Source organism: Phacochoerus africanus, chromosome 12 (assembly GCF_016906955.1).
Source record: "Phacochoerus africanus isolate WHEZ1 chromosome 12, ROS_Pafr_v1, whole genome shotgun sequence".
NCBI classification, from domain to species: domain Eukaryota; kingdom Metazoa; phylum Chordata; class Mammalia; order Artiodactyla; family Suidae; genus Phacochoerus; species Phacochoerus africanus.
In genome coordinates this window covers 51985197-52127862 of record NC_062555.1, presented here as the reverse complement: position 1 = coordinate 52127862, position 142666 = coordinate 51985197, and the positions used below count along the sequence as shown (strand labels likewise).

Genomic DNA, 142666 nt, shown 5'->3' with positions numbered 1-142666 from the left:
CAATAATCAACCAATGGGACCTAGTTAAACTTGAAAGTTTTGCACAGCAAAGGAAACCATTAAAAAAAAGAAAAGAATAGGCAACCCACAGAATAGGAGAAAATATTTGCAAACAAAACAACCAACAAGGGATTAATCTACAAAATATACAAACATCTTACAGAGCTTTATATCAAAAAATAAAAAGCCCAATCAAAAAATGGGCAGAAGATCTAAAAAGACATTTCTCCGAGGCAGACAGACAGATGGCCAAAAAACACATGAAAAGATGCTTAACACGACTAATTATTATAGAAGTGAAAGTTAAACGACAATGAGGTATCACCTCATACCAGTCAGAATGGCCATCATCAAAAAGTCTACAAACAATAAACGCTGGAAAGAGTGTGGAGAAAACAGAACCCTCCTCCACTGTTGGTGGGAATGTAAATTGGTGCAACCACTATGGAGAGTAATATGGAGATTCCTTAAAAAACTAAACATAGAACTACCATATGAGGGAGACAGGGATTAAGATGGCAGAGAAGGACTGGAACTCACCTTCTGTCATAAAAGCAACAAAATTACAACCAACTGCTGAACAACCTTCAGCCAAATAGACTGAAAACTATCAAAAAAGGATATCTTACTCCAGAAGACAAAGAGGAGGCCACATCAAGATGTAGGAAGGGTGATTATGTGATATAAGCAACCCCATACCCACTGGGTGGGCAGCCCACAAACTGGAAAGTAACCATCACAGAGGCTCACCCATGGGAGTGAGAGTTCTGAGGCCTATGTCAGGTTCCCATTCCTGGGAATCAGGCATTGGGAGGAGGAGCCTCCAGAGAATTTGGCATTGAGAGCCAACAGGGCTTGTGCTCAGAAGCTCCATGAGACTGGGGGAAGTGGACTCCTTCCGTGAAAGGCATACACAGGCTTCCATGTGCGCTGAGTCTCAGGGCAAAGCAGAGACTCCAAAGGAATCTGGGTCAGACTTGACTGCAGTTCTTGGGGGATCTCCTGGGAAAACAGGGGGTGACTGTGGCTCATTGTGGGGGAAGGACATTGGAGGCAAATCTCAGGAATAATCAGCATATGCTCCTCTAGAGGTGGCCATTTTGGAAAAATCTGGCCCCACTCATCAGCACTGAAAAGCCCCAGGCCAAACAACATCTGCTTGGGAACACAGCCCCACCCATCAGCAAACAGACTGCCTAAAGACCCTCCAGGCACAGAGCTGCCTCTAATATCACCAAGAGACAAAGCCCCACGCAGCAGAGGGATAAGAATCAGCTCTACCTACCAGTGGGCAGGTACCAGTACCATCAGGAAGCCTGCAGGAAGCCTGTGTACCAACTTCACCCAAAAGGGGGGCAGACATCAGAAGCAAGAGAGGCAATGACCCTATGTCTGCAAAAAGGAGACCACCAAAAATCAACACAAAATGAAAAGACAGAGAATTATGACTCAGATAAGGGAACAAGAAAAAAGCTAAGTGATGTGGAGATTAACAACCTCCAAGAAAAAGACTTTAGAATGATAATAGTAAAGGTGATTCAAGATCTTGGAAATAAACTGGAGGCAAAGATTCATAAATTACAAGAAACAATGGCATTCCTGTTGTGGCGCAGTGGTTAATGAATACGACTAGGAACCATGAGGTTGCGGGTTTGGTCCCTGGCCTTGCTCAGTGGGTTAATGATCTGGCATTGCCGTGAGCTGTGGTGTAGGTGGCAAACGCAGCTTGGATCTGGCATTGCTGTGGCTCTGCTGTAGGCCAGCAGCTACAGCTCTGATTGGACCCCTAGCCTGGGAACCTCCATATGCCATGGGAGGGGCCCTAGAAAAAGGAAAAAAAAATTACAGGAAACAATGAACAAAGAAATAGAAGATTTAAGGACTAAGCAAGAAGAGATGTAAAATACAACAACTAAATAAAAAATTCACTGGAGGCAACCAACAGCAGAATACAGGAGGCAGAAGAATGAATAAGCAGGGAGAAGGATAAACTAGTTGAAATGACTGATGCAGAACAGAAAAGAGAATAAAGATTGAAATGAAGAGAGTCTAAGAGAACTCTGGGACAAGTTAAATGCACCATAATCCATATTATAGGGGTGCCAGAAGGAGAAGAGACAGAGAAAGGGACGTAAAAAATATTCGAAGAGATAACAGCAAAAAATTTCCCTAACATGGGAAAGGAATCATTCACTCAAATCCAGGAAGCACAGTGAGTACCATATAAAATAAACCCAAGGAGGAACACCCCAAGACACATATTCATCAAACTGACCAAAATTAAAGATAAAGAGAAAATATTGAAAGCACTAGGGAAAAGAAAAAAATAACATACATGGGAACCCCAATAAGGTTATTGGCAGGTTTTCAGCAGAAACTCTGCAGGCCAGAAGGGAGTGGCATGATATATTTGAAGTGATGAAAGGAAAAAACCTACACAAGTATTACTCTACCCAGCAAGGCTCTCATTCAGATTTAAAGGAGAAATCAAAAGCTTTACAGACAAGCAAAAGCTAAGAGAATTCAGCACCACTAAACCAACTTTACAACAAATACTAAAGGAACTTCTCTAGGTGGAAAAGGCCACGACTAGAAACAAAAATGGCAAGGCTCACCAGTAAAGGCATACAGATAGTGAAGGTAGGAAATCATCTGCACAAAAATATGCTACCAGAACCAGAAATCATGAGGAGGAGGATACAAATGCAGGACACCGGAGATGCACTTGCAATTAAGAGACCAACAACTTAAAACAATCTCATATGTATATATAGACTCCTATATCAAAACTTCATGGTAACTGCAAACCAAAAATATGTAATAGATACACACACAAATAAGAAAAATCAACTCAAATACAACACTAAAGAAAGTCATCAAACCACAAGAGAAGAGAGCAAAAGAAGGGAAGATAAAAGACCAACAAAAACACATCCAACACAGTTAATAAAATGGCAAAGAGAACATACTTATCATCACATATCTTAAATGTAAATGGACTAAATGCCCCAACCAAAAGGCATAGACTGGCTAAATGGATACAAAAACAAGACCCATATATATGCTGTCTTTGAGAGACTCACTTCACTTCTAAGGACACATACAAATTGAAAGGGAGCAGATGGAAGAAAATATTCCATGAAAATGGGATTCAAAAGAAAGCTGGTGTAGCAATACTCATATCAGACAAAATAGACCTTAAAAGAAAGAATGTTGTAAGAGACAAAGAAGGGCATTACATAATGATCAAAGGATCAATCCAAGAAGACAGAACAATTCTAAATATATATGCACCCCAAATAGTATCACCTGAATATATAAGGCAACTGCTAACAACCTTAAAAGGAGAAACTGACAGTAACACAGTAATAGTGGGGGACTTTAACACCCCACTTACAGTAACAGACAGATCATCCAGACAGAAAATCAACAAGGAAACACAGGCCCTAAATGAAGCATTAGACCAGATGGACCTAATAGATATTTATAGGACATTCCATCCAAAAGCAGCAGAACATACGTTCTTCTCAAGTGCACACAGAACATTCTCTAGGATTCATCACATCATGGGCCACAAATCAAGCCTTGGTAACTTTAAGAAAATTGAAATCCTATCAAGCCTCTTTTCCGACTGGAAATCAACCACAAGGAAAAAACTGCAAAAAACACAAACACGTGGAGACTAAACAACATGCTACTAAACAACCACTGGATCACTGGAGAAATCAAAAAGGGAATTAGAAAATACCTAGAGGCAAATAACAACAAAGATACAACAATCCAAAACCTAGGGATGCAGCAAAAGCAGTTCTGAGAGGGAAGTTTATAGCAATACAAGCCCACCTCAAGAAACAAGAAAAAGCTGAAATAAACAACCTAACTTTACATCTAAAGCAGCTAGAGAGAGAAGAACAGACAAGACCTAAGTTAGCAGAAGGAAAGAAATCATAAAGACCAGAGCAGAAATCAATGCAATAGAAACAAAGAAAACCATAGAAAAGATCAATGAAACGAAAAGCTGGTTCTTTGAAAAGATCAACAAGATTGATAAGTGCTTAGCCAGACCTACCAAGAAAAGAGAGAGGACTCGTATCAATAAAATTAGAAATGAAAAAGGAGAAGTTACAAAAGTCACAACAGAAGCAAAAGGATCCTAAGAGACTACCAAATGCAACTATATGCTAATAAAATGGAAAACCTAGAAAAAATGGAGAAATTCTTAGTACAATTTTCCAAGACTGAACAGAAAAGGTGAAGGGACCAAAAACAAGTACTGAATTTGAAACTGATTAAAAAACTTCCAACAGGAGTTCTCTTTGTGGCTCAGCAGTTAACGAACCTGGCTAAGATTCATGAGGATGCAGGTTCTATCCTGGCCTCACTCAGTGGGTTAAGGATCTAGCTTTGCAGTGAGCTGTAGTGAAGGTCACACATGTGGCTTGGATCCTGCATTACTGTGGCTGTGGTGTAGGCCAGCAGCTCTAGCTCTTGATTCAATCCCTAACCTGGGAACTTCCATAAGGCTCAGGTGTGACCCTAAAAACAAACAAACAAACAAAACAACAACAACAACAACAACAAAAACCCATGCAACAAACAAAAGTCTAGGACAAAATGGCTTCACAGGCCAATTCTACCAAACATTTGGTGAAGAGCTATTATCTACCCTTCTGAAACTATTCCAAAACTGCAGAGTAAGGAACACTCCAAAAGGCATTCTATGAGGCCATTATTGCCCTGATACCAAAACCAGACAAAGATACCACAAAAAAGAAAATTACAGGCCAGCACCACTGATGAAAATAGATGCAAAAATCCTCAACAAAATACTAGCAAACTGAATCCAACAATAAACTAAAAGGATTGTACACCATAGTCAAGTGGGATTTATCCCAGGGATGCAAGGATTTTTCAATATCTGCAAATCAATCAATGTAATATACCACATTAACAAACCAAAGAATAAAAACCACATGACCCTCTCAAAAGATGCAGCAAAAACTTTTGACAAAATCCAACACCCATTTCTGATCCAGATGCTCTAGAAAGTGGGCATAGAAGGAATATACCTCAACATGATAAAGGCCACATAGGACAAGCCCACAGCTAACATCATTCTCAATGCTGAAAAGCTGAAAGAATTCCCACTGAGGTCAGGAACAAGACAAGGATGTCTGCTCTCACCACTACTATTCAACATAGTTTTTGTAGTCCTAGCCATGGCAATTAGAGAAGAGAAAGAAGTAAAAGGAATCCAAATTGGAAGGGAAAAGTAAAACTATCACTGTTTGCAGATGACATGATACTCTATCTAGAAAATCTTAAAGATGCTACCAGAAAACTGTTAGAGCTCATCAGTGAATTTGGCAAAGTCGCAGGATACAAAATTAATACACAGAAATCGACTGTACTTCTATATACCAACAATGAAAGATGAGAAAGAGAAATTAGGGAAACAGTCCCATTTATCATTGCATCAAAAAGAATAAAATACTTAAGAATAAATGTACCTAAAGAGACAAAAGACCTGTATTCTGAAAACTATAAGATGCTGATGAAAGAAATCAAAATTGACACAAACAGATGGAAATACATACCATGCTCTTGGATTGGAAGAATCAATATTATCAATATGACTATACGACACAAAGCAATCTACAGTTTCAATGCAATCCCTATCAAAGTACCAAGGACACTTTTCACAGAACTGGACAAAACACCTCAAAATTTGTTCGAAAGCACAAAAGGCCCAGAATAGCCGAAGCCATCCCGAGAAAGAAAAATGGAGCTGGTGGAATCAGGCTTTCTGACTTCTGACTGTACTACAAAGCTACTGTCATCAAAAACCACATGATACTGGCACAAAACAAGAAATATAGATCAGTGGAACAGGATAGAGAGCCCAGAATTAAACTCACGCACCTACAGTCAACTAATCTATGACAAAGGAGGCAAGAGTATACAATGGAGAAAAGACAGCCCCTTTAATAAGTGGTGCTGGGAAAATTGGACAGCCACATGTAGAAGAATGAAATTAGAACACTTCCTAACACCATACACAAAAATAAATTCAAAATGAATTAAAGACCTAAAGATGTAAGACTGGATACTATAAAACTCTTAGAGGAAAATATAGGCCAAACACTCTCCAGCATAAACCAACAATATCTTCTCAGATTCACCTCCTAATGACAATAAAAACAAAAATAAACAAGTGGGACCTAATTAAACTTAAAAGTTTCTGCACAGCAAAGGAAATCCTAAACTAGACAAAAAGACTACCCACAGAATGAGAGAAAATATTTGCAAATGAAGCAACTGACAAGGGATTAATCTCCAAAATTTATAAACACCTCCTGCAGCTCAACACCAAAAAAATAAACAACCCCACCCATCAAAAATGGGCAGAAGATCTAAACAGACAATTCTCCAAAGAAGACATACAGATAGCAAAAAGCACATGAAAAGATGTTCAACATCATTAATTGTTAGAGAAGTGCAAATCAAAACTATTACAAAGTACCACTTTACACTGGCCTCCTGCATGTGCACCATCTGCCTGCACATTAACTAAGGGGAACCTAGGGGTAAAGAGTACATCATTCTTTAATCACTTAATTCTTCACTCTTATGCCTTCTAATCCAGGAAAGGAATCAACAGGTTAGGCAAGGCATTGCATACATTCAGTAGAGCAGAAGTTAGGAGGTAGGTTAAATGTTATGTAGTGACCTCATTTCTATAATTCGGGTTTGAGGAAAACAGAAGTGGATAGACAGGAAAGGGGCAAAAGGGCTGCTTACAATGATGGCAAGAGCCTCCCAGCCAAGACAGCACCAGTGCTGTTCCACGCTAGGCACCAGGGCTCAGCTTCAGGAACAGCTGTTCTAACACTGCAACACAGAGTTGCCAGTTTCAGACTGCCAAATGAAGCTGCAAGAGGGTCAGGCTGTTCAGATTTGGTCCAGTGTCTGCAGGGTGAATGAACCCTGAGCAAGGACCCCTCTCTCCTGGGCATCAGAAACTCATCTTGTTTCTACCACTCAACTGCACTTGGTGATGCTTGCCAAAAGCTGCAAATTCCTCACTACCCATGGATCCCTCCACGTTCGGGGGTTCTCAAGCCTGGTTGCACAATGGACTATCACAAGGAACTTTTAAAATGATACTGATCCCTGGGCCCCACCCCACCCAGATCTCTGGATGTGAGATGCTAGGAAAAAAAAAAAACCTATATATATATGTGTGTGTGTGTGTGTATCATATATATATGTCTCTGTCCTCAATTGCTACACAGAGTTCCTGAAACCCTTGCAACTTCCTAAGTGTGAGACCACCCCCCGCCAAAGCATGTCTTGTTCTAATATTTACCTCTGACCCCATCCCTGACACAGAGCTCCTAAAATCCTTGTAAATTCCTAAGTGATAAAAGGACTGGAATCACCTTTTGTCCAATTGACATGGGTTCCTGGGGGGGGGGGGTTCTTGGATGGGGGCTAGTCTCTTGAAAGACTGCTTGGAAATTTCAGCCCTCCTTCCAGCTCCTCCAGAGATGGGAAAGGAGCTGGAAATGAGCTAGTGACCCATCATGCCTATGTGAGGAATCTTCCAGAAAATCCCGAGTAGAGGGTTTGGAGAACTTCCAGGGGTGGGAGGCAAATACATACTTACTGAGAGGTTGATGTACCTCCACTCCCAAGAAACAGAAGCTCCTAAGCTGGGGGTCTTCCCCAGACCTCAACTCACGTATCTTTTCATCTGGCTATTCTCCTGTATTCTTTATCATATCCTTTAAATACTGGTAAATGGAAAGTTCCCACTGCGGCTCAGCGGGTTATGAACCCAACTATGATGCCCAAACTCGACCCCCCCATTAGTTAAGCCAGTTGCAGATGGATAGTTACCCATGGCCCCAAAGAGTCTACAGAACTTTCCTAACTCAAGGAAGCCTGGCTAATAGAGAAAGAGGTGGAGACATTTTTATATGAGCCAAGCAAGGAATCTTTGAGGAGGAGAGGGCAGACACCATACTTTTATTTTCCCCCCTTTTTCAGCAGCCCCTGCAGCATACGGAAGTTCCCAGGCCGGGGCCCAAATTCGAGCCACGGCAGTGACCTATGCGACAGCTGCGGCAATGCTGGATCCTTAACCCACTGTGCCAGGCTGCGCATCAAACCCACACCACCCAGAGACAACACAAGAGGCCCTGGTCCAGAAGCTGATGAACTGTACATTTAAGTCACACCCCTGTCTTTGTGCTTAGCTATGGTTACAGCTATTTCCTGGGGTGTCAGATCCCCATAATAATTATGAAGTGAGGAGTTCCTGTTGTGGCTTAGCAGGTTAAGAATCTGACTAGTATCCATGATACTAGTGGACCCAAGATGTGGGTCCAAAGCCAGGCCTCATTCAGTGGGTTAAGGATCTGGCGTTGCTGCAAATTGCAGCATAGGTCACTGCTATGGCTTGGATCTGGTGTGGCTGTGGCATAGGCCGGCAGCTGCAGCTCCAATTCAGTCTCTAGCCTGGGAACCTCCATACGCTGCAGGTGCAGCCTAAATAAATAAATAAATAAATAAATAGCAGTGAATTGAAGATAATATAAAAAAGGGAATGTATATGTATATGACTGTACATTTTGCTTTGTAGCAGAAATTGGCACGACATTGTAAATCAACTATAATTTAATAAATAAATACCAATAAATACCAACCAGTGAATCCCAGGCCTCTGTCCTCACCCATTTCTTTCTTTCTTTTTTTTTTTTAGCCACATCTGCAGCACATGGAAGTTCCCAGGCCAAGGTCAAATCAGAGCTGTAGCCACTGGCCTATGCCACAGCCACAGCCACAGCAACACCATATCCGAGCCACGTCTGTGACCTACACCGCAGTCTTCGGCAATGCAAGATCCTTTAACCCACTGAGTGAGGCCAAGGATCAAATCCATATGCTCATGGACTCTAGCTGGGTTTTCAACCCTTTGAGCCACAATAGGAACTCCCTTGCAGATTTTTTGATGATGGCCATTCTGACAAGTATGAGGTGATATCTTGTTGTTTTGATTTGCATTTTTCTAATAATTAGTGATGTTAAGCATCTTTCCATATGCCTTTAACTATCTGCTCATCTTTTTTTTTTTTTTTTCCACACCTACAGCATATGGAAGTTTGTGGGCCAGGGATCAAACCTGCACCACAGCAGCTCGCACGACTGCTGCAGTGACAATGCCAGATCCTTAACCTGCTGCACTAAAAGGAAACTCCACTGTATGTCTTCTTTGGAAATATCTATTCAGATCTTCTGTCCATTTTTTAAATTGGGTTGTTTGGTTTTTTTACCTCTGAGTTGTATAAGCTGTTTATATACTTTGGATATTAACCCCTCATCAGTCACATCATCTGCAAATATTTTCTTCCATTCCATAGATTGTCTTTTCATTTTGTCAGTGGTTTCTTCCGCTGTGCAAAAGATTTTAATTAGATCTCATGTGTTTGTTTCTGCTTTTATTTATTTGGCCTTAGGAAACAGATCCAAAAATTATTGCTGTGATTTATGTCAGAGTGTTCCACTTGAGTTGCCTTTTAGGATTTTTGGTCAGATCTTAGGTCTTTAAACCATTTTGAATTTATTTTTGGATGTAGTGTGAGGGACTGTTCTGATCTCATTGTTTTACTGATTTTTATTGATTGTACCTATCCAGTTTTCTCAACCCCACTTATTGAAGAAACTGTCTTTTCTCCATTGTATATTCTTGACTATTTTGTTGTACACTGTTTGACATAGCTGCATGAATTTACTTACGGGCTCTTTATTCTGTTCCATTGATCTGTGTGTCTATTTTTATGTCAATAGCATGCTGTTTTGATTACTGCAGCTTTGCGGTACAGTCTAAAGTCTGGGGTTGGGGGGTGATGCCTCCAACTTTGTTCCTTTATCTCAAGATTGCTTTGGCAATTCAAACTCTTTTGTGATTCCGTATGAATTTTAGGATTATTTGTTGTAGTTCTGTGGAAAATGTCATGGGTATTTTGATAGGGATTGGATTAAATCTGTAGACTGCTTTGGGTAGTTTGAGCATTTTAATTCTTCTAGACCAAGAGCATGGGACATTTTTCTATTTCTTTGTATCATTTTCAGTTTCTTTCATCAATGTTTTATAGTTTTCAGAGTATAGGTCTTTCACTCTTTGGTTAATTTCACTCCTAGGTATTTTTTTATGTGATTTTAAGTGGGATTATTTTAAATATCTTTCTGATATTTCATTATTAGTGTAACAGAGTTCTGCGTATTAATCTTATACCCTGCAATCTTGCTGAATTCATTTATTAGTTCTAATAATTTTGGGGTGAAGACTTAAGGGTTTTCTTTTTTCTTTTCATGGTCATGCTTGTGGCATATGGAAGTCCCTGCCCAAGGGCTGAATCAGAGCTACAGCTGGGGCCTATGCCACAGCCACACATGATCCAAGCCACATTTGTGACCTCAGCTTATAGCAACTCCATGTCTTTAACCCACTGAGAGAGACCAGGGACCAAACCTGCATCTTCAGAGACAAATCAGGTCCTTAACCCTCTCAGCCTCAATGGAACGCCACTTTAGGGTTTTCTACATAAAGTATCATGTCATCTACAAATAATGACAGTTTTACCTCTTCTCTTCCAATTTAAATACTTTTTCTTTCTTTTTTCTTTTTCTTTTTTTTTTTTTTGGTCTGATTGCTGTGGCTTAAGACTCTCAATACTATACTAAATAGAAGTGGCAAGAAGGAGCATCTGTCTTGTTCCTGAATTTAGTGTGAAAGTTTTCAGCTTTTTACCATCAAGTATGTATTGACTGTGGGTTTTTTGTAAATTGTCTTTATTATGTTGAGATATCTTCCCTCTATACCCACTTTGATGAGAGTTTTTATCATAAATGGATGTTGAATTTTATCAAATGCTTTTTCTGCATCTATTGTGAGGCTGGTGTGCTTTTTATCCTTCCTTTTGTTAATATGGTATATCATATTGATTTATTTGGGAATGTTGAGCCATCCTTGTTATGCTGGAATTAATTCAACTTGATCATGGTGTGTGATCGTTTTAATATATTGTTGGATTCAGTTGGCTAATAACTTTGTTGAGGATTTCTGCATCTACATCCATCAATGATATTAGCCTATTATAATTTTCTTATTTGTAGTGTCTTCATCTGGCTTTGGTATCAGAGTAATGAGGGACTCATCAGATGAATTTGGGAGAATCACCTCCTCTTCAGTTTTTTGAAATAGTTCTAGAAGGAGTTCTTCTTTATAAGTTTGGTTGAATTCCCTTGTGAAGTTGTCGGGTCTGAACTTTTGTTTGCTAGAAGTGTTTTAAATTACAAATTCAATTTCACTTCTAATGGTCTGTTCAAATTGTCTGTTTATTTTTTATTCAGTCTTGACATGTTGCATGTTTCCAGAAATTTGTCCATTTCTTCTAGGTTATACAATTTGTTGGCATATTCATAGTAGTCACAGTATTCTCTTATAATTTTTTGTATATATGTGGTATTGATTGTTATTTATCCTCTTTTGTTCGTTATTTTGATTTAGGTCCTCTCTCTTTTCTTCTTGGTGAGCCTGGCTAATGTTTTATCAACTTTGTCTTTAAAAAAAAAAAACAGTTCTTTGTTTCGTTGATCTTTTCTATTTTAAAATCTCTATTTATTTTTCTCTCTGATGTTTATTATTTCCTCCCCTCTGCTGACTTTGGGCTTTGTTCTTCTTTTCCTAATACTTTTAAGGTTATAGGTTGTTGTTTACTTGAAATTTTTCTTGCTTCTTGAGGAATGCCTCTATCACTATAAACTCCCCTCTTAGAACTGCTTTTGCTGCATCCCATAAATTTTGGAACACTGTGTTTCCATTTTCATTTACCTTAAGACATTTACTTATTTCCTCATTGACCATTGGTTCTTCAGTAGCATGTTGTTTAGTCTCCGTGTGTTTGTTCTTTTCTCATTTTTCTTTTGTAGTTGATTTCTAGTTTTGTACTATGTGGTTGGAAAAAAATGCTTGATATAATTTTATCCTCTTAAATTTGTTGAGGCTTATTTTGTGGCCTAGTATGTGATTTATCATGGAGAACTTTCCATGTGCACTTGGAAAGAATATATTTTATGCTACTTTGGGATATAAGTTCCTGTACACATCTATTAAGTCCAACTGGTCTATTGTGTCATTTAAGACTACTGTTGCCACATTGACTTTCTGTGTGGATGATCTGGATATTGATGTCAGAGGGTATTAAGGTCCCCTACTATTATTGTATTATTGTTCATTTCTTCCTTTATGTCTATTAGTATTTGCTTTATATATTTAGGTGCTCCTGCATTGGGCATGTATATGTAAATGAATGTAATATTCTCTTCTCATATTGATTCCTTTATCATTATGTAATGCCTTTGTCTTTTGTTATAGATTTTGTTTTAAAGTCTGTTTTACCTGATATGAGTATTGTTACCTCGTCTTCTTGTCACTTCCATTTACATGAAATATCTTCTTCTCACTTTCAGTCTGCAAGTCTTTAGCCCTGAAATGAGTCTCTTATAGGCAGCATATTGAAGGGTTTTTTCCATACAATCAGCTACCCTATGTGTTTTGATTGGAGTGTGTAATTCTTGATAGGGATATACTTATTGCCATTTTATTACTTATTTTTCTGTTGTTTTGTATTTCCTCTCTGTTCATTTCTTTTCCTTTTTGTTCCTACCATGTGGTTTGATGATTTTCTTTAGTAGTATGCTGGGGTTCTTTTTGTTTGTTTTGTGTATATATTTTAGGTTTTTGATTTGTGGTTATCTTAGGGTTCATACATGTTGACCCATAATTGTATCTACTCATTTTAAACTCAGAGTAACTTAAGCTTTAACACATTGTAAAAGATCTGCATTTTTTCTCCCTTCCCTTTTATGTTTTTGATGTCATATTTTACATCTTCATGCTTATCCCTTAACTTTAATGTAGTTATAGCTGCCTTTTTAGGGGGGAGGGGCCACGCCTGCAGCATGTGGAAGTTCCCAGGCTAGGGCTCAAATCAGAGCTGCAGCTGCCAGCCTATGCCACAGCCACAGCAATGTGGGATCCAAGGCATGCCTGCAAACTACACCACAGCTCAGAGCAATGCTGGATCCTTAACCCACTGAGGGAGGCCAGGGATCAAACCTGCATCCTCATGGCTACAAGTGAGGACTGTAACCACTGAGCCACAATGGGAACTTCCTGCTTTTAAAATTTCTGTCTTTTAATCTTCATACTCTCTTATTTAAGTAATCTTCAATCCATACTCTATATCTTCCTTTCCTAGTGGGTTTTTCCCTTCCATATAGATTCTTAATTTCTTTTCCATTTAGAGAAGACCTTTCAACATTTATTTTCGGGTAGGTGTAGTATTGATGAATTCTTTTATTTTTTGCTCGACTAAGAAGTTATTTATGTTTCCTTCTATTCTAAATGATAATCTTACTGCAAGAGCATCCTAGGTTGAAGGTTTTTCCCTTTCAGCACTTGAATGTATCATGCCACTCCCTTCTGGCCTACAAAGCTTCTACAGATAAATCAGCCGATAGCTTATGGGGAGTCCCATGTAAATACTCTTTTGTTTTTTAATACCTTTAGAATTCTCATTTTAACCTTTGCCATTTTAATGATCTTATCTTTGGTGTTGGTCCTCCTGGGTTCATCTTGTTTGGGACCTTCTATACTTCCTATACCTGGATATCAGTTTCCTTCTTCGAGTTTGGAAAATTTTCAGACATAATCTCTTCAAATACATTTTCAATCTCCTTTTCCCTTCTTCTTCTGGGAAACTTACAATGCAAATTCGTGACATTTAATGTTATCCCAGAGATCTTATATATTGCTTTTTTTTCCCCATTTGTCTTTCTGCTGTACTGATTGTGTGGTTTCTGGTAATCAATAGAGTCAATTTTTGTCTCTAATTCAGTTAATTTTTTTTAAACTGGTGTTTCAAATTCTTCATATGGTAAATTATTCGTGTCTTTATTTAATTTTTGCAGGGTTTTATCTTCCTCTTGCAACTGAGGTCCTCTCCTTTTATTTATTTATTTATTTATTTATTTATTTATTTATTTAGTCTTTTTGCCATTTCTTGGGCCGCTCCTGCGGCATATGGAGGTTCCCAGGCCAGGGGTCGAATCGGAGCTGTAGCTGCCAGCCTACGCCAGAGCTACGCAGCGCAGGATCCGAGCCGTGTCTGCAGCCTATGCCACAGCTCAGGGCAACGCCGGATCGTTAACCCACTGAGCAAGGCCAGGGATCGAACCCGCAATCTCATGGCTCCTAGTCGGATTCGTTAACCACTGCGCCACAACGGGAACTCCCCGTCCTCTCCTTTTAAATTTGCTTGACTCTCTCCACCTCTGTGAATTTAGGTGAAACAGTTACCAAGAGTGATCTCTTGGTGTGTGTGGTGGGGGCGGGGGGATGTTTCTTATGTGAGCGTTTTCCCCGTCCAGATTGCATGTGCTCACTGCCTTTGGTGAGGAGGCTAGACTTTAGAAGGACATCTATCATGTCTTTTCTCAGGAAGTGCTGGCAGCGTTCACTTTGGTAGGTGGTATGGCTGGAGATGGAGGAACTACAGCCTTCAGGCCTATCAGGTGATGTTTCCTTATGCTCAGTTGCCATTATCACCCTATCAGGGCTAGAGTCTGCTACCATGTTGCTAGAACAGAAGCCATAAGGTCAGGATTAAGCTGGCTGTGTTCCTTTTAAGGTGTGTTTTTCCTTTGCTGCAAAAAAGAGGCGTGCTGAAGAAAGTGGAGTTCCTGTGTACACAGAGATCCAATTTTCTGCCTCCATACGTGTCCGCAGTTGCCCTGAGATACAGCCCATGGTCACATCTTTTCTCCAGCCGTGGCTGATCTGATGTTGTGGTGTAGAGTGGGTGAGGCTGGGCATCTGCTCTGTTTAGGCTGGGGAGCACAGCCAGGTGGTCATAGGAAACACAGCAGCTGCTAGGGTAGACCTCTCTCCAACCTGCTTAGGCATCAACCAGAACCCATACACTCCTCACGAGTGGAGCCCAGGCTTCTCCAGCCTCTCTGTCCGTACCAGCAGTTCTCAGCCAGCCAAGGTACCTTGTCTCTTCCAGACCCGAGGCCTGGGATGCTCAGTCTATTGCCCAATCTGCTTACTCCCCAGGGCAATCTTATGGGGAGTCCAAACTCCCTTTTCTTCTGAGTCCCCTTCAAGGGGCACAGGCCCCAACCCTATACTTTTCTTTCTGTCCCACTCAATCATGTATCTTTCTTACAGCTTCAGTTGTATAGGAGTCCTTCTGCTAGTTTCCAGTTAGTTTTCAGTGAGAACTGTTCCACATCTAGATGTGTTTTTGATGTGGTCTTGGGGTGGGGGGTGGGGGTGAGCTTTACATCCTCTTACTCCACTATCTTGATCTCTCTCAAGTCTGATTCTTCTGTTTTTCCTGCTTAAGAGTTGTTTGAGGAGCTCCCATCGTGGTGCAGTGGAAACAAATCCGACTAGGAACCATGAGGTTGCAGGTTTGATACCTGGTCTTGCTCAGTGAGTTAAGGATCTGGCGTTGCCGTGAGCTGTGGTGTAGGTTGCAGATGCAGCTCAGATCCTGCGTTGCTGTGGCTGTGGTGTAGGCCAGCAGCTGCAGCTCCGATTGGACCCCAAGCCTGGGGACCTCCATATGCCGCCAGTGGGGCCCTAAGTAGCCAAAAAAAAAAAAAAAAAGAGTTGTTTGACAATTCCAGTTTGGCAGGTTTCTTTTGGCACTTGAAGAGATTATTACTTACTTTTAGTTTTCCATTAGTCTAACTTCTGTTCCTTCCAAGAAAATTGTTCAGTCCCACTTTCCCCCTCATCCAGTTTTTTTGTTTGTTTGTTTTTGTTTTGTTTTTTGCTTTTCAGGGCTGCGTCTGCATATATGGAAGTTTAACCCCAGGCTAGGGGTTAAATCAGAGCTGCAGCTGCTAGCCTACACCACAGCCACAGCAACACAGGATCTGAGCCGAGCTCACAGCAGCTACACTACAGCTCACGGCACCTACAATGCAACTCACAGCAACACCAGATCATTAATCCATGGAGTGGGGCTAGGGATCAAACCCACATCCTCATGGATACTACTCAGGACCGTTACCACTGAGCCACAACGGGAACACCAAATTTAGCCTAATTTAACTAAAGTTTTGTAGCCCTCAATAACAGCCTTTGGTTGTAAACACTGGAAATGTACATCCAAACTTTTCCTATTTTTCTTGGTAGACAAATTCATCTTTCCCTGCTTTTTATATCATTGCCTAAGAAGCTAGTGAAATTTTCAGGAGTCGTCCAAGTGGTTTTTCTGAGAATTCATGATTTCTCCAGGCCACTCTTACTCAGAAAATACTGCGAGCCACAAGACATTCCCCAATTTCAATGAACTTTCTTCTTTAGTCAAGCAAGTCTTTCAGTTCCCCTGAGGGGCGTGCACTGAACTATAAGAAGTCAGTAGGCTGAGGGATCACTTGGGCTCCTAGAACACTTGTGAGGTTCACAGCTGAGTAATCCAGGGTCTTGATACGATTCAGGGAGCTTCTAGGAAGCAAAAGGATAACAGCCACTATAAATGACAGATTTGGGGGTAATTATTCTCCATTTCTTTTCTGAATATTTGCAGCTTGCAGAGCTGGAAGTTTAGCATAGCAATAAGATCTTCCTTAGACTCTTTACCTCTCCCTTAAGGTTTAAAATTTTATGACTATCTAGAAAATGAAGACATCTACATTTTAAAAGCAAACATCCTCTCCTATCCCAATTTTCTAGTAGGTATTGAGTGTTTTCTCCTTGGTTTGGCTGCAAGGTTACTTGCAAGAGATGTTGCATTTTTCATCATCTTAGTTGCAGGTTCAGTTCATAGAAGCACTTACTGGTAATTGAATGTGATCTGAGGCCGGCAGCTCCGTATTCCTTGATTATATCTGCTATGTTGCTTCTAATCCATTTCTTCTCCTTTTTTTTTTTTTAAACAGAGATTAGAGCAATGAGTACAGATAACAAATATGCAAATATGTACAAGGCTGATCAGAGGCTTGATACCCAAAAAGGTGTTGAATTTGGCACTGGCCAAAAGGTTGCTGAGACCAGTGATTCTGCATCATCTCCTCACGGAATGGAGAGAAGAGACAAGGCTGGGGCAGGGAAGTATGTCACCCCCTGTGTAACCTAGTTCTCCCCCACCTAGGCTCTCTGATACTCTGCCTTTGGAGCTTTTCATTTTTATTTTTATTTATTTTTATTTTTTTGCTTTTTGTGGCATATGGAAATTCCCAGACTAGGGGTCAAATCGGAGCTGCTGGCCTATGCCACAGCCACAGCAAAGCAGGACCCGAGCCATGTCTGTGACCTGCATCACAGCTCAGGGCAATGCTGGATGCCTGACCCACTGAGCAGGGCCAGGGTTCAAACCCGAATCCTCATGGATACGAATTGGATTTGTTTCCACTGCACTGCAATGGAAACTTCCTGGAGGCTGCCTTTTTATTTATTTTTTTTTTTAAGGGCTACATCCATGGCATATGGAGGTTCCCAGACTAATGGTCTAATTGGAGCTACAGCTGCCAGCCTATGCCCCAGCCACAGCAATGCCAGATCTAAGCCGCATCTGCCACCTACACCACAGCTCACGGCAACACTGGATCCTTAACCCACTGAGCAAGGCCAGAGATCAAACCCGCAACCTCATGGTTGCTAGTCAGATTCATTTCCCCTGTGCCACGACAGGAACTCCAAGGTTGCCTTTTTAGACTGAAGGAGAAACCTCATGTGGTAGCCACTGCCCCGAGTGCAAGGTATTGGAAGCGGCACCAACTACTTACTATGCAAAATGGCATTGACTTGCTGGTGATTTTAAAGTGAAATTGTAAATCCATGGCTTGGCCAAAGCATTTGTGTGGATTAGGAGAGGTGAAGCCAAGATTCAATTTACACCCAAAATAGAGAAGTCCTTGTCCCCGACTCTCTAACCCAAACTTCCCTGGTGTATTGTCCACACCCTGCCACTTACTGGCTCACTTGTATCTTGATGCTGAGAATATGGGGAAAAGGATAAGTGAGGAAGTAGCTTTTAAGATGAACAGCCTGTGTGTCCTGCTTCCTGCTGTATCGCTAACTGGCTGGGTGACCCTGGGCACATGACAACATCCCTCAGTCCCAGTTCCTTCAACTGTCAAATGAGGAGTGATAGATAACATTCATTTTTGTTTAGTGGGTGCCTAAAACCATGCTGAGCATTTTGATACATTTCATCAAAACGTAGGGAAGATGCTGTTATTGTCCTCATTTGACGGATGAAGACATGGAGACTTTACATCACTCAGGTCATCTGACTAATGTCACATCGATAGGTATAGCCAGGATTTGAACTTGAATCTCCTTTTTTGGGGGAGGGGGTCACACATAAGTTCCCAGGCCAGGGATGGAACTCCAGCCACAGCAGAGACAACCCAGATCCTTAACCCCCTGCACCACCAGGGAACTCCAAACTCGGATCTCTTTGTTTCCACAGCCTTAGTTGCTAAGGTATACTAGGGGGATAAGTGACTGCTCTGATCCCTTGCGACTCTCAAGTCTTAGCATTTTATGATTTAAGTGAAAAGGAAGAAGGGGGAGATAAAGTAAATCCAGGTAGAAGGCTTCTACCTGGAGGATTAGGTAGGCACGATTAGGTTGGATTGGTCTTTGATTCTTTCTCTAGGGAGACACAGGGCAGATGGGGAGAAAGGTGAGAGCCAAGAGAGACACGATTCCACTAACTGTCCAGGCTCTACTTCTCTCTCGAGCTCAGCCGTGGGTTCGCTGTGTAGGGCAGGTACCAATCAGTACCAGTTCTGAGGACCCACTGAGGCTGTCACACTCTGGTTAAGTGAAAGGCAGTGCCTATCCCCATCCATAACCTGAAAAGAAGATGGTTTTACCCTAGCACTAATGATCAAAGGTTCTACACCTAATTTCTCATAGCTTTGTATGCTTTTTCTTAAAGAGCGCCTCGATTCCCCCAGATGACACAGGCTTGAGCATGGCAAAAATCACGCTTGTTCTAACATGTTTTAGGGTCATTAGAATGTGAGTTATTTAAATAGATTAAGGTAGATCTCCTTGATTTGAAAAATACGGACTCCTTTTAAAGAAAGGTGGAATTAAAGAAGATATACAGATGGCCAACAAACACATGAAAAAATGCTCAACATCGCTGATTATAAGAGAAATGCAAATCAAAACAACCATGAGATACCACCTTACACCAGTCAGAATGGCCATCATTAATAACTCCACAAATAACAAGTGCTGGAGGGGCTGTGGAGAAAAAGGAACCCTCCTGCACTGTTGGTGGGAATGTAAACTGGTACAGCCACTATGGAGAATGGTTTGGAGATACCTTAGAAATCTATACATAGAACTTACATATGACCCCACAATCCCACTCTTGGGCATATCTCTGGACAAAACTCTACTTAAAAGAGACACATGCACCCGCATGTTCATTGCAGCACTATTCACAATAGCCAGGACATGGAAACAACCCTAATGTCCATCGACAGAGGATTGGATTCGGAAGATGTGGTATATATACACAATGGAATACTACTCAGCCATAAAAAAGAATGACATAATGCCATTTGCAGCAACATGGATGTAACTAGAGAATCTCATACTGAGGGAAATGAGCCAGAAAGACAAAGACAAATACCATATGATATCACTTATAACTGGAATCTAATATCCAGCACAAATGAACATCTCCTCAGAAAAGAAAATCATGGACTTGGAGAAAAGACTTGTGGCTGCCTGATGGGAGGGGGAGGGAGTGGGAGGGATCGGGAGCTTGGGCTTATGCCACAACTTAGAATAGATTTACAAGGAGATCCTGCTGAATAGCATTGAGAACTTTGTTTAGATACTCATGTTGCGACAGAACAAAGGGTGGGGGAGAAAATGTAATTGTAATGTATACATGTAAGGATAACCTGACCCCCTTGCTGTACAGTGGGAAAATAAAAAAATTAAAAAAAATAAAAATAAATATAAATAAATAAAGGTGGAATTGAAGTAATTTTTCTAGACTCCTCCATAGCCTCCAAAATTAAGGTTCAGAAAAAGCACCCATTTGCTATGTAGTTTTTGCCAAACTGTGGCAGGCTCTTCCAAAGGTTTATGTTCTCCTTAAAAAAATGACTTGAGCATTTTTACAGAAAATAGTAGATACCTATAAAGCTCTCATTTTCGGCTGATCCACTGCCATTGAGTTTGTTGATAGGATTGGCTAGCAGGAGTATGGCTTCGAGTACAAATATCCTTCTTCAGAAGGAATAAAATAAAATTAGTCCTTTTTGGCTTTTTAAAAAATCTTTAAATTAACCTAAGTACCCAGATATAAGACAAGGAGTTTTTCTTCAAAAGTCAGCTTCCCCCCCAAACAAGTTTAATTTTGCTTAACTTTGTACAAAGTCTTTCCTATTATGAGTATATTCTCCATTACTTAATTATGAAAAACAGTATCCTCTTTAGAGAGCACATGTGAACCAGAAAAAATCTCAGTCATTTTTGTTAGTTTTGGATGCTTGTAGAGGTTAAGTGACAAAACTGGTACTTAAAAAAAGAGAGAGAGAGAGAGAGAGAGGCAAAACAGATTTTATCCTAATACTGTGGTTGACGATCTCACATTTGGAAAGACTCCATGTCTTTGTACAATTTAATAATCAATTTGAAAACATTATAGAAAGTATTTAGGAAGTTCCCGTTGTAGCTCAGTGGTTAATGAACCCGACTAGTATCTGTGAGGGCTCGGGTTTGATCCCTGGCCTTGCTCAGTGGCTTAGGGATGCGGCTTTGCTGTGAGCTGTGGTGTAGGTCACAGATGCAACTCAGAACTGGTGTTTCTTCAGCCGTGGGGTAGGCTGGCAGCTCCAATTCGACCCCTAGCCTGGGAGCCTCCACATGCCACAGGTGTGGCCCTAAAAGGATAGAAGAAGAAAAAAAAAAGAGAGAGAGAGAGAGAAAGTATTTAAATTATGAAGAATCATATAAATTTATATATATGTGTGTGTGTGTATATATATATATATTTTTTTTTTTTTTAAAGAAATCATCCTAATACAAGGTGAGTGGATACTTGGATCTTGGGGGTAAAATTTCCAAAGACAGCATTATATGCAGATGCAAAAAGTTGTGTTTATCTAATATTCAGAAGGGAGTGGAAATTAAGGGCTCTGGAAAACTTATAGATGACTTGAAAAGTGGCTCTAGGAATCATGAAGACACTGGGATGAAACTGTTTAGATAAAACTACTCCCTGAATTGTGAAAAAAGTGGTTTCTAAATTGACACTTCTATCCCTTTAAATATGCGTATGACATGTACTTACTAAAGGTTACCTATACTTGGCTATTTCACCTACATCCCTAAAAGCTTATATATTCTAATCGTCAAAAACCAAGCCATAAAAACCTTTTTTGGGGACACCTTTCGTTTGGGGTTTATTTCTTTTCAGAAAAATTAGCCATCACTTTTTTTTTTTTTTTTTTAAAGGCTGCACCCATGACATGTGGAAATTCCCAGGCTGGTGCTATGTTGGAGCTACAGCTGCCAGCCTACAGCAGAGCCACAGCCACACCAGATCTGTCTTCAACCCACACCACAGCTCACGGCAATGCCGGATCCTTAACCCACTGAGCGAGGCCAGGGATCAAACCCGTGTTCCCATGGATACTAGTCAGGTTCATTACCACTGAGCCATGACAGCAACTCCTGCCATCACTTTATAATTGAACGTATGTTGCTTGTAATGAGTATAAATTTCCATTAAAACATACCTAATTCTGTTTGGACAGATTAATTGATTTACATCATGTTAAATATATTTTAATAATTTTCTCCCTAGGAATGAAAAAGTCGTGAATTGCTTGTATCGAAACCCTGGTGCACTTTTTAGGCTGGTTTTCTTTCCCTGGTCAGGAGGTGGTTCCACTTTTTTTTGCCAAATGGGGCCAAGAGATTTCTGACTTGGTGGAAGGTATGTGAAATTTCATCACCATCTAAGTAATTGATAAGGTCAGACGATGAGCACATATCGGAATGTGAAGCATGACAAAGCATTTCCTTGCTGGTAAATAATTAATACTAACAGACAGTCAAGACTGCTCTTCACTATTGTGATTTTTCTATTTCTACAGTAAGGAATTCTGTTAGCTTCGATTGCCTAATTAAACATGTTCTACCACTTGATATTGTCCAATTGGTCACTGAGACTCTGTTCAGTCTTTTTTTTTTTTTTTTTTTTTTTTTGCTTTTTAGGGCTGCCCCCACGGCATGTGGGGGTTCTCAGGATAGGCATCCAATCAGAGCTGTCTGTAGCTGTGGCCTATGCCAGAGCCACAGCAATGCCAGATCCGAGCCATGTCTGCAACCTACACCGCAGCTCATGGCAACACCAGATCATTAACCCACTGAGTGAGGCCAGAAATTGAACCTTCGTCCTCATGGATGCGAGTCAGATTCGTTTCTGCTGAGCCATGAATGGGAACTCCAGCTCTGTTCAGTCTTGTATGTCCTTTTTCTCTCTTTCTTCAGTTTACTTTTACTGCCCTGTCGGACCTAGGTTGCTTTTTTTTTGCCACTCGTGCAGCATATGGAAGTTCCAGGCAGGGGTTGAATCTGCACCACAGCTGTGCCAGTGCCGGATCCTTTGACCCAGTTGGAGTCTTAACCCACTGTGCCATGGTGGGAACGTCCTAGGATTCTTCTTGGTGGTGGATTGTGAACTTGAGTTTTTTCTCACAGCACCATGAAACTGAATTAAATACCATTCTTTTCAGTTATGTTCTGTTTACAGGGATTTTCTTAATCCCTTAAATGCTTAAAATAAGTCAAATGCCTTGAGGAACAAAACGCTGTGCCTCTTTTGTTTTGTTTCAGAAGGTAGGCTTTATTATTACTTGCAGCAAGTAAGGAGAACAGTGGGATCTTGCCCAAAGCAGCTCCACTCATTTTTTTTTTTTCAATATAACATTTAAAAAAAAAAAACAGTTTTGGATTTATAGAAAAGTTGCAAAGATTGTTCTTATATAGCCCTCAGTCAGTTGCCTCACTTTTCCAAATCTTTTGACTCACAGTTTCATGTCTTATTTTCTTTCAGGGAAGTTTGCATGGATTATAGTTTTGAGTATCAGTTCTTTCCCAGTGTTTTCTTTTGTGTATCTTTTTTTTTTTTTTGTATTTTTAGGGCCGCACCCTCAATATCTGGAGGTTCCCGGGCTGGGGGTCAAATTGGAGTTGTAGCTTCCTGCCTACACCACAGCCACAGCCACGCCAGATCCTTAACGCACTGAGCAAGGCCAGGGATGGAACCTGTGTCATGGCGCTCCCAAGACTCTGCCAATCCCACTGTGCCATAGCAGGAACTCCTTTTTATTCAGTTTCTTCCCAGTATGCTGTCAGCCCTTTTTGTCATTTTGTGTCTCTTTCTGTTCAGAATTTTAAATTTGTGAGTTAGTATTCTTTCATACCTGCAATCTCTCGTTTGACTTTCATGTCTGTTGGAGTATTGTACTGTTTTCTTCTGCTTGCTGACTTTTTTAAAAAAGCATTTTCATTGGCTGAAAAGGTTTGGTTCTTACCTTCTGTGTTCTGTGTGTGATGTTTATTTCCATTCATGATGAAGTGTGTTGGATTATGGTGACCCACAAAAATAGGTCCTTCTCTTGGGGATGGGAGGGGGGCAAGCGATGTGTGGCTTTCTGTTTATTAGTTCAAGAGTGCCCTCTTCTGTCCCTGTAGTGAAGTGCAGTTTAAAAATAAATAAATGGTTGAGAGCTCTGCATCTTCCATTCTTTGATCCTACCTTGTATCTGCGGGGCTCTTATCCTCAGCCCTTTCCCTCTTTATTTTTGCCATAAGGCCTCCAAGAAATGTTTCCCCCTTTCGTTTTGTAGGGCTGCACCCCAGGCACATGAAGGTTCCCAGACTAGGGGTCTAATCGGAGCGAGAGCTGACAGCCAACGCCACAGCCACAGCAATGCCAGATCCAAGCCGCTTCTGCGACCCACACCACAGCTCATGGCAGCACAGGATCCTTAATCCACTGAGCGAGGCCAGGAATCGAACCCACAACCTCATGGTTCCTAGTCGGATTCGTTCCCATCAGGGCAGGAACTCCTGTTTCCCCCTTTCTAACGTGCACTTCTCACCCCTAGAAATGTTGCCTTCCCCAACACCACACCTCTCTGCTCCCTTATGCTTTTCAAACCCCTTTGTTTCCACTTCCCAGTCGCTAGTACTCTGCCACTCACTGGCGGAAGAGAGCCCTGTTACTAATGTATAAATATAATTTTACACGTTACTGCAAGCACTTTCCTGCGAGGGTTTTCCTCAACAGCTGATGGTTCAACATAGACAATTAAACACTGCTCCTTTAAATACAAATTTAAATAACTGACACATAAAAATGTATCTAAAATAGTACCACAAACTTAATCATGGCCTCTGCTCCCCTTAAAAGAACAAAAGATCACAATCAAAGCCTATGTGTAGGAGATCCCGTCGTGGCGCAGTGGTTAACGAATCCAAATAGGAACCATGAGGTTACAGGTTCGGTCCCTGCCCTTGCTCAGTGGGTTGGCGATCCGGCGTTGCCGTGAGCTGCGGTGTAGATTGCAGACGCGGCTCGGATCCCGCGTTGCTGTGGCTCTGGCGTAGGCCGGTGGCTACAGCTCCGATTCAACCCCTAGCCTGGTAACCTCCATATGCCGCAGGAGCGGCCCAAGAAATAGCAACAACAACAACAACAAAAGCCTACGTGTAGCCTCCCCAACTGGATCTGCTCTCCCCCCACCTTGGCCTTTTCAAATTTATGCAAGATAATCAGTGCATGTATTTTCCTAACTTTACATGAATGTAGCATATCTTAAGTATTCTGAAACTTAACTTTTTGTCTCCCCCATGTGAGATTCATCCTGTGGATATGTGGAACCCCATTTCGCTGATTTTTTAACTGTTGTATTTTATTCCACTCTGTGACTATGACACAACTTATGTTTCTATTCTTCTCTTTATAGATATTAAGGTCTTTTTCATTTCTCTGCTATTAATAATTGGTGAGCTGTCTCATCTACAGGTGACCTTTAAATGACATAGAGGTTAGGGACACTGACCCTCTGCATGGTCAAAAATCCACATACAATTTGTAGTTGGCCCTCGTTTTTATGGTTCAGCATCTATGGATTCAACAAACCACATTTCAGATATGTATTGCTGTTTATGTTTTCTTTCCTATGATTTTCTCATTTGTCTCTTATGCCCATTTTACCACTGGATTTTCTTTTTTATTGACATGTAGGAACTCTTTACATATTCTTGACCCTAATTGGGGGGGGGGGGGCGGTGGAGGTTGTCTGTTTTTTCAGCCTTGTCTGCAGCGTGCAGAAGTTCCCTGGCCAGGAATTCACTCTACAGCCACTGGAAGAGCCCCTGCGGTGATGCTGGATCCTTAACCTGCGGAGCCAGACAGGAACTCCTCTTAATTCTACTTTTTTTTTTTTTTTTTTTTTTTAGGTTTTATGGGTTAAAATGTCTTTCTCAGTCTATGCCTCCTCTTTCCTTGTGTGTTGCCTTTTGATGTACACAAGTTTGAAATTTTAATGCCGTCAAGCTGATCCTTCTTAAAGCTTGTACTTGTTACGGCTTGGCTTTAAGAGATACACCCTCAACCCTAAATCACAAAGTCATTTGTTTTCTTCTGTCGGTTCGTAAGTGTTTTGTCATGTTTAAGTTAGAACTGACTTCTGTATATGGTGTGGGAGCTAGGTATCCCATTTTATTTTATTTTATTTATTTACTTATTATGTCTTTTTGTCTTTTTTTGTTGTTGTTGTTTTTTGTTTTGTTTTGTTGTTGTTGTTGCTATTTCTTGGGCCGCTCCCACGGCATATGGAGGTTCCCAGGCTAGGGGTCGAATCGGAGCTGTAGCCACCGGCCTACACACCAGAGCCACAGCAACGCAGGATCCGAGCTGCGTCTGCAACCTACACCACAGCTCACGGCAACGCCAGATCGTTAACCCACTGAGCAAGGGCAGGGACCGAACCCGCAACCTCATGGTTCCTAGTCGGATTCGTTAACCACTGCGCCACGACGGGTATCCCATTGTATTTATCCCAGATGAATGACCAGTTGACTCGGCAACAATGTGTCAGCTCTATACTTTCTGCTACTGATTTTAAATGTCAGCACAGTGATAAACCAAGTTTATCCATGGGGTCTATCGCTAAGCCCTATCTCTTCCACTGATCTAGTCGCCTTTGTCTCAAATTTAAGGCACTCCAATGCCTCATTCTTCTTGGTCACCCTTGAAACCTGAGGTCTCATTTTCCTGCTATAAGCAGTGGACAGTTATTCCATTAGCACCCGCTCATAGCTAGGTTTTTCAGTTCCCTCTTATTTGATTTTTCTCCTAGATTTTCCCTGATCTGATTGCAAGCCACTCTGCACATGCCTGATGCATCGAGTATTGCGAAGTGCTTCCCAATTGGAGAGTATTTTGCAGCTACTTCGTCTGCTGTAGTCTGCGCCCTTTTTGAGCATCACATTCCAAAACCTTTCTCTCCCTCCACTTGACCATGATGATTCACGTCTCTGAAACGTCCCATCATGTTAACAAAAGCCTTTTGACAGGATCCCAGCCTTCCCTGTGGTCCGAGACATTAACAGTCTTCCTCAATCTCAAGTGCACTCCATAAGGTTGGCTGGGAGAGAAAACTGATCAGAAGAACCTTTCCCAAGAGACATCTATCAGATCGTGGATGAAGTTGTCCACGCGCTGCTGCCCATCATCCGGGGGGAAAATTCCACATTTTTTGGCCACAGGTATTTCCCAACTGTTTTGAAAGATATCTGGGGAGAGTTTCTTCCATCACAAATCCCTGGTTGAGTGATTCTCTGGGTCTCGTGAGATGCGTGCCTTTGTTTGAAAGGTTACCCTGCTTCATCCGTGCTTGAAAGAATGATTGGTTCAAACTGGTTGGAGCTGTTCTCAAATGAGGAAGACCAAAAGAAGTCCTGTGGTAGGGACCACAAAAATCTAAATGCCAGGTGGTGAGATGAACTGAAATCTTTCTTTCAGGAGTATGTTAACCCTAGGCGCCTCTTGGCACCTTCTCTTTGGAAAAGGGTCCCAGTGTGCTGAGTAATTTTGAGCAGCCACAGACGGCTCTTACAATTGGCCAGTCGTATGGTCATCTTACCTGTCTTATTTTAGGCAGAAACCCAAAAACCCCCCAAAAACCAAGACCTGTAAAATCAAGACTCTAGCAGCAACTTTCAGTCCATTTTTTCTTTAATTTCAAAAGGATATAAAAGGTATATGTTTCTTAAGCTAGGTTGTAGCATTGTAATGCTAGTCATGAACTCTGCAGCTCTGTCTGTCTCTTCCTCAGTTTGACCTTGGGCCACTTACTTAGGTTTCTGAATTTGTTTCCTCACCTGTCAAACTGGAATAATCATGGTTCCCATTTGTGAGGATTCAATGGATAACAATCGTAAATTCCTTGTATGTGATGAGGACTCAGTACATTTTGGCTACTATATTAGATAATATGTATAGATGCAATCAAGCAAAAAAAAAAAAAAAAAGAAAGTATCCATCATCCTAGAATCCTTTAGAATTTTGATGTGGCTCCATAGTATTTTTTACATGATGAGACCCTCTTTTATAATTTTTCCTGACTTTTTTACCCCCACTTACTGCTACGGTGATCTTTCCTGCTATGAGGTTATGTTCCTTCGTGACTTTATCAATCTCCTTTTGTGGATAGAAGAGTTACTTCCATCCTCGTCCTGTTATAAAAACACCTTGATGAACATTTTTATAGAAAACTTAGTATACCTCTCTTCAGTTTCTCAAGGGTCTGTTTTCAGAATTTAGGTTAATGATATGCCCATTGATAAAGCTGTTACTGTGTATTTCCAAATTACTTGCAGTTTACACTCTGTCAGCAGCCAGAGTTCCCCTCGTGGTTCAGCGGTAACAACCTCAACAAATATCCATGAGGACTTGGGTTTCATCCTTGGCCTCACTCAGTGGGTTAAGGATCCAGCATTGACGTGAGCTGTGGCGTAGATCATAGACGAGGCTCAGCTCTGGCATTGCTGTGGCTGTGGCATAGGCTGGTGGCTACAGCTCCGATTAGACCCCTAGCCCAGGAACCTCCATATGCCATCGCAGGAGCGGCCCTAGAAAAGGCAGAAAGACTCCCCAAAAATGAATAAATAAAAGGTAAATTGTATTTTAGTAAAGTCCTGAAAATGACTTGACCCTCATAGACCTGAAAAGGTCCAGGAAACTCCTGGGTATCCCCAGACTCTACCTTTTGAGAACTGCTGATAACTTCTATTAAATACACAGTAATGTATGTCTTTCAGGCAGAAAAGGAAATTTAATTTCAAGACAGTGTGGAAACCAGTACTAAATCTCAGTCTGAATTACCTAGGATGCCTTGAGATGCTTTTTCTGATGTAAATCATTGAAGATGGGCCTTTTACAAGTTAAGTTGGTTATTATTCAACTAATGTATGCTTTTCTTTGGACTGTTTCATGACCACTGCCAAGTTCATGATACTTGCTCTCGTGAACTTCTGATGGATTCCCAGCAGTTTTGCTAAACAGTTCTTACCGTGTTTTTTTCCCCAAACATAGTATGGGATGCTGTATTGCTTTTATGACTGCACTACACCTGAAAGAAAAATATATGCTAGAACCAGTGCATTTATTTATGTCAAGTTCATCTGCTCCTCATGTGAGTAATTTCATTTTCCTTCCGGAGGGCAGTGGAAGGGAGGGAGATGGGTGGAAAAAAACCAGGTCATTACTATTTTACCTGGTGTATTTTGGTCCAGCCTAGGGCACTATGGTGAATGGTAGATACTATTGGTTCATGAAAATGCCCATGAGTCTCTTTCAATACTGTCCTCTGAAATGCATTTATAACTGCTTCCTGGTCAGTGTCTGCCCTGGCTCTGGCATCTCTGACCCAATATCGATGATAAGAGCATTTTCTTTCATTCTGAGTCAGCTGAGAACTTAACTTTCAGCAAATAACTGGCTCAGAGAATCTTTGAAATCACTAAAAGAGATACTGGAGAGTTTTCAGTGTCTGAACAGGTGTGTTAAATGAAATATCAGACCTGTGTTGTTCATGTTTCAGGTCAAGGACCCGGAGTCGCCTTTCCAAAGATGCACAGTTGACCGATGAACAAATTATCTGTGGCCTAAGGGAAATTGGAGGCATTCCCAAGGAGTTAATTGCTGACAAGGAATTTTTAACAAAACATATTCCCAAAGTCATCTCAGACATGCGCCTTATTACTGATTACATGTAAGTAACCAAAATAAGTTTTGACTTCCTTTTTTTTTTTCCTTTTTCCTTTTTAGAGCCTAAGGTACAGCACATGGAAGGTCCCAGGCCAGGGACTGAATTGGAGAAATAGCTGCCAGCCTACACCACAGCCATAGCCACACTGGATCTGAGAAGCATCTGCGACCTACACCACAGCTCACAGCAATGCTGGATCCTTAGCCCACTGATCAAGGCCAGGGATCGAACCCGCATCCTCATGGATACTAGTCAGGTTTTTAACCTGCAGAGCCACAACGGGAACTCCAAGCTTTCTTTTTTTTATATATATGTAATTACCTATGGAAAATGTAGGTTGGCTGTTCTTGAAGGCTGCTGCTTATCCAGGAAGTCAGGATTTGACTTCCTTTCCTTGGAGGGCCACCTCTGATATTTCTGTTGGCCCAGAATGGAGCCAGAGTGCAAAATTTTTATCAATCAAGGATGTATAGGTGTTCCCATCATGGCTTAGTGGTCAACGAATCTGACTAGGAACCATGAGGTTGCAGGTTCGATCCCTGGCCTTGCTCAGTGGGTTAAGGATCCGGCGTTGCCATGAGCTGTGGTGTAGACTGCAGACACAGCTCGGATCCTGCATTGCTATGGCTCTGGCATAGGATGGTGGCTATAGCTCCGATTAGACCCCTAGCTTGAGAACCTCCATATGCTGCGGGAGAGGCCCTAGAAAAGGCAATAAAGAAAGAAAGAAAGAAAGAAAGAAAGAAAGAAAGAAAGAAAGAAAGAAAGAAAGAAAGATAGATAGATAGAAAGATGTATAGAGCGTATTTTTCTTGAAAAAAAAAATATGGTCCAACACGCATGTTTAATCACATAACGAATATCTGTTGAGCAAATTAATGCCAAAAGGGTCTCATCTTCTTAAAGGGGGTCTACAGAAGGGGATCCCCATTTACTAAGCAGGGAACCAGGACAGGCAAGTGGTTTGCTTTGGCGCAAATCTTGTTCCAGATCTCATTTGGCTCCATGGCACCTGACCATTCCTCTCTCTCCTGAGACGTCTCTATTGAAGCTTGATTCTCCTAATAGGAATGAAATCCTAACATTCGAGATGCTGGTCTCAACTGTCTGAACCTACAAGTGGTCCTAGCTATTCTAACCTCCCCAGAGCAGATCCTGTGGGGCCAGCATTCAGCCTTCAGTCATTATTATAATGCTGTCATACATTTCTTTTATTTTTGTTTTCTTTTGTTTTGTCCAGGCCCCCGGCGTGTGGAAGTTCCTGGGCCAGGGATCAAACCTGTGCCACAGGAGCAACCTGGGCCACTGTAGTGACAATGCCGGATCCTTAACCCACTGAGCTGCCAGGAAACTCCCATTTTGTCTCTCAGACCCTTAACCTCCAAGCCACCAGGGAACTCCCATTTTTTCTATTTTGTCTCCTCTATGTAGCAGCCAGATGCTGGGACTGTGAGTTTTTTTTTTTTTTTTTTTAATTTCCTCTGCAAAACCTGCACCTAAGCCTAGGGCCACTCTGGGCAGTGCCTGTGACTAGAAGTTTCCAGAGATAGCTTAACAACAACCAAAAAAAAAATCAAGCTGACTTGAAGCGGCTTGAGAACAAAGACAATCCCGTTCATTTTTTGTCACGTCCCTGGATTCAGCAGCCATCTCCGATCTATCATTCAGTCCACCATCTGCCTCCCAGCAGCCCTAAGTCTGTCCATTTCTCTCCTCCCCAACCCTCTGAGCAAGCATGATTCTCACAGGGTGACCTTGGCTTAGCACAGAGTCAGAATCCAAGAACCACCAATCCAACATCCCCCACCAAGTGGAAACAACACACTCAAAAGAAGCTTTTTACTAATTAAGCTCACATGATGGTTAAACATGTCGTCTGTAGAGTCTGCTCACCAGAACCCACACTCATGGCTTAGCAGCTCTGAGATTCGGAACAAGGGCCTCTGAAAGGGACGTCAGAGGAAGGGATGATAAGAATAACTCCCTCCAGGGTGTTGCGATGAGGATGAAATGAGGTCATGCTTAGCAGATCGTGTGCCACGTAACCAACCACACCTGAGTTTTAAAAACAAAACCCAACAACCAAAAATGCACAACCAAAGACTCTCGCAACTTTGTTAAATTAACGTGTGTTAAGAAGGACGCTGAAGGTTGGAAAAGGAGCAGAGGTTCCACAGCAGACCCCCCAAGAGAAATAGAAACACAGACGTTCATGACTCACAGGTTCTGGAGGACATTCACCGCTCACCTGGGGCCACGGGGGAGTCAAGGCGGGTGCAGGCAGAGTTGACCTGAAAAACATGCCTCAGTTAGGGGTGATTTTTTTCTTCAGGGCCACACCTGTGGCATATGGAAGTTCCCAGGCTAGGGGTCAAATCGGAGCCATAGTTGCCGGTCTACACCACAGCCACAGCAATGCCAGATCTGAGCCACATCTGTGATCTACACCACAGCTTTCAACTATGGGCTGGATCCTTAACCCACTGAGGTAGGCCAGGGATTGAACCCACATCCTCACAGCTACTAGTCAGGTTTGTTTCTGCTGAGCTGAGCCAGAATGGTAACTCTTACTGGGGGTGTTTGTTCTTTTTTTGGGTGTGCCTGCAGCATGTGCAAATTCCTGGGCCAAGGATTGAACCTACGCCACAGCAGCACCCAAGCCACAGCAGTGATGGTGCCAGGTCCTTAACCAGCTGAGCCAGGCTCCCAGGCTAAGGCCAGATTGGTCAATTCAAATCCCAAAGAGTGGGGACTGTTAAGTTTCATGAGGGTCTTATCTTAGTGGCCAGATGTCCAGTCACCAGGAGGCCAGGAAAAACCTACCACGAGGGCCGTGGTGGGTAATATCAGGAATCCACCCTTACTCATGACCCTGCAGGCTGACACCTAGGGCATGTGCCCACAGGCAGGGATTGTGTCAGTTTCAGGGCTCTGCAAGCCACTAGACTACACAGCATGGATGCCAAGGCAGCAATATAGTCGTTTAGCTAAACTCTCAAGAGCTCTGCAAAGAAACCACCCCCAAACCAAAAATAAAAGAGAAATCACTTGCAGGGATATTGCACTCATTAGGAAAAAAAAAAAAAAGAACCCAAATAAACAAAACAACTTCTTAACAGTCTGAACCTCCCCCCCCACCATGAATCAAAGTGCAGTAGCTACTCACAGCTGTCCGATGCTTCTTTCCAAATCCCAAATGTTCTCCCCAAACCTGCTCTCTGGACTTCTCTCTTGGCTCCCACTCCTTCCCCTTTCTCACTGTTCTCCTCGCTCCATCTCTCCGTAGCTCTCAGCTTTTCCCAGTAAAAATGAAATCAGGCTTAAGAATGTCTCCTCACTCTCTCCTCTCCCATCACCCACCATAAGGCTCAGAACCTGGTGGCTAAACGAAAATCTGTGACAGGTGAGAAAGCTCTGCCTGCTCCCACCTCACCCACGCTGTCCTCTCTTGCCTGGACCGCTGTGTCTTTTCTCCTTCTGGGACCCTAACTACACACGTGTCAGGCTGTTTGATATCATTGCAGGGCTCTCCAATGTCCTGTCATTTTTTTTTCAACTCTTTTTTTTTTCTTTCAGTTTCAGCTTGGATAATTCCTATTAATGATCTTCAGTTTCACGGATCGTATCCTCAGCTGTGTCAGGTCTGCTGAGGAGCTTGTCAACAGAATTCCTCCCTGCTGTTGCTGCTCATCTCTAGAATTTCTTCTGGACTCTTTCGCACCATCTTCACTTCTCTAATGAACTTCCTCGTTTGATCATGCCTGTTATCCCCTTTTCCCATGAAATCTTTTGACATCTCAATCGCAAGAACTAGAAAGTCTGACTCTTTTAATTGCTTTGCCTCTTGACAAGGGAGCTGGTTTTTTTGTTTTTGTTTTTGTTTTTTTTGAGTTATTTTCTTATGTGTCTGATTTTTTTTTTTTCCTTTTTTTTTCAGAGCCACACCTGGGACATATGGAAGTTCCCAGGCTAGGGGTTGAATCCGATCTGCAGGTGCTGGTCTGCGCCACAGCAACACAGGATCCGAGCCACATCTGTGACTTACATTGCAGCTTGCAGCAACGTGGGATCCTTTACCCACTGAGTGAGGCCGGGGGTCAAACCTGCATCTTCATGGCTACTAGTCAGGTTCTTAACCCACTGAGCCACCATGGGAACTCCCCGATACTTTGTTTTCTGTTTTTTGTTTTTTTGGGGTTTTTTGAGAGCTGGATAGCATTCATAAAACAGAGACTGACATAAATATTTTTTTTACACCTGGATTTGATGCCTCTCCTTTTCTATCGGGCTATTGGTGTAGGGAGTCGAGTCAATCCAGACTGGAGATGAGCCATACTTGGGTTTTGTGTTACTATGGTTACTTGTGGTTACTATGGTTACTCCAGGGCCACACTGCTCCCAAGTTACCATGTGCTCACTGTGGAGAATGGGTTGAGCATTTCTCTCAGTGTTTCCATCTTCCCTATGCCTTAGAGGACAGTCTCTCTCCAGGCTCCCCCCGCTAACACACAGATGTTGCTTGGTACCCTGTGTGTGATGTTGGCCTCTAGGGTAACCTGGAGGAGTTCTTGGACATCCTAGACAGTCCTGAGCTTCAATCTCAGGCAGGTCCTCTGTGCCTGGGCCTTGGGGGTGGGCCTTTCTCAGCAGGCCTATCCCGCCTCCTTGTTAAGGGTTGGTTTGGGGTGGAAGTTTCCAGTCCCTCTCCAGAAGTAGAAGACTTCTTCTGGGTTTTGGTATAGAATTGTGAGCCCGAACCCTTTCCCACTCCTTCCCCAAGGGCAGAGCGTCAATGCTTCTATCCTTGACATCCATGGGTCATCACGTGTGCCCGGGGTGGAGGTGTTTGATGCTTCTCCTCCAGCAGCTAAGATTTTTGCTTAGTGAGGGGGAAGGACTTGGGCGGGGGCAGGGTTGGAGCCCGTCTCACGGTCACATCCAGTTTCCTGCTGCCTACCTGCCCTGCAGAGAGGGCTCTGCCTGGCCTCTTGCCTTGTTCCCAGTCTTTCTCTTGAACCCCTAGTGGAGGCTCATGGATGAGAGGCTGTGAGTGTGAATTCCACCTGACACCGGATGCTTGGTTTCCAGCATGTTAACATTTTGGCTGATTTCTTCTTACGCACATGAACAGCAGACACCTCTCTCCCATCATGCTCTGATCACATGAGCCAGTTCTCATGTCCCACTTCTCCTTAGAGGGTCCCCACCCTCCTTGGAGTTTGGTTTCCAGTTTGTCTTGCAAACTCAGCTCTCCGACAAGTGCTAGAAAAGGCACCACTTGGCTACTTGTTGACCTTCTGTTTCTCATTAGGCCAGGAGCAGTGTTCCTAGTTTTTCATATTCTGAGCTGAAGAGGGAATTCTTGCCTGGACTATTGAAAGAATCCCTGAACCAGTCCTTTCGTAGACCCTGTATCCCCTCAATCAATCCCCATTGTACCCAGAGGGATGACAGTCAAGTTTGGGGATGACATGCTTTGCCCTAAATCTTCATGGTGGCTTCCTGGCTCTCTTATGATGATGTAATGACCAAAACCTTCGTGAGGCCAACACTTGGCCCTTGCTTGCCTCTTGTACCTCAATTATCCCAATTCCCCATTTGCTCTTGGAACAGCAGCCATTGGTTCGCGCTCATTCTGTTCCCTCTTCTCCTGCTGCCTCGCCCAACTTTGCCAAGTTTTTCCTACTCATTCAGATCTCAGATCCAACTCCATTTCCCAGGGAGACCCAGCTTGATGCCACCCCGTGACTTGTCAAGAGTTCCCAGATCACCCTGAACTTGGGGACACATTTCTCCAGTAATCCGATTATGTCCTTAATGTCTGTCTCCCCAGCCAGTCTCTAAGGTGCCGGAGGGACTGTGCTTCTTTCTCCAAGCATCCCTAGGGGATAACCCAGTGCCCAGCTCAGTCAACGTCTGCTGCTGTTGGGATTAAACTGACAATAGGTGGAACCAACTTGGGGGCCCTGTTTCTCTGAACTTGTTTTGGTTCTGTCCATAGCGTCTGCTGGATGATGGGAAACAGAGGTAGTCATTTCGGGGGAACAAGAGTTAAAGATACTACTTATCACCAGCCTTACCGTGAGTTGAACTGGGTGCCCAGGTGCCATTCTGCTGCCAGTGGCATTGTTTTACAAGACAGATGATCCTGGAAAATAGCCTGGACCGCAGTGACTGTCAGACAAGCACTGAAAGGTAGAAGTACCATGGGAAAAGGGAAAGAAGTGAGGACAGGTCATGTTTGATTTGAACGAAGTTATTAAGAGGAAAAGATTCTGGAGGTTGTCAATTATGAAAAGTAACCAACTCACCCTTTTATGTTTGCAGTTTTGACCTACCTCCTAAAGCTCTTCTTTCTTGTGACTTAACATGCTTTATTTGCTCTGAAGATGTGATAACTGATGCAGAAGGTAAGATTGTTTTGGTGATTTGGTGTATTTTATTGAGGTATCTGGCTGATGATTTTCAGCTAATATAAATAGCAATTACTGCATTGAATAGAAAATTGACCCAAGTTTAATCTAGTGTAAATGGAGAGTTTTGGGTTGTGTGTAAAATAAGAGAAGGCAGGTAATACCACTGTATACTGATAGGTCTCTGAGAAATTAAAAATACAGGACGTGCAAAACCTGATACCTTGGAAGTAATTCTACCACTGATGTCAGCTCTTAGAAAAGTAGTGTCTGGAAGTAAATATTTTGCTGTTGATGGTGTCATTGGTTATTAAATATAATTATGTTTGTTTTTTAGCCTGGAAAGATGTGACCAGTGGAAGCTTTGATATTCATGTGCTTCCAGGAGACCACTTTTATATTCTGGAACCTTCCAATGAGGACTTCATCAAGAACTACATAACTAAGACTCTAGAACTATCAATGTGGTCTTAAAACAGTCCAAGTTGATTATCTGATACTCTTCTTAGGTTTTTAGAAGTAGCTCATGGGTTTTATTCAGGGCTGGAAAAATGATGCTTTTGCTCTTGCCAGGGTGACCTGTTATCTACAAATTTATTTCCCTGCAGAGAATTTAAGTATCTGGGGGACCAAAGAATGCTTCTGGGAGGGTCTTTCTTCTTCCTATTAGAATCTCATCTATGGAAAGTTTGTCTAGGAAATTCCTGCTTGGTCAGTGATCCATTCCTTCCCTTCACTTATTTTAACAGTGAACATAATGGACAGAGGAAGGGCTGGAAATGAAATGATTATTTCATTAACACACTGTGGCTCAAAGCCTGACTTCATCTTTTGAAATACAGGGGCATCCCATTTCATGAAAAAATGTAACCTACTGTTTTGTTAAAATAAAACAGTCCCCCAGTCCCCAGCAATCATTCGCTGCCTGTCCTCGCACGTCCCCAGCATGCCCACAGCCTTGGTTCTCTTCTGAGTGGTTCCTCCAACCTGGATGGCCTGTTGGCCCTGTGTGATCCTGCTGCCACTCTGGCAATGACCCACTGGGATGCAGGGTAAGCCTCCCATGGACAACCACCTAGGATCCAGTCCTTAGCCTACAGAAGGGGCAAGCAAAAATGCCATGCCCCATGGGCTGCCTCCACCTAGCATGGCAACAATCTAAACGAGACATAAGGAGAGAGCACAAGAGTTGGGGACAGACAGCAACGAAAAGGGGGAAAAAAACAGAAAGAGGGAAAATCAGCTGAGGCAGAGTAACAGCAGGACACGACGAGTGGGATCCACAGATGCCTAATGTCCAGAATGAAGAGGTGCCACATCCCTGGAGCTGGTGGACCCTGTGATCTCTGGCAATTCCCAATCCCTCTCTATCTCTTGGAACCCTGGCTGTTGAATCTGTATCTTGATTTTTTTCTCTCCCATGGATCTTCGTAATAAACTTTTCTACTTGATGCAACCCGTGTCTCTTCCTTGGGCCTCAGACTGCTTAACACAGCTGCTTTATACACTGAAATGTCAGCTTTGAGAGCACTGATGTGTTTAGGATCACAAAATAGTAGTTCTTGTTTTTGTTATGATTTAAAAACAGTTCACAGGCATCCCCTGGTGGCTTGGTGGGTCAAGGATATGGCGTTGTCACCACTGTGGCACAGGTTCGATCCCTGGCTCTGGAATTTCCATGGACACAGCCAAAAATAATAATAATACTATGTAGAGAGTCTTAGTAAATAAGATTAAGGGAAATGCACACAAGAAGTGTTTTTTAGAATGTATCATTCCTTTCTAAAAAAGTACAAATAATACCAAATTCATTATTGGGGAGGGGGCTTTGAGTTGGAATTCACATAATATATTTGGGCTAAAAAATAACCTCAAGAAAATTATGTTAGGAGTTCCCGTTGTAACTCAGCAGGTTAAGGACCTGACATAGTGTCTCTGAGGATGCAGTTCAATCCCTGGCTTGCTCAGTGTTGCCATAAGTTATGGCACAGGCCACAGATGTGGCTCAGATCCTGGGTTGCCAGTTGTGGTGGAGGCCTGCAGCCGCAGCTCCAATTCGACCCCTAGACCAGGAACTTTCCCCGCAAAAGAAAGAAAATTATGTTAAATGTTTAGTATGTGCAGTGCTGTGCTTTACTCTCTGGGAGGATACAATTTCCAGGGCTCCCTTCTGGAAGGATTGGTGCTAAAGTAATCTGGATTTGTGATTATTCATTTGAACAGTCTGTAGTAGTACAGTCCACAAGTGGCAATCTCACACTGTAGCCAATGCCAGGCCTTAGGGGGGAGGTGAGGTCCACGTAGGATCAGCTCAAAGAGTGCCCACCTCGTCGACGGGAAGAGACCAGGCCCATCACCACTGACGCCTTTTCTTTGTTGGACTTGGGTGTTGACCTCACCGTGGAAGACTTCTGACTGTCTTTAGGCAACACTTAGGAGACATGAGCATCATCCTCACTTTTTAAAGTTTTCCAGGTTAGGAATCAAGCTAGATATGATTTTTTTTTTAACTTTTTATTTTGAGATAACTGTAGCGTCACAGGGGGTTCTAAGAAATGATACAGAGTTTGTCCTTGTGGCAACATCATGCAAAACTCTAGTATAATGTCACATCCGGAGGATGACAGTGATACTGTCAGGGTACAGAACATTCCATCACTGGATCCTTCTCACTGCCCTTTTATAGCCCCCTCTCCCTACCCCCATCCCTGGCAATCACTATTCAGTCCCGTCTCTAATCATGCCATTTCAAAAATGTTACATAGGGAGTTCCCGCTGTGGTGCAGTGGTTAACGAATATGACTGGGAACCATGAGGTTGCGGGTTCGGTCCCTGCCCTTGCTCAGTGGGTTAACGATCCGGCGTTGCCGTGAGCTGTGGTGTAGGTTGCAGATGTGGCTCGGATCCCGAGTTGCTGTGGCTCTGGGGTAGGCTGGGTGGCTACAGCTCCGATTCGACCCCTAGCCTAGGAACCTCCATATGCCGCGAGAGCGGCCCAAAGAAATAGCAGAAAGACAAAAACAAAAAAAAAAACAAAAAAAAACCCCAAAGACAAAAATGTTACATAAATGATGTTGCACAGTTTGTAACTTTGGGGGATGGGCCTTTTTTTTTTTTTAACTCAGCATAATACCCTGGAAATTTGTTTGGTTGATGCACATTTTTTGTAAAAGTCATCTAAAATCAATCTCTGATTCTACGACACTAAACCTAAACCCTCATGCTGAGAATGGAGGTATCTACTGTTTGGGCAGGTTTTCAGCCTGTGGAATTGCAAACTGATTGTAGAACTATAAAAAAAAGAGACTATTGGAGTTCCCATTGTGGTGCAGCGGAAACAAACGTGACTAGTATCCATGAGGATGTAGGTTCTATCCCTGGCCTCTCTCAGTGGGTTAAAGATCCAGCATTGCCATGAAATGCAGTGTAGGTTGCAGACGAGGCTCGGCTCCTGTGTTTCTGTGGTGGTGGTGTAGGCCAGCAGCTGCAGCTCCAATTTGATCCCTGGTCTGGGATCTTCCATATGCCGAGAGTGAGGCCCTAAAAAACAAAAATAAAACAATAAAAATTAAAATGAGACTATCTTCTTTCAGAGAGCATGTGTACAGGCAAGTTCTGCTGAGAATTGGTTTAATGTGATATTTCAGATTCTGCATTTTCATTCTGATAAAACTGGACATAAGAGGCATAGTAATTGTATAGTCTGTCATTTCTAGATACTTCCTTTCAGTTTGTTTTCTTTCTACTTTTTTTTTTGGGGGGGGGGCCTTGATGGTGGTATGAGAAAGTTCCAGGGCCAGGAATCGAACATGCACTACAGTGGCAACCAGAGCTGCTGCAGTGACAATGCCGGATCCATAACCCACCGCACCACAAGAGAACTCCTCAGTTGGCTTTTTAAAAAATTTGTTTTAAATGTAAAAATTTAAAGACCATTAGTTGTTAGTCCCATGACGGTCTTTTTCTTTCTTTGAACAATGTAGATAGACTCATAAGTTTATTTTTAAACATTTTGTTGCTTATTGTTAGCTTTTACACAGTACATGCTTTAAAAATGAAGGTGGGACAATTACAGTTATCTCATTCAATTCTTATAACCCTGTGAGACTGATTTTTTTCCATACTCTACAGACAAGGCTTAGTAAGCTTCAGGAACCTGCCTCAGATTACCTAGTCAATAAACTACAGAAGGAGGATGGGAACCAGGTATGTCTGTGATGGTCAAGGCCCCACGTCAGCAGGAATCCCAAAGCTACACAGTGCAACAGAGAAAGGGTCTTGTTAGTGGTTCTCAGTAAACTCTTTTGACTACACCAGTAAGAGCAGCTCACTGCAGAAAGAAACAGATAAGCCAAAAGAACAATTGTTAATGTTTTATACACCAACCACCAGAGCCACACTTTCTATAAAAGAGCTTTTTTAAAAATCGCCTGGTTTTAGCAAGTAAAGTTACCTCTAATTAAGAATTACAATTCATGTTAATAGCAAAAATATTCATTAATAAAGAGTTAACAGTGCACTTCTCCCCTAAATAATAGGTCATGATACCATTCTGAGGGCTTCAAAAGGCAAATTTTCTCACACGCTGAATTTTAGATTCCATACTTTTCTATTAGCTCTTTTGCTTTAGAAATATAGGCACTCATGGCATCTTCCTTAGATAATCCTAGAAAGACACAAAGATATAGACTCACTGAATGATGTACTGGGAGAATGAGAAAGTCTGTTTAACTTAGTTTTAAAAATTAACCACCTTTTTGAAGGTTCCAAGCTTCCCACTTAGCTTTGCCTTTTAGATCTATCATTGCTGGACACTCTGCCAAAAGAAGGACAAGGTTCAGGGTCACTTTTTACTCTATGCTTCTAGAAACACTGTTCAACCAAGGGTCTTGTTATCTTTAAAAGGACAATACAATACCAATATCTATGTCTCCAATTATAGATTGTTTGTAGAGCCCATAGAGTTCTTTCAGTTCCTGGTCATCTGGCCTGGTCTTCAGCTTCCTCACATCTTCTGTTGCCTTATCAAAATCAGCCTAAAGCACAAAGACAAAAGGGCACACAGTGCATTTGCTAACTTTCCGCAGGCTCACCTGCTTCAGGGAAACTTAAAGAGACGGAGGGAGGTTTCCAACAGAAATGAACTATTAGCACACTGGTTCCACCAGAATCATCCTAACTTATTTTAATTCGTGGACATTTCCCCTGGTCCTCATCTTAGGGTTAGGGTTAGGGTACCTAACCTAGACAGTGTACCTACGTATTAGATATGGAGAACTAAATAAAATTCTTAAGATTGAAAATGTTTCATTTATTTAGGTTTAAACACTGAAGAAGCCATGAATAAATGGAAAGATATTCCATGTTCATGGATGGGAAAAATTCAAATTGTTAAAATGTTTATTCTACGCAAAGCCATCTACAAATTCAGTGCACTCTCTATCAAGATTCCAATGGCATTTTTCATAGAGATGGAAAAAGCAATCCTAAAATGTGTATGGAACCATAAAAGCCAAAGCAATCTTGAGAAAGAATATCACAATTCCTGATTTCAGACAATATTACAAAGCTATGGCAAGCATAACAGTATGGTATTGGCATAAAAACAGACACAAAGATCAATGGGACAGAATCAAGAGCCCAGAAACAAACCCACGCATATATGGTCAATTAGTTTATGACAATGTACAGTGGGAAAGGACAGTCTCTTAAATAAATGGTGCTGGGAAAACTGAATAGCACATGCAAGGAAAATGAAGCTGGACCCATCTTATGCCATATAGACAAATCGACCCAAATGAATTAAGAATTTGAACATAAGACTTAAAACTGTAAAGCAACTAAAAAAAAGGTGTAGTGATCCTTGACACTAATCTTAGCAATGATTTTTTTTCAGATTCGACACCAAAAGCAAAAGTAGCTAATGCAAAAATAAACAAAGGCGTGATTAGACAAAAACAAAAACAAAAACAAAAAAAACCCCTTCCCTTCATGGAGTTCCCGTCGTGGCGCAGTGGTTAACGAATCCGACTAGGAACCATGAGGTTGCGGGTTCGATCCCTGCCCTTGCTCAGCGGGTTAACGATCCGGTGTTGCCCTGAGCTGTGGTGTAGGTTGCAGATGCGGCTCGGATCCCGTGTTGCTATGGCTCTGGCGTAGGCCGGTGGCTACAGCTCCAATTCGACCCCTAGCCTGGGAACCTCCATATGCCGCGGGATCGCGGATGCTATTTGCAAAGAAATAGCAAAAAGACAAAAAAATAAATAAATAAATAAATAAACGAAAGGGACTGCAATAAACAAAAAAGCTTCCACACAGCAAAGGAAAGCATCACCAAAATGAAAAGGCAACTACTGAATGAAAAAACATTTGCAAATCATATTATCAGATAAGGGGCCAATGTTCAAAATACATAAAGAACTCATACGATTCAACAGCAAAATAATAATAATGATGATGGTGCGATTAAAGATATGGCCAGAAGATCTGAATAGACATCTTTCCCCAGAAGACATACAGATGGTTAGAAAAGATGCTCCATGTCGTTAATCATTAGGGAAAGGCAAAGCAAAACAATGAGATAATCACCTCATACCTGTCCGAATGGCTATCATCTAAAAGACAAGAAATCAGTGTGAGCGAGGCTGTGGAGAAAAGGCAACCCCGTGCACTGTTGGCGGGAATGCAAACTGGTGCAGCCACTGCGGAAAACAGCATGAAGTTTCCTAAAAAATTTAAGAAAGAACTACCGTACGATCCAGCAATCTCACATCCAGGTATTTAACCAAAGAAAAGAAAATTATTATCTCAAAGACATATCTGCACCCCTGTGTTCACTGCAGCTTTACTTACAATGGTCAAGACATGAAAGCAACCTATGTGTACACTGATGATGAAAGGATAGGAAGATATGATATAGCTATATAGATACCTCTAGCTGCAGATATGTAGATACCTCTCTGTATATAGATAGATAGATATAATATTAATAATAGAATATTAAACAATCATATAAAAAGAAGGAGCTCCTGGAGTTCCCTGGTGGCCTAGCAAGATAAGGGTCTGGCATTGTGACTGCTGGGGCATGGGTTCAATCCCTAGCCTGGGAACTTCCTTGTGCCATGGGTATGGCAAAAAAAAAAAAAGAGAGAGAGAGAGAGAAACAGAGCACCTGACATTTGCAATAACATGGATGGACTTGGGGGGCATTGTGCTAAATGAAACAAGAGAGAGAGAGAAAGACAAATACTGTAAGGTATCACTTATTTGTGGAATCTAAAACAAAACAGAACAAAACAAAACAGGGAGTTCCCTTCATAGTTCCGAGGTTATCAATCCCAACTAGGGTCCATGAGGATGCGGGTTCGATCCCTGGCCTTGCTCAGTAGGCTAAGGATCCAGCGTTGCCGTGAACTGTGGTGTAGGTCACAGACAGGGCTCGGATCCCGAGTTGCGGTGGCTGTGGTGTAGCTGGCAGCTACAGCTCTGATTCGACCCCCAGTCTGGGAACTTCCATGCTGTGGGTACCGTCTCACAAAGCAGAGCAAAGCAAAAAAAAAAAAAAAAAAAAAGAAAAAAAATTAAAAAATTAAAAAACTAATAAAACCCAAACTAATAGAAATAAAGAAAAGACTGGCAGCTGCCAGAGGTGGCGGGGGGCAGGAAGAATGGCTGAAGATGGTCAAAAGGTACAAGAAAAACATGCAAAAAAACTATATCTGAGAAATTGCAAAGCAAAATTCTTCTTATAAAAGCATATAAATACAGCTTTCTATCAATTTTTTAAATGGCATTGCACTCAGTGCACGTTTCTTGATCAACCACAGGGGCATTTCCTCCTCTTCGTCCAAAATCTACACTTCGCCATATGCAGTAGCTTTGCTAGCTTTGCTACCCATTAATCTCTGTCCGGGGCATTCCTCTCCCAGTACCTCTTTGCCCACATTCCTCAACAGCAGTAATATTTTTGCCTATTTAGGGGATTTAGCTAGTTTCTAAGGGCAGTTTTTTCTTTTTTGCTTCTTAGGACCATACCTGTCCTATATGGAAGTTCCCAGGCTAGGGGTGTAATTGGAGCTACAGCTGCCAGCCTACACAACAGCGCATGGCAACGCCGGATCCTTTAACCCACTGAGGGAGGCTAGGGATCAAATGCACATCCTCATGGATACTAGGATTCGTTTCTGCTGCACCACAAAGGAAACTCCATCCCTCCTCTTTATTGTCTTTTCATTTTTCTTTCTTTCTTTCTTTTTTTTTTTTTTGGTCTTTTCTAGGACTGCACCCGTGGCATATGGAGGTTCCCAGGCTAGGGGTCTAATTGGAGCTGTAGCCGCCGGCCTACGCCACAGCCACAGCAATGTGGGTCCGAGCCACGTCTGTGACCTACACCACAACTCACGGTAACGCTGGATCCTTAACCCACTGAGCAAGGCCGAGGATGGAACCATCAACCCCAAGGTTTCTAGTCGGATTCGTTAACCACTGAGCCACGACAGGAACTCCCCTCCTTTTTAAACTCTTAGTTTATATACAAAGGCTTTGCTAACTACTTTCCTTAATGGAACTTTCCATTCTTTTTTTTTTTTTTTAATAAATTGTATTTTACCTTGTGTTCTGTGTGTGAAATTGGCAGTAAGTGGAAATTGGCAGCTTGGGTACCAAACAAGAGAGGGTCTAAGAAGCATTCTATCCCCTACCCCCTACTTTCTTTCTCCAGAGCCAGAGCTCCTTTTCCATTCAAAGATTCAAAGACCTGGTAGAGAAAGTGGGTATCCCACTTTAACATCAGAACCCCAGTGATCTCAGCAGAGTTGCTGGATAAAATTTCCATCCAGTCCCAAAGAAGGGACAGTGGTACAACTAAAATAGTTGTTTTGTGATTAAAAAAAAAAAAATCACTTGGAGGAGTTTCCTTGTGACCCAGTGTGTTAAGGACCTGGCATTGTCACAGCAGTGGCTCAGGTTCGATCCCTGGCCCAGGAATTTCCACATGCCTTGAGCATGGCCAATAAAATAAAACAAAACATTTAACAAAAGAACTCAGGCTCTGGAGCACCACTGTCTTGGTTTGACTCAGCTTCACCACTTGAAAGCTGTGTGACTTCAGAGAGGTTACTTACCTCTCTGTGTCTGTTTCTTCATTTAAAACATGGGACAGAATGAGACAGTAACAGTATCTATCCACATGTAAAACTTATCTATGAGGATATAAGTGAAAAACACACATAAAATATTTTAAATAGGGCCTGGCACATAATGAGGGATCAATAAACTTTAGCTGCTATCATTTCTATTATCAGGCTCTGTGCAAAAAAACAAAAACAAAAACACCACCACCAACCTAGTTCTAGAAAAAACTGGGGGGAAAAAAGTACTTTCAATGAAGCTAGACATGAAAAGTACTTTTTATGATTTAACAAAAGTTGCAGCATTGCTGGTATACATTCAGCTTTTAGAAAAAATAAAGACTAGAAAGAAATAAACTAAATTGTGTCAGAGTTCCTGCTGTGGCAAAATGGGACTGGCAGCGTCTCTGTAGCACCAGGACATGGGTTCAGTCCTTGGGCTGGCCTAGTTGGGTAAAGGATCTGACATTGCCATAGCTGCTCTGATCTGATCCCTAGCCTGGAAACTCCAGATGCCACGGGGTGAGCAAAAAAGGAAAAAAAAAAAAAAGTGTCAATACTGATTGCTTCTGATTCTTGGTAAGTTTTCTGTTTGTTTGTTTTTCTTTTTTAATACTGTTTCTCCAAATTTTCTGTAATGTGCACATATTGTGTCTAAAATAAGGACACAATTAAAATGCTATGTCAGCACCCTGAGCTTCCCAAGGGCAGGGCAGGGATAGGCTGTCCAGCAGGTGAAGGGATCCTCCCCCTCAGGGTAGGAAGGCATCTCAGAGGTTCTGTTTGCTGTAAAGTCTTCCGCTACTTTCCAAAGACAGCAACTCAATTCTGTTCAGCAAGAAAAGCCTCGATTAGAATCCTAAGGCATCTCAAAAACCGCGCTAAGTCCCTGCAGTCCAGGAAGCAGTTTCTGAAAGTAGGAGGGTATGGAAACACCTGGCAATCTCATGAAATGCTGGATCCTTTCCATGTAAGGGTGCAGCCCCTGATGATTTCACAGGCAATTTCAGGGGTCCCCTCCCACTCCCCTACCCAGGGAAGAGAAGAGAAGCCCATTCCAGAGCAAGACCCAGGACCAGTCTTTCTCTCCTGCATGCCCTTCCCTGGCACCCGACTTGATGTGTTCCTGCTCTGCTTAGGAGCTCTGAGAGCTCCATGGCCTTTCCCTCCCTGACCTCGATGAGCTCTCCTGGGAAAAAATGCTGGCCTTACATCAGGATCCCAGATTAGAACTCTAGCTTTGAGATACACTGCCGTGGGACTCTGCCCAAGCAACAAAGCTCCTCTGAGATTCAGCTTTGGCCAATAAAGATAACATCGGCCTCAGCGGGGAAGTGTGAGGATTAAATAAAGTTAATATTCTTCAAACATTGTAAATCAACCATACTTCGATAACTTTAGAATTAAAAATTGGAGTTCCCATTGTGGCTCAGTGGGAACAAACCTTACTAGCACCCATGAGGATGCAGATTCGATCCCTGGCCTTGCTCAGTGGGTTAAGGATCCAGCATTGCTGTGAGCTGTGGTGTAGGTTGCAGACATGTCTTGAACCTGGTATGGATGTGGCTGTGATGTAGGCCAGCAACTGTCGCTCTGATTCGACCCCTAGCCTGGGAACCTCCATATGCCTTGGGTATGGCCCTAAAAAGCAAAAAAAAAAAAAAAAAGTATGATTTCACTTCTATGTGGAATCTAAAAAAGATGCAAAGGAACTTATTTGCATAAAAGAGGCAGACTCACAGACTTTGAAAACAAACTTATGGTTACCAAAGGGGACAGGTTGGGGGGGGGGTGGATGGACTGGGGGTTTGGGACTGGCATATGAGAACTGAGGTATGTGGCATGAGTGGCCAGTGGGGACCTGCTCTAGAGCACAGAGAACTCTACCCATATTCTGTGATCATCTATGCGGGAAAAGAATCTGAAAGAGAATGGATGTGTGTCCATGTATGACTGAATCACTGTTGTACCGCAGAAATCATCACAACATTATAAATCAAATATACTTCAATAAAACTTTATGAAAAAAAGCATGTAAAAAAAATTGGGGGCACGCCCACAGCATATGGAAGTTCCCAGCCCAGGGATCAAATTCGAGCTGCAGCTGTGACCTACGCCACAGCTGTGACATTGCCAGACCGTTAACCTGCTGAGCCACAGTAGAAACTCCAAGAATGTAAATATTCTTGATTTCATTCTGTTGACTCTGCCCCCCAGAGCTCATGACGTACATTATACTATTCAACCTGTTTTGAACAGCTCTGATGGGCCAGGCCTTGGCTGAGCAGACAGGGGGAAGACAGAGTGGCCGGCTCTCCCAAAGCTCGGGATCTAGTGAGAGATGAGCAGGTCACCATGGTCATGTGATACTGGCTCTAGTGGAGGAGCAGTAGGTGCTCTGGGACCATAGAGGAGGGAGTAGCAGCAGCCATGGAAAAAGCCTTCTCAGAGGAGATGGGGCTGAGCTGAGGCAGGGTCAGCACATGGGAGATGGGCAGGGGCAGGAAAGGGGGTTCCAGGCAGCACTGACACCATCTATTAGAGTTCAGCACAAAGGCTGGTGGAAATATATTTCTTTATTCCATAAAAGAGGACAGGCATCAACTTTCATCTTGGTAGCAAGAGCCTTGCCTCACAGAGCCCTGGCAGGTGGTAGAGGCCACCCAAGCCCTTGTTGAATGAATGAATGAATGAGTCAGTGGGTATCAGGAGGGTCTAAAAGTTATCATAGGTGAGAAACAGTTTTTTTTTTTTTTTTGGTGTTTTTGCCTTTTCTAGGGCCGCTCCCACAGCATATGGAGGTTCCCAGGCTAGGGGTCTATCAGAGCTGTAGCCACCAGCCTAGGCCAGAGCCACAGCAACTTGGGATCTGAGACATGTCTGCAACCTACACCACAGCTCACGGCAATGCCAGATCCTTAACCCACTGAGCAAGGGCAGGGATCAAACCCGCAACCTCATGGTTTCTAGTCGGATTCGTTGACCCCTGAGCCTCAACGGGAACTCCGACAGACAGTTATAAAGGTAGAATTATTTACATTTCACTCCAAGCATTCTGGGCCAAAGGGAAAGTTTGATAATGTTCCTGGGCTCTGCAGAGCTGGGCTTGCTGCTTTGGGTGAGAAATTTCAGACTCTGCTGAGCTGACTCTCCTGGAGCTGAGTCCCCACACAGCCCAGCTGAACAGGTGCGGACTTGATTCCTGTGCGAGTGTGCATGAGGTTCTTCAAAACACACTGCCTTAGGGCCTCTCCTCACACCCTCTCCTGTTTATATTTTTACCACAAGGTCCCCGACCCCACTGCCTGGTGCAGAAGTGACCTTGGTGTTACTACGGACACTCACATTGGATGCATCCTGCCATACACCAATGCAGACACTTAAAAAAAGTATTTGAGTATTTAGTGATGACAAAACACTCATAATACAAGATCAAAAGAGCCAAACTATATAAACTATAACTACATAACACGAAATATACACCCACATTCGCACATACACATTTCTCGAACATTCAAGAGAGGGTTACTGGAGTGGTTATCACCTGAGTGAAGGAATTCTTTTCCCCAAATTTCCACCCTGAACATGTATTTCCTCACAGATCAGAAGAACAGTACTTGTGTGTTTATTTTTATCTTTTTAGGGCGCAACCTGCGGCATATGAAAATTCCAAGGCTAGGGGTCCAATCGGAGCTACAGCTGCCAGCCTACACGATAAGCCTCAGCGACTCGAGATCCCAGCGGTGTCTCCTACGACCTACACCATAGCTCATAGCAATGCCAGATCCTTAACCCAGTGAGCAAGGCCAGCGATCGAACTTGCGTCCTCATGGATGCTAGTCAGATTCGTTTCCTCTGAGCCACGACGGGAATCCCCGAAAAACAGTGTTTTTAAATTGTGGCTTCACAGATCCCTTGCATGGGAGAGATACTGGACGAACCAAGGAGCAAGTGGAGCGGGTGAGATCGAAGCAGCCCTGACCTCCCTCTCCAGGATGGGAGGGTCGGGCGGAGCAGAGCTGGTGTGCTCCCTCAGAGCAGCCTGGCGCAATCCCTCCCCAGGGCCGGTGCCTGCTGTGCGTCTAACCACTCCCCAGGGTTCAGAGTTGCCATGGGAAGTGTGGCTCGTCGTCAACAGCTGGTACCCTCGCCAACTACCCGCAATGGGTGCGCTAGCGAAGGGGTGGGCTTGTCTCGGAGTCACCGCCGACGGTCCCCGGGATCGAGGACCCCCGGCTGCGGCTGTCCCTTTGCTGAGACCGAGACGTGCCGCATTGCCCGGGGAGGGCGTGACACTGACCCCACGCCCCTCTCGAGAGCTTCTCTCCGGGGAAGTTGCTCCCACCCTGCAGCCTGCACAACCCCAGCTCACCTGCAGGGACATGACGGCCGCACCGGACTCTCCCTGCGCTCCCGACTCAGGATTCCCCAGACCCCCTGTCCCGCCTCTTCTTAAAGGGAAGCCCGCCTCCACCCGCCCGCTCCCATTGGTCGCGCTCCCATTGGTCGCGCTCCCATTGGTCGCGCTCCCATTGGTCGCGCTCCCATTGGTCGCGCTCCCATTGGTCGCGCTCCCATTGGTCGCGCTCCCATGCCCCCCCAGCTTCCATTGGTCCCTGGTACGGGAGGGCGGGGCTAGGCGGTGAGTGGCACCCGCCCTGCCCTCTGGGCCCGAAGTCTTCCTCCAGAAATGCGCGGCGCAGGGGAGTGCGGGTGGTGTCAGCTTCCAGCTAGGTTGCCACTGGCAAGGCGAGGGGTTGGGAATTTAAATGAGTTCTTCTCCGTCCTTGGAGATTTTTCTGAAGAGGTTGTTCGCAGGACATCCAGAGAGATCTCCCCAGGGCATGGACCTCATTTGGGATTCCTTTTCATATATACCTCTGTCCTCTGCATGTTATTCCTGGAAACCTGGACCGTAGACAGCGTTTATTCAGACCGCCTTTGACACTCTACCAGTCTCTAGGCACAGCGCATCAAGAATGAAAAGGATGGTAGTTCGCGTCTTTTCTCCTCTTTATAAAACAAGGTCCCTTAATTCTGAACACGTCCTTTAACCACCCGAAATTTTCAATTAGGGTAAAATCACAGGACTACTCGCCTCTTCAATTTGAACCCATTCTCCAGGGGAACAGCCCAATGTCACTCCTCCAAATCTGCAGCGAATGGGGTTGTGATTCACATTTGATTAAATTTTCAAAGAACTGGAACAGCATTTTTTGGTCATCTGAGGAGAAATCTTTAAGATTTCTTTAATAGAAGCTGGTGACGAAGAAATTGCAAATTCGATTTTAAGTTACTGATTTGAAACATCTGACCATACAACACCATACAGCAATTCAAGGCCTGGAAACTTCTTAGCTTGTTTTTGCATAAAATTACACTTTAAAAATGTTTGCTAGGAGTTCCCATTGTGGCTCAGCGGTAACAAACCTAACTGGTGCCCCTAAGGATACAGGTTCGATCCCTGGCCTCGCTCAGTGGGTTAAGGATCCAGCATTGCAGTGAGCTGTGGTGTAGATCGCAGTCGCAGCTGGGATAGAGCATTGCTGTGGCTGTGGCCGAGGCCAGCAGGTGTAGCTGTGATTGAACCCCCTAGCCTGGAAACAGCCATATGCCTCAGGTGTGGCCCTAAAAAGCAAAATGAATGAAGGAAGGAAGGAAGGAAAGAAAGAAAGAAAGAGGGAAAAAATGCTACGTTTTCTTGGAAATCCCTCCCCCTTAAAAATTTTTTTTTCTCCTAGAAAATATTTTCCTGGTGAAATGAATGTTTCCAAAATAAGGAACAAAAAGCAAATGTTAGAAAAATTTACTGGGCAGGATTTTTTTTTTTAATTTCCCAGTGATGGGAAACTCACTCTAAGGCACAAAGGAAATGGTAGGTTCTGAACAGTGAGTGCTCTAACAGGGAAGGTCTTGTTTGTCACTGTGTCAGCAGGGAAATACTGCAATGAGGTCCAGAAGCCCTGAGTATCTGCAGCCGAGACATCCTGGCATGACAGTCTTTATAAGAAATCAAGCGGAGGGAAGAGAGAAGTTGCACTGGGCTGTTTTATTCTCTAAGTCTAAAATGTTCTTTTAAGAACGCTTTCCTTTTCTTTCTTTCTTTCTTTTTTTTTTAAGGGCTATACCCGAAGCATATGGAAGTTCCCAAGCTAGGGGTTGAATCAGAGCTGCAGCTGCTGGCCTACACCCCAGCCACAGCAACACCAGATCCCAGTGGCATCTGTGACCTACACCACAGCTCACGGCAACGCGGGATCTTTAACCCACTGAGAGAGGCAGAGATCGAACCTGAATCCTCATGGATCCTAGACAGGTTCGTTACCACTGAGCCACGACAGGAACTCCCAAGAACTCTTTTCAAAACATGTTCTTCTCTTGAGTTGCCATCTCTCAACTGAATGCCAGAGCCAAGGGGGTCCTGTCTCAAGAGCAAAAAGAAAGAAGAGACAGTGGAATCGTTGTTGTCTTCTAGCCAACGATAATAATACACTGGGTAGTGGGAAAACGTGGCTTTGTGGAAACTTTAGGGAGTGAGTCAAATTAAACAATCAAGTTCTTTCTTTTTTTTTTGCTATGTTATTAAATATTGATTATAAACCAGTATGCACACATACACACGTATATATGGGCAGAGGAAGAGGGAGTGAAGGAGACAGTGATTATTGAGGTAAGAGGAAAAACCAAGAGAGCACGGTTAACGAGCAAGAAAGTATGTTAGGTTAGACGAGGGCTGAGCATTAACGTTGTCAAGATCACAGATGACCTAGTGGGAAGTTTCAATGCAGTCATGGGAACCAAGCCTGATGAGAGTGGGTTTAGAAGAAAACACAGGGGACAATGTGGAATAGTTAGAATAGTTTGGGGCTCTCCTTTTGCTTATCCCCCCACCTGCATCTCACTGTCTTCATCATGAAAGCCTCCCAATTTTGTTCTTCTTCAAGAAGGGTTGACGTCGGCACTTTGCTCTTCCATATACATTTTAACACCCATAAGTCAAGTTCCATAGAAGAAAACTCTTGAATTTCTCTTGGCATTGCATTGAAACACAACATCAATTTGGGGGTGAGGGAGGGGGGGGGAGGTTGATTTTTTTTTTTTTTTCTTAATGGCTGCACCTTCAGCATATGGAAATTCCCAGGCAAGGGATCGAATCCGAGCCACTGCTGTGACAACATCAGATTCTTAACCCACTGTGCCAGGCTGGAGATCAAACCCATGCCTTAGCAGTGATCTGAGCCACCACAGAGACAATGTGGGACCTTTAATTTCTGCACCACAGTGGGAACTCCAGAGGCTGATATCTTTATAACAAAGATTTACTATTCATAACTCCTACGTATATTTTTCAACTTGGTGTCTTATTATTTTGAGAAAGTGCCCAGGTTTTCCCCAATTAAATGTTGTACACATCATTGATATTTATTTCTAAATAACTATATTTTGTGATGATGCTGTAGATGGCATCTTTTAAAAATTTTCATTGTTTATCTGTTTGAAGCTGATAAAGGGAATTTGTTTGTTTGTTTGGTCTTTTTGTCTTTTAGGGCCACACTCGCAGCATATGGAGGTTCCCAGGCTACAGGTCCAATCGGAGCTGTGGCCACTGGCCTAAGTCACAGCCACAGCAACTCGGATTCCAAGCAGAGTCTGGGACCTACACCACAGCTCACGGCAGTGCCAGACCCTTAACCCACTAAGCAAGGCCAGGGATCAAACCCACTTCCTCAGGGATAATAGTCGGGTTCCCTAACCAGTGAGCCACGACAGGAACTCCAGGGAATTGATTTTTGTACATTGACTTGATCCAGCAGCCTTGATAAATCTTTTATTTTTCAGTAAATTATTTTGTGTTTTCTCTATAGCAGAGCATTTATGGATGACGACAGCTTCCGTTTCTTCCTTTCCACTCCTCACACATTTCTGTTCCTTGCCTCTCTGTACTAGCTGGGGCCTCTCCTATAATAAAAAGCAGGAGTCATAATAATGGACACTCTAATCTGGTTCCTTAAATGTAATGCATTCAGTGTTTCAGCATTAAATGTGATGTTTACTGCAGTGGTTTTATTTTGGTAGATGTAAATGTTTTACCAAGCTAACGAAGTTCCTTCCTATTTGTATTTTGGTAAGGTTGTTTTCATGAATGGGTGTAGAATTTCATCCAAAGCTTCTTTGTGTCTCTATTGGGATGAACGTATTTTGCTTCTTTCTCCTTTCATCTTTTAAAGGGCTGCCTTACATTGATTTTCAATTGTTAAACCAACCCTGCCTTCCTATTAATCTCAACTTGATCTTGATGTCTTTTTTTCCCCCAAATACATTGCTGAATTGTTGGCTATATTTTGAGGTGGTTTTTGGTTTGCTTGTTTGTTTGCGGGTTTTTTTGGTTTTTGGTTTTGGCATCATGCTTATGAGAGTGAGGTTCGTTTCTAACTTCCTTCTCTCAGATTGGGAAGTTTTCTTCTGATTTTTAGTATCATCATCACCCTGGCACATAAAACAAGCTGGGAAAGCATCCTCTTTGTTTTTTGTATTCTGGAATAAATTACAGAGAACGGAAAATAATTACAAATGAGAGGCCACCCAGCAGTCAATGACATTTGAGCTGATTTTTTTTTTTTTCCTTGCTGCCTCCCTCACTTCTAATCTCTGGGATTAAAGCCTACTTTCCAAGCTCAACAGAAATTTAGCTGTTTCTTCCATTGACTCTCCAAACTGCAGCCAGAGTGAGCTGTCCTAGGCCATCCTGCACGTCCTGCTGCGGGGGCGGGGGAGGGGCCGGGGCGGGGGGGGGGGGGGGGGGGCGGTCAGTGACTTCCCAGCAGGCTTACGATCAACTGCTAGTGGGGTCCTCAGTTAAAGGCGCCTACGAGATTTTCCCTAGAACACGTTAAGGGTTCTGATACGTTACCAAACTGCCATCTAGCTGCACCGGCTCCCCTCCCCCGCGAGGAGGGACGGAGAACCGGCGACAGGCCGAGGGCGGAGGCTGTGTCAGGCGCAAAGGGCCGGGTGGGGTGCAGCGGCCCCTCCTGTCCTCTGCCTGAGGCTCTGAGGTGCCGTGACTTTGGAGGCAGGGCTCGCCAAGCTCGCAGAGGTGCGGCTCTCCTCTGAAATGGAACTCCGTTGACAGATGGCCATGACCCTTTGGGCTCCTGCGCCAGGTCCCCTTGGCCAGGGTGTGCTACCTTCAGAGCAGCGCACGTTTCCTGTTCAGCTCACACTGGCAGCAGCTGTCTGCTTCCAGCACCTGGTCGAGCTCCTTCCTGCACCCGTCTCCAGGGGGCTCCACGAAGTTCAGGATCTTCAAATGCCTCTCCGCGTTTTTTCAGACTGCCTCTGTTCCCACTCCAGGAGGTGTGTCTTCCATCAGCCTCTGTTTTCAGGTCCCTTCTGGCAAACTTGAAGCACAGATATCTTGTATGAACTTGAACTTGAACCTGGTGAAGTGGCTCCTGCCCCATCCTGACTTGTCAGAGGGAAAGCTGGGGTGGCTTCTCCTTCAGAAGTTGCCGGAGCGGATGGTGTTTCCTTTGGACACACCCTGGGGGAAATTGGTTCCTGCTGCGGCTCTGCCACTATTTCTGATGTGTAGGTGGAAGAAGTGGCCAAAGGGACACGACTGGGAGTCTGTGCTGGGCAGGGCACAGGTGCCAGGTTTCCTCTGTGGAGCACAGCCACGAGGCCAGATTGAGCTATACGCATGGGGTGGGCAATGCAGAAGCTGTGGAGCCCTTGGCCTTGGCACTTTAGGCTGTCTTTGCCCTTCTGCATGGAGACCTGGCTGAGGCTGGCCTGCTCCCAAAGCAGGGGATTCCTGCATTGATTTGTGCTAGTGGAAATGTCTGTTCCCGGAGGTGAGGTGGTCTCTTCCTTTCCAGGAGTTGGAGGACTGACAGGCGCTTTGGCTTTGCTGCTGCCCTTCCTCCCAGACACCTAGTCCTCCTCATATGGTTTATGTTCTGCTGTTGCTCCTCATAATGTTCCTAGAATGGGAATCAGTGGTGGGGGCAGCCAGCTGACTGACACCCCACTTCTGTCGGTAGCAACTCCATGCAGGTCCTTGGTGGGCTGCTGTTGGTTAGATCTGCTGAAGCCTAGGGTTTCAGGGCATGATGTGGCCCTCCAGCTTGGCTCTCTTGTACCCCCGAAGCAAAGAGATGGCCCTCCCTTGCTTGTGCTTCTGGCCACCAACGAGCCTTGGATCTCTTCCCTTTTGGCATATACGGACACCATCAGCTCAGTCGGCCAGGGCTCCTAGTGGTCAGAGAGCGACTCCCCTAAGGCTTTAGTTATCCTCATGACCTGTTTTCATTCATGGATCTTTCTCAATGGGCTCTAAAGTCCCTCTCCTGCTGGGATTGAGAATGAGAAATTTCTTGAGCAGTTTTTCACATTTCCTGGACATGTGAAAGGGCATATGGTGTATTTCACTGAGTACCCACTCCCGCAGCTCCTTGAAGGCGGGGGTCTATCAAAAGGCTGGGTCTGCTGACTAGTATACATAGGATGACCTTCAGATTCCACGCATCTACGGAGGGTCTGTCTGATCTGGACCTGAGTTCCAGGGCAGAATAAAGGGGGGCTGCCAAAGGTAGTATGCAGCTTGTTGCCAAAGGTGAATTCGTTGCTGAAGCCAAAGTCTTCCAACCTGATTTTCATATCAGCATCCAAAAGCAAGTGTTCTGCCTTTAACTCTGTGAACAATGCACTTCTGGTGACAGTACTCCACTGATGGAATCAGCCAGGACCTCTTTTTCTTGTGGACTTCCATGAGCCGCTAGGTACACACACACGTCCTTCCATTGAGTACTTCCTGCCAAAGCAGTGGAGCACTACGAATAGGTGTTTGGGGATGGCTCAGGTCCTTCGTGATTCTTACTTCAAGGGACCATCTCTGGAGTTTGGAGGAGCTTCGCTAAGTCTTGTCAATGACCTTCATGGCTACCTCTTTCCCAAGGCAGGATATACTGAGCCACCTTCGGCTTGGTCAAGTTGTCCTTGATAATGGTATTGCCTACTGGTAGTTGCCCACGTGGGTGTCCACCTCAGCAGAGATGGCCGAGATGCCTGCGACGTGTTGGACTTAACTGCTGACCTGGAGTCAAGGTGTCCCAAGGTCAACTTAAAATTGGGAAACACTGGGTCAGGAATTTGACCCAAATCAGCTCAAAAGAAAATCACTCCCAGACTCCCCGTGATGAACTGATGTCATAATGGAATCAAAGCACAATGCCAGACTTACAGATAAACAAAAACAAAGAGTAACTAAATAAAAGGGGGGGATGCAAAACCCAAATCTAAAAAAAGAGAATATGAGGGAAAAGAGTAAAGAAAAGATGAAATTGAGAAAGAAAAAGGAAGAGAAAAGGAAAATGAAGGGAAAAAGAACAAAAATGGGGAAAAGTAAAAATTAAAGATCACTGAAAAGCAGTTTTGTGAACTAGAAGAAGAGAAAAGCTAGGGACTTAAGCAGAGGCTTGAAGTCTTCTAACGATGGTTTCATGTGAGGCCAAACTAAGAAATGGGCCCATCCAAGCTGGGTCCCAGCCACAGGGGTTTTCTCACTTTGGGGACTCTACAACGCTTTATTCTTTTGTTTTTGCTCTTTTTAAATGGCCACACCTGCAGCATGTGGACGTTCCCAGGTCAGGGACCAAACACAAGCCGGACCTCAGATGTGTGCTGGATCCTTAACCCACTGTGCCAGAGTGGGAACTCCTAGAACACTTTACTCTTTTAAACAAAATATTGAGGATCCACCTCCCCAAGAGTTTTTGGCTTAATGGGTTATATCTATCAATATTTACCTTACTAGAAATTAAAACCTGTAGGATACTTCAGGGCTTTCTCATTTACAGTTTGAAAAGCTGTCATAATGTTTGTCTTTGAAGAGTTCATACTGGCTACACTGGAAAAAAGTTATATATGAAGCAAACTGGATTGTTATCTTTTCTGTGGTGAATTGAGTGTTATTTTACTAGTCATTAATTAGAAATATTAGCCTTTCCCATAAGTCATAGTAGTTTTAAATGTCACACTATCTACTATGGTATGGTTATCCATTTCTGATATGTGATTTTGTGTAATTGTTTAACTTTGTTCATGGTCTGATTGGTCTGAACATCTGTCAGTGATGAATATTCACAAGTAAGAAAGTGAAAAGACTCACATTTGTGTTGTTTATACAAAATGAGTCTCAGTGCCACCACATGCATTACAAACAGGTGTGTAGGCAGACAATCAAAACAGGATTTCTAATACCTTTGATTAAGCAATGAGGTCAAGTCACTTCTTCTTCTTTTTTTTTTTCTTTGCATGGCTGCACCTACAGCATGTGGAAGTTTCCGGGCTAGAGATCAAATCGGAGCTGCAGCTGCTGGCTGCAGGTGCCAGCCACAGCCATAGCAACAACAGATTATCTGCAACCTGCACTGCAGCTTGCGGCAACACTGGATCTTAACCCACTGAGGGAGGCCAGGAATGGAACCTGCATCCTCATGGACACTTTGTCGGGTTCTTAACCTGCTGAGCCACAGCAGGAACTCCTCAAGTCACTTCTAAACTGATAAAGTTATAAGGTCAGTGAGATCCTAACAGTGCATCAGTGATTATGGTGCAGGGGATTATGTCACAACTTTAGAGGAATAAATAATTTTCTATAACAAACATGTTAATAAATATAATTTCCTGAAACAACAAATAACTAATACAATTTCCTAAAATGAACAACCACGTAGGATAGCCTAGGCATGGAAGGCTACATTTCACATCATTTGAAAGTTAGGATGTTTGCCCACAGAACCTGATGAAACATTGTAAATCAACTATACTTAAATAATAATTTTAAAAATGTACAAAGAAAAGTTAGGATGTTTGAAGACAAATCCATGCAACAAAACAAAACAAAACAAAACCAGGAGGATTTCACTGAACAATTTTCAGAAAAAGAAAGTATCTGACCAGAGGAACTTTTACTGTCATCTGGTATAATATTTATATTTTTAGAGTTTCCACAGAAACCTTTTCCATAAATATCTTCCAGCTTTTACCAAACCTAACAAGACACAGTGGTGAGCTCAGGGCTTCATCTTCTCAAGGCACCATTGCCAACAACCTTCCATTTGTTTAATGAAACTTTTATCATTTCTAGCCTTGGTTTCAATGATGACATGAAGACAAGGCTGAATTAAAGTATACATGGTTCATTTTGTTCCCACCCTTCTCATTTGGTTATAATATTGCATGTGTTTTACATTTTAATGTCCAATTGACATATTCTACAACTGAGTTCCATTAAACAAAACGTCTCCTTAAGGGGATACCACTGGTTCTCTGCCTAGTATCCCATTTCTGCTTTCATTTTTGTCAATGATCCTACTATTGTTTAGTTATGGAGCCATCATATGTTCAGGGTCCATCTGCAGGAGAAGGCTCATAATTGGTATAAGCTGGTCTTGTCTGACTCATTCAACTCTGCCCGTGATTCATGTAGGTGTGGGTATGTGACTGCTTCTGTCCAAGGAGACAAAAGGAAATCTATTAGGGCTTCTTAGATTTTTCTTTCTGATGACAGAAATGCAAGAGGGAAACCTAACTGCCACAATGTGGTTGTAGAGGATGTGATGATCAGAGCTGTGACGTGATGGTTGGCGCTGTGACAACCACATTGTGATCTTGAGGGGATAGAAGCTTGAGGGCCAATGCCAACATTTGGAGGATGGTAAAAGGCAGCTACAGAAAGTCCTTGGGGTTTTGATGAGATGTTGTGTAGCCAAATGAGCCAATTCCAGGAAAGATCAAGACTTTAAGGACAGCTAGTAATTACTGAATAAACCACTCTGCGTAAACCACTTTCAGTAGGATGCTTTGTTCCTGCAGACTGAAAATGTCATCGTCCCTAAAACTGGATGAAAATACCTCCACCTTTAGTTTTTGCTTAATGCAAGTGGAAGTCTTGGGTATAAAGAAGCTTCCTCTGCCACACAGCTCCCTGCTTCCCTTTTAGGCCAGTACGGTCTTTCCTATGCTCTAGCTCAAGGCTTCTTGTCAAGTTAGAGACTGGCCATGTATGAGACCATTTGTGTGTGTGTGTGTGGCAAAATATACACAACGTAGTTACTATTTTAACCACATTCCAGTACCATTCGGTGGCATCAAGTACATTCATAATGCTGTGTGACCATCCCCACTACTGCCAAACACTTCTTATCCTAGCAAAGAGAAACTCTGTACCCATTAAACAGTGACTTCCCACCCCCTTTCCCCACCAGTCTTGGCAACCTCTGTTTTACTTTCTGTCTGTAGGAATTTGCCCAGTCTAGGCACCTCATATACGTCAAGCACCCTCCTGCCCAAGGACCACGGCCTCTTCCCTGGGTGTCCGCACAGTTCAGTCCTTCTCCAGGTCTTTGCTCAAATGTCACCTCTCAGCGAAGCCTTTTATCATCCCATCCTAGCACCCCCTTCCTCCCCTGCTTATTTTTTTCATAGCACAGTAATCATCTCACACACTTTATATTTGACTTTTTTGGTTTATCGTTTGTCTCCTCCATTAGAACTTTGACTCATTGCTTTATCCCCAACACTCAGACTTCAATACATACTGCTTTCTGTTGAATAACAGGAGGAAAAGAAGGAGGGAGGGAGAAAAGAAAGAGTAAGGGTTTCTTCAGTCTTGCTTATCCTAGCACCTAGAACATTGCCAAACACGGAAGAGAAGCTTGATAAATATTGCTAAATTAACAAAATGTTATTTATATTTTTTCACCTAATACATATACACAGACACATGTGTGCATTTATATCTTTAAAAACACTTAAAAAAATCACTTGCTTCTCGACCACTTGTTCTCGCAGTGCTTCAGAAAGAATTCTCTGACCATTTAATATCAATAGCTATATCTTATAAATAATTCTAAAATTATAGGCCCTGTTTATGTGTGTCTGTAACTTATTTGGAATAGTTACTGAAGCCCACTTTATGTCATTTCGACACATTATTTCCAAAATTGGTGCTGGTTCTTTAGGACCTGTGGAAAACCTAAAACCTAGCATCGCATTCCATTAGGCCCCTTCCTTTCAAAATAAAAGCTCTAAAACATGAAGTCTATTAAAAAAAAAAAAAATCCCCGACTAGCTTTGTGACCATCCGATTTAAAATCTTTCAAATTTCTCTCTTCCAATAGCCGTCTAGGGAGACAGCTCTGCCAAGGCCCCCTGACAACTTCGCACGGTTATGGCCATGCAGGAAAGGCTCTGCTGCAGTCTGACCTGGGTCTTGGCCGAAGGGCCCGAGACACCTCCCAGAGCAAGGCCTCCAGATCTGGTGGGGCAGTCTCCCGAAGAAGCCTTTCCTCCATCATCCTGGGTTCAGCTGAGAGTAGGGCTTTCCATTTGCCCTCCTCTCCCTCCCCCCACTCGCTCTCCACCTTGGAGATGGGAAGCTGCAGGCTTCTGGGTAAGTCTGTGAAACTGTGGACTGAAGTTTAAAGTTGGTTCCTCAATGGCGACTGGACCTTTAGGGCTAGGGAGGTTGTCCTGTGGGCTTAGGAATGCAGGGAACCGGCAGTATGCCGACTGTGCTTTTGCTGCCTTGTACGTATAATAAATACCCAGAATGCTATTAGGTTGTCTTTCTCCTGACTGCCCTTATCTATGACATGCGACACCGCCAGTGTGATGCTGCTTAGGGACTGCTTGACATGCTTTGCATTCATGTCACCTCTATGGACACAGATACCCTTTGTAGTATCATACAGCCCTAGCTAGCAGAGCTTCCAGTAGTTCAGACTCGAAGGCTGCTTATTTTGCAGCTTGTCATTATTCTAGTGACTGATTTTATTAATTTACTTGTTGTTTTTTTAGGGCCACACCTGTGGCATATAGAGGTTCCCAGGCTAGTGGTTGAACCGGAGCTGTAGCCGCTGGCTTACATCACAGCCACTGCACCTGTATGTTCATAGGGGCACTATTTACAATAGCCGAGACATGGAAACAACCTATATGCCCATCAACAGATGGATGGATTAAGATGTAGTACATATACACAATGGAATACTACTCAGCCATAAAAAGAACAAAAGAATGCCATCTGCAGACACATGGATGCAACTGGAGATTCTCATACTAGGTGAAGTAAGTCAGAGAAATACAAATACCAGATCATACCACTTATGTGTGGAATCTAAAATATGGCACAAATGAAACTGTCTACAAAACAGAGACAGACAGACACATAGAACAGACTTGTGGTTGCCAAGCGGGAGGGGGAGGGAGCAGGATGGACCGGGATTTGGGGTTAGTAGATGCAAATTATTACACTTAGAATGGATAAGCAATGAGGTCCTGCTGTATAGCATCAGGAACTATACTCAATCACTTGCGATAGAACATGATGGAAGGTAATGTGAGAAAAAGAAATGTGTGTGTGTGTGTGTGTGTGTGTGTGTGTGTGTGTGTGTGTATGACTGGATCACTTTGCTGTACAGCAGAATCTGACAGAACACTGTAAATCAACTATGCCTTAATTAAAAATTTTTTTTTTAAATAGTAAACTGATCCCAACAAGGAGCTACTGAATAACACAGGGAACTCTACTCAATATCATCTAATAACCTATATGGGAAAAGAATTGGAAAAAGGACAGATGTATGTATACATATAACTGAATCACTTTGCTATACACCTGAAACTAACACATTATAAAACAACTATACTCCAATAAAATTTCAAAAGACAAAAATCCTGTAATATTTCAGACAAAAAAAAGTAAACTGATCATTCAGTGTTGGCCACCAAATTTGTGAGTTAAGTGATAATTTGAAGATGTTCAAGAAACATGGAAATACTACTATATGGAAAGAAAATCAAAACACAAAATTTAATCTATATTATCATTTTAACAATGTTCTCAGTTCTCCTGTGATGCAGTGGATTAAGTTTCCAGTGTTTTTACTACAGCAGCTTGGGTTGCTGCTGTGGCGTGTTTTCGATCCCTGGCCCAGGAATTTCCATAGGTCACGGGCATGACCAAAAAAAAAAAAATATATATATATATATATATATGACTCTGAAGGACATGTGTTTTGAGATAAATGGGTCATAGGAGAATTTTTTTCTTTTTACTTTTTTGTTGCAGTGTTTGGGTGATGCAACCGGGAAAAAAACTACCTTTGCAATATTCATTTTATCAAAGTTCTTGTGGAAATCATATTGCTTAGTCTTAAAAGAGAACCAAAGTGCTAAAATCAAAAAGGTTACAGTCAATTTCTATTAACCTAATTCTTAATTCAGGCTGTCATTGGATTCATCAATCATGTTTATCAAGCACTTTGTATGTGCCAGGCACTGGTGCTGAGCATATTAGGGAGATTATTTCTTTTAATCCTCACAAGAGGCACTATTTTTATCACTTCATAGGGTTAATTTGCTTGAGGGTCATGTGACTAGTTAGATATGAAGTTGGGATTTTAACCTTGGACAGCGTAGCTCAGAGTCATGATTATATTGGCTGCAAATCTTCCCAGAAAGATGCTGCTAAAGCTATAAATCTGAGATGTTAGGGGGACAAAACCTCATACATAATTCCTTCCCTTTAGCATTTTAATCAGACGTGCGTTTCTATTTGTCTTACATCTTAAAAGCTAAATTTGACACTATTTTTATTTTTTAGATATTAAAATATTAGATTATTTTAAAAAAGTCATGCCTATTTCATTTTTTAAAAACCTTTTAAAAAACCTTCCACTCTGATTCAATGATTTCTCATCTTTTTATCCAAACAATTTCTGAGAGCTTTAAAAACTTGTATTTGGTGGTATCACTTAGAATGTGATTTACACTCAACATTACTTCATCTTTGAAATGATACTTTTATCATTTCTTGAATCACTGTGGCTTCATTTAAGGTTTGAGAGCCACTCTGTAGGACTAAGTCATTACCCTGTAATTTGACAGTAGATGAAGTACCACCTTTTCATTACTTTGAAAAAAAAATGACCTTGCAATTGATTCTTACATTTAACATTTAAATGTCAGTTCTGCCACCATTAAATTTAACTGCATTGACCACATAAGAAGCCAGAAAAATCACTGGGTCACAGATTAATCTAATTCAATTTAAAGCCAACAAAGGATAACTATAATTAGTAATTTACCAATTCAAGGGCCAGAGTTAGGTTGCATTCAAAACTGGTTGATTTGGGAGTAATTAGCCTTAAGTTTTAAAACATTATTCTGGTTGCAGAAGCTCTTTCAGGAGTTTATTAATATTTTTAATAGATTGGATGATTCATGAAGTCTAAGCTATTACCTAACACAGCCAAAACTGTTGCACTTACTGTCTGAGTCTGTAAATTGATCTTGTTTCACTTGACCTGCCTTAGCATATAGGCTCACAGCCTTTTATCAGTGGTACTATACATGCTAGTTAGTCCCCAACAAAGATTTTGAGTATTACATTAAAAAAACAAACAAACACAAGATACAACTTCTTGCCTTCCAAAGCCCAACACCTCCATCTCGTTTCTGATGAATAAGGAGACTGGCAGGATACAAACAGAGCAGAGCTGAATTAGGACAGTCAGTGACATTTCAAGAAAAGAAGAATTCTGCTGGACCATGAGGACTTGCTGCCCCAAACTGAGACTAATTTAGAACTGCCTGTTTGCAGTGCATCAGCATTATTTGTTACTATTCATTTTATGAAACAAAAGTTGTTACAAATTCGTTGTAAATTCATTTTTTTAAAATCTTTCTGATTGTAATAAAAATTTAAAAATCACAGGCGTTTCCCTTCTGGCGCAGCAGTTAACTGCCGGACTTTTCACGGCACCTCCCCATCCCCTATTTATCTTGATTTCCACGTTGCTAGGGATTCGGCAGGGACTCAGTAACAGAGGCACTGCGTCAGGGTTTTGCGACCCTCAGGTAAGTTAAAAACTAAAGCGAGAAGAACTCAGATCCCCAGGCGCAGAAAGGAGGACACTGGAAGAGGGTTGCGTTACAAAGTAGAAAACCGTCCTCTCGGAGTTTAATGGCGAAGGGACTGGCGCTCACATCCAGCCGCACACCCCGCAAGCGGCCGGTTACCAGGCAACCAGAACTCTCGCGAGACACACCCTGCACCTGCGCACTGCCTCTGGATGGCCTTTTCCGGATCCTCACCCCCAGCTCAAGTCAGTTTCTAGAGATCGAACCTTTCCCTTTCTCTACGCCTTTTTGAGAAATGGCGTTTGGGACTATCCCGGCGCAGAAGGAAGAAGCGTGAGGTCCCCCGAGTGGTTCCACATCACCCCAGCACGTCAAAAGGCGGGGCCGGAGAAGGCGCAGGTTCTGCGCGCGCGCAGAGCGACCCACGTGGAGCTGGCGCAGAGGCCACCGTGAGTGGGGCTCGGGCCGGGGTCTGAAGTCCCCAGCGGCCGCCCGGGGAGGGATCCGTCCTGGGGCTTTGCCGGGTGCGCGCCGTCTCCCCCGCTCCCCGACTCTGAGGGCGCACGCACCGGGGACCACAGTGTTTTCCGGTGTCCTGGCTTTGGCCCCCAGTCTGCTCTCCGCCTGGAGCTGAATGACTGTTGGGTACGAGAAATAACGCCCATCCTGGTCCCTCTGTACTACGCAGTCTGGAAGTGGAGGCGGACAAGAAAATAATTCTAGTCTCGTGTGCTAAACCGTAAAGTCGGTAGGCACTAGAGAGGCAGCAGACATTAGGGAACTGGCCCTGTTATCCCCTCGGCTGCCGGACCCCGAAACTCAGAGACCCCTCTCTTGAGTTCTTTCTCTGTTTTACTCCCAGTTGATCGCTAAGTCGGGCGGATTGCACCTCTTCTGTTCATCCCCTCTGCGGCGTCTCTAGTGCCGCAGTCATTTCTTTACGGTTTGGTCCTTGGCAAAGGCCTCCTCCTGGTCCAAGTTCACACAGCTCTTTCCCTGATGCCTTTCTAACTACATCGCTCATCTTGCTTTGAACGTTCCCACTGCCGCTTCCCGCTGCAAGGTTTGCAAGTCTTCCTCACCATCTCACCGCTCTAGCATCTCTGCTCCGGCGGTATTGACATTCTTTCTTTTAACGCAATTTCCTGGGATACCCTTTCTGATAGCCCTTTGGTAGGTATTCTTCAGATGCAGGTTAAAGGGACACTTCCTCCAGGAGGCCTTTCCTGACCTTCTCACCAGAGTCAGATCTCTGCTCTACATCTCGTAGTTTCCGTACCTGATTTGCATAGCATGTTATTTTATTACTCGCTGATAAATCTTCCTCATAGGTTCTGAGCCCAGTGGATCCAGTGGCTGTTTTGCTTTCATTTGTAATCTTTCTGGCTTGGTTGCATTGTGGGAAATGCGTAGATACTTGCTCTAGTAAGAAAGATGGTGTTGTTGGGGCTGAGGGTAGGAGTAGTTTTCCAGGCAGAGGGAAATGTATAAAGCCCTGGAGAGGAGGAACTGGTCATCTCTTGAAACAATATGTGGCTGCAAGGAGGGGCATGAGGAGAAAGATGATGGGGGGATGCGGCCAGAGTGTGGACTGCCTTGGCTGTCACCTTAATGAGTTCACACTTGATGCTACAGGCCTGAGGCCTCCATTTTCTCTTCAAATTCTGTTACTTATTCCACTTTAGTCTTGGATTCTATTCCATGAGACTTATCTTAACGGAACCCCTTGGTCCTTGTCTCCCTGTCTAGATTCTGAAGCCAGGAGGCGCTGATGCACAGAGCACGTACCTGTAAGTATTTCCTCCGTGTTGTCTGGATGCTGAGGCACGTGAACTGTGGTTTGCAGTCTGGCAGGACCCCTGTCAGATCATTGTATTCGTTCCTGAGTCATTTATTTCCCTCCTCCTGACCACCTTTGGGTTGGCACTGGCCTCTGCCAATCCCGTCATGGGGCGTGACTGCGCTGGAGGGGAGTGTGGGGATGATGGGTGGGGAGGGCTGCGCCCTGGGGCAGGGTGGAGGAAGCAGCTTCGGAGGCCCTAGGGAGCTGAATTTTGATTTTCTGTGAGAAGGTGACGTAGAAGGAACACCAAGGCCAGCAGAGGTCAGGGGACCATTTCTCAGGCTGCCCGGTGTGGAAAGGCCCCCGTCCTACGCCGGCGGTTCTCAAGCCCCATTCTCTATCAGATTCCCGGGCAGCCTTTTTTCCAAGTACAGGTGCCGTGCCATGTCCTCAGGGATTCCGATTCAGTAGACCTTGAGAGGACCAGCCGTCCACATGTTTTACTAAAAAGTCACAGATTAGGGAGTTGCTGTTGTGGTTGAGCGGATTAAGAACTATGACTGTTATCATCCATGAGGATGAGGGTTTGATCCCTGGCCTCCCAGTGGGTTAAGGATCCAGGGTTGCTGTGGCTGTGGCTCAGGCTTGCAGCTGCAGCTCTGATTCAACCCCTAGCCTGGGCACTTTCATATGCTGTAGGTGCGGCCCTAAAAAGACAAAGAAAAAGTCACAGATTATTTCTGAGGTGCAGCCAGGATTGAGAGAGCATTAAAATTTGGATTTGGGAAACCAGGTGTGACTCGGGCAAGGTACTTACTTAACCTGAGCCCGTCTCCTCCTCCACACGCTAGGCAGTTAAACTGGTGCTTTGTGAGCATCTGATAATTCACAGAGAAATTGTTCACACATTCTGACTCACCCCACGGAAATACCTGCCCTTCAGCAACAGCATCAGTGGCTGGGCTTCTGGGTGGAAGTTTACTTGGAGGGGACTTAACTGCTAATCCTGCAGGGGGCGCTCTGCGGAGGGCGGGTGTCCATGGGATGAAAGATCTACAATGAGGGCGTATCTGGAATGAGAAAATCTGGTTACCTGAGAACAGGGACACCACCCAGCTCCAGACTTCTCCAGAGCTGGCTAATTGAACTTCCTTCAGTTTTGCAACATGGGTCCCTGTGGTTCCCAGCTGAGCCCAGGAAGGAGGTGAGGAAGAAAACGAGGGAAGAGCCATATGCAGTTTCCTCTGGGCAGGATGACCAGGATATGTGCTCCAGAGCAGTGGTGGATAACATTTCACCAGTAAGGACCCCCTCTTACTGTTTTGCCTTAATGGATTAATATCTTTAACTTCCATTACAAATTTCCCTCGTTTTCATCACAGTGTCAGCCAGAGGAATGTAGGAAGGGGGCAACTGTGTACTGATGTTTTAGGAAAGATGCACAAGAAACTCAGGGTCCAGGGAGGCTTAAGAAAGGGCACAGAATGAAAGCATCATTGTCACTTGCATACTCTGCTGTTCCAGTTCTTAGAAAATCACACAATGGCAGAGGCTTCCAGGGCCCTCACAGATTGTACCCGGGGCCTTGTTGAAGGCAGAACCCCAGCGCCTAATCCGACTCTGGTTGGAGATGCTCAGTGCCTACTGGCTGAACGGATGGACGGAAGCCTCCCTAGAGAGCAATTTAGAAAATGGTAACAGATCTATCAGACTAATACTACAGGCCCTTTAAGAGGATAAATAATTATGAACAAGTAGAAACATGGAACATTTTTAATAAATGAAATAAACTAAAAGAATTTCACTGTGATCACAGTACCACAGAACATTCATAAATTGCCTGTATACAAATGAGGGCCAAGTCATTGGAAAAAAGGGGGGAAAATATATAACTTAAAAAGAGAGGTTATGTGTATGGTCACACATGTCTATGGTATACATATGTCCTATATAAGTAGGCTTGCTAGAGCCGATCAGAATCAGCCTTTGAAGAATCAGAATGAGCACAACCATGATATTCTTAAGACACGCATGTCTAGTGATCACGAATTTTCCCTTGTCGTTTTCCTTCTCTCTGAAGGATTTTCCAAATGGCCGCAGCCCCGCAAGCCCCGGGGAGGGGCTCTGTGCGGAAGACGAGACCTCCGCCTGTGAAGACCTCCTTGAACAACCCGTACACCACCTGCTGGGGCACCCTGGGGCAAGAGGACATGCACTTCATACTGCAGACGCTGGAGGACAGGTTTAAATCCCTCGGGCTTCGGAAGGTGGAGGACAGGAAGAGGAAGAAAAAGCAGCCCTCTTTAGGGAAAGAGAGTGGAGACACATGTGGCATGGCTGCGGACGCCGGCCAGGATCTGGAGGAGAAAAGGTCTGAAGGTGATGCCCAGGCGTCAGGGTGGACCCCTGCGCACGTGCGGAAGCAGCTGGCCATCGGCGTCAACGAAGTCACCAGAGCGCTGGAGAGGAACGAGCTGCTCTTAGTGCTGGCCTGTAAGTCGGCCAAGCCTGCCATGGTCACTGCACACCTGGTGCAGCTGAGCGCCAGCAGAGGCGTCCCTGCCGGCCAGGTGCCCCGGCTCAGCGAGAGGATCGCACCTGTCGTGGGCCTAAAATGCATCTTGGCCCTGGGCTTCAGGAAAAACACCACTGCCTTTGCAGATGAAGTGAGCACCATCATCCCCAGGGTCCCCCCTCTGAATGTTCCATGGCTCGGGGACCTCCAGGACACACCTGAAGACCCCCAGGAGAACTCAGAGACCAAGTCTCTGGAGAGCCGAGACAAGGAGATTTCAGAAACTTCCTTTGAAGACCTCTCTAAACCCAAAAGGAAGCTTGCTGAAGGTCAGCAGGCTGTAGTGTTACAACCCCTGAAAATAAAGAAACTGATTCCAAACCCCAATAAGATAAGGAAACCACCCAAAAGTAAAAAAATGGCTTCAAAGTAATCTTGTATAAACCTGTCACTTCATACAGTGGTAAAACGATACCTCGTCAAGAAGCCTCGAGGAGTTCCCTGGTGGCTCAGTGGGTTAAGGACTTGGTGGTGTCACTGCGGTGGCTCTGGTCACTGCTGTTGTGTGGGTTCAATCCCTGACCCGGGATCTTCCACATGTGCTGGGTGTGGCCAAAAAAAAAAGCATTGAAATGAATAAAATGAGTTACTTTTCCATATGTTCTTGGAGCACCACTTAGTACCATTCCTTTCAAATGTGTTTCAAATGTGTTAAGATTCTCTATAACTATAGAATTTAGATATGCTAAAGCTAAAAACACTAAGAGCAGGGAACATTCATAAATATGAATATCAAAACGTTTATTGAAACTAGTGTCCATGCTTGTATAAATTCACTTTTGAAAAGGCTGGTACAATGCTTGTAGGCGAGAACATCTGTATATCCCACGGCACTTAACGTCTTTCCATCAAACTCGGGAAACGTGCCACGTCAACACGGTTCTGTTGGTGGGAAGATGAAATGGACTGCAGGTGCATCATGAGTTGTAAAGGAAAGATACGAAGTGCCAAGCAACACACTCTCCAGAAACACTGCATTATCATTTACTTTCTAAATTTTGCCTTTGTCTGTAGGTAGCCTAAGCATGGGCTTGGGAGAAAGGCTTAATGCTTATAGAAAAGGCCAGATAAGGTATTTTGACTAGTTAGAAATCACCCCTTTACCTGGGTAACTTCCTAGGAACTCTTATCATGTTTAAAAAATATCATGGTCATTCGGTGAAATAAGGCAGGAAGAGAATAAAAAAATAAACTGAGGAGCTTGGGCTCTCAGAGGTGGGTCTGTCATGACGGGTCATTTAAGAAATGAAGCATAATCAAGGCTCTCTGTTCAAGTGTCTGCTATTTACAGCCTGTGCTTAGAAAAGGTGCTTTCTGTAATTTACAGAAAAGGTACTGGATTGCCAAAGTTTATTTTCAGCCTGAATTTTGGTTGCTCTACGGATTACGCCACCTCCATTTAAATTTCCTGAATGCCATCTTGACCCCCAAAACGGGGTGATGGTGGAGATGGGGGAGGGCACCTCGTGGACTAGAGCACGTCCATTACTGACAAAGGGTGGAGGACGGTGTGGTTTTTTTGAATCTGTAAGACACTATATTGCATTAAAATTTAGTTCTAACGGCTACTTCATAAACAAGCAGTTTTACTGATTTTTCTCTTTTAAAATGTTGAATGGTAACGTGCTTAAATTATAAAGAGGCAAATGTGCTAGTCATTTATTACTGGATTTTAAAATGACTATAAAAGAGGATGAACTCCGATAACTGGAATTAGGTACGCGAATAAAGGAACAATGCCACCTCATCAGGAGGTGAGTCTGTGACAGAATTTCTGAGGGGCAAAACTGCAATTCTTTGAAAACTTAGGTTGTATAAGACTGTGCCATAAAAACTGGTATAACGTAATCCCCAACTACAGCCTTGACCTCAGATAAGGCTAAAAATCCCTTTTACTTAATTCTGGTGTATCCGTGAATTGGTTCATTTTTGCTTCTAGAGGCTTTCTCCCTCTGTTAGGAAAAAATGGTAATGCAGCTGGATTGGAATCATCCTATACAAGTCACCCTGAACAGCGCTGTCCTTAAACCGTGGTTGACTTCGGGGGGCCCAAGCATGCCCCCTAGTGGAAGTCCGGGATGCCACGGCCATGGGTTGGCCCTGAGGACAAGGGCGAGCTGCAGAAAATGGCTTTCTGCTCCTTGGTGGACATCAGTGGCAGTTTCTTTCCCCATTAAAGGGCCAGGTTGTAAATACGCTAGACCTTCTGGCCCGTAGCCTCCGTCAGAACAACTCTACGAACAACTACAAAGATGTCTTTCATGGCATGAAGCAGCCACACAGGCAAAATGTAAATGAATGTAGCCGTGTTCCCATGAAACCTTATGGGTGCTGAAATCTGAACTCCCTATAATTTCCATGTGTCGCAAAACATTCCTCATTTGATCCCCCCCACCACCATTCAAAAATGTAAAACCATTCTTAGCTCGTGGGCTGTCCGAAACAGATGATGAGCTGACTCGAGTTCACAGGCCAGAGTTTGCTAGCTCCTGCCTGGTGTGAAGTATGATGGTTTCCCTGGACTCCTTAGTAAGAACACGGAGGAAGGGCATCCTGTTATCTAAGGTATTTAGATTGTTCTGGACTGAGCGGCCTAGGCACAGGTACAGTAAAGGCAGGAAGAAGGACTCACTGTGTGGTAGTTGAGGCCAGTTTATGTCGACTATGGGCGATATTTACAGTTATGTACACTGGGAAACTCGTTTTTCAAACCGGAGATAAAAACACCATCAGTATAAGTAACAAAATGATGATACTTATTTACAAATAAGAAGTCTTCCAAGAGCCTGACAGCTTTCATGATAAATTAGAGTCAGCATAAAGGAATGTGTGCAATTCTGCATAAGGAATTAAAAACATTCAGACTCTCAGCGTCCTGAGAGCAGTCAAACCCCACTGCGCGCAACACGTGACTTGAGGGCTTCGACTCCCTTCGCCTCCCGCAGCCAGGCTGTTGCCGAGAAGAAAGAGTGTCTTTGGGGCAGGACAGCCTGGCTCGTCCCGGGCTGGACACGCTTCGGGGATGTCTGCCCCACACCTGACTCTGGAAACAGTCCACCGACCCGCTGCAGATGCAAATACACACGGACTGAAGTGGCAACTTCGCCTCTCGAGACACACACAGTCCCCAGCGCGTTTTTACCTCGCTCTTCACTCCGTCATCCACGGCTCGTGACCGAGGCACAGATGTGCTGCTTCCGTGGGCGCTCCCGAGGGGACGCGTTGGGAGACGGAAGGCAACACTTTCCAGACGGCGCGTTCCTCTCGGGACACGGCCCGCAGACCAGAGGCCTCGTCACAGACAGAGGGGCAGCACTTTACCTCCGCACGGTGCCCAAGGTTTTCTTACATGATGCTGTGACGTCTGTCCAGTCCACTGAAAAGTGGCCCCTTTTCTAGAGAGAGGGAAAAAAAAGAACTTTTCTTCATCGAGAGCCAGCGAAAAGGTTGCAAATTCAAGGAACGTACTCTCTGTACCCTTCGTCCATCCCTCCTACCAGTGGGTAAATGGTGAAAAAAAGGATGAATGTTAACGTTCTAGCTACGGATGTGTTTTCTTGGTCACAAATGGATTTTTTTTCTCATCTTTTCTGTTACTGACTATGATGTCACTTAAGTTGTGCTTCTCATCTTCTTTGGAATGGCAGTTCCAGGCATCATTAACTAGAATATTAACGACTGATGACGAAAGAGTTCTAAGAACAGAAATATCCATCTATTGTAATACAAGTCCAACCTAAAAAGAGGGAAGAAATGGAACAGTAAGAACAAGTGATCAAGGAAAATGAAATTATACTAGAGTACAATAGATCTATATTTTCAAAAAGCTACTGGAGGAGTTGCCATTGTGGCTCAGCGCTAACAAACCCCACTAGTAGCCATGAGGATGCGGGTTCGATCCATGGCCTCATTCAGGCGGTTAAGGATCAGGTGTTGCCGTGAGCTGCGGTGTAGATGGCAGACATGGCTTGGATCTGGCATTGTTGTGGTGGTGGCATAGGCTGGCAGCTGCAGCTTCTAGCCTGGGAAACTCCATATGCCGTGGGTGCAGCCCAAAAAAGAAAAATAGAATTAAATTAAAAAAAAAAACCAAACACCTCTCAATCTGAAGAGAAGAAAGTATGGGATTTTCTAGGTAATGTATCAAGTTTACCAAGGTTTATCAGCCTCACTTACTTTTTCGGACTCTGTTCCTGGGCACCTCCAATTGTACAAGTAATACTGTAAATTGCCGTCGCCTATGCCGAACTTGAGTTTTTCCAAGAAGGTCTTATTTTCCATCAAATCTAGTGCATTGAATACGTCAAATCCTTTCTGCCAGTGTGAAAAAAAAGTTTAAAGTATCAAAGGATTAGGGTGTTTCATATATGATGCATGTCTGTATAATATTTAATTCCCCTACTAGGAGCCTAAATATGCATTTATAAGGTTTAATGTCTAATATGTAGTACAGGTTGGGAATTCAGTTCAAAACTGTCTTATTAAAGAAAACTAGCAAGCAGTGAATCTGACGGAGTCAGCAAGATTATACAGAAACGTTGAATAAACAGACACAGTTTGTGGGCTAACACGGTCAAAAAATTATCTATTAAGATTTCAGAAATTATTTTGTCCCTGTTTTTGAAGGAAACAGTTGCCTAGATGGCACCATCAACAGAACTGCTGGTTACTGGCCTTTCTAAATTCTGACTTACCTGAGCCTACACCCAACGAGTCAAACCTGTAAAGGCTTTAAATTGTGTATTTGTCTTGGGCAGACACTGGGAAATAAATTTAGTAATATTTTAATAGCAGAAACACAATTTAAGAAAATGTTAGCTAATACAAATGTATTATATGTATATTCTTCATATATTATACACACATACACGAAGCACCTACATTTCTTATTTTTCAGGGTTTTTACCATAAACAACTTATTACTGGCCTTTTTGGGGAAATAGTTGAAAACAAGCTACAAGGTCAAAGAATCAAAGGAGAGGAGCTCCCACTGTGGTGCATCGGGTTAAGGGTGCCGCACTGTGGCGGTGTGCGTCCTATCCCCAACCTGGGAATGTCCGTACACTCCTGATGTGGACAAAAAACAGATATGAAAAAAAGTTTCCAATGCGGGGTTGTCACTGCTGTGGCTTGGGTCACTGCCATGGTGTGGGTTCAATCCCTGGCCCAGGGACCTTTCACACACCGCAGGCCCAGACCAAAAAAAAAAAAAAAAAAAAATGTTTCCAATGATCAAATACTAGAAGAGTTCAAGGAAGGAGTTCCCGTCATGGCGCAGTGGTCAACGAATCCGACTAGGAACCGTGAGGTTGAGGGTTCAATCCCTGGCCTTGCTCAGTGGGTTAAGGATCCAGTGTTGCCGTGAGCTGTGGTGTAGGTCACAGATGCGGCTTGGATCCCACATTGCTGTGGCTGTGGTGTAGGCCAGCGGCTACAACTCCGATTAGACCCCTAGCCTGGGAACCTCCATACGCCAAGGGAGTGGCCCTAGAAAAGACAAAAAAAAGAGAAGAATACAAGGAAGACACTTCTGATGTGTTGCTCTCAATTTCTCATGAACACTATTTTCTCTTATAGTAATCACATCAAAATGTCCCTGTCAATGGATTTCAACCTCTTTTTAAAGGAAAATGTTTATTTGTAGCGAGAATTTAATAATTACCTTTACTGCTAGAGGAAACAGAAAAATGATGCAAATAAAGGCGCATTTTGAATTTAATTCTTTTCATTTTTAAATCCCTTTTATGATCATTTTAGTAATTAAAACTATTTTTTTTTTCCTGGCTGTGGCATGCAGCTGCTTGATGTGGGATCTCACAGTTCCAAGAACAGAGTCTGAACGTGGGCCGTAGCAGTTGACAGCTGAATCCTAACTACTAGACCACCAGGGAACTCCCTAAAATTAAATTAATTTTAACATTCAGAGACTATTTAGTGGAATCAAAAAACTTATTGTTGCCAGTTATTCACTGCAACACAAACACTCACATTTTTCCCCAACCAGGGAGACCTGCTTTTATGGCGCTTCACAGATACATATTTTCATCTATTGAAGGTTTGTGGCAACCCTACAATTGAGCAAGTCTATCAGCCCCATTCTCCCAACAGCATTTGCTCACTTGGTGTCTCTGTGCTCCATTGTGGTAATTCTTGTAACATTTCACACTTGTTATTGTATTTGTCACGGTGATCTGTGAGCTCTGATGTTATGATTACAACTCACTGAAGGCCCAGGTGATGATAAGCATTTTTTAGCAATCAAGTGTTTTAAATTAAGGTATATATACTGCTTAGATAGGCTACTGCACATTTAATAGATGGTACAATAGTGAAAAGATAACTTTTATATGCACTGGGAAACCAAAAAGCTCCTGTGGCTCATTGATGCCATCCTTGCTTTATTGTGGTGGTCTGGAACCATCTGGAACCAAACCTGCAATATCTCTATGGTTTGCCTGTCTCATGGGATCAAGGATTTATACTCCTTAGATTATGAATTTTACGTATTTTTACATAAGGGCTAAAAAGTTTCTCATTTGCGCAAAATGTCTTTCTGGTTAAGTTACAATAGAATTCATGATGAAAATCAGAGTTCCTGACATGGAGCAGCAGGTTAAGGATCCGGCATTGTCTCTGCAGTGGCTGAGGTCATTGTTGAGGCGTGGGTTCAATCCCTGGCCTGGTGCAGTGGGCTAAGGATCCGGCGTTGCCACGAGCTATAGTGTAAGATCGCAAGCTGCAGCTTGGATTCCATCCCGGGGCTGGGAACTTCCACATGCCACAGGTGTGGTCGAGAAAGAACAAAAAAGAGAAAGAATTCATGATGAAAATAGCCACTGAAATTAAACAAAAAAAAATTCTTAGTCAAAATTCCTTTGGTGGAAGGTCAACAGTAAAACATCTTTCAAGTGAGTCCCCCCCGAATGGAAGAAAACACAACCAAATGTTTCATACAGGCTGACATACATATCTGGATACACACACGGGACAAGGGGCAGGTCGCGTACCAGCTTGGCTATGATGAGCGCGTCGTTCATGAGGTCCAGCAGCGGCGTCTCCGTGTGGATGTTGTAGAAGGAGTAGGCAGCCTTGAGGCTCTTGTGAGCGGGGTGGTGCATGACTGTGGAGGGGAGTGTGTAGAAGCTCAGGAAGTCAGTTAGTTTACCACTGGAGTTCTAAAGAACAAAGGTAACGTCAGGTAAACATCTCCTCCAACAAGGTTCATCCAGGCAGTTCAGCGCACGTCTTGATCTCTGACGGGCCCACAGCTTTCCCTTAGAGTGGAAAGCACTGACTCTCACTCCTCCTTCCGAGTCTGACTTGGAGCCCCTTATGAGACACTGGGCTGAGGCCAAGGAAGAGCATGGAGCTTTGCCTCAGCCGAAGTGCTCATCTGTGATTTGCATCAGGGTCTTAGGCGGTAGAATGTTCTAGAAGGAATGCTCCTCTCTGGGTGACTGAAAAGTCTCTCTAGACTTTCGGGACAGTGAGAGAAGTAAATTCATTGTTTTTGCAGGAATAAGAGCACTAAGGATTAGAAGGTGACCTTTTTCAACTAAAAGATACTGTATATCATCTACATCTTCTTGGCACGAGGCAGGAATTTTATCAGCCTACCGTAAAGGTCTGGAAGCTGCTTTGTTAGAAGCCTGTAAAAGGTATTTGGTACTGCACCAAAATACATGTGACTAACTGAGAAAGTCTGAAGCTATCAAAAGTCAAAAGGGATGCACAACGTGGTGCCAAGACTTGGAAACAACCTAAAAGTCCATCAATGGATGAATGGATTAAGAAGATGTACATATGCACAATGGAAGATTACTCCGCCATAAAAAGAGTGAAATAATGCCATTTGCAGCGACATGGATGGACCTAGAGATGACTGTACTAAGTGAAGTCAGAGAGCCAGAGACAAACATTATACCATATCACCTTTATATGGAATTTTTAAAAAGAACACACATGAACTTAATTGCAGAATAGAAACGAACGCTCAGACTTTGAAAACAAACTTATGGTTACCAAAGAGGATGGGCTGGGGGATGAGGAGAGGGATGGACTGGGGATTTGCAACTGGCATATGCAGACTACTGTATTTGAAATGACTGGCTAGTGGGGACCTACTGTAGAGCACAGAGAACTTTACCCAGGATTCTGTGATCATCTATGTGGGAAAAGAATCTGAAAGAGAATGGATGTGTATCCATGTATAACTGAATCACTTCGCTATACAGCAGAAATGATCATAACACTGCAAATCAATTGTACTTCAATAAAACTTAAAAAATAAACAATAAAAAGCTTAATATGTTTTTTAAATTTTGTATAAAAAATCAAAAGGGATGCACATGATAGTTTTGGTTTCATTATCACTGGTACACCTTTCAGTACAAGAAATCAGCCAACATTGGCTAGGATGTTTCAATGCACTGTGGCGACCTATGCAAGTTTGCATATAATTCAAACTACGATATATTTGAATTATACAGCTGGATCACATGTGTCACTGTGAGTATTTGTTTTAGCAGAAAATTCCAGAGGGATGGATAATCTGGTTTTTGAGTGCTGCTGATTCATTAACCTTTTTTTTCAGTCTTTATGAAATTAAAGATGTTAAGCTAAAGTGAATCTCTATTGCACTGAATTAATAGCTCAGTATTAGAGATGACTTAAGGACCTAAATTTTCAGCTTTATTAAGGATTTTCAACTTGAAAAATACCACGGCAGAAATCAGAGTGGGGAAAAAGATATCACTGGATGGGCTAAGAGTAGAGTGGACATGACAGAGGATAGAATCACTGAACTTGAAGAGTCCAGTAGAATTTACCCAATCTGAACAGAGAGAAAACACACTGGGGAAAAAAAGGAATTAAGCTTTAGGGATCCGTGGGGCAGTAAGAAAAGACCCACCATTCCTATCACCAGAGTGCCAGGGGAGAGAAGAAAATGTGGGGCTGAAGACCTTGTTCCAAACTGGGCATAACACCCGCAACAGATTCAAGTAGTCAAGTGAACTTGAATGGGATAAACCCAGAGAAAGCCACGCATCATACTAAAATTTCCAGAAATTAAAGACAGACAAATCTTGAAAGCAACCTCAGAGAAACAATGAATTACCTACAGCAGAATACCAGTTCAAATAATAGCAGACTGCTCACCTGGAACCCTGGGGCGAGAAGCAAGTGGCCCGAGAGTGGAAAGAAAAGACCATCACTTCAGGAAAGAAGGGGAAATAAGGACATTCTCAGACAAATCAATCTTAAAAGAATGTGTTGCTAGCAGACATACCTTTAGGATTGGCTGAAGGAGTTCCCACTGTGGCTCAGTGGTAATGAACCCAACTAGTATCCGAGAGAACTCAGGTTCGATTCCTGGCCCCTCTCTGTGGTTAAGGCTCTGGTGTAGGCTATAGACTTGGACCTGGCTTTGCTGTGGCTGTGGTGTAGGCCAGCAGCTGCAGCTCTGATTGAATCCCTAGACTGGGAACCTCCACATGCCACGGGCGTGGCCCTAAAAGGACAAAAAAAAAAAAAAAAGATTGGCTGAAGGACATTCTTCAAATAGAAAGGAAATTAGAAAAGAAAGCATCTTGGAGCATGAGAAAGGATGGAAGGAAGAGGAGAGATTTAAGTACATGGTTTTCTGGGTTTTTTTGTTTGTCTTTTTAGGGCCACACTGGAGGCATATGGAAGTTCCCGGACTAGGGGTTGAATTGGAGCTGCAATTAAGTCCTACACCACAGCCACAGCAACGGAGGATCCAAGCCACGTCTACAACCTACACCACAGCTCTCAGCAATGCCGGATCCTTAACCCACTGAGCAAGGTCAGGGATCGAACCCGCACCCTCATGGTTCCTAGTTGGATTCGTTAAGCACTGTGCCATGACGGGAACTCCCTTAGATACATGTTTTGAACGATGCTTCTTCTCATGAGTTTTATAAACATACCTGATGAATGAAACCAAAAGTATGACACCATCTGACGTGCAAGACAGTGATATTTAAAAGCTGAGAAGGTAGAGACCTACATGAAAGTAAATTCACTTGATGTGGCGAGACAGATACCAGAAGACTGTGAAAAGTCACACCTGTATATTGCAATGCCCAGAACAACCGTCACAAAAACTAGGAGACTCGACTCAGATGAACTATAAATAAATCAAGACAGATCCAAAAGATGTTCAAAGAACACGAAGGGAAGGAAAAAGAAACAGAGGAACAGGAACCAGAAGAAACAAACAGGAAGCAAGTTGTCATACCGAAGGCTTCAGCTCTAAGCTATCAACAATCACCAAGTGTAAATGGTCATAATAACACCAATCCTAGAAACCCTAGCACAGCGGATAAGGAAAGATGGCCCAAGAGATCTGTCTGTAAGACATTTACTTCGAATTCAATGAGTTGAGAGTAAAAAGACTGAAAAAGATACACCCTGTACACACGCATTTTCAACAGCAGGAGTGGTTATCCAGGCACACCTCAGAGACACTGCAGATTGGGTTCCAGAGCCCCTCGATAAAGAGGATAGTGCAATAAAATGAGTCACCAATTTTTTTGTTTTCCCAGTTTATACCAAAGTTATGTTCACACTACACTGTAGTCTATTAAGTGTGTAATACCACTCTGTCTTGACAACAATGTACATAAGTACCTTAATTTAACAATACCTTGTTGCTACATCAACTATATTTTAATTTAAAAAATTTTAATAAAAAATAAAAATACTTTATTGATAAAAAATGCTAACGTTGTCTGAACTTTTAGCAAGTAGAAGTAGTTACATCAAAGATCACTGATCACCATAGCAAATATAATCATAACGAAAAAGCTTGAAATATCGCAAGAATTACCCAAAGGTGACACAGAGAAACAGTGAGCAAATGCTGTTGGAAACATGGCACCAATAGAGGTGCTGGAGGCATGGTTGCCACAAACTTTCTTTTTTTTGGTTTTTTGTTTTTTCAGGGCCACCCCCGAGGCATATGGAGGTTCCCAGGATAGGGGTCTAATCAGAGCTGTAGTTGCCATTCTACGCCAGAGTCACAGCAACACCAGATCTGAGCCTGGTCTGCAACCTACACCACAGCTCACGGCAACGCCGGATCCTTAACCCACTGAGCAAGGCCAGGGATCGAACCCGCCTCCTCATGGTTCCTAGTCAGATTTGTTTCTGCTGTGCCACGATGGGAACTCCACAAACTTTCAATCTGTAAAAAATGCAGTATTTGCTTAGTACAATAAGGCGAAGTACAGGAAAATAAGGACTGCTTGTATTAATAAACAATGAAGTAGACTTCAGAGCAAAGAGGGATATGACATGGTAATAAAAACATCAATCCAAAAAAAGAAAAAAAAATCAATCCCCTAGCAAGACTTGAAGGTCCTACATGTGTAAGTACCAAACAAGCCCCTCAAGACACGTCAAGAAAAACTGACAGAGCTGGAGATAAAACAGACAAATCCAGTTATAGCTGGGGACTTCCACACCCCTCTCATTAAGGGACAGAACTATTGGAATTAAATAAAGCCTATGACTACAGATTCTAAGCCATTAAAAGGGAAGACAGTGAACAAACAGCTTTATTCTTTTTGTTGTTGCTGGGACAAGGAATAGAGACTTTATTCCTATAAAGCCAGCAGACCGAGAAGGTGATGGACTAGTGACCCCGCCTCAGCCCCAACACTTTACCTAAGTTAGAATTCAGGCTTTTTTTTTCTTTAATATGAAAAGGGGTGGGGGTAGGGTTGATTGTTGCAAATTTCCTGGTGTCAGAAACCTTTGTTCTTGCAGCTGTTCAGAGATCATATTCAGACCAGGCATCTGGACTTACTGAGGTTCAGGTTCTTTGTGTCTCAGCAGAGAAGGAATTCAGTGAGAGACAAAGTAATAGTCAAGAAATAGATTTACTGGGAGTTCCCTCCATGGCTCAGTGGTTAACAAATCTGACTAGGATCCATGAGGATGTGGGTTTGATCCCTGGCCTTGCTTAGTGGGTTAAGGATCCAGCTTTGTCGTGAACTGTGGTGTAGGTCACAGACTCGGCTCAGATCTGGCACGGCTGCGGCTGTGGCCAGCGGCTGTAGCTCCAATTTGAGCCCTAGCCTGGGAACTTCCATATGCCACAGGTGCAGCCCTAAAAAGCAGACAAAAGAGAAAGAAACAGATTTATTAAGCTAGGGTGCTTGTTCAGGGTTAAAAGATGCAAACTGTTACATTTAGAATGGAAAGACAATGAAGTCTTGCTGTACAGCACAGGGAACTATGTCTAATCACTTGTGATGGAAAATGATAAAAGATAATATGAGAAAGACAGTGTGTATGACTGGGTCACTTTGCTGTACAGCAGAAACTGAAAGAACAATGCAAATCAACTATAATAAAAAATTTTAAAAAAAGACAGGATGGCTCATGAGAGATACAAGCATGTAGGCAAAGAAGGTCTACTAACAACTTCATTCTTATAAATTTGACAATTTAGAACAAATAGACCAATTCCTCAAAAACCACAAACTTCAGCTGACCCCTGAAAAATGTGGGGGTTAGGGGTGCTGACCTTCAGTGCAACTGAAAATCCAAGTATAGCATTACAGTTGGCCCTCCGAGTCCTTCGATTCAACCAACCTCAGATCATGTAGTTCAACAGTACGTACTGAAAATGGACCTGGACTCACGCAATTCAAACCCATGTTGTTCCAAAGTCAACCCTATTAAAACTCAATCAATAATACAGATCATCTGATCAGTCCTATAACCATTAAAGAAAGTGAATTCATTACTTCAACAAAAAAGCATTCTCTCAGGTTAGAGAAACTAGACACTTCTGGCAAACGTTTAAGAAATTAAGACCAATTCTATGATTTCTTCTAGAAAAGAGAAGAGGAGGTTACACTTCCTGACTCATCTTATGAGGCCAGTAGTATCCTTATACCAAAAGCAAGCAAACAAACAACAAAAAAAGAAAGTGCACACCAATATTTCTCACAAACTCAGCTAATACTCAACAAAATATTAGTACTCCAAATCTAATAATGTATAAAAAGAATTATACACCATAATCAAGTGGATAATTTTTCTAGGTATGCACGAGTGGTCCAATGTTTGAAAATCAATAAATGAATATACCATATCAACAGACTAAAGAAGAAAATCAGATGATTGTATCAATCTGTGTCCAGAGAAAGCACTAGACAAAACCCAACACTCATTTATGATAAGAACTCTCACCAAGGTGGAGATTTTCTCAAGTTGTTAGGAAGCATCTACAAAACGCCTACAGCTAACATCAGGGCCTAGACTCATGAAGGGAGATTGAATGCTTTTCCCCTAACATCAAGAACGAGGCAAGAATTCCAACCCTCACCACTCTCATTCAACAAAAGTACTAGCCCCTGCAATAAGGCAAGAGAAAGAAATAAAAGGCCTACAAATGGGAAGGGAAGAAATAAACCTGATCCTATTTGTAGATAGCTTAAGTGTTTATGTAGAAATCCCAAGAAATCTCTAGATAAACTCCTGGAACCAAGAAGTAATTTCAGCAAGGCTGCAGGATACAAGAGCAACACAAAGGAAGCAATTACATTTCTACATATTAATAATGACTGTGGAAACAAATTAAAAACACAATACCATTATAATGACTTCAAGGAAATGAAGTATTTAGGTACACACTTTAAAAAAAGAAATATGCAGGAGTTCCCATTGTAGTTCGGTGGGTTATGAACCCAACTAGTATCCCCAAGGATGTGGATTCAATCCCTGGCTTTGCTCAGTGGTTTAAGGATCCGGCATGGCCACAAGCTGTGGTGTAGGTTGCAGATGTGGCTTGGATCTTCTGTTGCTGTGGTGTAGGCTGAAAGGTGCAGCTAAGATTCGACCCCTAGCTTGGGAACTTCCACATGCCTCAAGTATGCCCCTAAAAAGAAAAAAAAAAAAAAAAAAGGATCTCGCACAGGAGCTAGATGCTAAAAATTACAGAATGCTGATAAAATAAATTTTAAAAGACCAAAATAAATGAAGACATACCATGCTCATGGATTATAAGACTTGTTAATTCTCTCTAAATTAATCCATAGATTTAATAACCTATAGACATAGCAAAATTCCAGGAAGATATTTTGTAGATAAAAAGACAAGCTTATTCTAAAATTTATATGCAAAGGCAAAGGAACTAGATGAGCTACAACAATCTTGACAAAGAAGAATAAAGTGGGAGGACTCAACTTTACCTGATATCAAGGCTTACGTAATAGAGAGCTACAGCAATTAAGACAGCATGGTCCTTGTTGGGGAACAGACACAGAGATCAATGGAACAGAACAGAGAGCCCACTAGAGACAACAGTATCAGTACTCAGCCTATAGAAAAAATTTTGCAAATCAAGGCGACAATGGTTAAGTGGTTGAATTACACCATCTCAAGCAGAGGCAGTTCAGTTCCAGCCAGTTTTGCAAAAGCAAAGCAATATGAAACTTTGGGACACATCCATCTGAGATGAGGTCATCCAAACTGCCCTTTTCAAGACAGAAAAGCAACAACAGAACAGTATCCTGATGTCTCGATATTAAGTAATAAAAGTGTGCTCTCTTCCAGGATGGAAACATAAGAACATCAGGTTCTAACAAGGTGAGCAGAAATACAATCTGGGATAGAAAGAAGCAGTGAGTCACAAAGGCAGAGGAAGGAGATGGGCCCCTCTCTGATCTTTTGGAAAACAGACTCAAGTGCGCAATACTCGTGCACTTGTCTGTGCCATCTCATCACCTTATTTTTACCTCCACTACAAAGGTGTCAATGATGTGCTCTTGAGGGAGGAACCAGTGGGCCACTTCCTCTTCATTCATCACTGGGGCCAGATGAAACTGCTTCAGGTAACTGTTGGTTAGTTCTTGGACGGCTTTGACATCTCTTGGTTCCATTGGCCTCAAGCCTGACGTTTTTGTAACCTGTGAGCGTGAAAACAAGACAAATTGGCAAGTTTAAAGAAGAGAGGCTAACAAACTTGGTACCAAAGCAGGATCTCCAGATCAGCACTATCAGCAGCCCCATGGCAGCTTGTTAGAACTGCAGAAGCCTGAGCCCACCCCAGACCCACCAAGTCAGGGTCTGCAAGTTCACAAGATCCCCTGGAGATTCATACACACGTCAAGTCTGAGCAGCACCAGTGTAGATCTAAGTTACACAGCGTGTCTCCTCCCATCTCTGTGTACCAGGTCTTTGATCATATTGTCCATGACCCGAACAAAACCGATGAGAAAACACAACAAGCTGATCTATACACCAATGCCAAGCATGGTAACAGCCCACCAAGATAGGCGAGAACAATCTTAGCGTGTGACTTGGAGTATTTCGTTTTAAGACTGCCGTACCTGCCATTTTAAACACACAGTTGAAAATGGCTGAGAAACTTACTTTGTTCAATAGCCTGTGAAAAAGAATTAGTCATTTTGTTTTCATGAGCAACAAAAAGGAAAGAAACGCCCATCATCACTATGGGAAGGCAAGAATTTTTTTTCTTTTTCCTTCTTAAAGCTGCACCTGTGGCATGTGGAAGTTCCTGGGCCAGGGGTACAATCGGAGCTGCAGCTAAAGCCTGTGCCACTGCCACAGCAGTGCCAGATCCGCGCGTGCGACCCATGCTGCAGTGTGCAGCACGGCCAGAGATCAAACCCACATCCTCACGGACACTCTGTCGGGTTCTTAACCAGCTGAGCCACAGTGGAATCTCCTGGGTAGGCAAGCATTTTCATAGCTAAGAAAGAACGGCTGGTTGGCAAGTACTGGCCCTGGTCTCTCATGCTGTCTTTTGATTAAAAGGTGATCCAAATAGGCACCGGAATCCATCACTCCAGAACGTCACAATGTTTATGTTAGGCTAACAAATCCTCAAGGTCAGGTCAAGTCCCCATTTGGATCTGGCCAAGTACTTATCCTTAAAGGAGCTCCCGATATCAACTACTGCAAGCGTCCAGACACCAGGACACTTCACATGAGAAGTGAAAAACTTCACTGCATGTGTTTCTTTATACAAACGAAAAACCTAATACAAACACATTTTTTTTTCAGTTAACCTGATTTTTTTCTCTTGAAGAAATACTAGATAAATTTTTAAGTAACAACCTGTATATATACAGTCCGTTTAAATTAAACCCCCCCTCTAGGAGTTCCCACTGGATTAGGACTCTGACTGCAGCGGCTCAGGTCACTGAGGAGATGTGAGTTTGATCTCCTGACCAGTGCAGTGGGTTCAAGGATCCAGCACTGTCGCAGCTGTGGTGTAGGTCACAGCTGTGGCTTAGATTCAATCCCTGCCCCGGAAACTTCCATATGTCACTGGAGCAGCCAAAAAACCCAAAGAAATAGAAACAAAACAAACTCCCTCTAAAATGAGGTCATCATAGGGAGTTCCCATCGTGGCTCAGAGGAAAATGAATCTGAGTAGCAACCATGAGTAGGCAGGTTCAATCCCTGGCCTTGCTCAGTGGGTTAAGGATCTGGCGTTGCTATGAGCTGTGGTATAGGTCGCAGATGTAGTTCTGATCTGACGTGGCTGTGGCTGTGGCCGTGGCCGTGGTATAGGCCAGCAGCTACAGCTCTGACTGAACTCCTAGCCTGGGAACCTCCACGTGCCTCGGGTGCAGCCCCAGAAAGTTAAATAAAATAAACGAATAAAATAAAATGAAATTAGGTCATCAGAATTCCTGCACACCCCCAGATTAGTGGTTAGGAGAGAAGCCCAAGGGGGAAACAGGTTTTCACCTTGAGGGCTGGCTCTGACAGATGTTAGCAGTCATGCTGAGGCTTCTTAAGTTCAGTGACAAAGATGCTGATTGATTACTGATTAGTGTTGCCGAGGAGACGCGAGATGTTTTCTTTGTGTTTATGGACCCAATAGCCCTTAGCTGAGTATTTACTACGTGACACTCAGTGATGATTTATAGCATCCATAAAGACAGAGCTATGCAGCTAAAATACTTTACTATATAGGAGTTCCCATCGTGGCATGGCAGTAATGAACCCATCTAGTATCCGTGAGGATACAGGTTCGATTCCTGGCCTCGCTCAGTGGGTTAAGGATCCAGCATTGCCATAACTGTGGTATAGGTCACAGATGCGACTTGGATCCTGAGTTGCTGTGGCTGTGGTGTAGGCCGGCAGCTGCAGCTCCAATTCCACCCCTAGCCTAGGAATTTCCAAATGCCGTGGATGCAGCCCTAAAAAAAAAAAAAAAAAAAATCTGAATATCCTAACTTGAGAAAATTTAAGTCACTGACATTTAACAGAGAACTCATACTTGTAGTATTTCTGTGGAGCTCAAAGCCAAAAGACCCCAGGCCTCCAGGTCCTAGCTTGTATCCACGGCTTAACCTTTGGTTAAAAATGGCCTAACAGGTGTTGAATGAATGAATGAATTCCTAGGCTTTTTATCACAATCCTTTACCCACTAAGGTGAGGTAAAGGCTGTAGACAAAAAAATGTCACTGTCAGCTCTAAAGACATGACATTTTTATGGCCTGGTATTTAAGTACAAGCCAGGCATGAAACTCTATTTTTTTTTTTTCTAAACCAATTCTAGTTATCTGGAGCATTTCTCCCTCCCCCCTTCCTTCTTTTCCTTTCATGGCTGCACCTGTGGCATATGAAATTTCCTAGGCTAGGGGTCGAATTGGAGCTCCAGCTGCTGGATTATGCCACAGCCATGGCTATTCCAGATCCAGGGTGCATCTGCCCTAAGCCACAGCTTTTGGCCACTGCCAGATCCTTAACCCAATGAGCAAAGCCAGGGATTTAAGCCGCATCCTCATGGATACTAGTTGGGTTCTTAACCTGCTAAGCCACAACAGTAACTCCTAGAGTGTTTCTGTACTGCAATCCGTGGGGAAAAGGAACCTCTGTGATTGCTACGTAATGTTAAATGAAATAAACAGGCATTTCGAAAGGCTGGAAGACCAAAACCTTACGGAATACACACTTCAATCATTTGAAAAGATTTATTTTCTGCTATGAGGATGACCTTGATGAATATTAAATAGGCTTTCTCAATATTAGACTGTGTTTTCTTTTGTTAACTAGTTCAGTAACAATCAATAATATCAAGCAACGAGCTTACTAATGAAAGCAACAAGATACATGCTGTTAATAGAGAACCTTCAGAAATGAAAAATGAAGCTTGCTGACTCCTTTCTCGAGCAAAATACACTTCTACAGCACAGTTCTTATTCACTGAATATTCATACTGTGAAAGCACTCAAATCAACATCTTTTTCCAGCAGACATCTTTAAAGCAGCAGTTCTCACATATTTAGGTCTGGGACCTCATTCTGCTCTTAAAAATTATTCAGTACCATAAAAAATCTTTGCTTATGTGGGTTGTATTTATCCATCTTCATCACATTAGAAATTAAATTTACCTCTTTTTTTTTTTTTTAGGGCTGCCCTCATGGCACATGGAGGTTCCCTGGCTAGGGGTCGAATTGGAGCTACAGTTGCTGGCCTGCACCACAGCCACAGCCATAGCAACGCAGGATCTGAGCTGTGTCTGTGACCTAAACCACAGCTCACGGCAACGCCAGATCCTTAACCCACTGAGTGAGGCCAAGTATTGAACCCACAACCTCATGGTTCCCAGTTGGATTCGTTTCTGCTGAGCCATGATGGGAACTCCAGAAATAAAATTTAAAAATATAGGAGTTCTCTTATGGCACAGTGGGTTAAGGCGCTTGGTGGTGTCGCTACAGCAGCCCAGGTCACTGCTGTGGCCTGGGTTTAATCTCTGGCCTGTGAACTTTCACATGTCAAGGGTGCAGCCAAATAAATAAATAAATAAATAAATAAATAAATAAAACAAAAGACTATTTAAGCTCCCATCTCATAAGGCCTCTAGAAGACCGCAACAGTGCACTTGTAATTTAACCAAAGGGAAAAACCGCAAATTATGTTTTTGTGGTATTATAAAATTTTGACTTCTCAGCACCCCACCCCCCGGTGGGCCATGGGAATTTCCAGGGGTCCCTGGACCACACTTTGAGAACTGCTACCTCAAGTCTCTGAAAGTCAGAAAAATAGGTACTAGAATTTAGTTAAGGAAGACTCAGTGAAATGGTTATGTTTTGACAAATGGACAGGGAGAAAGTATATATAAACTCGTCAATTAAAAGGCACTTCAAACAAATTTTTAGAAGACCCCTAAAGTATAAGAGAAGACTACATTCAGCTATAAAGAGAGGGAGTTCCCCTGTGGCACAGCAGGTTAAGGATCTGGCATGGTCACTGCAGCAGTTTGGGTCACTGCTGTGGCATGGGTACGATCCCTGGCCTGGGAATTTCCACATGCCATGGACATGGCCAAAAAAAAAAAAAAAAAAAGGAGTTCCTGTTGTGGCTCAGCAGTAATGAATCCAACTAGTATCCATGAGGACTCAAGTTCAATCCCTGGCCTCAGTCCAGTGGGTTAAGGATCTGGCATCGCCATGAACTGTGGTGCAGGTTGCAGACACGGCTCGGATCCCGTGTTGCTGCGCCTGTGGTGTAGGTCGGCAGCAGCAGCTTCAATATGACCCTTGGCCTGGGAACTTCCCTATGGCACACGTGTGGCCCTTAAAAGCAAAAAATTTTTTTTAAATTTTAAAACATGTCCCTAGAAACAGGGGAAGGATATTTACTTCTGCCAACTAACAATGGCTTATGTATCTCAGAACCTAAAGGAACTGTCAATGTTTTCTCAGATTTCAATGAAAAGCAAAAAAAAAAAAAAAACCCCAAAATTAAAAAATTCCGTAAACTGTTAGAAAATCTTAATTTTCAAAAGCAAACTCTACTTCTGATTCACAGAGACTTCCCCACAATCCAACTGACATGCATTCCTCATCGAACTCCACGTACAATGCAATCTGTGTAAAAATCTGCTTGTAAGTACAGAAGGAAATAAAGCTCTATTAAAAAACAGAAGCGGCGCTGTTCTCAAAGTATGTGGCACGAACTGTTTCGGAGCCAAGATTCCAGAGTAGAGACGTGAGCAATGATTATTTATTTGACTTCAAGAGTGGCAGGACATTAACACTAAAAAAACATCTACAGCTACTAAATCTAGAACATGTGTGTCAGCTCTTTGCAGGCGCAAACTTCCTGCAGCACAATGTAAAGACTCTGGCATACGGACCTCACTCCCACTTTCCATCTTCTTTAGAATTTTAAAATTACAGTTGATTTAGGAGTTCCTGTCGTGGCGCAGTGGAAACGAATCCGACTAGGAGCCATGAGGTTGCGGGTTCGCTCCCGGGCCTTGCTCAGTGGGTTAAGGATCCGGTGTTGCCATGAGCTGTGGTGTAGGCTAAAGACGAGGCTCCGATCTGGTGTTGCTGTGGCTCTGGCATAGGTTGGTGGCTTCCGTTCCAATTCGACCCCTAGCCTGGGAACTTCCATATGCTGCGGGTGGCTCTATAACGACAGAAGACAAAAATAAATAAATTAATTACAGTTGATTTACAACGTTGTGCCAGTTTCTCTGTATGGCAAAGTGACTCAGTCACACATTCTTTTTTTTCCATCATGGTTTATCCCAGGAGACTGGAGAGAGTCCTATACAGTAGGACCTTGCTGTTTATCCTTTCTAAATGTCATCGTTTGCATCTACCTTTATTTTTAACTTATTTTTTGTCTTTTTAGGGCTGCACCCACAACCATATGGTGGTTCCCAGGCTAGGGGTCAAATTGGAGCTGCAGCTGCTGGCCTACGCCACAGTCACAGCCAATGCCAGATCCTTAACCCACTGCACGAGGCCAGGGATCAAACCTGCGTCCTCATGGACGCTGGTCAGATTTGTTTCCACTAAACCACGACAGGAACCCTGCTTTTTTCTATTTTAAATTCCTTCACCTGGAGTTCCCATTGTAGCGCAGCGGAAACGAAACCGACTAGTATCCATGAGGATGTGGGTTTGATCCCTGGCCTTGCTCTGTGGGTCGGGGATCTGACGTTGCCGTGAGCTGCAGTGTAGGCTGCAGATGTGGCTCGGATCCCGAGTTGCTGTGGCTGTGGTGCAGGCTGCCAGCTTTAGCTCCAATTTGACCCCCTAGCTTGGAAACATATATGCCGTGGGTGTGGCCCAAAAGAGCCAAAAAAAAAAAAAATTTTTTTTTCTTCACCTGCAGTTCCCATCGTGGCTCGGTGGAAACGAATCTGATTAGCAACAATGAGGATGCAAGTTCGATCCCTAGCCTCGTTCAGTGGGTTAAGGACATGGCATTGCCATGAACTGTAGTGTAGGTCGCAGATGAGGCCTGGATCCTGAGTTGCTTTGGCTGTGGTGTAGGCCTGCGGCTGCAGCTCTGGTTTGATTCCTTTCCTGGGAACCTTCACATGCCGGGGGAGCAGTCCTATGTTGTTCAGAAATTCTCCACACAAAATTAAAAACAAACCAACATTTAAAAGATAGTCAGGAGTTCCTGTGGTGGTGCAGTGGATTCAGGATCTGGTGTTGTCGCAGCTATGATTCAGATTCAGTCCCTAGCCTGGAAACTTCCATCTGATGCAGGTGCAGAGAGGGGAAAAAAAATAAAAAATAAAAAGTAGGGAATTCCCGTGGTGGCTCAGTGGGTTAAGAATCCAACTAGCATTCATGAGGATGCAGGTTTGGTCCCTGGAATGCAAGCTGCGGCTGTAGGTCACTGATGCGGCTTGGATCCAGCATTGCTGCGACTGTGGTGTAGGCCAGCGGCTACAGCTCTGATTCGACCCATATCCTTCCATATACTGCAGATGTGGCCCTAAAAGGACAAAAATAAAATAAAATAAAAAAAAATAAACGAGATTACAGATGTTAACTGTCTGGCAGAATGCTGGCCCCAATCAATGCTTTTCTAAAGTATAGGTGATCTACAATGTTGTGCCAATTTCTGCTGTTCAGCAAAGCAACTAAGGCATACATTTATATAGATACATTTTTTACAAAATAATATTTTCGATCATGGTCTGTCACAAGAGATTGGATATAGTTCCCTGTGCTATACAGGAGAACCTCATTACTTAGCCATTCTTTTTTGTTGTTGTTGACTTTATAGGGCCACACCTGCATACGAAAGTTCCCAGGCTAGGGGTTGAATTGGAGCTGCAGCCACAGCCACAAGCCACTCAGGATCCCAGATGCGTCTGCAACCTACACCACGGCTCACATCGATGGCAGATGCTTAACCCACTGAGAGAGGCCAGGGATCAAATCTGCATCCTCATGGATCCTAGTCGGATTCCTTTCTGCTGAGCCACAACGGAAACTCCTGCTTATCCATTCTAAATGTAATAGTTTGCATCTACTAACCCCAAACTCCTAGGCCACCTCACTCCCTCCCCTCTCCCACTTGGCCACCACAAGTCTGTTCTCCATGTCTGTGAGCCTGTTTCTGCTTTGCAGACAGACAGGTTCATTTGTGCCATATTTCAGATTCCATATGGCTTCAATGTTAACTCATATGGTCAGAAGTTGGTGAGGAGAACATCGAGCAGGCACGGGAAACAGAAACAGTTGTGGCGAATCAGAAAATGAGACCAAATCATAGAGCAAAAGCTGTTCTCAGTAAGGTTCTTCTCTTTGGGCTTCATGGTACAGAAATGTTCTTGGGAGTTCCCTGGTGGCTCAGTGGGTTAAGGAGCCGATGTTGTCATTGCAGCAGCTTGGGTCACTGCTGTGGCACAGGTTCAGTCCCTGACCTGGGAACTTGTGCAAAAAAGAGAAATGTTCTTAAATGATGTAGCTTTGAGCAGTGGTGTCATCCATCTGGGCCCTCAGGAGAGAAAAAGGTGGTCTGGCTGCTGCTCCCTCGTCCAACTTCTGACTCAGGAGGCCCACGCCAACGTGGCAGCTGTTAGCACCTGCTCATCCTCCAGTATCTGGACCTGAATCTCATCTTGCTTCTTTTTTTCATTAATCGACTCTTCAGTTTTCCTTCTTTCCCTATGACTAAAAAGGGGAAGGGGGGCTTTGGACCTCCCTGCCTCAACTTGGTTTCTAATGACGGCACAGAGAGACATCTGATGGCACCGGGCCTTGGTTCCTCCCCAACACGGGTGTGTTAGAGGCGACGGCAGAGGCAAAGGGACCTCACGGGAGAAACACGAGAAACACATCCCAAGTCCTCCACTTCCTAATGACAGGCTCCTGTCTAAGCATCGCCCTTCATCTGTTCAATGCGGAGAGAATGCCGACTGCAAAAGGTTGTTCAGAGAATATATGGAATAAAATCTGTGAGAGCACTTTATCAATTCTGACACACTGGGGAAGAAAAAAGGCAGTCACCGTTGTCGTTGCAACACAGCTGGAAGAGGACTGCTCTAGCAAGGAACCGAAGTTATCAAGTCTGGTTTCACCACCAATGCCCAACCAGCAATTTGTCACCAACAGGTCAAAACTTTGTTCCCTATGAGCCAATGGATGCTTGTATGAAAACATGGAGGCCAAAGGACAAAGTCAAGTCAAAAATAACTTTCACGAGGCACTGCTTTGGGAAAGATCCCCGGTATTGACCTTACTTGATGCAAATAATAATAAATCCTACTTCTCCCGGGAAAAAAAAGAAAGAAAGAAAGAAAGAAAAAAAAAGGCAAAAAAAAACCCAAAAAAGAAAAAAAAACTTTAAGCAGCTCTAATTCTAATCACCCCAGAAAAACCCATGACAGCTACTACAACTCCTTGTTCTTCATTCTACTTTAGGCAACTCTGTGTAAAGGGGAGCTTGCCTTACAGACAAGCTGGACAAGCTGTGGTTCAAGAAACTGAAATTCGGGGAGACCAAAGCAGCATCTGCCCTGAGTGAAAAAAGAAGGCGAGCTCCGAGTCCTTATTTCACCTCTCAGAGAGCAAAGAATCTGACAGTTGGCAAGGACAGCACTGGGACTCAGTGGTACCTCGTCCCAGATGTGCACTGCACCCCTTTTTTCTCACTGTCACTTGTGCCTCTACGTGACTCAGTTGCTCTTGGTTGCTGGGGGTCTCAGGCATTAGCAGACATTATGTCTAGCAGATCAGCAAGAACAATGGCTGTGATGATGGCGTGACCTCTCGGCACATTTTCCTGCATTTCTGTTGCAGTGCATGCACCTCCACATGCTCACCTTTTCTGTCACCCCAGATTGAAGGGGCCTGGTGCTTCTTCCCCAGGACACATGGACCCTCCTTTGTTATGTCACCTCTGCTTTTTATTTTCCTGTTTTGATCTCTGTTCCCCCGCCATCCGCGGCCTCATAGGCAGTGAGTTCTTTAGTTTCAGCTCACCGTCTGCAACCAAAGCTCAGGATAAGGCAGTTCGTGCCTTCCAGCCCGTCTGCCAGGTGGCAGAGCCCTAGGACGATGATCCTGGCTTTCCAACCTCTGGTTGCCTTCGCCTCCACGTCTCTCCTTCTGAGATTCTGCCTAAGTCAGAAACTAGTTGACTCTGGTTTGTCACTGGGGAAAAAAGACATCAATTCACAAAGCCACTGATCACGGGCATTTGGTAAACACACAACCCAAGATGAAAGGAGCTGGAGTTGGCTACACCTTCCCCAGGTGAAGTCCTCACCTTGTTTGGGAGGAATCTGGCCACCTTCCACACGGATCCCTCCATCAAGTTCAAATACCTACGGCCACCCCAAAGGAAGAAGAGCCTCTGAGGAAATCAAAACGCCCCACAAAAGATCCCGCCCTGGGGCGGGCAGATTCCAAGACGGCTTCAGGGATGCCTGCCTCGGGTTCACAGCCTCACCGTTCATCTGTGTGGAGTGTGGGTGGGACCCTGACCTGCTTCAGCCAATGACACATGGCAAGAGCGATGCCACTGTGTGAATTGATACCCATGATTTTAACGTCCATCTTGTCAGCAGACTCTCCTGGATCTGCTCCTCGCTGGCTCTGATAAAGCAAGCTGCCACGCTGAAGAGGCCTTACCGAGAACCCCAGCCAGCAAGCACCCCAGGACCCCGGAACAACTGCCTGAGATGAACTCCAAGCTGCCAATGGCGACATCAGCTTGGAAGTGGATCCATCCTTGGTCAATTTTTGTGTGTGTTTGTCTTTTTAGGGCCACACCTGCAGCATACGGAAGTTCCCAGGCTAGAGGTCTTATTGGAGCTGCAGCTGCCGGCCTACACCACAGCCACAGCAACACTGCATCTGAGCCGTGTCTGCAACCTACACCATAGTGCACGGCAATGCCAGATCCTTAACCCACTGAGGGAGGCCAAAGATCGAACCTGTGTCCTCATGGATGCTAGTCAGATTCGTTTCTGCAGAGCCAAGATGGGAACTCCTCGGTCAAGTTTTTAGGGGAGGTCCCCCCCTCTGGTTGACACCTTGATGACAGCTTCATGACAAAACCTCAAGCAAAGGTCTCTGCTACTCTGTGCCTTGATTCCTCACCCAGAACCCAAGAGACAGCACGTGTGTTGTTTAGGCCTCTACATCTTGGTGGTTTGTTACGTAGCAACAGATAACTAGTCACTGGAGCCCCAAATGAAGCCAAGACTGGGAAGCACATTTAAATTTCCCCTTACTAAGAGACAACTTTCCACACTGAGCATTTATTAGTTTCAAAAGATAACAACCTAGGAGTTCCCATTGTGGTTCAGTGGGTTAAGGACCTGATGTTGGTCTCCCTGAGAATGTGGGTTTGATCCTGTCCTTGCTCAGTGGGTAAAGAAAGGATCCAGCGTTGCCATGAGCTGTGGTGTAGGTCACAGGCACAGCTCAGATGCAGTGTTACTGTGGCTGTGGCACAGGCCTGCAGCTGCAGCTCCAATTTGACTCCTAGCCTGGGAACTTCCAGATGCCACAGGTGTGGCCTTAAAAAGAAAAAAAAAAACAACAACCGATAATTAAATCATAGTATTTCCTCTCCCCAGGTCTCTCCTTTAAATCTTATTCCTTAGTTCCATGTGTTAATGAGATATTGTCAGAAACCTGAACTTTTCTTACCTCTTACTAAACAGAATATAAATATTCAAAATTTCACAATGTACATGTCTAGAATCCAATCCACTCCAACCTAATACTGCGGAACTTAAAAAAAGCCTTAAAAAAAAAAACAACAAAAAACAAAACCCACTTGATATTTCCAAATGAAGTCCCTAGAATTCCATGCAGTCTTTTTAGCTACATATTCATGTCCCCAGACATGGGAGCCAGCTTTTAGCTTCCTGCAAATAATTATTTTCTACATTAAAAGCTTGAATTAATGGCTTCGAAAAACTGCAAATCATTCTTACTTACATCTGGAAGTCTGTACAGCTTCATTGTTCTCTGCAAAGTCATATTTCTACTCAAGTGAGAAAATTTCACTTCTACCAATTTTCTGGGGTTTAGTGATCGATGCCAGTATCTGGAATACAATAAAGGTTTTAAGATCTGATTGATCTCTAACTCTTCAAGTTTTTACGTCTCAGCTTAGCTGTTACAGAAGCTCTGTACAAACACTTACATTGGGCCCAGTGCAGTCCTGGGTGCTGGCCCTCTTCCTATGCAATTCTTTCTTTATTTATTTTTTTCCTTCCTTTTTTGGCCACCCCGAGGCATATGGAGTTCCCAGACCAGGGATCAGATCTGAGCTACAATTTCAACCTAAGCTGCAGGTGCAGTGGTTCTGGATCCTTGGCCCACTGCCGGGCCTGGGATCGAACCTGTGTCCCAGCGCTCCTAAGACGCTGCCAATCCTATTGCACCACAGGAGGAACTCCCTACACAATTATTTTACCAGTCATTTTTCTACCTTTAAATTATGTTCATTTGTTGTTTGTAACCTTTCATCTTTTTCAGTAAAGTCTTAAAACTGCAAAAGAAATATTGATAATGCCCAGTTTTTAAGTATTTGACCATCAGCACAGATTCTAAGAAGGCAAACCAAAAAATTGAAAAAACATGAAAATATTCCCCTTAAATTAGTAGTCTTCCCATGTTTGTAATAAACACCAAAGAAAACTTTTTTTGAGAAAAAAGCTTGAACTTCTTAAATGATTCCAGCTTAGGTACCAGGATGAATGACCGTATTAAAAAGTCTTACTTATTCTGTTTATTTAAGAATAATTTAATAGGAGAGAGTCATTTTACAGTTTTGTCTTTTATACTGTTTTTCTGAAGTTCCTTCTTATGAGAGTCAGTAAAAAGAGTAGAGGGAGGAGTTACCACTATGGCTTAAGGGGATTGGAGGCAACGCTGCAGCACTAGGATGCAGGTTCGATCCCCGGTCGGGCACAGTGGGTTAAAGGATCCAGTGTTGCCGTGGTGAGATCACAAGTGCGGTTCATATCTGATCCCTGGCCCCGGAACGCCATACGTCTTGGGGCGGCCAAAAAAGATTAAAAAAAAAATAGAGGGTGCTAAGCGCTTTCGGATGCTCTAGAAACAGAGGAGTCAAAGCTCAATTTGATAAACAAATTTCTTACTGGATTAACCTTGGAAAGCTTAATAACAGCAGATGAGGTAATACAAACTGGACTTTCGCCTTCTCACTCTTAGCAAACGAACATGTCAGGGCTGTTCAGCTGCCATGTATCCAGCTTTTGGAATAGTTAGAGCCCTGCTATAACCCTGACTGTGAGAGAAGAAAAGACGACACCACTACGCTGATGGCTCAAGATCCTGATGCCCTGGGTCTCCCAAGGCCGAGAGAGGCGAGGCTTTCAAATGGAAGAGACCCAGAACTGGATGGAGAGCAGCGCCGTGAGCATCCGCGTGGCTGGAGGGATTACTGCATCAAGGCTGGCCGGTGGTTCTCTCTCCTCTGCTTCCAACCACCTACATCACAGGTGGCCCCACTCCCTCTGGATTATGTCAGTGCAGAGTAACACTTGTCCCAACAAGGCAGGGAGGCTCCCAGCGTCAGGTACCAGTGACACACAAGATAAAGATGCGGTGCTATTACCTGCACGTAGCCACTGGCTTAGGAAGAACCACTCCTGCGGTATAAACAGCCTGGAAGATCCCCTCCAGGTTCACTCTTCTGGTTATTTCTCGAATTAGTACTGGGGCTACACGTTTGGATCTCAATTTCTTATGAACACAGAGAAAGTTGATTTCGACCATCTTCTTCACGCTAAGAAATAAAGATGTTAAAAATTAGAGCCAAGGTAAGATGAAAACATTACCAACAAAAATAAGAACACCCACATCTCAAAGAGGAAGAAACGGAAAGGCCTCCTTTAACACAGTAAGAAAAATATTCCAAGTGAAGTAATAAGTCAGAAAGACAAACACCGTATGATAACACTTATATCTGGAATCCAATATACGGCACAAATGGACCTTTCCACAGAAAAGAAACTCATGGACTTGGAGAACAGACTTGTGGTTGCCGAGGGGGAGGAAGTGGGAGGGAGTGGGAATTTGGGGGTAATAGATGCAAACTATTGCCTTTGGAGTGGATAAGCAATGCGATCCCGCTGCATAGCACTGGGAACTATGTCTAGTCACTTATGATGGAGCATGACAATGTGAGAAAAAAGAATGTATACATGTATGTGTGACTGGGTCACCTTGCTGTACAGTAGAAAATTGACAGAACACTGTAAACCAGCTATAATGGAGAAAAACAAAAATCATTAAAAAAAAGAAAGAAAAATATTCTAGAGTTCCTGTGGTGGCTCAGCAGGTTAAGGACCTGACACTGTTCCATGAGGATGCAGGTTTGATCCCTGGCCTTGCTCAGTGCCACAGGCTGCAGTGCAGGTCACAGATGAGGCTCAGATCTGTGTCGTAGGCCTGCAGCTGTAGCTCCGATTCGACCCCTGGTCTGGGAACTTCCTCGTGCTGCAGGTGTGGCCGTAAAAAGAAAAAAAAGAAAACTACTCTACCATTCAGATATTTCGCAACTTCAGATTGACACGCTATTCCCTACCCCCACCCCCACCACAACGATCGTAACTCTAGGCTGTAGAGAAGCAAGTCCTCTTGTTCTAAATAAATTCGAGAATTTTGGTCTTGTCACAAGTTTTTGGTTCAGAAACTGGATCAGCTGTGCCTACAAGTTTCTACAGCTTTTTTTTCTGGGTCACCCAGAGGCAGAATCTAGTAAGACGTTGCTCTGGAGTATAACGCATTCCTGGGATCCCAGGGAAGGCGCTTCCATCAGGCCAGAGCTGGTGCTCTTCTGAGCTACAGTCAATATTCCAGAGCTTCAAAGCCCATCTTCTGCTCTGGTTCTGGGGATGCAGACCTTTCATTTTGGCACCAAATACTCCTTGAGATCAAATGCTTTTTAACAGTAAATAAGCTCACCCAGTATATTAAAAGGTGACAGGACCTGTTGTGCCTTAAATCTTTGAGTGTCATAGCTGTATTTTTGACTTTCTGGGCTAGAGACTCAAGCAAAAATGGAACACACAGGAATTCCCACTGTGACACATTGGGCTCAGTGGTGTCCTGGGAGGGCTGGGACATAGGTTTGATCCCTGGCCCGGCACAGTGGGTTAGGGATCCAGGGTTGCTGCAGCTGCAGTGTTTGTCGACAGTGCGGCTTAGATCTGATCCCTGACCTGGGAGCTCCGCATGTTGCGGGGCAGCTAAAAATCCCCAAAGGAACACACATATCCTAAGGATAGTAAGATTTCTTAAAAAATCCCTCAAGTAGTTTTTTTTTGTCCAGAAACAAATCTGAAATACCTGTTTACAGCTTTACTCACTCTTCTGTGTACATATAAACATATCTGTGTGTGTGCATAAATAAGATTGAGAGGCAGAGAGAGGAAGTTCCCCTGTGGTATAGCAGGTTAAGGATCCAGAGTTGCCACAGCAACTGTGGCACAGGCTGCAAGTGTGGCATAGGTTTGACCCCTGGCCTGGGAACTTCCAAACACTGCAAGCACAACCAAAAAAAAAAAAGAAAAGAAAAAAGAGAGAAGACAGCTGACCTTTTTTTGTTACAGTTCGCAGCCCTCCAATTTTTTTTTTTTAAAGACCGCACCTGCGGCAGATGGAAGTTTCCAGGCTAGGGGTCAAATGGGATTTACAGTGGCTGGCCTATGCCACAGCCTCAGCAATGCCAGATCCAAGCGCAGTCTGCGACCTACACTGCAGCTCACAGCAACACCAGATTCTTAACCCACTAAGTGGGGCCAGGGATTGAACCCGTGTCCTGAGCCACAATGGCAACTCCTGCAGCCCCACCTTTTTTTTTTTTTTTAATGGATTAATAAACTTTGTTAGAGCCGTTTTAGGCTCACAGCCAAGCTGAGCAGGGTACAGAGTTCCCATCCACCTCTGCCCTCCCACCCCAAACCCCACCACAACCTCTACTGCTATCAACCGTCCGCATTCAGTCATTTAAAAGAGCTCTTCCTCTTAACCGTGATTCTTGAAAAAGCAACCCATCAACACTGACAAGGACAAGCTTCAACATGTACCTGTCGTAGATCCGAATGTTGGCAGGGATGGCACTGATGAACCCCACTAGTTTCTTGTTTGAAGAGACCCTGACCCCACAGTGCCACTGGAGGAGCCAGCCTGGGGGACGCAGGGCCCTGAAGCCAACGCGGGCGAGGAAAACAGGTGCTGGTTAGCGTCCAAGAAAACAGGGACAGACAGAGACAGGCCAACCCCCGCCCCCTCCCCAGGCCCCACTAGGCACCTGCGACCCGCCAGACTCACCACAACAGGAATTCCGGCGAATAGTCAAACCGGAACATGTTGTCATCGTCCTCCACATAATTCTCGTTCAACAGAGTGTACAACTCCCGGAGCTGCAAGACCGAACGAGTGTCCTGCCTATGGTGCCCGCGACCCGCGCGGGAGCAACCCCCGCCAATGCCAGGCGCTGGGTTCAATGCACTCACCACTTCGGTGTTGCCCAAATCTAATGTGTCCCACATGAAACCCTGTGGCAGGGAATACGGTTCCTGACGCACGTTTTCTTTATCAGCTTCAATTGCACCGTGAGACGTTATCACTTCATCTGGAGAAAAGAGAAGGAGAAAAAGACAAAAAGAGAGACGATTCAATTACAAAGTATTCTGATGATCCCAAAAGGTCAGTTATGTGAAACAAAATGTTTTGGGCTCTTGGGCTTAATGTCATCTTGAAAAATACGGGACTATGAGGAGTTCCTGTTGTGGTGCAGCGGAAGTGAACCTGACTAGGAACCATGAGGTTGCAGGTTCAATCCCTGGCCTCGCTCAGTGGGTTAAGGATCCGGCGTTGCCGTGGGCTGTGGTGTAGGTTGCAAACACAGCTCAGATCCTGCGTTGCTGCACCTGTGATGTAGGCGGGCAGCTGCAGCTCTGATTCGACCCCCAGCCTGGGAACTTCCATATGCCTTGGGTGTAGCCCTAAGAAGAAAAAAAAAAAAAACCCCAAAAAACAAGACTGTGAAACAGGGTGGTTATGTAACAGTGGATGGTAACTGCTATCTCACCAGTTAAATAAAAGAAGAAATCCTCGGTTGTCAAAAGACCAACTGGACATTACAAAACAACAGTGATTTCTCAGTTTCAGGCCCGAGACTGCAGGTGAATCACACAGTACCACTGCCGCCAGTGCAAGTTTGCCAGGACAGGGCAGCCTTGCAGAGGTTTTAACTGTGCTTGTCTACAAATGGTGGCGGGGTCGGGTGGGGTGTGTGTGTGCTGCAATGACCTCTGACCGCTCCCAGCAAAATCTGAAATTAATTTCAGGACTGTTCATGTCTATCTGGGCTGCTGGCAGCAGGGCTCAAGCCATTGATGTTTCTAGTGGTTTCCACAATGGTGCCTTTTTCCAGCTCCTCCTCCTCAGCTTCCCAATGTGGCTGGGATAAAACTCAGGCCCTTGACTGTGGCCACAGGCTGCCTGGTCAGCCCCAGCACGTCCACCCGCCCCTGCTCCCAAGGCTTCTGCCCCACAGACCTCCCTGTGGCGGCCTCTCCGCTCAGAAGGCCCATCCCCTGTCCTTGACACGTGGCCACTGGTGGTTTTCCATAGAGACGCTTATACATGGCTTTCTCACAGCAGCCTGCGTGGACTAGAGCATCTTCCTACCCGGAGGATGGCCTTCCCACCTGACCACAGTTTATCCCACTTTCCTAATGTCATTTCCAAGGCTGTGCCTTTAGTGACAGACACGCAACATGTATCTGTGGAATAAATGACCCTCAGGTACACGTCCCCCCATCGGACCTTTTTACAGGAGGGTGTCATGGGTTTCTACTGGCCCCCAAGGGGTTTTTCTCTTCTTACTAATTCCTTTGTAGTTTCTTTTTCACTTTTTTTTGGGGGGGGGGCTTTTTAGGGCAACACCCACAGCATATGGGACATTCCTGGGCTAGGGGATGAATCAGAGCTGCAATGAGGCCTACACCACAGCCACAGCAATGCAGGATCTGAGCTGCATCTGCTACCTATAGCTTGTGGTAACACTGGATCCTTAACCCACTGAATAAGGCCAGGGATTGAACCTGCATCCTCACGGATGCTACGTTGGGTTCTTAACCCATTGAGCCAAAGTGGGAACTCCTTGACTTGGTACTTTGATCTCCACTCTACCAGCTCCCCTCCAGGTCAGCCCCAGTGTCCAGACTCCCTTGAGGTCCATTGGGAGTCACTTAGGGCTTGGCTAATGCATTAATAACGTCAGGGCACCATCACTCTCAAGCAGCTCCAAACAGCTTGGGTGTGTCTGAACTGGGACACGGCTCTAGACAAAAATGAAGAAGCAGTGTTCCCCCTGACTTTCAAACATTCTCCCCAATCTCAGGCTCCCTTTCTGCCATTAACCTGGCGTTGCCTTCATCGAGGTGCATAGTGAATATTCTAGGAACCCAAGAACCCTGCAAGGAGTTTGAGGAGGAGCCCAAATGAGCTCAGCAGCGGGGCTGTCTTTCTGGAAAGGTGCGAGGGGTTAGATGCCAGCTGAGAGCAGCCTTCTGATCCCCTGGGCAGTGGTGCAAAAGCTACCAGCACCACTTAGCCACACCCAGTACATTCACATCAAGAAATCTAGGAGTTCCCATCGTGGCACAGCAGAAACGAATCCGACTAGTATCCATGAGGATGCAGGTTCGATCCCTGGCCTTGCTCAGTGGGTTGGGGATCCAGCATTGCCTTGAGCTGTGGTGTAGGTCGCAGACACGGCTCGGATCCTGCGTTGCTGTGGCTGTGGTGCAGGCTGGCAACTGTAGCTCCAATTCAACCCCCAGCCTGGGAACTTCCATATGCTATGGGTGTGGCCCTAAAATGCAAAAAGAAAAGAAAAAAGAAATCGATATCCCTGTAGCTAACAGCCCCTCAATCCAATGTCATTTAAAATCCTGTAAATTCATTCTATAGAGTCTTCCTTCTCTAATAGGTGCATCTCTAGAGCCAGAAAGGAAAACTCTAGTGAAGACAATTTTTTTATTTCTTTTTTTTTTTGTCTTTTTGCTATTTCTTGGGCCGCTCCCGCGGCATATGGAGGTTCCCAGGTTAGGAGTCTAATCAGAGCTGTAGCCGCCAGCCTACGCCAGAGCCACAGCAACGCGGGATCCGAGCCGCGTCTGCAACCTACACCACAGCTCAGGGCAACGCCAGATCGTTAACCCACTGAGCAAGGCCAGGGATCGAACCCACAACCTCATGGTTCCTAGTCGGATTCGTTAACCACTGCACATGACGGGAACTCCAATTTTTTTATTTCTTTCACATACTGAAGTGCATGCTTTTGAAGCTACTTGGGGTGGGTGTGGGTGGGAAAGGAACAGTCACTTTTTTTTTTTTTCTCAGCCGCCCCTGAGGCATGTAGAGTTCCCTGGCCACCGATCAAATCCCAGCTGGAGCTGTGACCTACACAACAGCTGCAGCAATGCTGGATTTCTGACTCAGAGTTCTGGGGCCAGGGATCGAACTCGTGTTTCCACAGAGACAAGCTGGATCATTAACCCTCTGTGTCATGGCAGGAACCCCCAGGAATGGTCACTTTAAAAAAGTGTGAGGAGTTCCCATTGTGGCTCAAGTGGGTTACGAGCCTGACTGGTATCTATGCGGATGTGAGTTCGATCCCTGGCCTCACTCAGTGGGTTAGGGATCCGGTGTTGCCATGAGCTGTGGTGTAGGTTGCAGATGCAGCTTGGATCTGGTGTTGCTGTGGCTGTGGCATAGGCAGGCAGCTGCGGCTCCAATTGGACCCCTAGACTGGTAACTTCCATATGCCGAGGGTGTGGACCTAAAAAAATAAAAAAATAAAAATAAAAAATAATACTTAGTAATAAACCTAACAAAATAAATGTAGAATGTATATGGGGGAGCTACAAAACACTGCTGAAAGACATTAAATACCATTACTTTAGAAATGGAAAGACATGCCATGTTCATAGGCTGGCAGGCAGTTTTGTTAAGATGGTAAAACTGAAATGAATCTACAGATTCCCACATAATCCCTATCAGAATTCCAGCTGTCTTTTTTTTGTGGAAACTGACAGTGATTCTGAATTTAAAAAAAAAAAAAAAAAAAAAGGATGGGGCAGGCCAAATAGGAAAGGATGAGGCTGATTACAGAGAATTTTACATGACATAAAATTCTTACAAAGGCCTTCATGAGGGGACCCGCTGTCCTTATTATAGTAGAATTTTACCACATTGGTAATAATTAACACCATGGGCGAGGGTTCAGAATCCTATTGTTCAAAAGAGCAAAACCTTCCATCTCAGTAGGATTTAATAGGGCAAATCTTCTGTGTCTTTTGGGATAAGTGAGTTGTGAGACTGCTAAAAATCTACATAGAAAAAAAACAACTCCATGAAGATCAGAATCAAAAATCTGGAGATGGGGGAGACCCCTCTTTTATAGATATATTTAAGACACTAATGTCTGAAGTGTGAGGAAACTATAGATTTTTTACAGGGAGAGAAATTAGATAAAAATTGTTGTTGCCAAAAGCCAATGTCACCACCCAATATTTATTTTAAGAAGAGAAATACTACTTTTGCGTAAATTTCGAACCTGTGGTCTGAAACAAATGACAGAAGTGAAGTCAAGCGTCTTTTGTGTTTTTTGTCTGTTGTTAACCCAGCTTTGTTTGGGGAGAGGGAGGGGGGGAGGCGAAACAGGCTTACTTAGTTTGGGTACCGGCTGTGTGTCCCAAAACTGGTATCTGTGTTTGGCAGCCTCATCAATGTTCCTGGCGGGGCCCTGGCATGCAGATAACAGCTCCATTGCCCTCTGGATATCCTGCAACTTCTGCATGGGAATGGTGGCATTCTACAACGGCAAAGACACACAGACACAAAATATGAGGAAGCTGCTCCCGAACCTGGGGCAGGTGCACGTGGCCCTGCCTCAGAGACGACAGCGTTCACTGGAAAAAGGCACAATCCTCCCCTAAGCCTGGACCTTGGGCTCAAGTATGCTAACATCTTAAAAGAGAAGCAAACGTTATGACATTAAAGGCAGCAACAGTTCTATAGGTTTAACGGAGCAGTTCTGTGGGCGGGTGGAGCAGCAGAAAGGGGTGCGTGCAATGCAAAGGTGACTGTCACAGGGCAGCCTGTTGGCCTCTAGCCCTGGTTTCACTGCTGGGGTTAAGGCTCGGCAGGAGCAACGTGTGGACAAAGGAAATAACTTCTAGAATGGAAACCAGGCAGCCAAGGGAAATTTTCAGTCATAAGGAGAAAGAGAGAAATCCGAATTTAGTGCTGAGCTGGGGAAGAAGTTCATCAGGAAAGGATGCTTTCCTCCTGGACCACTTTCTGCCCTCTCCTAATTCTGATGCTCCTCCAGAAGCAAACCTTCCAACAAGGATCTGCAGTTTCGTCTATGAATTCAGATCCTTTTGCAACCATAGCCTGTTCTCCCCAAGCCAAGGGGTGAGAATAACCTCTCTTTTAAGTAAAACGTATTCTCTCAAGGGCCAGGCAAGTAAAATGTATAAAATTGATAATGTCTTCAAATTCTGAAGTCCCTTCTTCAAAACCAACATTCCTAACATCTCTGTAGATTTCTTAGCTCTTTTTCTTTTTTTGGGGGGGGGGGGAATCTCTTAAATAACATAATACTTCATAAAGAAAATGAAACTATTCTTGAAATGAGGGAGTGGTAGGTAGGGCTGAATATGGGAATTGGTGAGTTTTCCCGATATGTTAAATTATTTTTTTATTTTATTTTTTTTGCTTTTTAGGGCTGCACCTTCAGCATATGGACGTTCCCAGGCTAGGGGTCAAATCGGAGCTACAGCTGCCAGCCTACGCCACAGCCACAGCCACTAAGGATCTGAGCCGCGTCTGCCACCTGCACCACAGCTCATGGCAATGCTGGATCCTTAACCCACTGAGTGAGGTCAGGGATTGAACTCGCATCCTCATGGATACTAGCTGGGTTTATAACTCACTGAGCCAAAACAGCAACTCCCAATATGTTAATTATTGATTAGTTTCAGGATTTTAATGCCAGATCAAGGATGCTCTCTCTTCACTGTAGCTCAGGAATGGTCAGAAGGAACCTCAGAGCCCCTTGAGGTTTCTGCCTGCCAGCACCGTGGGGACCAAGGAAAGGTACTACGGACCCTCAGTGGTTTATCAACAGCAGCTCTGTTCAGTTTTGAATCTGAAGTCTGTGGTCTGAAACAAATCCTTTAATCTGGGAGGCTTACTTAGTTTGACCCAGTACAAAACAGGGTTTATTTAATACAGACCGTCCTGTGGTTGCTTTACTCCCCGGGTTCTCCAAAGATTCTTGCCACTAAAATGATTCTAAGAAACAAACTGCTAGGGTCTAAACAGAGGCAGGTGAAAGACTTAATGTCTCCACTTAGAAGTCTAATAGCATCACCCAGAACTGCCACAAATTATGTAAACTGTTTCACTTATATTTTGATTGAAGTCTAAATCATAAGTTGTATGTCAATTACACACAGTAATTTAACAAAACAGTTTTTTCTAATTGATTATATTTTTAGATTTGATTTCTCGCTCTTTTTTTTCATTTTTGTCCACCCTGCGACATACAGAGTTCCCAGACCAGGGATCAGATCCAAGCCACAAGTCTCGACCTAAGCCACAGCTGTGGCAATGCTGGATCCTTAACCCACTGTGCCAGACGAGGGGTCAAACCTGCATCTCAGTGCTCCCAAGACGCTGGCAATCCTGCTGCGTCACATCAGGAACTCCTATTTTTAGATTTCTTTTGTTTGGGTCTCTTTTGAGCCTCCCCGACAGAAGTCACTGCTGGCAAAGTGGAATTTCCATCCACTTGAACCCACAACAACACTATCGATCAGGAGACCTAAAACTTCATTAAGAAGTGAGAGCCTATTTCAACTAATAATGCTTGAACGTGCATCTATTTATCTTAAAATAGGCCAAGGAGAACCCAGGCTTACAAAAATATACCTACAGTGTCTGCACCGAATTTGCCATGGTAATTCTTCCTTCCTGCTATGAGTTAAATCCTCTAACACAAACATATCAAACTCCAACCACTTTGTGCCAAATATGCATCAACATCTTTGTTCCAAAGAAACCACTGGCAATTTCCATCTCCAACAAGAAGCCCTCAGAGTGGTTTCTGCCTCAGTAGTTTGACCAGCAGTCTGGACATGAAATTACCATTCATGAAATAATCATACCCCTAATGCTCACTACGAAAGGCTTTCTTTTTTAAAAACTGAAGGAGTTCCCGTTGTGGCTCAGTGGGTTAAGAGCCTGACTAGTACCTCTGAGGATGTGGGTTCAATCCCTGGCCTCACTCGACTGCGTTGCTGCAAGCTGTGGCGTAGGTCACAGGCGCAGCTTGGATCTGGTGTTCCTGTGGCTGTGGCATAGGCTGGCAGCTGCAGCTACGATTCGACCCCTAGCCAGGGAACTTCCATATGCCACAGGTGTGGCGATAAATAGAAAAAGTAAAAATAAATAAATAAATGGGAAATTTTTTTTTTTTTTAAATTGAAGTCCACTTGATTTAGAATATATTAGCTTCAGGTGCACAACTTGGTGATTCAATATGTTTATAGGAGATACTCTTAAATATTCAACTAGGTACAACTTACAAATCCATGGTGACAGAGCAGAAGGGAAAACTCAGCTATGATAAACTTTTAAACTTATCCATCCAGCTTCTGTGAGGCAGCACCAAACAGGGTGTTAAGAAAGGTGAAAAATGGGAGTTCCCGTCGTGGCTCTGTGGTTAACAAATCTGACCAGGAACCATGAGGTTGAGGGTTCGATCCCTGGCCTTGCTCAGTGGGTTAACGATCCGGCGTTGCCATGACTTGTGGTGTAGGTTGTGGCTCTGGCATAGGCCGGTGGCTACAGCTCCGATTGAACCCGTAGCCTAGGAACCTCCATATGCCATGGGGGTGGCCCAAGAAATGGCAAAAAAAGACCAAAAAAAAAAAAAGCAAGGTGAAAATGTGTACTGACCCTGCATTACCTTCCCACTGTTATATCCCGTGTGAGAGTCAGACACACCTTTGTGTCCATACCTGCTTCTTGGGACATACTCAGAACCAGCTGTACTCTTGGCCCATGATTTTTCAATTTAACGCCTTGGAAAAAAAGGTCCCAGTCCTTTATCACTTAAGAAGTGTAAAGAACCTAAGCGTCATGTTATCTCGGTTCTTGAACGTAGACTAGAATATATGCTAAGCACAGTTCATTGCAATGTATGGTGTTATGTCGAGCTGGCACCAGTTTAGGGAAAGGAGCCCCAGTTTTGAAAATGTAACGAAAAGCCCGCATTAAAGAAATTATGGCTTATTCTTCACTAAAAAAGAGCAGAACTTCTCTACCAAAGCACGCTAGCAGTTCCTCCTGCTGCGCTTTTATAAGTGACTAGAGGGAGGGGGAAGGGCTCAACATCACCAGGGCTACCGAGATGGGTGGCAGCTGATGGTGTTGACAAAAGCGATAAGGAGACGGTCACAACCGTATTTAGTAACACCTCAATTATGTGATGAAGATTACAGTGAGAAAGGGAAAAAAAGAATCTCGCAAACTTTCGATGTACATGGCAGGAGTTACCTTGGAACTGATGTCTGTGCATAGACTATTTATGACCTGAGAACCAAGCTGAAAAGCTAGTTAGGCTGATCTTCCTTGTCACCCCTCAAGGGGCGGGGGGGGGGGGGTCAGGGAAAAATTGGAGCAAGGAATTTTCCTTCTCTGGGATTCCTGTTAACAAGTGGTAACAAAACAACAATAACGAAGTTACTTGCGAGACTCCCTCAAGGTCTTATGATGTAAACTTTGTGCAAGAAAAAAAATTTTAGACCCCACAGAACATGCACAAAGGTAACCATTGCTTTCTAATGGTTAGTGTATAAAATGCACGCAATGAAGATGGTCCAACTGCAACCCCCTTGCAGGCTGGGGAGAAGGCACTGCCTGCATTGCGCAGAGGCGGTGAGCTTAAAGAGGCACAGGGCCTGGCAAAGACACACAGCCCCAGAGCCCCGGGGGCCAGGGCTGAGTTCCTACGCTGTCCCACGCGCTACTGGACTTTCTTAGAGCTACAACCATCCGATCGTCCGTTTTGCTGTACTTCTCACTCTACCCCTTTGCGCTGTGAGGTGCTGGCATCGAGGGCTCTATGCTTTGCTGGGACCACTGCACAAGGGTGATAGGGGTGGCCCCAAGGGGAAGGGTCACCTGGCACTGGTACCTCCAGAGGCTTACAAGACAGGGGACCTGGCCAGACAACGTCTGGTTTGGTCTAAAATGGACGTTTCTGTGGAGGGACTGTCAAGAGCTATTTCCCATGTGGCAGTGGGATTCAGGACAGCCACTGCAGGTGGGTCCTCTTCCAAGTCGCTGTGAGACTTACCCAGGGCTGTTCCTGCTGCAATCTGTGGCCGGATGGTGCTATGCTACTCGGTTAATTAGACACCCAGAAAAATGACAGTGTGAATATCTTCTGAACAAAAAGGAATCAAATATTAAGTATAACTTAAAAAAAAAAACAAACCCACAAACCTAACAAGGTCACACTGAGATCTTCTAGGACTACAACCTATGTACTGCTTTGCTGAGAAAGTGGGAAAATGCAGGCCGAATCCACATCGGTGCAGAAGCCCAGCTAGGACCTCCTGGTTATCTGGGGAGGGTGTCAATTCCTGCAGGCATCAGTGCCACTCCAGACACAGTCACAGCAATGCCCTACCAACCCCTCTGACCTGGCAGGGCACTCAAGCTAAGCTGCACCGACCTGCCTGCACGTGCAAGAGACACCGCATGGAGGTTAAAACAAACTCGGTTCTCACTTTGGAAGGCTGCTGAATTTTAATCTCCTGGGAGTCAGACGCCGAGTCTGACTTGGTGCCTCCAGAATTCGGTTTCTCCTTTTTTCTCTTCTGTTTCTTCTTTTTCTTCTTGGCACCCAAATCTCCTCCGGGACTTCTGTTAGGAAAGTCACAGAGATTGTGAAAACAACAGGTTGTTATGTAATAAGTTTGAATAGCATGAAATTAACCATTTAGGAAAAACACATGTTATACACAGGAGGGAATGACTATTTTAGGATGTACAATGTTATGACTGTTAAGAAAAACAGGAGTTTCCACTGTGGTGCAGTGAGTTAAGGATCCTGCGTTTTCTCTTCAGCGGCTTGGGTTGCTTTGGAGATACAGGTTCGACCCCTGGCCCAGGAACTTCCATATGCTGTGTATGCAGCCAAAAGAAAAAAAAAAAAAGAAAAAGAGGGAGTTCCCACTGTGTCTGAGCAGATTATGAACCCAACTAGTATCCATGAAGATGTGGGTTCAATCCCTGGCCTCGCTCAGTGGGTTAAAGATCCAGTGTTGCCATGGCTGAGGCGTAGATCAGCAGCTGCAGCTCCGATTCGACCCCTAGCCTAGCCTGGGAACTTCCATATGCCGCAGGTGCAGCCCTAAAAAGCCAAAAAAAAAAAAAAAAAGTAAAAAAATTCAGATAACCAAATATATTTTTCAGGCATATTTGTACTTTTTGTTGTTTGGGGTTTTTTTTCCACATGCCCTCAGCATGTGGAAGTTCCTGGGCCAGGAACTGAACACACACCACAGCAGCAAGCAGCAACCCGAGCTCCTGCAGTGACAACTCTGGATCCTTAACCCACTGAACCCACCAGGGCTGGCTCACAGCTCCCCAAGCCCTTGGAATTTCCTAAGAGATGAGAACTTAAAGGTTTCCTTATGTCATGTTAAAGAGGTGACTTTTGGTAGCATTTAAGGATGGGGGCTGGTTGCCAGGGCAGCCAACCCTGTGAGAAAGTTGGAAATTTTGGTCCCACCCCCCTGACCTCAGGGAGGGCAGATAGCCTGGAGGTCCAATCAGACACCAATGGCCAATGATCTAATCAAGCAGCCTAAGTAAAGGAAGCCCCCATAAAAACCCAAAAGGGGGGGGGGAGTTCAGAGGGCTTCCGGGTTAGTGAACACATGGAAGTTTGGAGAATGTGGTGCCTGGGCAAAGAGTGCAAGCTCCACGTTCCCGTCCCACGCTTTGCTGTCTTGCAGCGCTTCCATCTGGCTGTTCCTGAGTTATTTCCTTTTGTAGTTAACAGGTGATCTACTCAGTAAGTGTTTGTCTGAGTTCCACGAGCTGCTCTAACAAATTAATTGAATCTGCAATGAACATACAAGTGAGTGTATCTTTTTCAAGGGCAGTTTGGTCCAGATATATGCCCAAGAGTGGAGATCTCTGGGTCATATGGTAGTTCACACTATTTCCAATAGTCAACACACGGAAACAACCTAAATGTCCATCGGGAGATGAATGGATTAATAAGATGTGGTATATATACACAAGGAAATACTACTCGGCCATAAAAAAGAACAAAATAATGCCATTTGCAGCAACATGAATGAAGAGCCTCTCATACTGAGCGAAGTAAGTCAGAAAGAGAAAGACAAATACCGTATGATATCACTTATATCTGGAATCTAATATACAGCACAAACAAACTTTTCCACAGAAAAGAAACTCATGGACTTGGAGAAGAGACCTGTGGTTGCCAAGGGGGAGGGGAGGGAGTGGGATGGACAAGGAGCTTGGGGTTAGTAGATGCAAACTACTGAATCTGGAGTGGATAAGCAATGAGGTCCTACTGTATAGCACAGGGAACTATATCTAGTCACTTATGATGGAACATGATGGAGGATAATGTGAGAAAAAGAATGCATGTATGTATATATGTGTATGTGTGTGTGTGACTGGGTCACTTTGCTGTATAGTAGAAAAATGACAGAACACTGTAAACCAACTATAAATCATTAAAAAATTAATTGAATCTAAGGAGAGGGGTCTTTGGAACCTTCCATCTGTAGCCTAGTCAGAAGCACACGTAACAAACTAGAATTGCAACGCAAGAGGCAATTGAGGGAGTCCTCAACCTATGGAATCAGATGCTGTCTCTGGATAGACGGTGTCAGAACTGAGTTGAATTGTAGGACACCTGGCTGGTGTCTTGAGCATTGCTAGGTGTTATGGGGGGAGCCCCCACCCCACCCTCCCAGCCCCACTGGAATTGGCTCCAGGAACCCAGAAGAAAATATGTCTACACTCAGTCACCCTGCAGGGTGCCTAGATGTCATTTAAGCAGGAAAACTGTAGCTATAAACTTTATTTTATCAGAGATCAAACAGCTTTCATACTTATCACTGTTCCACTCATTTATTTTTTAGTCAGCCTTTTAAGGGAGGCTTACATGTTGTAAAATACATCATTATAAACATCTCTTAGATACAACCAACCACTAATCTTGACACAACAGAACCAAAAAAAAAGTGCTTCTCTACAGAGGAGGAAAATTTTCCTGATAAAGATTTTTATTAGCGGTATTAACAATAAAAAATTCTATGTGAAAAAAATGTTCACTGGTAAAACATTTCTTTTTGGAACCCCTGTCATCTCAGAGCTGTCATTTTCTGAAAAACCAGAAGACCCACAAGGAGATCTGAAGTGTCCATTTCTAGAGTTCCCTGGTGGCTGAGGGGGCTAAGGATCTGGTGTTGTCACTGCTGTGGTGCAAGTTTGATCCCTGGCCTGGGAACTTCTGCATGTTGCAGGCACAGCCCTCCAAAGTTAAAAAATAAGTAAAATTTCCATTTCTTTGGGCCTATACTACCAGAGTATTCCCAGAAGATAAATTCAACTTTAGAGTCAGAGGTTATAATTATCACTTGATTCAGAAAAAAGTGATGGAAATAATCAGTTCTGTTCTACTGTTCTTACTTATTAGCTCTATTTGTTCCTACCTATTTTCTTTCTTCTTCTTCTTCTTTTTTTTTTTTTTTTCTATGGAGGCACCTGCGGCATAAGGAAGTTCCCCGGCTAGGGGTCAAATAGGAGCCATGGCTGCCAGCCTATGCCACCGCCACCCCCACTGCCACACGGGATCACATCCACATCTGCGACCTACGCCACAGCTCACGGCAACGCCGGATCCTTAACCAACTGAGCAAGGCCAAGGATCGAACCCATATCCTCATGGATCCTAGTCAGGCTCCTTAACTGCTGAGTCACAACAGGAACTCCTCTTTCTTGAACTTTTGCCTAATTATCAAGCACATATTCATTACATATGACACAAATGTCATTAATGTATTTTCGCAGAGAAAAATCCCCTCATGTTTCTGGCAGACAGAGGGGCCAGAATAACAGCCAATAGTGTTTCTGGTATGAATTCTTCTAAAATAGTCTTTATCTTCTTTTCTTTTTCTTTTTTTCGGGCCGCACCCACGGCATATGGAGGTTCCTAGGCTAAGGGTCAGATTGGAGCTGCAGCTGCCGGCCTACGCCACAGCCGCAGCAACACCAGATCTGAGTCGTGTCTGTGACTTACACCACAGTTCATGGCAACACTGGATCCTTAACCCACTGAGCGAGGCCAGGGATGGAACCTGCATCCTCTTGGATGCTAGTCAGATTCATTTCCACTGAGCCACGATGGGAACTCCCGTCTTTCTTCTTTAAGCATGCTTTTGTTTCCACTACAAGTAAGTTTTAAACAAAAATTGCATCTTTAACAGACTATTTTGAAACTTGGCTTTTTTCCTCCTTCCACTCAACAATGTGCCTTGGGCTTCTTTTTATGTCAGGATGTTTTGAGCTACCTCATTCCTTTTCAGCAACTAGATAGCATTTGATCGTGAAGTACGTCATATTTTATGTAACCACTCCTACATTCAAACTGTTACTGCAGGAGTCCCCTGATGGCCTGGTGGGTTAAAGATCTGGCATTGTCACTGCTGTGGCTTGGGTCACTGCTGTGACACAAGTTTGATTCCTGGCCCAGGAACTTCCGTGTGCTGTGGGTGTTGCCAAAAAAATGCTGCTGCCAAAAATATCCTGGTACTTCCATCTTTGTGCATTCACGATGCTATGTCCAAAAGTGCTAGTAGGGCCAAAATGCAACATCAGAGGGCATGCACATTTTTAGTTTTAGTTGCTAGGTAAGCCCACTTTAGGAAATACACCAATTTCCACTCCACCAACAGTAAATCAAACAGTTTCTAGTTCTGTATGTAAGAAGCTCACAAGTCACCACTCCATCCCAGCAGACTGAAAAATTCTTCTGAGATCCCTAAGAGAGGCACGGACATAGGACAAACTGCTGCCCCCTAAGATTGGAGGGAGAGGCGAATACAGGCAGTTGTGGCTTCCAGGAGCAGAGTCTCCATGGGAACCAGGGCTCAGGCAGGCACACCTGGACTGTCATTCACATGGTGCTAGAGGTGACAGGTGGACAAGTCTGAGAGTCACAACCTCAGCTACAGGGGTCTCTTGCACTTCCCTGAGTTTTAACAACCCCACCCCTGCCCGTGCCCCGGGAGCCCAATCAAGTTCCCACAGTAGACAGCAGAGAAAAATCCCCTGTTTCTGGCAGAGAGAGGGGAAGCAGAATCATTTTTTAAAGTGACTTTCATTCCATTTTACTTTTTCTTTTTAGGGCTGCACCCAGAGCACATGTGGCCAGGGGTCGAATCGGAGCTGCAGGTGCCAGCCCACACCAGAACCACAGCAACGCCAGATCTGAGCCACATCTGTGACCTACACCACAGCTCACAGCCACATCGGATCCTTAACCCACTGAGCAAGGCCAGGGATCAAACCCATGTCCTCATGGAGACTAGTAGGGGTCTCAACCCACAGAGCCACAAAGGGAACTCTTCTTTTTATTTTATTTAGTTTCATTAAAGGTCTACAGTGACAGACTAGAGCTATAAAGACGAACACAGGCGTTCCCGTCATGGCTCAGTGGTTAGCGAATCTGACTAGGAACCATGAGGTTGCGGGTTCAATCCCTGGCCTTGCTCACTGGGTTAAGGATCTGGCATTGCCAGTGAGCTGTGGTGTAGCTTGCAGATGCGGCTCAGATCCTGTGTTGCTCTGGCTCTGGCGCAGGCCGGCAAAACAGCTCCGATTAGACCCCTAGCCTGAGAACCTCCATATGCTGTGGGAGCAGCCCTAGAAATGGCAAAAAGCAAAAAAAAAAAAAAAAAAAAAAAAAGGAACACACAGCTGGTCTACCCTTGAGGAGCTGACCGTCAAGTGGAGAGAGTGGACATACAGCTTAACAACTTCACAAGTGCTCTAGTACAGGTCAGAACTATATGCAGACTCCCCTCTTCCCTGCCATCTTTCTCCTGGCTTTTGGGGTGATCTGACTAATGATGCAAATGGGACCATATTAAGCCTTTGTTTGAAATCCTTTACTTGCTACTCCCCTGATTTCGGATGAAACTCCAAACAAGAGGAATCATTGTTTTTGTTTGGTCTTTTTAGGGCCGCACCCACGGCATAAGGAGGTTCCCAGGCTAGGGGTCTAAGTGGAGCTACAGCTGCCAGCCTATGCCACAGCCACAGCAACGCCAGATCCGAGCCACGTCTGCCACCTACACCACAGCTCACGGCAGCAGAGGATCCTTAACCCACTGAGCGAGGCCAGGGGTTGAACCTGCATCCTCATGGATGCTTGTCAGATTTGTTTCTGTAGAGCCGAGATGGGAACTCCAAGAGGAATCATTTCTGAAACAATCTAGACATCTGGTGCTTCCTAACAAGGCCCGGCAACCAGAGCCCGGCCTGTGGGGCCCGTACCACAGCCTCACTGATCTGGGGACGAGAAATACTCGACTCCATCCCCTTTCAGCTGTCCTCTCCTGCATTTGCGTGGCCACCATGCAGAGGCACAGGGTCACCAAGAGACCTGATCACCAGCCCTTAGACAGCTTCCCGCCCCACCCCCTGCTCCCGCCCTCACCCCCACATTACCAAAGCCTCTTCACAGCAGTTCCCTTGACTCAGGACATCATGTCTGGCTGCCCAGAAAAAAGACCACAAGGCACTCCAAAAGGCCAAAGATGCTGTCGGAAAGGACAGAGCATCAGGATGGCGGAATGTGAAATGTCCACGATTAACGTGCCAAAGGCCCACGTGGATGAAGCAAGGGGCTTGAGAACAGCCAGGCAGCGAGGGCAAAGAGACAGTAATCCTAAAAAGGAACCAAGAAGAAGCAAAAACCCTGCGACAGAAACGCAAAGCATCTCTGGGGGGCTTCCTGGTGGGCGATACGGCTGAGGACGGAATCCCTAAGCTTGAGGATGACAGCAAGGGAAACCTTATCTGGAAGCCCCCAAACCTGAGAAGCAAGGAGAAAAAAGATGGACAAAACAATATCCAAGGACTGGAGGGACCACTGCGGTGGGGGGGGGGGAGCCCCTCGTGGTGGGAGTGGTGGGGGGGGGGTGCGTTGTGAAGAGAGAGAGAAACAGAAGCAAAGCGTGAAGCGATATTGACAGGATTTCCTCAGGTCAGCATCAGGCAGTAACCCATAGAGCCAAGACACTCACTGTAGATTCCATTGTCCCTGCTTTAATCAGGAGTGAGGGGAGGTGTCTTTTCATGTGTTTTTAGACCATTTACATTTCTCCACGAAGAGCTCATTCATGTATGCGTTCTATTAGCCATCTTTGAAAAAAACTGCTTTGTGGGTCCCCTTTATCAAAGCATGGACGGAACCTGTCATTTATTAAGAATTTTGGGGAGGGGGGGGGAGGGAGGGGCATGTTCGGGGAGGGAGGGGCTGCTAGATGTAAACTGTTAGACTCAGAATGGATAAGCAATGAGCTCCTACTGTACAGCACAGGGAACCATGCCCAATCTCTTGGGCTAGAACACGATGGAAGATAGAAAAAGCATGCATATGTATGTACGACTGGGTCACTATGCTCTACAGCAGAAACTAAAGGAACACTGTAAATCAACCACACTTTAATAAAAACTATATATATATTTTTTACTCCGGGGGAGTTCCCGCTGTGGCACAATAGGATTGGCAGTGTCTCAGCAGTGCCAGGACGCAGGTTCCATCCCCACCCCAGCACAGTGGGGTTAAGGGATCCAATGATGCCACAAGTGTGGCACAGGTCACAAGTGTGACTTGGATCTGACCCCTAGCCCAGGAATTTCCATATGCCAAGGAGTGGCCAAAAAAGGCGAAAAAAAAATTTTATGCTGGGCACTTTAATCTCATTTAATCCTTATACTTTCATTCCACTGCTTAGTCTGTTGTCTACTGTTTAGATTTGAAAATATCCAATTTTGTTTTTAGCTTTCAGCTTTATTTATGGTATTTTTTCCTTGTATATCCACTTAAAATTGCTGTGGGGTCTAATATTTAATTTTATTTTACCATGTGGCTTTTTGGCTTTTAAGTCTTGTTTACAAAGGTCTTCCCTATTCCAAAGTTACATAAATATCCTTTTATAAGGTTTTCTCTTTTGGTTTTATGACATTTGGAAAAAATATTTTGCTTTCTAATTCATTTGGAATAAAATGCATTCAATGCAAAGGATTGTGTTCTTACTTTTCAAAAATACATTTTAAATACAAGAAAGCCCCCTTATAACATAGTTTATTATCACAGGGGTCACGCTGTGTCACCTAAAGACTAACAAGCAGATATAACAAGAGAGGCAGGAATTCCTATTGTAGCTCAGTGGGTTAAGAACCTGACATAGTATCTGTGACGATGCAGGTTCGATCCCTGGCCTCGCTCAGTGGGTTAAGGATCTGGCGTCGCTGCAAGCTGTGGCATGGATCACATATGGAGCTCAGATCTGATGTTGTCATGGCCTCAGCTGCAGCTGCCGTTCCCACCCCTATCCTGGGAACTTCCATATGCTGCAGGAGCAGCCATTAAAAGAAAAAGAAAAAAACAACCAACCACAGAACGGAAAGCCAAACCTGGGATGGAGATGTAAGACCCATGGTTAGGACCTCAGAAAGACCTAGGTGGTGCCCCGTGGACCATTCCAGACAAAAGGCCCTCTAAACTTCTGAAGAATGTTTCTCTTCTTTCCTGTCTCTAAAAAGCACTGCTAGGAGTTCCCGTCATGGCTCAGTGGCTAACGAATCCGACTAGGAACCATGAGGTTGCGGGTTCGGTCCCTGGCCTTGCTCAGTGGGTTAAGGATCTGGCGTTGCCATGAGCCGTGGTGTAGGTTGCAGATGCGGCTTGGATCTGATGTTACTGTAGCTGTGGTGTAGGCTGGCGGCTACAGCTCCGATTGGACCCCTAGCCTGGGAATCTCCATATGCCACAGGAGCGGCCCAAGAAATGGCAAAAAGACAAAAAAATAAAATAAAAAATTAAAAATAAAAAGCACTGCTTCTCAATCCTCCAGCATTCAGCCTCACAGAGAGACGAGGTAGAAAAAAAGCTTATCTTGATGAAGAGATTTGTGGGTATGGCTTTTAAGTGGATTATACATTGAAACAGGAAGCTCAGGACATTTTCTTTTTTTCTTTTTTGTCTTTTTAGGGCCTCACCCACTGCATATGGAGGTTCCCAGGCTAGGGGTGGAATCAGAGCTGTAGCCACTGGTCTATGCCACAGCCACAGCAATGCCAGATCCAAGCCGCGTCTTCAACCTACACCACAGCTCACAGCAATGCCAGATCCTTAACCCACTGAGCAAGGCCAGGGACTGAACCTGTGTCCTTACCAATACTGGTCAGATTTGTTTTTGCTGGGCCACAACGGAACTCCCCAGGACATTTTTGAAAACAATTATATCAACTTGAAAGAGAACAGAAACAAAGTGCAAAGAGGCCTTGGAACCCTTAGTGTTTTACAGGCAGAAGCAGATGGAGAAGATCACTTAGTCAGATGCAAGGTCAGTTTTCTTTTCAAAGGATGATTTAAAGAGCAGAACTGGGAGTTCCCATTGTGGCTCAGTGGGTTAAGAACAAGACATAGTGTCCAGGACGTTGTGGGTTTGGTCCCTGGCCTGCTCAGTGGGTTAAGGATCCGGCGTTGCCACAAGCTATGGCACAGGAGATGCAGCTTGGATCCTGAGTTGCTGTGGCTGTGGTGTAGGCCTGTAGCTGCAGCTCCGATTCAAGCCCTAGCCTGGGAACTTCCATATGCTGCAGGTGGGGCCGTAAAAAAAATAAATAAAAAATGGGCAGAACAGAAAGGACAGAGGCCAGAACTACAGAGAACATCTCCTAAAGATTAGGCCTGAACGCAAATCAAGGGATGGATTTCAGACCTGCTATGGACCACTGGCTGTGCGGGGCTGCTTCCCTCTTTGGAATGGAAATAGCCACCACAGCTCTCCTGCCTCTGTCCACCCTTCCATGATGGGCACGAGGGGAGCAGACCACATACCTACTTGGTTCAAGGGTACTGAGATGGACCTTCAGGGGCCTCATCCGCACCTAGACTTGGTTTAGATGATGAGATCCTGGGCTTCACACCCAAACCTCACATATAAGCCAAAACACGATAGGATGTGGAGAAGGGCCTCGGGGAGGGCAAATGCATTCTACCTGGGGAAGAATGGAAATCATTTTTGGCCAGAAGATGCACCAATACGTCCTTAAAGAAAAAAAAAAAAAATGTATGGCTGCACCCACAGCAAAGGGAAGTTCCTGGGACAGGGATTGAATCCAAGCCTCAGAGGTGAGCTATGCTGCAGCTGCGCCAACACTGGATCCTTTAAACCATTTCGCTGGGCCGGGAAACAAACCCATGCCTCCGGAGCAACCTGCAGCCAGATTCTTAATCCACTGTGCCACACCAGGAACTCCCAATATGTCTCCAAAATTGTAGAGACTTCTCCCAAGGCAAGATGGACTCTAGGGCACCTCCCCTAGGACACGGATGGATGGGCTTGTGACTCGCTCACAACCAATCATTCACAACAAACATGTCAACATGTGACTTCTCAGTCTAGCTTCCACTCACTTCTCCTGGAATGTTCCCTTCATCTCCAGCCTTGAGCTCTGCCTGCTAGTGAAGCCATGTGTAGGCATGGTGGGTGAGCTCCAGGGCAAGAGCCAGCATCCCTGGCCAGCTACGTGAGCCACCATGAGCACCCACTGCAGTGGAGCCACTGGCTGACTGCAGTCCCAGCTAAAACCTGATCATAAGCCCAAGAGACCCCCAGCCAGAACGCCCTCCAGGTGTGCCCTTTCCAAAAATCCCAACCCACAGGATATGTGAGCATAATAAAAGGGCTGGCTTGTTAAACGGCAACAGTTACTGGAACATAAAAACACAGCATTAGGAGTTCCCATCGTGGCGCAGTGGTTAACAAATCCGACTAGGAGCCATGAGGTTTTGGGTTTGATCCCTGTTCTTGCTCAGTGGATCCGGCGTTGCCGTGAGCTGTGGTGTAGGTTGCAGATGTGGCTCGGATCCCAAGTTGCTGTGGCTGTGGTGTAGGTTGGCGGCTACAGTTCCGATTCAACCCCTAGCCTGGGAACCTCCATATGCCACGGGAAGCGGCCCTAGAAAAGGCAAAAAAGACAAAAAAAGACAAATAAAAAAAAAATACAGCATTAAATAAAGCAATGTCCTGTCCTAAGGAACATACTTTTTTTTTTTTCTTTTTTTCTTTTTAGGGCTGCACCTGGAGCACATGGAAGTTCCCAGGCTAGGGGCTGAATTGGGGCTGCAGCTGCCACCCAATGCCACAGCCAAAACCACACCAGATCTGAGCTGCATCTGCAACCTATGCCACAGCTCACAGCAGTGATGGATCCTTAATCCGCTGAGCAAGGCCAGGGATTGAACCTGCATCCTCAAGGATACTAGTCGGGTTCTTAACCTGCTAAGCCACAATGGAAGCTTCAGGAGCATGTATTCCTAAGGCAACAGGTAACACAAAAATGGGCGGCCTATGGTAAATTAAATGAGACAGGGCCTACTCAGTGGCTGGCAGGGAATAAGCCATTTAACGATAGGTACAGATACATTACACATTTAGGCGTGTTGCTTCCTCTACCAGGACATCCTCCTCTCCCTCATTTCCTGGCAAATTGCTTGCTATTTAAGACTTAGGCCAAGAAGCATCTCTTCCAAGAAAGCTTCCTGCCCCATCCTAATCTGAAACAGGTGCCCCGACTCACTGACCCTCCTGCCATCTGAGCATCCTCCCATTGGCACACTCAAAATGCAGTGTTCTTACCTGCTTTTCCCACGGGAGTGTATGCTACCTAAGAACAGAAGGTCTCTCATTTCTCTAAACAATATGTGAAATAAGAGAGAAAACACACATAGGTCTCTGATCCCAAACCCTGGCACAGAGTTCCTAGATCCTTGGAATTTCTGGCTGGTAGCAGTGTCTTTTGTTCCTACGAGGCGCATCTGGGTGGGCTCCTGGACAGTCACCACAAAGTCCAAGCCATGATCAGAAGCTTGAAATTTTCAGCCCCAAACCCAATTCTCCAGAGAGGGAAGAGGTGCTGGAAATGGACTTAATAATTGATCCTAAGCCTTCATAATAATCCCCATAAGTCCAGGGTTCAGAGAGTTCCCAGTTGGGGAACAGGTGGTGCTGGGAGAGTGGTGAACAGAGAGGCATGGAGGCTCTGTGCTTCAGCCCCACATGCCGCGCCATACACATCCATCCCTTCCACCTGTGTGTTCATCTGTTTCCTTTATTGTATCTTTTTATCATCAACTGGTATAGGGTCAATCATGTTTTCCTTAGTTTTGTGGATTCAAATGAATCAAACCTGACAAGGGGGCTGCAGGACCCTCCAATGTGGGGCCCTTCAGCCAGAAACACAGGTGACAGTCTGGACTTGGGACTGGCACCTGAAGTGGCGATGATGCAGTCTCGCGAGACTGACCCCTCAACCTATGGGATCTGACACTGTCTCCAAGGAGACAGCGTCAGAACAGAGGTGAACGCCCAGCTGGCTTTGCAGAAATACTTGACGGGAAGCCCCTCCACCCCACGTGGTGTCAGAAGTGCCATGACCCCAGAGTGAGTCAGGAGGACATAAGGAGTGCTGGGTTCTTCCTACCTGGGTGTGTGGTAGACACTCTGCATGCTCACTCGTTATTTCTGAACCCCCTCCTGCAAACAGTGAGGAGGAGGGGGCACGAGCTCCCCCAGCCGAGCTTAGAAAGTGGGGCTGAGGCGTTCTCCTTGTGGCTCAGCGGAAACGAATCTGACTCGCATCCATGAGGACACAGGTTCACTTCCTGGCCTTGCTCAGTGGGTTAAGGATCCAGCGTTGCTGTGGCTGTGGTGTAGGCCAGTGGCTGCAGCTCTGATTTGACCCCTAGCCTGGGAACCTCCATGTGCAAGGGTGCGGCCCTAAAAAGACCAAAAAAAAAAAAAAAGAAAAGAAAAGAAAAAAGTGGGGCCTAGGAGGCTGTTGGCTGAGCCAATGGAAGAGGAGATGGGCAGGTGCTGCTGCAGGTGAGAGTGCTGAGAGCTGCCACACCTCTCTTTGCTGAATTCCCCTTCCAGCTGAATTCCCTGCCAGCCTGGTCAAGAGGACACATTGATGCATCAGGAGAGGCCCCCTGAGGAGCAGGCACCCAGTGAGTGAGGAGACAGTGTTGCTGACTCACGCACCAGAACTGTGAACACAGTAACGCCAGACCCAAGCCACATCTGTAATCTACGCCGCAGCTTGTAGCAACGCTGGATCCTTAACCCACTGAGTGAGGCCAGGGAGCAAACCTGCAGCCACACGACACTATGTTGGATTCTTAACCACTGAGGAAAACGGGGAACTCCAAAATCAAACTTTTTGAGTTAAACTGAATAATTCATTCTGCGGTAGACGCAAAGTAGGAAAGATATGTTCAACAGTGAGAAGAAGTGTTCATAAATACACCAAGTGTACGAGCTATAGATTCCTATTTCCCTGCTCCTAATCCTGAAGGGAAAAGCAGTGCTTGTTTTTGGAAATACACCAGGGCCCCACCAAATGGCACCCTCGTGGTCTAAAAATAGTAACACGTTCCCACCCTCAAAAGAGCAGTTTGTTTTCATCCGCAGCATCAAATCTGCACTATTGTGATGTTTATGTTTAAAATCATCTAGTCGTTAAGGACTTCCATAAATATCTGACTTGCAATTGGGCTTAAACAAACGCATCACAGCCAGATACTGGAGCTAGAAATAGGCCACCGATAGGATGGGGTTTGTACACTCTCTGACTGGGGAGTGTACACTGCAGGCTTTCCTCCCTGTGTTCCCACGGTTGGCGCCTTGTAAAGCAGTGAGCTTGCTGTGCTGCGGTGATGTCATTTATGCACACATTCATGTCGGTGTGGAAGGTACAGAAAAAAGCTATTCCTTGTTCTATCCCTAAGATCACGATGCTTTCATGCCCGACACGAGCTGATTTTTATACAAGTGTTTGTTGAATGAATGAGTGACTAATTCCGGCTCTTGAGGTAGCTCCAATCCCATATTATCAGGAGTCAGAATACCTCTGAAAGCTACAAGTCTTCTGACCTACGGGTCAAGTTGATTGTAGCCTAGCAACTTGGGAATCAAAGCTGACAGGTGTAGCACCACTCAACACTCCCTAGGGCAACTGTGACCAAAAAAAAGGTGCTGCTGAGGATGTGGAAAAACTGGAACCCTCCTACAGCTGCTGCTGGGAATGTAAAACGGTGCAAATGTTGTGCAAAACCGTCCAGCGGCTCCTCAAAAGGCTAAATGAAGACTTACCACGTGACCCCAGCAATTCCACTCTGAGGTATGAAACCAAGAGAAACGAAAATATTAGTATGCACAAAAACTTGTATACAAATATTCACAGCAGCATTATTCATTAAGAGCCCTGAAGTGGAAACCACCCAAATATCTAGCAACTGATGAATGAATGAAGAAAACGTGGTATACCCATGCAGTGGAATATCATTCAGTAACGAAAAAGAAAGTATTGATACAGGCTACAAACTGGATGACCCGTGAAAATATCATGCTCCATGAAAGAGGTCAGTCGCAAAGGGCCACCACGCAGTTTATGTTTCCATTTATATGAAATGTCCAAAATATAAAAATTTAGAGAGGAACTAGATCAGTAGTTGTCAGGGCCCTGGAGGATAAGAAGGGTCCCCAGGTGATGGCTAAGGGATGCAATTTTGGTTTGAGGTGACAAAAATGTTCTAAAATTGTGGTGACAGTTGTGTAACTCTGTGGATATACTAAAAGCCCCTGGACTCATCCCCATTTAAGTGGGCGAATTGCAGGGTATGTGGATTATGTCTCAATGAAGCTACTGAAAAAGTGGCAGGTGAAATTCCTGTCCTGGCAGGTGGTAAGACGCCATGAGGGCCTCAGGATAACAGAGGAAAATCCCTGCTTGAGAAGACTCTTCTTGGAAGTCTGACGAAGAAAAGATTCGGACTCTCAGTGACTGAGGCTAATTTACTGAATCACAGATGTTCAGCCACAGAAATCACACGGCTCTTTTATAAAGACCTCCTGGATCTTTCAGAAGTTCCATTTTCCAGTCCCCCTAAGACTTCATAGAAAAAAATCCCTAAGGAAAAGCCTCTCCATTTTTGCCGCCCCAGGAAGGACAGACACTTCCGTGCCTAGAGAGAATCTGTGACACATTCAAACCCCAAGTGTAAACCAATAAACTCCTTCTCAGCCATGGAAACATCCAACATTGAATAAGGACATCCAGCAGATCTCTGAAGTATGCAAGAATTCTGCAGATCGGACTTAATGGAACGAGCCAAGGAACACGTTTTATAGTCAACTGTAAACGCTTTACAGTTGCTTCAGGAGAAGCAAGGGAGAGAGGCTGCCAGCCGCCCACAAGAACCCACCCCCCTTCCTCCTCCAGCTCCCGGCTGGATTGCACTTCCCTGGAGCTGGCAATCACGTGACTGGATTCTAGCTCTTGGGATGGGATGTCTGCCACTTCCTGCTGGCCCAGAGACCCTTCTGGGAGCACTCCTCCAGGCTCTCCCTTCCCTGTGCTGGCTGCATGCAGGTGCAAGTGAGGCAGGAGGAGATGGCAGAGCCATGTGACCAGAGAAAGCCCACCTCTGACTGACAGATGAAGGGAGAACACCTGCCCAGAGCTATCACATCAATAAGAAAAAGCTTCCAGAGTGTTGCGCAATTACACTCGAGAGTCTACTTGTTACAGCAGCTTAGCCTGTCATAATGAATATATTAATTTTAAGAGCTCAATTTATAGCATGTGAATCCCAAAAATAAAAAACAAATTTTTAAAATTTTTATTTATTTGTTTCTTAGGGCCACACCTGCGGCATATGGAAGTTCCAGGCTAGGGGTCGAATCAGAGCTGTAGCTGCCAGCTTATACCACAGCTGCAGCAACACAGAATCCGAGGCAAGTCCGCAACCTACACCACAGCTGACACCAATGCCAGATCCTTAACCCATTGAGCAAGAGCAGGGATCAAACCCAAGTCCTCATGGATACTAGTCGGGTTTGTTTCTGCTGAGCCATGATAGCAGCTCTCTTTTTTAAAAATTTTATGGCCACATCCACAACATATGAAAGTTCCCAAGCGAGGGACTGAATCTGAGCCACAGGTGTGTCCTATATTCACAGCTGCGGCAACAACAGATACTTAACCCCACTGTTCCGGGCCTGGTATCAAACCTGTACTCTTCGGTGGGTTAAGAGTCTGCAGTAGGACTCTTAACCCACTGCACCATGGTGGGAACTCCTATAGGTGATTTTAATCATTATTGTATTTTCATGCATGTTCTAAGATGTCTATAACAATCACAATGCCTCTGCAACTAAAACATTAAAATACAACTGAGGAGTTCCCTGGTGGCTCAGAGGGTTAAGGACCTGGTGTTGTCACTACTGTGGCTCTGGTTACTGGTGTGGCACGGGTTCAATTCCTAGCCCAGGGAACACCCACATGCTGTGGACATGGCCAAAAAATAAATATACAAATAAAATACAACTGACCTCAAGACTCAAAGAAATAGAATAGAGACCAGTAACAACCCATGATAAACAAGTATGTGATGTATGATAATGATCACATCATAAATCACTGGTGAAAATGTGAACTTTCAATAAATGTAGTATTAGGAAAAACTGGGAGTTCCCGTCGTGGTGCAGTGGTTAACGAATCCGACTAGGAACCATGAGGTTGCGGGTTCGGTCCCTGCCCTTGCTCAGTGGGTTGGCGATCCGGCGTTGCCGTGAGCTGTGGTGTAGGTTGCAGACGCGGCTCGGATCCCGCGTTGCTGTGACTCTGGCGTAGGCCGGCGGCTCCAGCTCCGATTCAATCCCTAGCCTGGGAACCTCCATATGCCATGGGAGCGGCCCAAGAAATAGCAAAAAGACAAAAAAAAAAAAAAGAAAGAAAGAAAAACTGACTTCCTATACAAAGAGAAATTAGTTTGCTATTACCCAGGAATTACAAAAACAAATTCCAAATAAATTAAAGACCCAAATGCGGAAAACCTTAAAACTGAAGGCAGTGATTTTTGACAATTCTATTAACATCTAACAGCATCTGGCATATCATAGATAATTAAGTAAATATCTGCTGGATGCAAAAGCAAAAGAATGGCAATAACTGCATAATACCAGTGAAGGAAAGAATTCCTTAAATAAGGACCAAAAAGTGCAGACCATAAGATAAAAAAGGTAACCTGACCACATCGAAGCTAAACATTTTGTGACAAAGGGATTATAAACAAAATTTTAAAAAGGAAGCAAGGTATGGATAAAACACATGATAAAATATGAATAGTCAGAACATATAAAAAGCCCTTCTCCCATTCACATTTCATCTCCAGCATAGTACAGAGAGGCAACCTAATAGCTTCGTCAGGATCCCAGGCATTAGATAGAGTCAGACCACCTGGGTTTGAATCCTGGCTCCACTAATCCCTAGCTGTGTGACTTGGAATATACTACTTGACCCCTCTGTGCCTCAGTTTCCACACCTGCAAAAGGTTGAAGCTTTCAACAAACAGTGTTAAAAAAAACCTGTGAGCATAGGAGTTCCCACTGTGGCTCAGCAGGTTAAGGACCAAACATTGTGAGGATGCGGATTTGATCCCTGGCCTTGCTCAGTGGGTTAAGGATCCCGCATTGCCGCAAGCTGCAGTGCAGGTCACAGATGTGGTTTGGATCCAGCATTGCAGTGGCTATGGCATAGGTCAATAGCTGCAGCTGTGATTTGACCCCCAGCCCGGGAACTTGCATATGCTGCAGGTGCAGTTGTATTAAGAAAACGAAAAAAAAAAACTGTGATGATGAGTTAATACATAGGCATTAGCAGCTGGTACAGAGAAATCACTCAATCAATGCTATTATGATGAATATCCTGCTTCACTTTTCTTCATCTAACTTTTCGCTGACAAAAAACGTATTATTTATTTATTCATCTTCCTCTGACTAGAACATAAGATCCATAAAACAGCCTTTTCCACTGTATTCTTAGCACCTAAAACAGTGTCTGAGGTATAAGATAAATATATGTTGGATGAATGAAAAATCAATATAAAAATCAGTAAGAAGACAAAAGACTGAGAGAAGAAAGGGCTGAGGATATGTGAATAAACAATTCACAAAAGACGAAGCCCTATCAGCCAAAAAACTTATGAAATGATGCTCAACTTCACTGGCAGTAAGAAAACTGAAAATGAAACCAACTCAGATTCTTATTTTTTATCCATTGATGTGTCACCCCTTTTTAGGTTCAACAACATTGGAAGAATGTGAAGAAAGGGAACACGCATACAAGGCTGGTGAAACGTAAAATGACACAAGCCCTTTGGGAACAATCTGGCGTCCCCACCACCGTTACCCCTACCATCTCCATCATTATCACCATCCTCACCCCCCCTCTATCATCAATGTCACCATCACCATCATCCCTGTCCCCACCACCACCATCATGGTCACTGTCACAGCGGCTAACACTTTTCATGCACTGTGTCAGCACCTGACGTACAGCAACTTGGAAATTGTGAAGCTGTCACAATAACTTGGGGAGGTGAAATCCTGCGCTTATAGTGGTTCCCATTTCAGGGAAGAGGAAACTGCAATACACAGAGGTTAAGGAACTGGCTGAAAATCACAGCTCAGTAACAGCAGAGGCCAGGGCTCCAATCAGCCAGTCAGGCCCCCGCATCCAGGGAGTCGCTACAGTACGTCCTCCGTTGTTTATGCATTTCCACGGGGTGACCGTCCGCTTAGGTACGTACGGGCCATCTTGAGGTCTTCTTTTGGGAATGACCTCTTCTTTTGCGAACATTTGTTTTATTAGCCTAGTTGTCTCTTACCAAATGGAAACAGATCTTGAGAGAGAGAGGCGGGGGGAGAGAGAGAGAGAGAGAGTGAGTGTGTGTTCTGTTTGGGACACCAAATCCCTTTAGAGGGAAAGGCACTACATGGGAGGAAATATAAGCATTGGTTGGGGCACAGTTTATGAAAAACATGAAGCTAACCCAAAGGAGCATCACAGAGCCCTGCGGAAGGAGAAGAACTCCCAGCCACAGAGGCGGGAAGTCGGCTGAGGGGGACGCAAACTCTCCAGGGTTCTGGCCCCAGGCTGCGCTCCTGTGTACAAGCTGAGTACGTGGCCGTCCAACTCAAGAACAGATTTTACCTGCAGTTCAGGTTTTTGACGGAGTTCCACTGGGATCAGAGGCTCATCTGTGTGATTCCAGTAATGACCTTGCCCCCTTCCTCCCCAAACATGGTGACGGACAGTCCAGAGCAAGGGCCCAACCTGCCCTGTCGTCATCTGGCTCCAGGCGCTGGCTGATCAGTAAGCCCCGGGCGCTCCTGGCCCAAGTGGAGGAGAGCCCGGATGATTCTCTTTGCCAGTTTCCAGTCTACAGTTTGCTAACTGGTTCCCCTTTTTATGTTAATTAAAGTACAGTTGATTTACAATGCACCAATTCCTGCTGGATAGCACAGGGACCCAGTCACATATACACACATTCCCTTTCTCATATTATCTTCCATCATGGTCTATCCCAAGAGACTGGATATAGTTCTCTGTGCTGTACAGCAGGACCTCATTGCTTAACCATTCTAAATGGAATAATCCCCTTTTTAAATACTGGGTTGTTTCCAAGTTTTTAGTTCTTTCCACTCTTACCATAATCTAAACGTGGGGAAACATGTTCTATGTCATTAGCCTTCTCTCTCCTCGATTATTTCTTTATTATCCAACACATCTGGTGCCTACTTCTCACAGAAACCCAATTCTAATAAGAGTTAATGTTGTGTCATCGGAAATATTAACAACACTCACTGGCCAGAAACTAGTCTAGCATGAAGTTTGGCTTGTGAAGTAAAAAATGTCTCTGCAGATTATCCGAGATCAGAAGAAAGGAGGAAATATTTCACATGGAAGAAAGAGGAGTTCCCACTGTGATGCAACAGGATTCAGCAGTGTCTCTGCAGTGCCAGGACGCAGGTTCGATCCTCAACCCAGCACAGTGGGTTAAGGATCTGGCATTGCCGCAGCTACGGGTGTAGGTTGCAACGGCAGCTCCAATCTGATCCCTGGCCAGGGAACTCCATGTGCTGTGGGGCGGCCACAAAAGAAAAAAACAAAAGAAAAGAAAAGAAAATGGAGGAAAGAATGTGCCTATATATCTTTAAGATCATTACATATACATGAAAAACTAAACATAAATTGTTCATCTATTCCTCAGATTTCTTCAAGGATTACTTTCTTTGCATCTTAGGTAAAAACACTTGCTAAAGATGAAACAGTGAACTCAGTAAGAAGAAAAACCAAGATTTAACAGACTTAAGGGTACTGGTAGAGTGTATCTATAGCCTTCAAGACAGTCCAGATTAGTGAAAAATTACCCTATTTTCTAGTCTTTTTACACTTAGGCTCACAAATGTTTTTCTGATAGGAGAATAAGAGCCCGTATGCATTAGCTTTCACTTCTATAACTTTTCTCATTTCTGGGCCTTTCAGAGTTTGCTAAAAGAAGATGACGAACAAGTCAAAAAAAATTTTTTTTTCTGGCTGCAATTCATTTCAATATTGGATCAGCACCTGTTACACTTAATAAGATGAAATGTGTCAGCCAAGTTAACAATGTGATGTGCTTTTTCAATTATATTCCTACTTCCGAATTCCCTTGTTACAGCCAATTTTCATTTTGCCATCCCTCTTCTGCATATCCCAGGGCTGCTCATGGACCTACTCCATTCTTTCATCTAAAGGAATGTCCTGTATATCACGGTATCCTTGTGGTTCCAGTGGGTGGCAAACTACTAGTCTTTTTGCCTTCAGGAAAAGCTTGTGAAGAAGGAAGGAGCAATGGAGCTCCTGTTGTGGCTCAGTGGTAATGAACCTGACTAGGATCCGTGAGGATGCAGGTTCAGTCCCTGGCCTCGTTCAGTGGGTTAAAGATCTACGTTGCTGTGGCTGTGGCGCAGGCTGGCAGCTGCAGCTCCGATTCAACCCCTAGCCTGGGAACCGCCATGTGCTGTGGGTGTGGCTGTTGGGGGGAAAAAAAAAAAAAAAGAGATGGGACAAGCCAGCAGAGGGACAGGCCCGAGTTTCTCTCTCTTGCCCGTGCATACTTGGCCCCTTATCCTTGAGCGATGAAAACAGAAAGTCAATCCGAGAAGCACTGGGCGCCAGGCAGGCACCTGAGGCACAAGGTCTGTGGTCCTGATCCCTGAGGGCAGGAACTGGACTCAGGACAAGAGGCATATTTCTTATATCCCTGTTAACTCATCAGACTTTGAGAGCCAATTTTTTTATTTTTTTTATTTTTTAGGGCCTCACCTGTGGCCCATACCACGGCCACAGCAACGTGGGATACGAGCTGCATATGCGACCTCCACCACAGCTCATGGCAACACCGAATCCTTAACCCAATCAGCGAGGCCAGAAATCAAACCCACGTCCTCATGGATACTCGTCAGGTTCTTAACTTAAAGAGCAGCAATGGGAGCTCCCGAGAACCAAATGCTCCAATTCTCTGAGGAAGAGCTCTTAACCAGAGAGGTGCACTGATCAGTATTTCCAACTGGGGGTGACAGACAGAAGCTTCTGGATTCCTGGTTTAACACTCATGCCAACACACCACACACTACCTCCCTAAACCTTGTTAGCTGAAAAGGCACTTTTTTTTTTTTATTATTATTTTACGGTCAAATCAGAACTGCCGTTGTGACCTATGCCACAGCCACAGCAACTCAGGATCCTTAACCCCCTGAGCGAGGCCAGGGATGGAACCTGCAGCCTCATGGATACTATGCCGGGTTCTAACTCGCTGAGCCACAACAGGAACTCCCCGAAAAGGCTTGGTGCAATATTCACCAAGAAACAGTCTGGAGAAGAGCTATACATCCAAGGCTGTCCCATCCAGTGCTGTGTCCTCTGGCCCAAGAGCCTGGCAACCACCTCATGAGCTGTGAACAGGGGGCAGGTTAGATGAGCAACAGGACAGCCAGTCGATGGCATGGCACACAGCCCCTGAAAAATGAGGTTTCTCTATGGGTTCTGAAGCATAAATACATTTCTCCAAGACACGCTGTTAAGGGAAAAATCAAGGTGCAGGCCTGGAAGGGCCTGCTGCCACGTGTGCACACACCCCACACCCCCAGTTGTGCACACAATCCCCCTGGGAGGACACGCTGAGAAGTGGTAACAGGACCCGCTCACGGGAGGGAGACTCCGGGCTGGCAGAGCAAGGACACCCCTTTTTTGGGTCTTCTGAATTTTATACCATATGCTCATGCTACCAATTCAAAAAAATAATACTTTAAAAAAATAAAGATGTTGACCAAGCCAAAGGTAATAATACAGATGTCATATCAGTTAGTCTACAGATTGAACCATGTGGGTCAAGACCCAAAATAGCAGCAGCATGGAACACAGGCGCTCACTTCCATCTCATGGGAAAGACTCTGCTTCCCTCAGTGGGAAGGATCCAGAATCCCTCCCCCTCTGCTGTCGGCCAGCCCTGGGGACCCATAGGATGTGTGCTGGCCCATGGTGACTTCCCCTCACAAGCACAGCCCAGCATGGGGGGGAGGGGAGAAAGACGCCCATGTGCAAAGAAAAAAACCTTGTTCCCCTGGAAGATGGGGCTGAGCCCTCAGTACACGGTCCAACACCAGGAGACAAAAGAGATGATGAGGGCGGAGTCCTGTGACTTGGGAGCAGGCTGGGGAACGCCCTGGAAAGATGCTCCTGGCGCATCCAATGACAAACAGGCACTTCCAGGACCAGAGGAGGAATACATGTGCATTTGTGTAAATGTACAGGACTAGGAAAATGTATAAATGAACACAGCAAGGTACTGTCTTCTTGTTTGGTGATACATTCTAATGTTTCATATTAGAAACAATGTGCCCCTGGAGGTCCTGCCGCGGAGCAATAGGATCGGGGGGTGTCTCTGCAGCACCAGGTTGCAGATTCTATCCCCGGCCCAGAACAGTGGGTTCAAGGATCCAGGGTTGCTGCAGCTGCAGTGCAGGTGCACCTAAGGCTCAGATCTGATCCCTGGCCTGGGAACTTCATATGCTGCAGGGTGGCCAGAAAAAAGAAAAAAAAAAAAAGTATTATCTGCCTTGGCAAAAAGGGTTTTTTATTTGTTTTTTTTTTTTTTTTTAACGGCTGCACCTGTGGCATATGGACGTCCCAGGCTAGGGATGGAATCAGACCTGCAGCTGCTGGCCTACACCACAGCCACAGCAATGCGGGATCTGAGCCACATCTGTGACCTACAGCACAGCTCAAGGCAACGCCAGACCCATAACCCACTGGGCAGGGCCAGGGATCAAACCCGTGTCCTCATGGCTACTAGCAGGGTTTGTTACCACTGGGCCTTAGCGGGAACTCTGAAAAGGGTTTTTTAAAAAAACTTGAATTGGAAAAATAAAAAAGGAAGTCTGTTTTCAAGAAGAGCTCTTTCTTTGGTTTCTTTAAAATGTTAATAAATACTCCAAGGGTAGAGAAGAACAAATGTCTCCCCTCCTCCCTCAAAAAACACAAATGAAGAAATTATGGGAAAGAATCACATTAAGTGAGTCACCATCTTTCTCTGGGAAAGCACTACATGAACTTGACCACTGAGTGAACACGGATGTGGAATTAAGGAGCCCAGGTCTCCCGGCTGGGTGTGTCTGAGCAACAGAAAAGACATGTGCTTGCAAAACAGAAAGTGCGAAGGCAAATCCCAGCTCAGGGTGGTGCCACCACCACCGGGTAGATGTGTGCTGGGTTTTCTCCTCGGATGGGTCACTGAGAGGAACTCAAAGCACCCACAAAAGCCCTACCCGGCTCAAGGGCTACACACACCAGGTGGTAGAGCTGGGCTACGGGGTGGGTACTGGGGTACTGACGTGACCTCCTTAGCAGTGCCAGCACCCAGGTATGCCCAATAACCACATTCCTAAGCCCACTTTGCTTCTTCCAGGAATACTGACTCTTCAGAGGCCTGAAGGACAACTGTACTGGGGAAAGATGCTGGTGTGTGAGCCTAGAGGAGGCAGCCACAGAAAGAACTGGAACCAGAAAGATGACACGGCCTGGAAAGAAGCATAAAAGAAAAAGGATTTTATTGCACTTATTGATGCTATAAATAAAAGTAGTCTTTTGAGAGACCAAAGGACAAACTCAAAAGGGTTTCTTCTTATAATAAGAACCCAACTAGTATCACATGAGGATGCCAGCCTTCGATCCCTGGCCTTGCTCAGTGGGTTAAGGATCCGGTGCTGCTGAGAGCTGTGGTGTAGGTCACAGACTCAGCTCAGATCCCACGTTGCTGTGGCTGTGGTACAGACCAGCAGCTGCAGCTCCCATTTGACCCCTACCTAGCCTGGGAACCTCCATATGCCAAAAATGCAGCCCTAAAAAGCAAAAAACAAAAAACAAACAAAATCAAGGTGCAATGTCTTTTCTTCTTTCATGTTTAAACACTTTATTGCTGACTTTCATGTTTAAACAAGTATTGCTGACTTAATGTTGTGATAACTTCTGCTGTATGCAATTTCTTTTAAGACAAGGAAACCTACGGGGGTTTTTTTTGGCCACTCCTGGTGGCACTGCAGAAATTCCCAGGTCAATGATCTAACTTGCGCCACAGCAGTGGCCCAAGCCACAGCAATGACAATGCTGGATTCTTAACCCCTGAGCCTCTGGAGAACTCTTATTTATTTTTAAATTCACTGACATTTACTATACCAATTACGCTGGTGAGTTTGGGCTCCAAAGGAGCCAAAGCTAGTAATCTATGATCTGTGGGGAGATGAGCTTGAAAATGTTACCAAACGAATTGCTCTTTATTGAGAGTCCATGAGATCATGTGGTTTGTAAAAAGGCAGCTGACAGTCAGAGGTCCAAGACCTAAATGTGAATCTGAGATGTGGGCTGGGCCAAGCTATTTAAACCTGGCTAAGGCTCAGTATCCTCATCTGTTACTGTAACAATTCAATAAGAAAAAAAGAAAAACGGGAGTTCCCGTTGTGGCTCAGTGGTTAACCAATCCGACTAGGAACCATGAGGTTTCGGGTTCGATTCCTGGCCTTGCTCAGTGGGTTAAGGATCCAGTGTCGCCGTGAGCTGTGGTGTCGGTTGCAGATGCAGCTTGGATCCCATGTTACTGTGGCTCAGGTATAGACCAGTGGCAACAGCTCCGACTGGACCCCTAGCCTGGGAACCTCCATATGCTGCAGGAGCAGCCCTAGAAAAGGGAAAAAGACAAAAAAAAGAAAAACATGTATACAAGGAAAGCAGTGCATAGAGGAGGAGTTAAAAAGATAAGCTATCATTTTCCCATGTGGGGTCTTATACAACACAGAACTAAGAATTCCACAATCTGAATCCTTCAAAATTAGAATTAGAACAAGGACATTCTTCACATTTTTCTAATGCACATGGGGAATCTTTTTTTTTTTTGGCCACACCTGCAGCATGTGGAAGCTCCTGGGCCAGGGACTGAACCCATGCCACAGCAGTGACCTAAGCCACTGCAGTGACAACACCGAATCCTTAACCTGCTATGTCATAAGAGAACTTAGTAACATTTTTTAAGTTAGAGGTTTACTTGCCAATGAAGATTAAGAACCACTGGAATGCACTCAACAACCTTTTTTCTTTTCTTTTCTTTTTTTTTTAAGAGCTGCACTCGAGGCACATGGCAGTTCCCAGGTTAGGGGTCCAACTAGAGCTATAGCTGCTGGTGTACACCACAGCCACAGCAACGCCAGATCCGAGCCACATCTGTGACCTACACCACAGCTCACAGCAATGCCAGATCCTTAACCCAATGAGCGAGGCCAGGGATCAAACCTGAGTCCTCATGGATACTAGTCATGTTTGTTACCACTGAGCCACAACGGGAACTCCGACGACTCTTTATGAAGCTACTAACGTGTGCAATGTTCCAGAAAATACAGGGTCTGTGTGAGCAGAGAGGCAGGCACGAGCTTCTGTTCTGTGGACATGTTTGGAGGTGTCAGCCTAGTTTACTACCTCCTTCTCTGAAGATCACTTGGCCCACAGACCTCCCGGAAAGTATGGCCCTGTGTGTCCATGCTGTACCAGGTGACAATCCCCTCCAGCCACCTGGCCACCCCTTCCTGGACTAAACCTACTGGCTAGAATCCAATGAGATCCTTTCTGGAGAACCGGAACGGAAAAAAGACTCAGATGATTGATGGGGGGAGAGCATGCTAGACAGACAGACCTACTGACCTGCTTTCCTGACCTTTGGGTCTTCAATTCTAATAAAGTTCAGCCATACTTTATGTTGAGATAACCTGCTGTTAACATAACATAAAAGCTTCTTTTATGTGAGCCGGTGTGTAGATGTTACATGCACATGAAACTAGAGACACCAAGGGAGTTCCTGCTGTGGCTCAGCGGGTTTTGGACCCAACATTGTCTCCCTGAGGATGCGGGTTCGACTTCTAGCATGGGAACTTTCATGTGTCACAGGTGCAACCCTCCCCCTGCCAAAAAAAGAGCGACCACTCAGAGGGACACCACAGGAAGCCGTGGCCTATGGAGGGGCATGCATGCCAATAAATGCCCGTGGTGGGCAATGATTTAGTCTGACACTGAATTTGAAGTTGTCTTCTGCTTTGGGCTATCATCAAGCCTCTGCACAAAAGCTTCAATAAATGCCAAGCACAGCAGTCCCAGATGAGTGGCCCCTGGCAGGGGAGGTGGGGGGAGAGAAAGAGAGCTGTCTCCCACCCAAGGTCAAAGGTTTAAGGAGAAGCTAAAGGACCCCAAGCATTAGGAGCTATGATGGGGGTGAGGAGCTGGAGGCCACATGGCCCTGTAGGACCACAAAAACCTTGGTGTCCACGAGACCCCCACGGATGGATGAGCCTGAGCCACTCTGTTAGATATTTTGTGTGTGTGTGTGTGTCTTTTTGCCTTTTTAGGGCTGCTCCCGTGGCATATGGCGGTTCTCAGGCTAGGGACTGAATTAGAGCTGAGGCCACTGGCCTATGTCACAGCCGAAGTAACACCAGATCTGAGCCATGTCTGTGACCTACACCACAGCTCACGGCAACTTAACCCACTGAGGCCAGGATTGAACCTGTGTCCTCCCGGATGCTAGTCAGATTCATTACCACTGAGCCACAATGGGAACTCTGAAATCATATGGAATTTTAACACCATGATGCTTCTTTTAATTTTGCCCTTATATCATATCAAAGCCTTTTTCTTAACAATTACATTATACTCACATCCATAGTATCCAAAACTTTTTTTATATATATAATTTTATTTTTTAACACTATGCTTGCCTCTGTTTTTTTTTGCTTTTTAGGGCTGCACCTGCCGGTAAGGAGGTTCCCAGGCTAGGGGTCCAATCAGAGCTACAGCCACAGGCCTATGCCACAGCCACAGCAATGCCAGATCCAAGCCTTGTCTGCGACCTACACCACAGCTCATGGCAATGCCAGATCCTTAACCCATGGAGCAAGGCCAGGGATCGAACCTGCAACTTCATGGTTCCTAGTTGGATCTGTTTCCACTGTGCCATGACGAGAACTCCAAAAACTTCTTAAACTTTCCTGACAGCTTAACTGTTTTCACTGTTTACCGTTATTTCTTATAAACTACACCTTCTCTCTTTTTTTTTTTTTGTCTTTTGTCTTTTGTTGTTGTTGTTGCTATTTCTTGGGCCGCTCCCGCGGCATATGGAGGTTCCCAGGCTAGGGGTTGAATCGGAGCTGTAGCCACTGGCCTACGCCAGAGCCACAGCAACGCGGGATCCGAGCCGCGTCTGCAACCTACACCACAGCTCACGGCAACGCCAGATCGTTAACCCACTGAGCAAGGGCAGGGACCGAACCCGCAACCTCATGGTTCCTAGTCGGATTCGTTAACCACTGTGCCACGACGGGAACTCCACCTTCTCTTTTTTTAAATCTTCTCTCTTTTTTTAATAGCCGCACCCGAGACATGTGGAGTTTCCCAGGTCAGGTATCGAACCCACGCCTCCACAGCAATCACAGCCCCAGCACTTGGATTCTTAATCTACTGCGCCACATCAGGAACTCCCTCTTTTCTTCCCTGAGTATTTTCTCATTGAATTTCTTTAATAGAGTGCACAAATGAGACATTCTCTAACCTCTTATGGGTCTAAAGAGGCCTTTTTTTTTGCCCTCATGCACAGACTGGAGTCTGGGTGCATGTGTAACTGTGATAATCATTTTCCTTCCAACTCCATAACCATTGTTTGATTATCTTCCGGCATTTAGTGGAACAGCTGTTTCTCTGCCAGTCTGCCTCTCTTTTTCTTAATAGGTAACCTATTTTCTTTTGCTCTGTTTTGACGTTTTAGTGGATTTTTTCTCCCCCTCTTTCTAAAACCCAAGCATTGCCACATCTTTTTACCTTCTAGGATCACTCTTTTCTTTAATATCTAACAGAGCAGGAGTTGCTGTTGTGGTGCAGCAGAAACACATCTGACTAGCATCCAAGAGGACGCAGGTTCAATCCCTGGCCTCGCTCAGTGGGTTAAGGATCCGGCGTTGCCGTGAGCTGTGGTGTAGGTTGCAGACATGGCTTGGATCTGGTGTTACTGTGGCTGTGACATGGGCCGGTGGCTATAGCTCCGATTCGACCCCTAGCCTGGGAACCTCCATACGCCTTGAGTGCAACCCTAAAAAGACAAAAAAAAAAAAAAATCCAGATTATTTTAATGAAACCTAGGACATGAAAAGGAAGGAGAAAGCAAAACAATCTTGTTTGGTAGTAGAACATTTTGGACACTGGTTAAATGCTGACACTGATAGAGAAATAAAGATAAAAGCATGCTTGTTCGAAATGTAACAATTCCCAAAAGTAGAAAAACAGGGTATAGAGCTTCGAAAGCACTAGAAAGAAAAAGGAAGAATGAAAACTTGACAGATTCTGCAGAAGAAAAGAATGAGCAAACAGTCTGAGTACCAGAAAGGCTTACAAAATTGAAAGGCAGGATATGATGAGAGCTGTCCAATCCAAGCGCCACCACCCACATGGCGCTATTAAATTTAAATGAATTAAAACTGAAAGAAGTTTAAAATCCCGTCACGCTCGTCACATTTCAAGTGTTGGACCTCTCCATCATTGCAGCAATTTCTAACAGACAACACTCAGAGTCAGTGCAAAATAAAAGGTAACATGAGTGTATGTAAAGTATCATCCTATTTACGTTAAATATACATTTATATATATAAATATATAAACACTGTCAAAGGAAAATACAACATAACAAAGCATCTATACAAAGTATGATCTTATTTATATACATATGTATGTATATGTGTATATAAATATAAACATAAATACAAATAAGTGTGACTGATTACACTGTCAATAGTGGAATCTCTAGGAAATAAGACAACAAGGCACTTTCACTCTCCATACACTTGCTGTTTCCACTTTTTTTTTTTTTTTTTTTGGCCACAGCATGCAGAAGTTCCCAGGTCAGGGATGGAACCAGCATCAGAGCAGCAACAATGCTGGTCTTTGATCGCTGAGCTACTAGGGAACTTCTCTGTTTGCATTTTCCCCCCCTTTTTACAACCACATCTGCAGCACAAGGGAGGTTCCCAGGCTAGGGGTTGAATCAGAGCTACAGCTGCCAGCCTACACCACAGCCACAGCAAAATGGGATCTGAGCTGCATCTATGACCTACACCACAGTTCATGGCAACACTGGAACCTTAACCCCCTGAGTGAGGCCAGGGATCAAACTCTGTCCTCATGGAAACTAGGTGGGTTCATTATCGCTGAGCCACACTGGGAACTCTCTCCCTTAGGTTTTCCATGACCAGAAAAATCTCCAGAGTTACAGTAATTTTTTGCGTCTGCCCACTGATTCCACAATTGACTAAGAAGTTCCCTCAGCCCATTTCAACAAAAGATAAAGGCAGAACCTAACATAACGCACAGTAAATAAGTTCCATTATTCTCACCTAAATTGGGGGTGGCAGAAGAAAGATTAAGGTCTTTGTTAAAAGAATTCTCAAGTTCTCATCTTTTCCAAATACCTGAATTTTTCTAAGAGAACTAATTTATTTAAAATGTCTGGGAATAACCCTCAAATACCAAAACTACTCCAGATCTACCCTGGGGAGTAATATAGTCATTTATCTGCCAACAAAGGCATACTCATATATGCTTATTTTATTCCCTATGTAAATATTCTTGGTGGCTGCTTCCTATTTCACTACAGTGAATAATGAAGGAAAAGCTCTCAGAGTGAAAAGGAGATGAAACACATCAATTTATCGAGGAAATGTGCACCTTCAAAGTCAGTGTTGATAAAGCAAGGACAGAGATTTGGTTCTGCTGCCAAGTGAAATGTTAACTGTGCGGTCCCGTTTCCATCACTGAGCAATAACTATGCTCAATGCGCCATAGATGGACTAAAAGGTGACTAACTAGGACCCAATTGATTTTACAGGTGGAGAAGCAGCATATCAATGGAGCAAGGAGGAAAAGGTAGGTGAAGTTAATTCTTATCTATGCAGAAAATCTTTACTAGGAAAATAACAAGATTACCCTGGAACTTTTAACTTGCTTGAAAGTTTTCAAGTTCTCTCAAACCCTTTACAAAGATGTATTTCCCCTAATGGTAAATCGTGTGCTCAAGTCATAGTTAAAGGATGTCTCCGGGTAATCCTGTTACTCTAGTTCTAATTGCTGCATTTTTAAAAAATTTTATTGAAGTATACTTGATGTACAATGTTGTGTTGATTTCTGCTGCAGAGCACCGTGATTCAGTAATATAATTCTTTCGCATATTCTTTTCCGTTGTGCTGTATCACAGGATAGTGAATACGCTAGATGGTATGACCTTGTTGTTCATCTGTTCTATACGTAATAGTTTGCACCTGCTAAGCCCAAACTCCCGCTCCATTCTCCGCCTCTTGGCAACCACAAGTTTTTTCTATCTGTGAGTGTGTTTCTGTTTCACAGACACGTTCCTCCGTCATACATATAGATTTCATATATATAAGTGACTGCATGTTGGTTGAAGATAATAAAACTACACATCCTTGAATATAGCTTGGCTAATTAAAATGGACAATCTCTGCCCTCCCCCATGTTTTTCAGAATTCACGAAATTTGTATACTGGTAAGCCACTGTCATACTTGGGTGGACCAAAAAGTTAAACCAAGAGGACATTCTTCCATGAATAATTAGATATCAAGACAGGGAGATACAAGTATTTTATAATACGCCAGGCACTGCTTTTAATTAAACATACATCATACTTCATTCATGGGCTTTTGGCATTATCCACAAAATGAAATGCCTGTTTAAGTTCATAAAAAAAAATTCTACAAAAATAGAAGAAAAACATATATAGCAATATTTACATTGTGGGGGCAAAATAGTTTAATTTAGTGACTTCCTTTTACCTGAGGCTCTAGTTTTAATATGTCTAAAACAACTAGTAAACATGTTATATTCCACAGTGGGGATAAATTCATTCTTTCAGGCCACAAAAGTGTTATTCAGTAAAGAACTGCTTTGCACTGACCCATACCTAGAAGCTTCAAAGTGATAACTCACCTTTAAAAGGTAAAGGGTTTACATAGTCATACCTCCACAGCCTTATTATTTGCCACTTGATTTATTTATTTTTTTGACTTTTAAAAAGTCTTATTAAAGTATATGTGATTTACAATATTTCATCAAGTTCTGTTGTACAATAAAGTGACCCAATCACACACATTTCCCTGAGCTGTACGGTATGATCCCATTGCCCATTCATTCCAGATAAACAGTCTGCATGCCCCAAACCCCAAAATCCCCATTCCTCCCACACCTTCCCCTTCCCCCCGACAAGGAACCCCAAGTCTGCTCTTTTTGGCCATGAATTTGTGGAAAATGAAGAGGCCAGGTGTAGAAAAGACAAGACTTTCGAATTTTAACATTTACCAACTTGAGCTGCTTAGGAAAAAAATCTAGGTTGCTACTGAGCCCTATCATCAGCACGAGCCAAATAAAACACAATCACTCCCCCAAATTTGGCTCCCATCATCTGAATTCAAAAAGGCAGTCCAACTAGCACAGCCACTTAGATTTCTACTCTTGTCCTGACAGGTTAATAGGCCACGATCAACCCATTATGACAATTTCTTCCTCCAAGAAGCTGAAATCATGTTATCTGCTCCTGGTTAAAACAGTTCAGTTCACTGGGCATCTCTGAATTGTGAGTAACTGTGCTAATATATAATTGATGTGCTGATGTACAAAACTGACTGTTTCTGAAGAGGGCATGGAGATGCTTTTGGGTGCTAATCTGGGAACTTTGCAGAGTCTCCTGCAAGGCTCCTGGGGGCAGGCCCAGATCAAGGGGTACACAGATGGGTAATTCTCTCTGTACCATGCACATTCTGGACTGTGTAAGCAAAGAAGTACATAACCAAGCCTTCAAAAGAACAAAGAACAAGAAACAGAAATTACAGTGGAAAAGTCAGGCATCCAGGGTCTTGCTAGAAAGACAAAGGACAGGTGATGAAGTTTTCTGCATAATCCATCACATTTGCATCTGGGCTCATTTCTGGCACTGGTGTCATTGTTTCAAAAACTTATCTATATTTAGCTATCTATCATAGACAAATTTCTATCACCGCATAAACAGAACTGGGGCTCAGATGTCTGCAGAATTTCCTTTCCTCTCTTCAAAAAAAAAAAATATTCTAGACTAGAATTACAACATTCTGTACTTGCAGCTGCCACTGAAAAAAAAAAATCACGCCAATGAAAGATACATTTAGTCAGCTTTTCTTTTGCTTGATCTCTCTCAATATTTCATAACACATGAAAGCTCAAAGTTCCTTTCTTAAATAAATCTTCAACCAGACGTTAAAGAGAATGCAAATACTTTACACTTTAAATCATCAATCATTTAAAAAATCCTCCCCATGAACTGAATAAATAAGCCATCTGTGACTAAGGCCTCCCTATCATGTTTTTAAGCTGACCCACTTCTTTGCCAGTCACCATGGTTTGCAAAATATCACTTCTAAGGGGTGGCACTGTACCAGCGCATAGTCCGATTCCATCAAGGTAAAAGGGCAAGGTAGCCACTAGCCTGGATTTAAAATGACCCCCCCTCCCGCTGCCGCCTATAAAACAGAACTTCAATACCCTCCTTCATCAGAAGCAACCTTTTTTCCCACCGGAGTGCAAATCAAGTCTGTGCGGGAGAAAAGGGAGCCAGTAAAAGGAGGAAGAAACCTGACCAGGTGTTAAAGCATGGCTCTGGAGATCAAAACACCCAGCCGGATCTGGCCCGGTCAGCAGGCGCTACCCCCTGAGACAGAGCTGAAATGAGGGTCGGGCCGGCTTTGGAGACGCAGACGCGCTCCGCGATGGCGAACCTGCGCGTCCCCAGCAGCCTGGCCGGGACCCCCGGCGCCCCCGTGCCCATCTCAGCGCGGGGAGGGGCGGCCGGGGCAGCACAACTTTCCGCTGCTCCTGGCCAGCAGCGCCGGAACCAGCAGGGGCAAATCTCAAACCGCTCCGCTCCACCAGCGGCTTTTTTCCCCGCGGCTGGGGGAGGGGTGACAGGGTCCAGGAGGACTTACGGAGGGGTGACAAGGAGCGGAGAGAAGAGAACCACTTCCCACCAGCCGGGCCACCACAAAGGGAAGGGCGCCGCGCCCCCCTTAGCACTACTGAGTCACATGCCGGCCGGGATGGGGGCGCGCCAGGGCGGGTCGCGCGGCAGGTGACAGCGGCGTGGCGGGTCCCCACGCCTCCCGGCGCACCAGGGGGCTCGCCCCCGCCGCGCCTCTCCGCGTGCGAGCCGCGCCCCCCGGACCTCCCGCCGCCCTGGAGCCGCGCGAAAGCCACGCGGGGGCCCGGGAGCCGCTCAGCGCCGCCGCCGTGCCCGGGAGCCTGCGTCCCCACCGAGCCCCAGGCGCGCCTACCCTTTGGCGTGCTCCGTCTCCTCCTCATTGTCCCCGTCGATCCCACACGTGTCCTGGTCGTCCAGCTCCAGGCTCTGCTGGCTGGCCGCTGACTCGCTGTCCTCCGCCATCGCGGCGGCGCGGTCTGGGAGGCGGCGCTCCGGGCCGCGGGCGTGGGGGGCCGGTGCGGCGAAGGCGGCGGCGGCGCTAGCAGCTCCCTCTAGTGCCGCCCGCCGTCTCCTCGGAGCCAGAGCTCTGGACTCAGCGCCGGCCCGCCTCGCCCCGCCCCGCCCGGGCCCGCCCACCACGACCTGGGCCCGCCCACCAGGCCCCGGGATGGGTGGAGGTCTGTCCGCGGATGGGGGTGGGGGCGACAGTGAGGGTGGTCGCTACCTGCGCAGGGTGCAGGGGTGGCGCCCTGGAACATGAAGCCGCGCAGCCCCTAAACCCTGGGCTCACCTCTGAACACCGCAACCCGCGGACCAAATCCTATGCCTTCTTTTTTGGAGCACAGGCAAGGCGATTTTTACAGCTCTTCGTATTCAGAAGAGCTTTTAACTCTTTGGGGAATTCTTACTCAGCGGAGGCGTGCCAAAGCCATCGATGGCCAGAACCCTCCCCTCCCCCCACCCCCAACCACGTACACTTTGCAAAAATTCCAGTTCATATATCTCTGTCTTTCCAATGCCGCAAAATCAAAGTCAAAACAGTGCTTCCAGCCTTCCCGCCTCTCCAACCAGGCCCGCAGGTCCTAAAAGTCTTGACAAGAGAACACATGTGGAGCTGCTCCAGGTTTTTGCTGCACAGCACAGAAGACTGGCTCAGCCCAGAACAACCATCTTGGGGGAAATGGGATTTGTCCGTGATGCTGAGAAATTGGACAGTGTAGG

At 44.4% G+C, this 142666-nt stretch overlaps 3 protein-coding genes across 7 annotated transcripts; 1 reads left to right on the top strand and 2 right to left on the bottom strand.

The window, feature by feature from the left end:
- Positions 1 to 38878: 38878 nt before the first annotated feature.
- On the bottom strand, positions 38879 to 49380 carry ACBD7 (acyl-CoA binding domain containing 7). Of its 2 annotated transcripts, XM_047755003.1 has the most exons (5): positions 49329 to 49380; positions 40747 to 40864; positions 40582 to 40644; positions 40377 to 40494; positions 39711 to 40158 (listed from the first exon to the last, which is right to left on the bottom strand). In XM_047755003.1, the coding sequence occupies exons 1-4, from the start codon at positions 49338 to 49340 to the stop codon at positions 40421 to 40423; spliced, it is 267 nt and encodes an 88-aa protein (XP_047610959.1). In that variant the 5' UTR covers positions 49341 to 49380; the 3' UTR covers positions 39711 to 40158; positions 40377 to 40420. The 2 variants fall into 2 exon arrangements, with proteins under 2 accessions (XP_047610958.1, XP_047610959.1); XM_047755002.1 differs by having other exon boundaries at positions 38879 to 40494.
- Positions 49381 to 64088: 14708 nt separating this feature from the next.
- RPP38 (ribonuclease P/MRP subunit p38) lies at positions 64089 to 68848 on the top strand. 2 transcript variants are annotated; one of them, XM_047754935.1, is made up of 3 exons: positions 64089 to 64338; positions 65639 to 65679; positions 67753 to 68848. In XM_047754935.1, exon 3 carries the CDS (start codon positions 67763 to 67765, stop codon positions 68618 to 68620), a length of 858 nt encoding a protein of 285 aa, XP_047610891.1. In that variant the 5' UTR covers positions 64089 to 64338; positions 65639 to 65679; positions 67753 to 67762; the 3' UTR covers positions 68621 to 68848. The 2 variants fall into 2 exon arrangements, with proteins under 2 accessions (XP_047610891.1, XP_047610892.1); XM_047754936.1 differs by lacking the exon at positions 64089 to 64338 and adding an exon at positions 64364 to 64534.
- A 119-nt stretch (positions 68849 to 68967) lies between these two features.
- NMT2 (N-myristoyltransferase 2) lies at positions 68968 to 141961 on the bottom strand. Of its 3 annotated transcripts, XR_007131202.1 has the most exons (13): positions 141798 to 141961; positions 108401 to 108536; positions 103263 to 103407; positions 99035 to 99153; positions 98850 to 98941; positions 98606 to 98722; positions 96130 to 96300; positions 94482 to 94590; positions 83022 to 83192; positions 75255 to 75422; positions 72424 to 72561; positions 71745 to 71983; positions 68968 to 71642 (listed from the first exon to the last, which is right to left on the bottom strand). XR_007131202.1 is itself a non-coding variant. In XM_047754933.1 (12 exons), the coding sequence occupies exons 1-12, from the start codon at positions 141905 to 141907 to the stop codon at positions 71963 to 71965; spliced, it is 1497 nt and encodes a 498-aa protein (XP_047610889.1). In that variant the 5' UTR covers positions 141908 to 141961; the 3' UTR covers positions 68968 to 71962. The 3 variants fall into 3 exon arrangements, 2 of the variants coding, with proteins under 2 accessions (XP_047610889.1, XP_047610890.1); XM_047754933.1 differs by having other exon boundaries at positions 68968 to 71983; XM_047754934.1 differs by lacking the exons at positions 68968 to 71642; positions 71745 to 71983 and having other exon boundaries at positions 72477 to 72561; positions 75255 to 75367.
- Positions 141962 to 142666: the final 705 nt, after the last annotated feature.

Excerpts from the sequence above, each read along its gene's own strand:
- NMT2 (XM_047754933.1), bottom strand. The coding sequence starts at position 141,907 with ATGGCGGAGGACAGCGAGTCAGCGGCCAGCCAGCAGAGCCTGGAGCTG. Across the intron at positions 99,154-103,262 it reads ACAGCCGGTACCCAAACTAA|ATGAAGTGATAACGTCTCAC; the intron begins GTAAGCCTGTTT and ends TCTTTTCTCCAG. Across the intron at positions 83,193-94,481 it reads AGCTGTACAGACTTCCAGAT|GTTACAAAAACGTCAGGCTT; the intron begins GTAAGTAAGAAT and ends TCACGCTCACAG.
- ACBD7 (XM_047755002.1), bottom strand. Across the intron at positions 40,645-40,746 it reads AATTGGAGACATAGATATTG|AGTGTCCAGCAATGATAGAT; the intron begins GTATTGTATTGT and ends TTCTTTTGGCAG. Across the intron at positions 40,495-40,581 it reads AGCTTGGAACCTTCAAAAAG|GATTATCTAAGGAAGATGCC; the intron begins GTGGTTAATTTT and ends GTGTCTTTCTAG.
- RPP38 (XM_047754935.1), top strand. The coding sequence starts at position 67,763 with ATGGCCGCAGCCCCGCAAGCCCCGGGGAGGGGCTCTGTGCGGAAGACG.